This window comes from Lepisosteus platostomus, chromosome 7, assembly GCF_059453375.1.
Source record: "Lepisosteus platostomus isolate fLepPlt1 chromosome 7, fLepPlt1.hap1, whole genome shotgun sequence".
Taxonomy (NCBI): Eukaryota; Metazoa; Chordata; class Actinopteri; order Semionotiformes; family Lepisosteidae; genus Lepisosteus; species Lepisosteus platostomus.
This window is the reverse complement of record NC_142617.1, coordinates 6,711,796-6,834,492: the sequence shown is the minus strand read 5'-3', so window position 1 is coordinate 6,834,492 and position 122,697 is coordinate 6,711,796. Positions and strand designations below refer to the sequence as shown.

The following is a 122,697-nucleotide window of genomic DNA, read 5'->3' as shown; positions in this document are numbered from 1 at the left end:
ACGGGCTGCGTTTCACGGACGAATGCCGAAAAGCATCCTGTCCTCTTCTACACAAATGAAAAAATAGCCTTCTGTGTTCGTGTGCAGCAGTACCGCCAACACTTGGGTTATTTTTCTGACACAGCGAATACCAACTTAAAACATAGCACAATAAAATAATACTTCACTACACCCAAATATATTTCCTGATAAGTGGTTAACGTAGTCTGATGGTACACAGATTACAATCATTGAAATCACTGAGCAATTTTTGACTTTTTTGACATTAACAATGGCATTTAAAACATACAAGTGAAAAATGCAAATATTAAGTTAGGTCTTAAAGAATGCATGCCAGTTGACATCAGACTGATATCCGCCGGAGATCGACACTGTTTTCTGACGGGAACCATTGGGATGCGTGTTCAGTGTTGGTATTGCCCAACGCACCTCTCTTTCGCTGTTCTTTGAACAAATATTTTCACTTTCATGCGCTGGGATGACAGATTCTTGAAAAAGGGTCGTGCTGTACGTGTGTTCTTGTGAAAAACACGTTACAATAGGAACACAGCAACCTTGTCAGAAAGCTTAATATATATATATTTATATATTGTCACTAGTTGTGTACCCGAGGATTTCTAACTCATTTAAAGTATTTTAAGTGAATAAGCGAACTGGTTATATTGGTTTTACTTGACCCAGTGACTGAAAACATTGCGAGCGGAGTATTTTATCTGAGCTACGCAGACACTGTGATATCCCTGCTTCTCGGCGTTATTCAATTCAATTCAAGGTGCTTTATTAGTATGACCGATGGGTACAATCAGTGTTGCCAAAGCAAATAAAAATAATAAAATTAACATGGAACAAGACAAAAAATAGAAGTAAAATAAATTATTTCACCAGTTTTACTGTATTAACTAATAAAGTTACGCAAGATCGGGTCTCGGCTTTTGTGGCGAAGGGAATGCTTAATCCTACCCGTGAAGTGTCGAAATAACTCACACGTTTAACTTCTGATTGTCTTACAATTGCTTCCATCATTCTGCGTCAACTTTGCAAAGTTACACTATATTATGTCTAGAAAAGAGTCTGTCAAGTAAGTATGCGCTAGAATCAGATGTCAAATCTAACGCTGTTTCACATTTGCCCCTTTATTCGCAAAGTCTAGTGACGGTATTTTTCCAGCTACATTTTAAAACTTTCGTCTTAACTATATCAGAAATAATATAACTGAATCAAAACGAAGGTACTTTTTATTCTTAGTAATGAATTCTTACACATCACAATGGATATGTGGAGATAATGTACTTCTCGGCTTGTGTCCAAGAAACTACAAATGCAAACACAAATAATTAGAAAAGACAGAAGATCAGACATTTCTAAGAAACCTTCCAACTCAGAAGGTTGCAAGTTTAACTAGACTAAGACATTCCGTGCGCCTGTTGAGTTACTGACAAAGTTTCGAGACCCATTCGCCTTAAGGAGATGGTGTAAATGACGAAACCGATGCCATTGCGGCTCAAAAGAAGCGTTAGGTCTTTGATGAAAACCGCAAACATTGAGAGCCAAAATGTTGGACTAACTGCAAAAAAAATCGTTTCCATCTGCCCCTCCCATAAACTATAACGGATCTTGATTGACAGTTTCCATGACAACCCACAATATCTTTCTACGTCAGCTATGCATCCGGGAACTTCCTAGTTTGATTGACAGTTGCTATAGCAACCTATTCAGTCAGCCGCCATTTTGTTAGTGGATTTTTTTCAAATAATTTCCCTTCCCGCCGGAATAATAAATTTATTTTAAAAAACTAATGGCAACGGAATTTGAAATAATGCATCGTCGGCATCAGGTTAAGGAACTCGGGAGGCGTATGAATTTGTAAAAGGTAAATATTTTGAGGCTGCGCCGACCTGAGCGGTTGTCCGTGTCTCTATGGTCTGCCGGGCCGGTTCGCTGCGCAGGTTTGGAACGCGCGCCATTTTGTGAAATTTACAAAAAAAACATCCTTGCCCAAGAAAACAAGGTTTACAGCTGTTGGATCGACGATTTTTGGACAGATCATTTCGGAAAACTACGTCTTGGTGCAGACGGGAGTCACCGGCGGCGAGCATTTGCCGTGGTTACGGGAGAAGGTTCGTTTTTTTTCTCCAGCCCCTCTCAACGAGCAAGTTTGTGTTTAGTTGTTGGAGAGGCGCTGTTGATTTGGAAATTGAATTGACACCGAGTCCGGAGGAGTGAGGGCTGTTGGTTTGGAAATCTGAGGGGCTCGCTGGAGGAGAGGAGAGGCTGGAGGATTTTAATTCACCCCACGGCACTCGGGACCCCAAATGAAGACTAATTTTCACAGAAGGCGAGAGAGCGATACGAACAGATAAAGGTGAGTTCCGCCGCGGAGAGTTTGGGAGATGTAGCGAATGGCTCGTACCGCGCTCAGACCAGCGGGGTTTGTTGATATGAATGTTGCCGCTTCGCACAGAGGGCAAAATGTTGGATCCGACAATTCCGAGAAGCTGAATTGCCTTCTTTATCATATGCGATGTGATTAGGTTGTTACCCGCCGATAGCCAGTATCTGATGCGTGGTTATTAAAAGCAGGCCATAAAGGTCTTTGAATAAACGTAGCCGTCCTTACAAATGACAGGTCCTGTGCTCTGGTGTATACGGTACTTTCACTTCTGTGTGGGGCTCCTGGAGTGAGTTTCTCCTTAAAACACAGTAACGTTTTGTGAAATCGCATTTGACACATGCGTGTGTTTACAAATAAGCCGCAGCTTAATACCATTCTTCGTTGTCTTGGCAGTATGCAGCGGAGCTCAAGTACTGAAAAGTGGGGTCGTTCTTGGTTTTGGTTTAGATAAACGACCGAGGACACGGATTTAGAAAACGTAACTTTCCGTTTCGAAGGTGTATTTTTAGGGGCGATCGACGGTTTTTGCAGAGACGGCACTGGTGTGTGAAGCGGCTTAGCCAAGTGCCGTCGAGTCGAGAGTTGTTAAGCGCAGCAATTTGCGATGTGTGCTGCTTGATATTGTACATTTGTAACTGTGTGATTTGTATCAATTATGGGATTATTTGATGAAGAACCGCTACCCAGCCGTAGCACTGCAGCCGCGCTGTTCCCGAGCACGTAAAACTGCCCTGTAGCTCTAGCGGTGACAAGGATGATCAGGGCCTGTTCATGACTCTTTTATTTCAAGGATAAAAAGATCTCACGATTATTGGCTGGTGTCGTTTTTAAGCGAACCTCCACTTGTTTGTAATACCTGTTTGTAAATTGCTAGAAAGGAGACAGGGTATGCAAAATGTTTGCAACGCTGGAGGGGTCTCGGAGACCCAAGAGTTGAGCTCCCCATGAATCTGGGGGAGTAACCCAGTTAGCTAGGTCTTTAATTTCTTGGTGTTGGCCCACCATTTTCAACGACATCTGTGTTTTGTAATCGTTTGTTTTTTTTTTCCTTAGGTGAACAAAACTAATTGTTTCTATCTCGGAAAATAAGGAAAATCTATATCACGTATTTTTAATGCTGATTATTTTTACATTTCTAGCACGGTCGAATAGGTACAAACTTTAACGTCTATGTTTTGCCTTTGTTTTAACGTTAACCGAATTATTATTTAAAAACATTCTAAATAACGATTAAGAATGGCTAATTTCGGATTTTCTTAGTTTAAGCAGGTCTGTTTCGTGTAGCAAAATAGTGGGAATGGGTGGATCGGTGTAGTTACCATATGAGTCTGATTTTTCCCAGGTCTTTTTCCTTCAGTTTTCTGTCTGCTTCGTTTTAATTAGATATTGTCAAATATTGCCCATCAAAAGCCCTTTAAGAATTTTCACACATTTATTTAGAGAACACTTTGATCAGTAGCTCCTTGTTGTGGTTTTTAGAGTTGTCAGAATAGTTTCTGTTGTTGGAAATTGTTTGAAATTGAAGGCACTGTCATCTAAAATGTAGAACGTGGTGATGTAGGATCATCGTGTCTAAGATGTTCTCATGTTGGTGCTATGAGGACCAAGATAGGCTTTTATTTTATAATAATGGTTGAACAGTAGTTGATAATCCGTGTAGAGGTAATCTTTGCTCTGATGGTAAGTTTGATGCATTTAAAGTTGACAGTACATCCAATGTCAAAGAAGTCATGACCCATTTTTACACAGTGTTGGTTTTGGGACGCAGGAAGAAGAGGTAAAAAATGTGATTGTCCACCCAGGTATGATGATGATGTGCGGTACGGTATTTAATACTAAAGGGTTCACTCCAACTCAGCTAGAGGTCATGGAAATGGTGTTTCTTAAGGTCTTCTGCCTTGACTACAATTGCTTTATTTTTATGTAATACTGCATGTAAAAGCACTCATGATTGGGGATGACAGCTGATAATAGAAGTCACATAGATAGATGATCAGTTCTTGACCTGTCCTATATGCAGTCAGCTGTAGATGATTTTGGTTGTTCCCTAAAAGCACTTGTAATGATTTTAGGGAGAATTTTGGTGAGAAGTTCAATTTCAGAAGTTGGCTGAATGTGTGCTGACGAAACTGTATGTATTTGAGCAAATAAAATGTGACGCCGAACTTAGTCCGCTGTGGCTAGGAGTTATCCACGAATAAATCTTTATCATGAATGTATTTATAATTTAGGACCCCAAAACACTGAAGAAACCATTCTGGTTTTTAGGTTTGCCTTGTAGGTTGGACAGAATAGTATTCACCTTGTTAGTACTTTTTTAGTTCAGATCAGTTTGTCTTGGTAAGTGAATTACTGTTTACCACAAAATTGTAGGCAAGCTTTTCTCTTAGGCTGTTCTGTTGATGCCTGTAAATTCTGAACAGCTTATAATTACCTCTCCAATTATAGCTAAATCACTGTCAAACTGTACCAGATGAATGCAAAAGACTACCCTTCTATCTGATCCCTTATTTGAATACATATCTGTCTTTATGTAAACACCTGATAGACTGCTAAAATGCAGGATTTAGAATCTTATTTTAGATCAAGGATGCAACAGCTGTAAGTGACAAAGCTGGAAGAATCCTCTTGATTTTTGTCATTTGCTATTCCTGTATGTGCCATGCAGTTTGATGGCAGCTGTTTTCTATCACCAAGGGAGGGAAATGCCTTTTTAAAAATTCTTTATAAGCACAAAATTGTAGAAAGATTTAATTTTGGTTTGGGATCAAAGCAGTCATTTCCAAGAATAAGTGAGGTTTAATATTTTGATGTTCTCAACAAGAATACTGATAGTGCAGAATTGATAGCTTGTATTTCAGGATTTAAAGGATGAAACCTCTTGAGTTTTTCTTAAAAATAGTATAACTTCTATGCCGGAAAACATTTTTTTCAAAGCACTGAGTATTTTTCCGCTGTCTTAAGAAAAGTTCTAATAAGTAGGCATTACTGAAGTTTAATTTTTATTGTTGAATGTCCACAACCTAAATAAAGAATTCGTCCTGACATATATGATGGTTTTATATATCAGGACATAACAAAAAATCCTGTGGACCTTACTAGGTCCTACAATTAGGTAAATCTAACCTCAGGTGACAAACAACACATAACAGATTCCATTATGTAATTATTTACTTAAAACATAAGCCAACATGCAGAAGCCATGTGTGAAAAACTAAGTACACCCTATGATTCAATAGCTTGTAGAACCACCTTTAGCAGCAATAACTTGAAGTAATCATCTTCTGTATGAGTTTATCAGTCTCTCACATCGTTTTGGAGGAATTTTGGCCCACTCTTCTTTGCAACATTGCTTCAGTTCATTGATGTTTGAGGGCTTTCATTTATGCACAGCTGTCTGCACAGCATCTGAATGGGGTTGAGGTCTGGACTTTGACTTGGCCATTCCAACACCTTGATTCTTTTCTTTTTCAGCCATTCAGTTGTAGATTTGCTGGTGTGCTTGGGATCATTGTCCTGTTGCATGACCCAATTTCGGCCAAGCTTTAGCTGTCGGACAGATGGCCTCACATTTGTCTCTAGAATACTTTGGTGTAAAGAGGAGTTCATGGTCAACTCGTTGACTGCAAGGTGCCCAGGTCCTGTGGGTGCAAAATAAGCCCAAGTCATCACCCCTCCACCACCGTGCTTGACGGTTGGTATGAGGTGTTTGTGCTGATACGCCTTGTTTAGTTTTCGCGAAACATGGCGTTGTTCATAATGACCAAACATCTCCACTTTGGTCTCATCTGTCCAAAGGATATTGTTCCAGAAATCATGTGGTTTGTTCAGATGCAACTTTGCAAACCTAAGCTGTGCTGACATGTTCTTTTTGGAGAGAAGGGGCTTTTTTCCTGGCTACCCTTCCATGAAAGCCATACTTGTTCAGTCTTTTTCTGATCGTACTGTCATGAACTTTAACATTTAACATGTTAACTGAGGCCTGTAGGTCCCTAGATGTAGCTCTTGGGTTTTTTGCGATTTCTCTGAGAATTTTTCAGTCTGAGCTTGGGGTGAATTTGCTGGGACGCCCACTCCTGGGAAGACTGGCAACTGTCTTGAATATTCTCCATTTGTAAATAATCCTTCTCCCTGTAGAATGATGAATTTCAAATTGTTTGGAAATGGCCTTATAACCCTTCTCAGATTGATGAGCAGCAACAATTGCTTCTCTGAGTTCATTGCTGAGGTCTTTTCTCCTTGGCATGGTGTTAACACACACCTGAATGCTCCAGACCACCAAACTGCCAAACGTTCTGCTTTTATAGAGGTGGTCACACTTCCTGATGATCAACTAATCAAGGGCATTTGATTAGCAGCACCTGGCTGCTAACTACCTTCTTAATTCCCATGGAAGCCGTAAGGGTGTACTTAATTTTTCCCACATGGTTTCTGCATTTTGGCTTACTTTATGTTGAATAAATAAGGACATAGTGAAATCTGTTATTTGTTGCCTGTTATCTGAGGCTAGATTTGTCTAATTAGAGAAGTTGGTGAGGACCATGCGATTGTTATTTATGCCCTAATATGTAAAACCATTGAATTGAAAAAGGGTGTACTTTCTATTTCAAATGACTGTATATGTTTACATCATTTTTGAGCATTTATATGTTATCAAGTGCTACTTAAATTATGTAAAATGTGCTACTTAATGATGTAAAATGTTGGGGATTTAAGTGACTAAATTATATTTCTATGTTTTTGATGAATTGTTCATAGTCTTGACTACTAAAAGGGCAGCCTTTAAAACAGGAATAATATAGCTATGGCAAAATACAAAGCTTAAGAAAGACCACCATACTCATGTGGTAGGTTGGCCTTCTGTACTAGTCAGATGATATAGTGGACAGCAATGCAAATTGATGATGTTTAAAAGGACCTGAAGAATCTCGAAAAATTGGCAAAAAACCTTAGACAATGAGAAGATTCGAATGGAATCTATTACATGTAGGAAACCAGAATAATGTTCATCAAGTGAGATGTTAAGCATATGTTATGACATGAAGGACCACCTTTGGGAGATAAATCTTATATCTAATAGCACAAGTGTCTCTGCCATGACATTTCCAACAGTATTTTTCTGAGCTATTGGAATGGCATGCTGACTTGGATAAATTATTGTCATGCTTTGCAACAAAGATATTGTCAAAGTCACTGGTATTTTTAGTTGCAAGATTCATATTATTTAAAACTTTGTTGAATGGCAGGATAGCCTTTTATCTGAAATGGTCAAATGTTCTAATGTTTATTTTGGTACTGGCTAAGTTTATTCTTTATTGGTTAAGTAGAAATGCAGTGGTATACGATACTGGGAACAAAAATGATTGAAGCTATTCAATTTATTCAAGCTACAAAGATCCACAAGAATTGATGAGAAGACTATACAATGCTGTCTTTGACAATCTACCGAATTCCAGACAATTGCGTGTGTCACATCTGTGAAATTAATAAAAATCATAAGTCAGATGTAATTGTCTACATGTAGATAACACATTTCTTATTCCTGGTTATTGGGAGAGTTGTATGGCATAGACACAGGCCATCTCCCTGTGACTTTCAGAACAGGGACAGTTATCACTCCTCAGTAGCTAAATGAAATAGTCCTCTGGCATAATTCCTGCTTGTAACGCAGGATCACTAGCTCTCCTTTTAGCAGAGAGATTTTTGTAGGATTTGCTTTGAAATATATGGATCCTAAGTTTTTTATTGGAAAATGAAAACCCTACTGCATAAGTTTTGTATGTAATTCCCATTCCTCAGTCCTAAAGAGGGCACAATCCTTCAGGTTCACAATGAATGAGCCTGGTATACCGGATTCCATCCCAAATTTCAATGCATGTGGAACAACATTCCAAATGGTGCCACCACCAGCATACAACTCTTCATTTGCTGACTTCATATGGTATTATCTATTGGTGTTTATTTCACCTCTGCAGTCCCACAAACCATGTGATTCAATGCCAAAAGCTGTGTTCTCCATACATACCAAATATCCATATGGCCAATATAGGATCTAGTGACAAGACAAGCAGGACCAACACCTGAGTACTACTAGTGAGGCCAACTGTGTGTAAGTAACCCTGTCAGAAATGTCTGCTGACTGTTCAGTTAACAACCAGCAATTTCATTTTTTGGGGGGAACATGTACTGTATGTGGAGACTTATCAGTATTTTGTGTACTAGGGGGACATGTATGTAGCTAATTTAAACATACAGGGGCGATGACAGTATAAATTGAGTAAGTGAAAAATATGCTTTTTTAAAGTAACTAAAGGTTAGAACGACTTAATCCTAATTATTGTGTAAATATTGTTTTCATAACTAGGAAATGTTTTGCAAAACTTCAAAGTAAATGTGATTTCCTGTTTGTTTGTTCTACTTTGTATCTTTGTTACTTGTGTTTTTTAAAAAATGAAGATCTCTCTATTTGGATCTGTCCTTCCATTAGTCAGTTTTTGAAAAACAAAAACCAAATATTCTTGCTTTTGTTAAGCACCACCTTCTAAAACTAGTTAGCTTTTGGTGAATGAATTATACAGTTATTTAAGTTATGTTGTTTGAATCGGGGTTTCTCTGTTCATAAATCTTACTTAGTTTGGTATTAATCTGTCTAATTAGGTATTAACCTGTTCATTATTGTGCTACTGAAAAGCAGATTCATTTCAGAAACAGAAGTTATGGGGTCCTGAATGAAATAAATATCTACTTGTGATGGGATGGCATAACATGGCAGCACTGCAGCCTCACAGCTCCGGAGTTCTGTTTATGTCTCTGGAGTTTGCATGTTCTCTTTCATTCTGTGTGGCTTTTTGTAGGGTGCTCTGGTTTCCTAACCCCATCCAAAGACATGGTTGCGAGGTTCATTAGTGTCTCTAATTCATCCCCGTGGATAAATAAGCAGCTTTCTGAAGACGAAAGGACAAAGAGAAACGTTGCATTTAAAACACTTAATTTCAGTGTGACTGAATTCTATACATTATGTATTTCATCTTATTATTTCAATTCTATTTTAAGAAATGTAAAATAGTTCAGAAACATAAAATATACTTTTAAAACGAATTAAAAAAAACGAGTTTAAGTAAAGGGGGGAAGCATGGTGGTGCGGTGCAGCGCTGGGGACTGTGTACAGTTCCTGGTGTGCTATCTGCGTGGAGTTTGTGTGTTTATGTGTGTTTCCTCCCCCAGTCCAGAAACATACTGGTGGGTTAATTGGCCTCTGGGATAATTAGCCATGCTGTGAGTCTGTAAGGCATCCCATCCAGGGTGTGTCCTGCTCGTGCCCCTTCCTTGCCGGTATAGGCTCTGGCTCCGCTGGGACCCTGAATCTGAAAAAGCAGTTAGAACATGGAGGGATGGTTTTAGTAAAGTTGTAAAAAGCACCACACTGTGCATAACCGTTGTGTAAAGTTTTTTCTTTCAAATTAGTTTCAGAGAAAAAGTTCTGTTCCTTGCAAAAGTATTTACCCCTCCTAATAATATCACGTTTTAATCAATTGCCATTTAAAAAGAAAAAATCCACTCATGAAAGTGGGTGACTGTCTTCAAATCCTAGAAAGCATATATGCCATAAATACGTTTTATTTTGTGTAAGTATTCAGCGCCGCGAGTCAGTACTTGGTGGAAGAACTCTGGGAAGGAATGACTACTGTCGGTATTTTTGGAGTGGTCTATACCAGCTTTGGGTTCATGTCATTATGTCCTTACTTCCAGGTGAAATTGCTCCAGCTCTGACAAGTTCATTAGGGATCATTGGACTGCAGTTGTGAGCCTCAGCATACTTTTCTGTTAGATTCATGTCAGGACTTGACTGGGACACTCAAGGGCATTCACTCTTTTATTGTGAGACCTCTTCACTGTGGCATAGGCCTTGTGCTTCATTCTTCCTGGAATATGACTTTGACCTAGTTTTAAATTATTAGGTAACTATATTGCACTATCCAGTTTTCCTCAATCGGACAAGCTTCCTAGTCCTAAGTTATGGAGATGTTTTTCATCAGTATGATGTTGCCAGCGCCAGGCTTGATAGGTGGGATAATGGCTTGGTAATGTGCTAGGCTTGGCTCACGCCAGACATAATGCTTTGCATTTAGACTCTTGTTTGACCTTAATAACCTATAGACCATATGTCTAATGTATATCTTGTTTAAGAGGTAAGATGAGTCTTTTATTAGTTAAAGGCTTCTTTCTTTCCACGCACCTATATACGCCAGTTCTGTTTAAGGTCCTAGATATTGTTGATGTATGAATAGTGACTTCCATCTCAGACATGGAATTTTTCAGATCTTTCAAAGTCACTGTTGGCTTCATGGTGGTGTCTCTAAACAGTTCTCTTTTTGGCCAGATACTCTATTTAGAAGAACGGCTTGATCTAGGTAGTCTGGTCTTGTGATGCACATTCAACTTCTTAATGTTAGACTCCACTGTATGTCCTACTATATGTAACTTTGTGATTTGTGCCTCTCTAATACTTTATCCCTGATTTGCAGTATTGCTGTGTGGGTTGTGGCTTTAAATTTAATATCTGTAATAGGGATCATACACAAAATGCATTTACTCTGAAGTTAAACAACTTTAATTGCACAAAGATAGACATGCACAAATTGTACACCTGATCTTAGGGGAGCAGTAACAATTGTGTTGAGTTGTGAAGTTGAGAATCTTTTAATTTTCTTTTAACATTTAATTTTGTATACTGTCAGTATTTTTAACTTGAGTGGTTTGGTGTAGCTTATGCAGATTCTAAATATAAAGTTCTGTTTGAAATGATTCATGTCATGATTGCCAGCTCAAACAGCAACAAAATTTAGAAACTTGCATGGGCGGTGAATACTTTTGCAAAACGCTATGTACAAGTGATTAAATAAGATGAATACCTGGATTTGTGGATACTCACGCATAACTAGTTTAGTTTTCAAAGACAAAATGTCTCTTTATTTGAAGGACTGCATGTAATTGGTACTTTCTAAGCTTTGCACAGGACAAAAGCTTTTGCCTTTGGAGGACAAAAGCTAAATTATCAAATAGTTTGAATTATGCAGTGGAGATTGAATGTAGAATTTCATTTTTAGAGAAAAACTAGACTAAATATTTTTTCTAGCTAAAAAGCACAAAGTTATAGAACCCCTAAGTGGCTGTATGAACCTGGTTCACTTTTGCCAACAGGTATTCATTTCAACCATTATTGCTTTCTATAAGGGAATTTTTTTGTTGTTACCAAATCAGATTGACATTTCCTGAATATCTGTTACCATATCTCTGAAACTTCTCAAATCTGGCAGCTGAATTTGTTTTATGCCTGAAAAAGATGTAGAATGTTCCATACCACATTTATGAATACTTCGGTAAGGATTTTCAGTTTGCAGTGAAGTGTAAGCAATTTTAATGTATAGATATTACATTTATTTTAGAAAATGTTAAAGCTTAAAGATTTTAAAAAATAAATGGAAAGTTCTGTAAATTACAAAAAAATGTACAGCTAATCAAATGTCACCCATACACTAATCTCTAACCCGCTACTATTGAGCAAACATAAGAGGCAATCAAGAATTAGAAGTCATTTGTTGGTAATAAGCTGTATATATGATAGAAAACGTAATAAAGATAGTACATAAAGTTAATTTTGCAAGACCAATAATTATAGCTTTCATTTTATAAGCATATCATAAAGATTCAGTTATGTTTAAACAAGTGAAATTTAAATTGTGGTCTTGGCCAGCAGGATGCAGGTAATAATTAAAAAGGCTTGACTAGTTAGGTCTGTATATTCTTATGATTTGCTGAAATTACAAAACATGATTGTTTATGTAAGCTTAGAATTTTAAGTACAACATATTCTATCTAAAATTGCACACATTATATCCCCTTCTTGGTTTTAATTCAACCGCCCTTGCAATAGCTGTTGCAACTGCAAATATATTGATATTGTTACACATCCAGTTCTAATTCACATCTTTCCAATACAGGTTTCAGGTACTGAGCAAGACGTACCAGAAAAGCTGTTCACTGTTATCTATATGCTTTTAGCCGCAGAATGTATGCTTTGAAGACCTAAACATATTAGAGATGCAAGGGCATGTGGCACTAGTTTTGCCTTAACCAGATAAGTTGATAAATTTCAAGAACATAAAGATTACGAGAAAGCCATTTGGCCCATCTAGCCCAATTGGATGTTAGCATCCCAATTTCACCCAGCTGTTTTTTGATAGAAACCAGGGTATTGGTTTCAACGATAGAGCTGGGATGCTTTTTCCATACTCCCACAATCCCATAGATAAATACATCTCCTGTTCTCGGCTTTAAGTGCACTTCCACATGGCTTCCACCTGCGCTTCCCATTCTGAAGATGTCTCCTGGGTTGTCTTTGTCTGTGCCCTTAAGCATTTTGAAAATCTGCACCAGCCTCCTTTCTCGGTTCAAGACTAAAAAGGTTTTGTTCCTTCAGCCTGTCCGGGATAGATTCATGTTATGAGCCTTTTTAAGGCCAGCCTTTTCCATTTTGTATTTATATCTTGTTTCTACCATGTGCATGCAGAGCCTTGCACTTGTGTACGTTAAACGTCATCTGCCAGGTGTTTGATCAGTCTTGAATTTTAGTGATTCTGAGTTCAGCTGGATAGTAGGTGGTTTGTCATGTTTTTTTGTTTCACTCATGGTTTAGTCCTAAGCGTGATGAAGATGGGACTTGGGAAGATGGGAAGTGTATTGATATTACTAGTCTTTTGTCATTTCAGACTGCTTATTCCTTGCTTTTTGTTACTGTTTTTTTCATTAGCATAAATTGAAGCATTTAAAGATTCCCATCTTTTGTATGTTGGCATCTACAATTGTACCAATAAAATCTGTCTCCACGTGACACGCAAAACATAGCTTATTGTGTTTGTGCTGTCATCGGTCTGTTGCAAATGGACATGAGTGAAGTTTGTAACCAGTTTTAGTGGGGTATAACACTAATATTGTAATGGTTACTTCACTGCTGATGACATTTCTGGCTAGCTGTAGAGACTGCAGAACAGGATTATGTACTGGAAGCCCTCAACTGTCATTAATTCTGCAGTTGTTAAACAAGGTAATGACTTGTTTTAGTAAGAATTACTTCAGTACCATTTGTGTTTGTTTCTTGTTCTATAGAAATATTTTATGAAGTTGTAAATGTGAGATTTATTTGCAGTATTTTTTAATAATTCACTCCTGGAAACTCCTAATTACATTAAATCATCACTAATTACATAGCAGATGTATTTGCAACAGTATATACATGTAAATTCCACTGTTAAATTGGCATTCATACATGCGAGTTCCTGTCTGGGTCTTGCTCCTAGCCAAATGTGATGGGATTCCCCAAGTAGCACTGCACAATTGGCTCAGCACCTCTGGAGGTGTGGTTTGCTTCTAGGGTTTGGCTTTAGTTAAAACGTTGACTTCCAAGGCACACGCAGACTTGCAGTGACAGCAACAAAGGGTATAGTTTTCTTTCAGTTTGCATTTATACCAACTGTAAGATGCAATAGCATCTGTAAGATGAGTGGCTAGCTAGGTGTGGGTGTTGTAGGCGCTTGTTGGTCGTTCTGCATTCTCTTAGTTTGTGTCAGAGTAAGCCGAGACAAAGACAATTACCATTTCAAATTTTGAATTACCATTCAGTAATTTCTAAATTAATATTGGTATCTTAAGAAATAACCTTGTTAAACTGATTTTCAAATCCTGTGCTGTTTTGCTCTTCCATATGATGCAGGATATAGAATTGCATAACTGAGTGTTTCACAAATAATGGTTACGTATAAATCTGCTGGAATTAATGCCAGTCTCCAACCAAAGTCTACATTGGTCTCCACATAAGTGTCTTTGGCTATTTTCCCCTTGAAAGTGGCTTTGCTTTTATGTACGTCTTTTGTTGCAGAGTAGTCATTTGTATCAACAAAATTTTACTTTTTGAAGCCAGCATACTCTATAGTTGAAATTGCTCGCATGCAAGATGCTGTCTCTTCAGCAGCAGAATGTTATTTTTCACCTGTATTTTATTGCATTTCCTAGCAACACCTAGCATAGACTTGCTTGTCTCATATTCTGGCTTCAGGCTAGCTCCTGTCTCAGTAAAACTAATAAATGTCACCCTATGAGCAAGATGCTTCTATTAAGGTGATGTAACACCTGAATATGTTTATTTCTGCTGTAACCAAGCACTAATTTTACTAATAAATACCTGTATTTAGATATTGCCTTTTCTATAGAGAGATGTAATAAAAAGATTTAGAGTTCATATATTACATTTGACGGAAAGATGAGCCATTTATTATCACGGATTCCATAGATGGACCTGATGTACTACTCTGACTCAGTTTATAGGAGTTCATGTGAAAGAAAAGGTAGGTTGTGCGATGTGTGTTGGTGCAGTGACCGCCCCCACCCATAACTATGTGAGCCGGACCGCTTGGGAGAGAAGTGCTCTGGCTGATTTTATTACATTTTGCAAACTAAGGAATATATTAAACAATATATTCTTGAGCAACCATCCAAGTAGAAATGGGACTGTTGCAGCATTACATTTTACTTTTTTGTCTCCTAATGTATTAATAGTAAAGAAAATGCCTGAGCATTTCTGTCAGACCTTTTCTTTTAACAGAGTATTAAAGATAATCATTTATGCAAAAACGTGTGTGAGACTCAGAGGTGAATCTCATTATCTGCCAGTGGTGCCAGATGACAAAGTTAGGATGCAATGAAAAGAACAAAGGAACTGCATTTATCAACTCTCTTTTTCTTAATACAGTAATGCCTTGAACCACAGCTTTACCTACTGTGAAACCCATATATCCATGGTTTTTCTCCTGTGTATCTTTTTGTCAGTCACGGTCTGTCAGGGCTAAGCAGTTCTGCACTGTAATTCCAAATCATCCTTGTTGTTATTGCTTTTACACAACTTACACATTGCTGGTGATATGCTCAGGATGCATTTTCTTAATGGCTGTTGTTCGGTCACCCCTAAGTGCCAATTCTAAGGTTAAAAAAATTATGAAAAGGGCAAGAAATGTAATGTCCTTAGAAAATGGAAACTCCACACAGAGAGCACCCCAGAAATTGAACCCGTGGCCCCAGCGCTGTATCAGATAATATTGTCTGTGAAAAGTCTAATGGCACCTTGTATGTAATGTATTTATGAACCTCTGCCATTCTTGACCTAACCCTGACTTGGTGACCTTAACTTTACCCCTGACAAAGATTTGCGATTAAGAAAGTGGAAACATCCCTCTTCTGTGCTCTGCTTGAGTGGCTCTGTTTTGTATAGAGTGTTTTGAGAATGTATATAAGCAGTACTAGCAACTAGCCTTCTTCCTGGTTGAAAATTTGCTCTAAATCTGTTATCTTAATGGATTCAAACCTTTTTGCCAGGAGCACACTAGATGGTTGCATGGATCTTGCAACTTTTCTGAGATGCACAGGCATGTTATGAGCATTCAGATTTATCAGAGTTGATCTTTAAATCCTTCCTTAAAGTTTAGTAATGCTTGAAGTGACACTAAGGATTTATAAAAATGTGAGGTTGTCAGACAGTATTGTGTGAAAAAATTCATACTTGTACTTGAATGAAGTTGGCAACACATGGAAACCAAACTTTTAGTACTAGTAAGCAGACAGTACCAGGGGGTGTTTGTAGATTATGTTTTGAATCAAGATTTACTAATAAAGACTTTTTAATAATTTCATCAGTGTATTTTCAGTCATATACTTAGGTTTTCTCTTATTTATGATTATGTTTACATACTACTATGCTATAAAACAATTCCCTACAGGAAATTCACTATTCTTTTAAATATGGTTCACATTCTGTTTAGTTCACCGCTAGATAATTTTGGGAGGTTAAGTAAAAGTGCATGGATTAAGCTTGTTTTTCTTCTTCTCAGTCTTGTTTAAACTTGAGTAATTTTTGTCATTTCTGGGAAAATGTTTTTGGGAATTAACGGTTTTAAATTTTCCTTTTTTACTTTACTGAATATGGTACTTCATAATGTTTCAGACCTTTTAGTGATGTGTTGTTATATTGAGTCAAGTATAAGTGTACATCAGATGTTTGAGAGCATATTGGCATATTCTACTTTTAGTGTATGCAGTGTTTACACCTGCTTCTCTAAATTTCTGGTTTAAGAAAATATATGTGGAAGATATGACAGTGATCAAAAAGGTAAATATTAGGAAAACTGACTTTAACTGAGTTTAGCAAGTGAGCGCAGATGTGGCCATTTCACCCATTATCTTTGTCATAAAAGTAGCTAAGGCTCTGAGAAGGCGAAAGATATTTTGTCAAACATTTGTTTACAGTCTGTTAGGTATGCAAAGATTAGTTGTAATATTGACTAATATTGTAATATTGAGGCCTCTTTTCTCACGCTTATTAGTTGATGTTGTGTATCAGGACATAATTACTACAAGACAAGCATTACCAGATATTAAACGGGATTGTTAAATGGTTCATATATTTCAGATATGCTTTGTTGATAGTTGTAGTAAAAGTAGTTTAGCAATTAAAAGGTTATGACAAGTGGTTACCTTCTTTTCAGAATCTTTTAATTACTTTTTGTGTTTTCCTCATATCTTGCAATGTAATCTAAGTGTTATTCTTGTGAAATACTCAGTTGTAGTGTAATACCACTACCCTCATCCCACCCCTCATTTTTCTATAGGGAGCAACTTTTGCTTTTTCCTAGTAAGTATAGGTTGGTTGTTGATGGCAGAAGATGATGAAATGAATCTGCTTCCATTCCTTTCTGATGTGATTGCCTCTTAGGTTCATTTAGTAAGTTTTATGAGATGCCAGCGAATTCTATACAATTTCACATGTGTTTTTAATATTAAATATGAATTATTTACATAAGCATTTGTTCTGAATAACCAAACAGACCGTCAAGACTGGGAGTCACAATGAATTTGAATTCCACTGGGGTTACAACCTCATTCGGCTTTTGACCATGAAAATCCTCTTTATAAGTTGTCGCTTTCCAGGGATTTTTTTATCTTGTACTACATGCAAACTTGGTATTTGGCAAAACTGGTTGCTCATTAGGGTGGTGTGATTCCAAGACCTACGCATCCTGTTTTTCTTGACATCTTAAACATAATCGTGTAAAACCTGGTTGTAATTTTTTTGTATGTTGACTAGGAGTAATGTAGGTGAAAAAGGTTTGTAAACTTTTGATTTAGGAAACTGATAATCGGAATGTTGTCGTTTTTAATTACGAGCGAAAATGTTTCAATGGAAAGAAAAGATGAGCTAATGTGGTTACTTTGCGAACGGGCTGAGATTTCACCTGCAGCGTGCGGTTCGGAGGGAAAGTGACATGTGATGTGGTTAGTTGAGCATGGTGTGCTACCCTGCTGTACTGAGCGTCACGACAAGTCACCCTGCTCTGTTTACAGACTCCCTCTCCCACATTGACTCCAGCAGCCAGGCACTCGTGTGGCTAAGCCCATCCCCCCAGCAAACTACCAGCTGTGATCCCCAAGCTTTCTCCTGGTAACTGTTAGCTTGGAAATGGAGACGGCTTGTTAGGCTTGCTTGGTGACGAGAAATGATGTAGAAATCGGTGTGAAAGAAATACTACTGCATCTGCAGTGAATTTTTGTCCAGCTGTTTTTTTTTTCAGTGGATTACGTTGGAGGGTTATGTTAAAATTAATTAAATAAAAGCAGATTGAAAAATATTCTTTATTATTGCCTCTGAAGAGTTTCCTCGCAGAAAAAAAGTATTCCTTTTGGACTTTAGGTTTCAAAATTCTATGTGGGTATTTGTTTAGAAGAAAGCATTTTATATATTTTATTAGAGATAATATGACTGTTATATGTGGGTTCACATTTTCCCCACGTTTTTACTTCAGCTACTGAAAATAAACTATGTATGGGAGTATTTAACAGGCTATGTGCAATATTGGGCATCACAGTCGCACAATGATTTGCATTGCTGCCTTGCAGCACCACCACCCTGTGTGTAGTTCCAGACCTGGGGTGCTGTCTGCACGGAGTTTGTATGTTCTCCATGTGTTTGTGTGGAGTCTAATAACATACTAGTAGGTTTTTTGGCTTCTGGGAAAATTAGCCCTTGTTATGAGTGTGCCTGTCTCTGGGCACCCATCCAGGGTGTACCCTGCCTTGCACCCCATTGCTAGCTGGGATAGGCTACAGCTCCCCAGCCACCCTTAACTGAAAGAAGCAGTCAGAAACGGGTGGATGTGCAATATTTTTACCTTTAATTTGTTAGGTGTGGGAATATACAATGCATTCTTTAGTCAGGTTTAAAGTTTTATCATCAGGCTTGGACTGTTAATGAAAAAGGCTCCTGGCAGCAGTCATCTTAGTAAATTTTGTGAAGAAAATTAGAAACCTTTCTTTTGAGCAATCTGAATAATTTTATCTTAAAGATTATCTTTGAAAAATTCCAAGAAATTAAAAGTGTAGGAGACAAGTGGCTAAATTTTAAACATCGTACGTTGTCAAAGATCAGAGGCATTATCACCTTAATTAACTTATTTTATACATTTGCTAAAGTAAAACTTGAAAAATGTTTTTATGAACTCAGTGTAAATGGTTGGTGTACCACTGGTGTCTTGAAGTCAATATGTTTACAAAACTTTTGTTTTACAAAATAATTTTATAATAGAGTGGATCTTGAATCTTTGTGTTTGTTGTTGAAAGCTTTAAAGTAACTGCAGATGATTATAGAACAAAGGCTTGTTGTCGTTTGAAATTTGATAGTCAAGACAAATGAAAGCCATACAACTGTTGTGAGGTGTGTCATTCCAGTGTGAGCTGTAGAATCATTTAACCATAAACACAATTAAATGGTTTCTTTTCTAACTAAGGGAAATACCTGAATATGTTCAGTATACAGTATATTGACATTGAACCTTAGGAAGGCCTAAACATAATGCATAGCACAAACTTTTTCTGAGATGGAAATGGTTAAAAGCTCTTTAAGTGTCTTATAATCCGAAATGACACAATCTGGTCTTTGCTAATATATTGTTCCCTTGGCTTTTTGTTGAATGTTTTTCACAACTCCTTGTGTAATGCCAATAGAGGACATATCTACAGCACAAAGACACAAAGGGTTCATTTTGTGTAAGTTATTTAGAGATTTATATAATGGTTGTTTAGTGAACTGTAAATAAGAAGCTTATTTTTAGAATTGCTTGGCACTACCAGGAGAACGCTTGCATATAATTTGTTTCCCTTTAAATGTGGATCATTATAATGTATTATCAGAAAAAAATGCTTTGCTGTTCATTTTGTAGCTAGCTGCGGAACTAGCCACATAAAGTACAATATTAAGTAATCATATTTTAAATGAACAAATATCATGCCTTGTAGACAAAATAAATGTTTTAATAAAATTTCAAATTAATTGTGTTCTTTAGAGTGTCCGAAATGTATTGACATTAGATAAAAGAGAACAGCTAAGATCAGAATAGTCTGGGTGGTTGTGACTTCTGACAGATCTAACCCCGGATGTTTAGTATGACTGTTCCAAAGATCAAAGGTAACCACAGATTCTTTGATTTGTTTTTAAGGTCATATCTACAGGTAGAACACCTGTAGCTATGATTGACTGCAGAATATCAAACCCTGGCAGAGCTAGAAGTTTCAGGACAGGTTAAGAGTACCTAAATATTTCTTACTAAATTGACAGTTGTTTAGCACAGTCTGCTGTAGATATGTAGAGCAAGACAAATCGAGTGGCCCTGGTTTCCATTCCGTACCTTAGATGCTGTCTGTGTGGGGCTTGTGTGTTCTGCCTGTGTTCGTGTGGGTTTCCTCCCACAGTCCAGAAATACACTGGTAGGTTAATTGGCTTCTGGGAAAACTGGCCCTATGTGTGCATTTGTGCATGTGTGTGTCTGTGTGTCTGCCCTGTGATGGACTGGCATCCTGTCCAGGCTGTACCCTGGCTTGCACCTGTTGCTTGCTTTGATAGGCTCCAGCTCCCCCGCAACCCTCTATTGTAAGAAGAGGTTAGATAATGGATAGATGAACAAATCAGGTAAATGTTGTTGAATTCAGGTTTTGAGCAACATTTTTCTTTCCTCCTAACATTAAATTATTTTAATCATCAATATATGAATTGCAAAGATAAAAACAGGTTAATGATTTGCACCACTGAAGCTCTGAACTGGGTACTTGGAGTGAAACTATAACAGTTTTTGTTTCATTATAATTAAATCACATGTAATTTAAATACCGGCAAAATTGAATTATCCATCTTGTCTTTAATTTAGATATTTTCAAATATATACATTTCATTAATACTTTGAATGTAGTAGACACATGACTGTGTCTAACGTAAAAAATATATATCTTGGTTAGATAATTGAAAAAATATTTAAACTGAACCAGAGTACAGCAGTCTTAGAAAGTCTCTAATGTTTGACAGACAAGGTGATATTATACCTTTACATCAGATCACATTGGGCTTATATCACTTTTGCAACTTTTGTAATGGGGGTGTTTGTTTCATTGACAAACAAAGAAGGCTTAGGTCGAGAGGAGAGACACATTAAAAAATGGACTCCATCTTTTCTTTTTCATGTGAAAGTTAACATCAGAAGTCTGCTAGAGACAAATTGTATTTTGAAATAATTATAAAGGGTATCACGTTGTCAGATAGGTTGACATTTACTACAGTAAGAGCATTTTTCTGTCTGATATTTTAAGAAAATCCCACAAATGTAGTCTATGCTTACAGGATTGTCCCTTGAAACCTTTCACTTGTAAGTGATGCTTAGTTGCTAGACTTTGATAACATTGATTAAAATGTGATATGAAATCGGACAATAAAAATTTAAAGATCACATTTCTGTTCTGAAATATCATTTTACTTTACTTGTTCTCTTATATGGAGTATAATGTTCAAGTATGGTATTTGCTTTCCCATATTATTAAACTTATTTCCTACTTTTTAGTAAACAGAAGTTTTTATGTTATACTTTATAAATGTGCCTGTGTTTCAAAATTATCTATTTTCTTTTTTATCCTATATATCATGTAAGTGCAGACATTCTGTATGGTCACAATGGTTTAGAGAGTTGGAAACAAGGTATCAGGCTATGTTGTTGAAGCTGATGCCATAATTTATTTCAAGAAACAGCTAGATGAGTTCCACAAATCACCTAGTTGCAACCAAATGAGCTTCCCTCATTTGCAGACTTTGTTTTTATGTTTTACTATCATGTGCAATACATGAAGTTTGTCATGTATTGTTTTTCTGAAAAAACAGTTTAAAATGTCCATGCTATTTAAGTACCATAACCCAGTTTTTAGATGAAAATGCTGTAAGGTAATTGCATTGTGGCATTTTTAAAAAAGGTATAAGTAATTTCATTCTTGTAATTCAAGTATAATTACCACTTATTCTTGCATATTTCATAAACACTTGTACACTATTATAGCCTACTTACCAATTGCCTACAATTACCAATTATTACATAAAAGGATTATTAGAGGAAATTGGTTGCATTGTTAAGCAGATTCCTCACAGAATACTGGTTGAGACTGCACTGTGGAAAATGCCTAATAACTTGTCTGCAATTTAGCTTAGGAAATGCAAATTATACTTATTAGTATATTGGGATATGTTCCTTGTTTGGAAACAACTTTGTATTATTCTCAGAATGTAATGGTTTGTCTTGCTTCTGATATTAAAGTTCATCATCTTACATGATTTTGTTTTTGGTGTTGATTTGTCTGATCAACTGAAAGTTGCTTTTTTTAGTTCACCAAATAGGCATAGACTCTAAAGTGGCAAGTACAAGTCTCAAGTTAGATTTGAAGCAGAAATAAATCAGTTATTAGTCTAGTGTACAAGCAGCACTAAAAATATACATGATGTTAAATAACTGATCTCTCTATATTGTAACTTGCAACGGAAAATACTAAGTATATATAATATATCATTTTTGAGACCTTGTGTACACCTATAAAGCTGATACTTGTCGGCATAAAACATTTTAAAAGAGAAATTAAAATTAAAATGTTTTCTCAGTATTACCTTTTCTTAACTTCAGTGCTTTCAATGCAATGCTTTTGAGAAAACCACTGTTCACTTTGATGATTTAAACGATGAGTGACATGCAAGAAAAGTTTTTTTTCTAATATAAATTGCAATAAATCATCCATCTTCTAACTGCTTTATCCAATGCAGGGTTGAGGGGGAGCAGAAGCCTAACCCAGCAAGCATTCACACAAGGGCCAGTTTTCTTAGCAGCCAATTAACCTGCCAGCATATTTATAGCTGTCTGAAATGAGTATCAATACAAGCAATTTATAGGCAATAAACTGTATGTTTTATTTTTATCAGGTACACAGTTGTGGAGGAAAGTTTATGATAAACTCTGGAGTTTTATACACAAGTTCTTATCTGTTCTTAATAAAGTGAATGCAAAATGTTGAAATAATATAGCAGGTGTGCACATTGCTGATACAGTGGAAATACAGGTTTTTGCATTAGATCCATGTCTGTTGGATGTCATTTCTTTTTCTGTACAATTAATTTTAAAATGAGTTTTTCCTTGTTTTTACTTGTCATAAATGTCAAATCATTAACGTTTTTTTGTTTTAAATTTCAGATCTACACCAATGATTGTGCTGGCTATAGACAAACTAGAGCATCAAGCTTTGAGAGTTTCTTTTGGAAAGAAAGGGGTATTACCACCCAAAACCCACCTGCAAGTTGGCCTAGGTAAGATTGTTTTGAGTGTCTGAGACAGTTCTTTGGAATCAGACTAAAAGTTGCTATATAAATGTACTATATTAAATTTCTGAATTAAAGCAAAGTATTGTGTTAGGTTTTATAGAATGCTTCTACTGTTTTGTGCTGATGGCTGATGGACCTTTAAACAAGCAGGCGTTAAGTCAATAGGTTACATTTGATCCAGAATAGAATCACAGGACTAGTACCCTGAATAGGACTAGCACCCCCTTGATATTACAGATTCTTAATATCAGTGTATCTTGACAAATTATTTTTGTTATAAAATGGTATTTATCTTAAGAGCCGTCTAACTGTCAATGCTTTGGAAAACTGTAACCACTAGATTTTTATTTTATTTTAAAGTTAGAATAAATAAACTTCCTAAGGGGTGAATAAGAGACAGAATTAACATATGCTCTGAAGTGTTCTTATTATTTCAAGGATTTCAGGACAGAATTTGAAAATTATAGTAAATGTACAAATGACATTCCAACATGTATTTTACAGTTTCTGAAAGCAGAGGGATTGAGAATTATAGTTACATAAATACCTTGTGATCGAAGTATTTGACTTTTTTTGGTTTGAAGGGATTATGTGTTTATATGTAAGAAAGATTCATGTAACATCATTTTATAAAACCCTATACACTATTATTTGGATACTTTTATTTGAAACTAGAATAAAGACAATTTTTTCATTGGTCACATATTTCATTTCACCAAGCACAACATGACCTTATTTCAGCATATAAAGTGTCACTGCAACCTGTGAGAGTTCTGATTCGTGCAATTCTGACACAGGTCAGAGTGTGAAAAGACCTGCTGAGTTTCAAGTCAGTTGATGCAGTTATTCCTGTGACAGTGGTACAGGTTTTGTTTCATCTTGAGTGCTGGTCAAGTGGCCATTTTACATAGAATATATTAGAGGTTAATGGTGCACTCACTAGAATGATAATTACTTGTTTTGAGTTAAATGGCTAAATGTTTTTTTTTTAACAGCTGGGGTTGCTGTTATTAGCTTTATATTGACACGGAAGAAAGGATAGACAACAATCTTGGTTAACATAGGATCACCATTTTCATAGTTCATCCTGTTTGCACTAGAATTACTTACTAATTCATTCCCATCAGTGGAAGCCTGTCTGTCCCATATAACTTCAATGTATTTTGTAACTATTAAGTTTCATTACATCCAAGACTCATGTCTTCTTATTGTGGGGAAAAGTAAACTTTCAGATGGTTCTGAAGTAATATTTTCATTTAGAGTTTAAAGTTGTGGTCATGATCACCTTGGGAAGATGCTTTAGTTTTCTAAAAAGTGTGGAAGACCCAACAACGTGTGTGCTTAATATTTGGATCTTAAATTACGTAAAACAATTTTCATGCCATTTTCAAGACCAAAATTGCATCTCAAATGATTAATGTTGTTTAAATACAAACATCACCTACACTACTTGAGGCAAAACCTGACCTATAATCACATGCATATGTAAGTCACACACTTACTTTTTTAGAAACATTGCCAGTTATGTGCATTTCAGCTGACATCCCATTTCCAAATCTTACCTAACTTGTGTGGTCTATCACCTCTGAAGTTCAGAAACTAAATGTATTTTATGTTCTGTAAGCAGGCAAAATCTAATAGAATCATGTTCTAGGTAGAAAGCCGAAATACGCAGTTTGTCAGTTTAATTTTAGAATTATTTTATGAGTCACATATGTTTAAGTCTGACTTTGCCTGTGTCTTTGGCTTCTGAAAGCTTCTTTGAATGCAACCACACATGGTAGGGAAGGGTATGGGGTGGTCTGTTCCTTCAGAATGTAAGAGTAAGATTATAAATCAATTTCTTCTGTATCTCATTGAGGTGTGATTAACTAATTGATTGAAATAACTCATCCGATCTGAAGAAGTCCTTTGAGTGGACTTTTTCAGTACCTTTGAAGCTTTTACCAGGTTAATCAGTTCAGAATAAATAGCTACTTTCAGTGATGAGTTGGAGACCCATTTGTTCAGCATAGCACCTACTTGAGTGTATCTTGCTCAAGGGTGTACCTCAGCAGATTTCCACCCAATATTTGAACCTGCCACCCTCTGGACCAGGGATTAGAGAGCTAGCCAATGTAACATGCTGTTTTTACTTCAGTTCTTGAATCAGATCTCCTTATTCTCTATTTAAGGGTATTATTTTTTAAGTATTACTACCTTCTAGTCTGTCTTGCCGTATCTGAAGGCAAGTCAGTAGTGGAATGGGAGGACTCCAAGGAAAACCATGTTGTTGCTTTAAGTGATGTTACTAGACCAGTAGGTGACACTCTTCCGTTCAGATCAGAATTCAGAACTTTAGATCAGAAAATCAGAACAAAAATCATTCCCCGGTATGGAGACTGGTTATATTGTTGCTCTAGGTAGTGATAACTTTTGGATGGGTCATTAAACCAAAGTTCACAGAACTCGGTTAGTAGAAATTTTGTAGCACTGTTCATAACAGTACAGGAGTTTACACTGGTGATCTGGTCTAGCATAGACTGCACTACATAATGTTTTCCCTTAATTCCCTCTAATTGGTGAAAGAGTTACTCTTTTCTTAATAGTGGGTCTACTAGTGTTTAGTGACTTTCATGCAATACCCAGGTGGGTGCTGAACTTAAGTGTTGGTTGAAGTGATTCTGTTCTTTATATAATATGCGTTAGGATATTCTTGGATAAAAAGCATTATATACATTAAGTACATTGTTACCATTTAAGCACATGGAGCTCCTTTGAGCATGAGAATATTTTTGGCGAATGTTCTCCTTATTGATTCCAGTTTAACCCAGGAGGATGTTTGAAAGGGGAACACCACCATAGAGAGAGGTCAACAAACTATCTTTCTGCTGTACAAATATTGGCAGAGCCATATTTGTCAATTCCAATATAATACACAAATGTTCGCATTTATTATTTTTTATTCTTCGAAAAAATTAGAAAGGGAAGTTATTTTGATGATATACACACCCAGTTTGGAATCATCAGTTGTGTCTTGACATTTCAGCTCGCTGCAATAGCACCTGTTACTGGAGACAGTAAGCAGTAAGTGGAGATGGGCTTTTCCAGCCTGTCCACCCATCAAGCCAATTCATCTTTTCTCAGTCTGCAAGCTGCAGTAATGTACAGGAGGTTCAGTGCCAATTGGTGGAGAGGTGTATCGCCCAATGATATTACCATGTTGCTGCCAGCGCCCAGGAAGTCACACAATAATGATGAACTTGAATCATCAATGAACTTGTTGCCCTGCAAATATAGTGCAGCAGGCCACAGTGCACCATTACACACTGATACATATTCTGTACCTAACCAAAAGCAAATGAAGTGTCTTCTTATGCTGGTTATATGATTTTAAGGGTAATTAGTTCTTTACATTTGTTTGAGATAATCTGTATCTTTTTATAGTTAAAAATAAATTGTTCTAAGATTTCAGTGGGAATGGTAGCTACAGGATCAGTTTAAGCTGATTTAACACTTAGAAGTTGGTTTCGCAATAATGTTTATTCGGGTATGCTAATATTTTTGTGAATATGTCGAATTATCAGTCTGGCAATAGCATAGCAGTTTTGTGAATGCTGCTAAATTATATCCAGGTACAGAACATTCTCCTGTACCTGCATTAAATGTTAGATATGTTGCCTGACCAGCCAGACGTAAGGGTGCTTCAAAGCAGAAAGCATACTAATTACCCTCCTAATCAATCAGACAATAAGAGTTTCTTCCATTGTCAGTAAACTGAAATAGTGCTTTACTCGTAAATAACTATATTTCTATATTGCCAGTGTGTAATCTCTCAACATCAGCTGTACTAAATAGAGTAATATAAATGTTCTCCATATTCTGACTGTGTGGAATGTGTCATTATTCAATTTTTTTTACACAACCACCGAATCTTTCATTTAAGTGCTGTCTTGTAGTAACAAAAAAGAAAATAAGATCCTGTGGTGTTCAAAATATAAGTAATAAAGATATTTCCAGAAGCATTAAATGTCTTAGCATTAATGTGAGAGTAAACCTTGTCCTTAATTATATTCCTGTCATGGGGTAATTCAAAATGTGTTTTGTATGCACATACCATTTTGGTGACAAATCTGTTTTTTGATTTGTTTTCCATCTTAAAAATTGTGTAATTGGAGATGGGTGGGGTTTGTTATTAACTTAAATGGACTGTTCTTCAAATAGAAATACATTGATTAAATACATTTGAGTTTTGTTTGATGTTCATTTTTTTCCTTTGTAGTGAATTGTGGTTTGCTGCTGGACTCTCCTCCCAGGATGATATGAGATTTAACAGAAGACGATGCATACAGGTTAGCAGCTATACACTCTTCATATTTTAAGACAGACTAGGTGATGCTTCTGTGGATAAGGTTCTGTGACCTCATTAGTCTACTAACCCCTGTTAAGCCATAATTGATAAACTGGTGGAACTGCAAAATTAATTTAAACTACAAAACTAAAATCATGAAATCTTCATTATTGTTTTTAAGAATAGTCTTCAGTGTTACAGGATTTCTTTGATGCAGATACAATGAAACATTTCCTAATGCCAGAGTTTTTATAGTTTTTCAGTTAGAACTATTTAAGACTTCTCACCCAAAAAACAAACTTAAATATCACCTGATAAGTGAAGGTGCTTTGCCTAATCAGTATAGTAAAAACTTTATTTCATTTATTTGCAAGCATTGTTGGTTTAAATGCTTTTAGTTATAGCATTTTATGGCATATTCTTTATTTTTTGTTTTACTGTTTTCTGCTCCTAGCTTCATATTGCTAACTTATTGAAATTCTTGAACTTCAAAAGTATGACTAATCTTACACCCCCAAGGTGTTAATTTAGTCTTGTCATTGTAAAAACTTGTTAATGCTGAGTTTCTTTTTTTTATTCAAAGTTGTAATTGAAAATATTTGTTGATCTTGACTTGTTCAGCAGGGATATATTTCTGTTTTAATTTTTAATGCCCATCTTTATCATGTGACTGTCACATTCAAAGACAGATGTCTCACAGCAAATTACATTTTTCACATTTTCTTGTAAATGTTTTTTCATTCGTCTTTCTAATTTTACAGTTAAAGTATGACCTTTAAGATCTAAATTTAAATAAACTTCCAAGATGCCCTGGAGGCTTATGCAGTATGCAACTGTGTTTGCAATAGGACAGATAGAATAGATCTTATTGCGTAGTTTGTATTTCGGAAACAATTTTCCTTAGCCTAACACTTTCATGACACTTAATACTTCTGCCACCCTCTTTGCTCCGATTCTGTTCTTTTTCCATTCTTTAGTCCATTACAGTTAAGAAAGGAACATTGCTTCAAATCTAGCTTTTTACTGGCGGCAAAACAGTCAGTACCAAAATAAGAGTTGTCGGTAAGAACCAAATTTAACATTTTTCATTTTGAGAGATCCTTAGAAGCATGTAGTACCTAATTTCAGCTGTAGATATGCCCATAAAGACTTAAATCATTTCAATATGTATAAGTAAACTTTCTTTAGAATTCAGTTGTAGACGACCTTAGAAGTAAGGACTATCCTGAAAAGGCTACTTATTAAAATTACTTGGTTGTTTGTGTTAACAACTCATTTACGCCTTCATGACAACTAGGGGAAGCAATAAAAAACACAAACAATCTTATGACATATAGTTTAAACAGTAGAATTTAAATGTTGATGTTATGTTAAAGTTGAACGATGCCCAATAGAAAGACCTCATCTAGAATGAGAATTGTTTACAGTTTTAGTCCTTTTACAAAATAAGATTGTTGTTCTGGAGTCAGTCCAGAGAAGAGCAGCCATATAATTTCCTGGAATTTAAGGAATGTCCCACACTGACAGGTTAGAAGAAATCCTTTAAATCTTGAACAATGAAAGATTAGGAAGGGAAATGATCAGAACAGAACATGATCAGTTCAGAATCGTCTAAGGCATGGACCTTTTGGATTCAACAGTGAAGCGCAGGCCTGAGGACAGTAGTGGAAACACTGGAGGAGTGTGTTTAAAACTGGAACAAGCTCCCCAGCCATGCTTCTGAAACCAATAATCTGGCTTCTTTCTAGGAGTGGACCTTCATATCAGTTAGTTACTAGCAACCAAACAATCCAGGTGGGATGGAAGGCCTCATCTTGTATCCACTCTAATATTCATGATTGCATTCCCAATTTACAGTGTGCGCTTTTTAGATATTTTCCAGCATTGATACTTCTTGAAGTGAAGCGATTTGAACTCTAGAGAATGTTTCTTTTGCGACAGTGTAAAGTTGTTAAAGTGATTGTCTTTACAGTCTGAACAGGAAGACATAAATTTGAAGGGTTTTTGTTTTGTCCAGGAAAGTTTTAGATGTCTCAGATTGTGCCGACAAGAGCGGGTCTCTTGAATGATTGTATGTTACATTTAATAAAAATTAGGATATGTCATAAAACCTATGTTCTCTTACAAAAATACATTTAATTGACCTTTGGTGGGTTTTTCCACTTTACCTATTGTCCTTAATCACATAGGTGAAAGAAGTCTCCTAGATTGTTTTTGTTTCGTTGTGCAAAATTAGATACTAATTAAACAGGCCAGATGCTGAATGTATGAATTTTAGGAAGTATTTCATAAATAATAGTTTTGATTTACAGTCAGCAAATTAAAAAGCTTTGTCAGAAATATAACTTTTGGCTCCTTTAGTTGTAAACCATAAGAGTCTCTACTGAAGCTTTGAAATGATCCACAGTTCAGTTTTCCCATGCCCTTGTCACCTTTTTAATGATTAATGTCACTGGGGTCTAAAGTCATGCACAGCATATACTCTGTCCTTAATAGATGTTACAGTAGCACTGTGGTATGTATGATGTACATGGATATGGGAGATCATTCCCATTTTTTCTTTAAAGGCCGTGTAAAAATATCCAGCATTGCCTTTGCCACAAATTAGAAGTGGCTTTGCGACTTCCAAATCCCCTACTGGCACAATTCAGCTTACAGGCTGTTGAGCCAAATATGTATGCTAGGAAGTGCTGAAAAATAGGTTAAGCATTTAGAGAACAGTCTTTAAGCTGTTGTCAAATTACCTGAAGTTCGGAAGACAGAAACAGTTGGGATGGTTGACATTTCGGTTGATAAACTATTTTTCATGGCCTCTGTGACAGTTTCCTTGCTGTGTACAAGACGATGCATGATGGCGGTGTAGAATTTATTGAATTATTTTTTCTTTAACAATCTATTCACTGTAGTGTCAAACTTTTAGAAGAGGAATCTGTTCTAATTTTCTATGCAGAAAAACTGGATGTATTCGTAGGGATAAGAGGAGAGGGTTTTACTCCAACCACTTTTAAGAACATTTTTGCTAGATTACACCTCTCAGTCAGAAAGCAAATGGAATGCCAGTTTTACAGTAAAAGCAATTGTAAATGTGCTGTCTCAGCCCTGTTGGATTTCCCAGCAGCATACTCATACTGCTTAGTAGAATCAACCAAGCAGGTTTTAAATCGAGCATTTAATGTCTTTTGCCGAGATTGTATTTGGTTTAAGTGGCCAAGAAAACTACCCTTAAAAATTTCAGTGTAGGTCCTTTGCGCAGGAAAGGCATTTGGAAGTGTAGGGAAAGCATTGGGGAAAAAACATTTACCTCCTCTTCATGAACCAGTTTTCACCAAGTTTACCAGAACAAAATAAGAACAGAACATTTCCCTCCCCCCACCAGCAAGCCAATTGTCTTGAGAAATGATATATTTTAGGTTTCTCTTATGAGCTGAATTCTAATGTGTGTGCCAAAGATTAGTAGTGGAAGGTTCTAAGTGTCAGTGCTGCTTTACATGAAAATTAGTATGAGTTTGTCCTTTTGGTCATGAGATTTTTAAAAAATCCTTCAGACTGAGATATTCTTCTGAATTTTATGTTGTATGTTAGCATGTTCATTATTAAATGAACTACTATCTAAAAACTTAAATTATTCTGTAAAAAAGGTGTAACATCTGAATTTCGTAGTTAAGACATCAGCTTAGAGAATTTCCTTTTCATGATAAAAATACCCCGTGTGTTTTATTCATGTAAACGTCTGTAGCTTCAGTTTGACAATCTATTCTTTAATGCCTCTACAGTTCTGTCTACTTTTTTTCTGCTAACATTGTAATTGATTAAGAATATCTTGTGACATTTCTTATTAACTGCCCTGAAAGATAAAAAAATACATATGCCTCATTTCAATCCTTCAAATAGTAGTGAAATGTTAAATATTTTATTTTTCGGATCATTTTGCAAGCGAATTTGAAATATAGGGCAAAAAAAATGCTCCTGAACTATAAATGTACAAAAATATAGGTCACCCTTTTCCATTGCAGTTGCCTTTTTTTAGGATGGTGGGGGGTGGATTAGGGTTCTGTCCTTAGTCTGACTGTATCCAGGTTTTGAACTGTGATACTAATTTTCTGCCAGGGACTAAAGTGTTAAATGCAGCTTGGAAATGTGACAAAGTGCAATTTCATTTCTTGTTTATTACTTGTTTTCCTATTGGACAATAGATGGCAGCTTTGCCCTGGCAACAAAAGTAGGATATTTGCATACACGCCTCTGATTGGCCTCGGCTTTGACAGACTCACCCAATCATACAGTATCTTCCTGGTGGTAGGCTATGCTAATTAGGTGCTGTTGCTGGGGTTCAGAAGGGTGGTTACTCTGTGTGATTCTGCTGCATTGTGTTGCCTAGTGAGAGACGTTGATAAATGAGTACTTAATGATCTGCAGAATTCCCACTCACTGCAGACAGCCTGAGACTTCAAAATAGAACTGAGAAGATTTGATTGCTGAGTTAAATGCTCGTTTTAACTGTTCAGAGGCCACCATCACGTTTATGTGAAACACTGAATTTCAGTCATTTGAAAACTTGTCTTGGCAAATAAGTATTAAAATCGAGCAGTATGTTTAATTGAGAATCAACCCTCATTCTCTCCTTTTAGAGGAATTACAAGAGGAAACCCGCAAGTATCAATCTTTACAGAAATATACAATATAAATCAATTTAGTTTTATTGGTATGATCATAGTGTATGATACATTTAATAGAATTGCTGCTTTTTAAAGTTACATTTTTAATTAGATATTTAAGTAAAAATAAGCTTTAAGTGAACCCTCATTACTGGGTTGGAAGATGGTGTGCTCTAAGCCCAGGTGAGAAGCTGCTATTGTACGCTGGAGCAAGGTGCTTCACAAAACATGTTCTGACAATTTCTGCTGTAGGCTTCCAATGTATTTGAGAATGAAAAATCAAAAGTAGATGTTTCATACTTCTATAAGGCTCTTTTTCTCTATACCTACACAGATCTCAACCAACGAGAGTTTCCTAGTACCAGAACTTACTGGGATAAGGGTGTTGTCCTGGCTGTATTGGTTTTGAAAGAATTATAATTTGTTGCTGTGCAGCACTAATAGAATGAATCTAAGATTTACACTCTGCCAAGACCAGAAATGTTGGGTGGTTTTAGACTGAAAACCTTATTGCTGCTGTAAGTAGTTTTGATGGACGAGTAGGTGGCCCTCTTCCTCCTGGACCAGAATTTCCAGGCCAGTGCTCCTGGGGTGACTGGGGTCACTGGGCTGTAGGAGGAGCTGGGATACTGAACTGAGGCTGTGACAGTGGGTCACTTAAGAGCCTATGACACGGTCTTAACTAACATCTATTCTTGTCTAGCATAGTCTTGGCTCCTTCAAAATCTCCCATGTGTCAGCTGGTGAGGCAGTTTCTCACTTTATCTGATTCTGCTGTGTAGTGGGGCTGCTGTATATTACCAATCTGGTCAAAGAAGGTGGCATAGTATATGTAAAGAACTTTGGGATCTTTAAGGAAGAAATGTGCTGTATAAATTAAACTAGTATTAAATACCTTCCGTTTGATTTGTTTCTTTCTTTAATTAAATTAATGTAATCTTTAAAGTACCAGTATTTTATATTCTGATTTTATAATTGCTTATAAAACTTCTAGAGGGGTTCTAACATTTAGGAAATTTATATGTAGGCTCTTATTGATCAGTAACTGTTGTGACTCTATGTGGATTTGTATATGGTCCAAATTAACTAGCCAGTTAAATTTAACCAATTCTGCTAAAATTTAATATGAATCAATTAGATTTTTTGTACTTTGATTTAATCTGGGAACTATACATGACCTGGCAGTGATTAATACTGGATGACTTTTAAATAGGAAGAGTTTGATTGGATTTAAAAATACCACATAGCATTTTAATATTTTTGTTATTCATTTGTGGCTTCTTTCTTTAATTGTGAATGTTTCACTAATGCAGCTCATTGAAAGTGATTTTAGTTGTATCACCTTAATGATTTAACTTGTTGTTGCTGCTGCTGTTCTATGTTTTTGGTGATGACTTTAATGTCTTTATATTTTTTGCATACATGCAAATAAACATGTCATTGCACTTATGCATATGACAAAGTGAACTGAACTAATGAGTTAATAAGCTAATAAGCTAATAGCAATAAGTTAACCACACAGGCAAGGATAAGAAAGTGGTGTCCACTGAGGGAACAAAACAAGTTGTTAAGGAGGGATATCCAAGCACTGTTTACTTGAAACAGTTTTATTATTGTTTTTAGGTGCTACTGTATTTTTTGAATGAGTAGCAGGATAATCACTGCCTATCAGTATGTCATGCTTGTATGCTGCGGTGTGGTTGCTTCGGAGATGAACTCTGGAGTGATGTAGCAGTTTCCCAGTCCTGACAGTGCAGAGTGAGCGCTCTGCTTGGTGCGATGGGAGTGTTACAGACGGGGGGAGGGGGCGAGGGCTGTGCTTGGCACCACTTTTATGACGCTCAGGAGCTGAGTCACATGCAGGTCTAAACAGCTGGGGGTCCACATATAACAGCTCTGCTTTTTTCAATTTACAAAACTATTTTTAAACGCCACCTTTTAGTTTATTTTTAAGCGCTCAGATATTTTAAAGCCTTTCATTTCCTTCATCTTTTTTGAGCGTATATGTTTTATATTTTTCAGTATGTTCAGCGTATGCAGAAACAGAACTAAAAGAATAGGAGTAGTTCTGCAGTATACAATGCCGGAAGAAATCTGCAGGAGCTGTTTAATTCTAATACAGTAGACGTTGCTCTCATGTTATGTTATCTCAGAGCACACAGTAGAAAATGTATTTTTTGTTTTAGTAATTTAGCCCACACAGTTTGTAAGAAATCCAGTTTCTGTGGTGATCTCCCAAAACCACAAAGATTCCTTGTTTTGTGTGTGAATCTGCTATGTATAAAGCTCTTTCCCCTCATCAGGTGGTTATTCATCTGGTTGAAATCTGACCTTCAGGTCTCTAGATGGACTTCAGTGACTTGTGCGTTTAGGCACATGTGATCAGTGACATCGTAAATGGTAGCTATTTGTGATCTCTGATGTCACCCTTTTTGACTTTACTGCCAAATGCTTGTGAACTTTTTCATACTTATTGTTGGAATACTCTTGATTCTTGCATTGCATGATTTTGTCTGGTGGATTTAGCTGGTTGTGGTCAAGGGCATTTGTGACTGTTTCCTAAATCAGTTCTGTGCAGTCATTGCTGCAGGATTGTCAGACATCTGTTACTTCTATTTTTGTATTTCACTGTTTTTAATTGAAAGTTATAACTCGCACTGAATAAATGGAATTCATATTGTTTCTAAATGAGGAATTTGTTTGATTTACCTCTCCACTTTGTCATACTATGATAACTTGACAGGCTGCCCTGATTTATAGACTTAAGACACATGTACAAAGCATTGAATACCATCAGTGTGATCAGAATTAAATGTTTTAATGCTGAGTTGCTGTAATACAGTATATTTTGATTGAGTTGGGAAGTGTAGACGGCTTTTGAATGGTAGCCAAATCTGTTGAGGTTAGTCAGGATTAATTTTGCCATATTTTGTTGGAGCTATAGAAATATTTTATACTAGTTTTTGGTTGTAACTCTATTAATCCCATTTCAAAGCATTTAAGTTCTCAGTACATACGAGTCTGGTGTTTGTAACTGAGTTAATGTCACTGTCAGAAGACAATTGACCAAATAGCAGCTAATTGACTCCCAAGTTAAAATGGAACCAAATGATTAAGTGTGGAAAAATGTTTTTGGACAGTCTCACCAGCAGTATAATTAGTATAGAAAAGTCAAACTTGCAGAAAAATAACACTTGTTTTCCTTTAAGTGAAGAGCAGAAATTTATCTGGTCAGTTTTTCATCCTCCATTTCTGGTGCTCTTGTTAGAATTAATGTACAGATGGATTACAAAAAATACCGAGATCATTTATCCAAAAATTGGTTTCCTCTGCTAAAAAGCTCAAGCTTGGTCACAAATGGTCTTTCCAGCGGGATAACGACCAAAAGCACATAGCCTTTTCTTTGTTATCAAATCCAAATAAGGATTTAATTTGAACTTTGTATATTTTGAAAAATGCCCTTTTTTGTGCATATTTATTTTGGGGTCTCCATTGCTGGTAGTCTTATAGTTTTAATGTTTTTATTTTATGCAACAATACTGGATGGGCACAAACCTTTTTTCAGTTTCAAGTTTCAACTTCTTGCCGATGTACTTGGTTAAACAATTCATATTTACTACTAAGGAGACTTAGTAAAAAAACAACAACTGAGCTATTCACAAATAGCTCATAACATATTTGATTGAAATCTTAAGAGGTTAGGATTACTGTGTAATATGAACAAACAGAAAAGCTAGTTTGGCCCATGTAAACCTTATTTAAAACCAGGCTATAAAAAAAATAGGTTTCTTAACATTGGATTTGGTAAAGGATGCTAATTCCTGGAGTAAAAGAGCTCTGAGAACAGTGACGCAATAGGGGGATCTCTGATCCTATAAGATTAAACAATTTTGTGATATTAAAAAGCTGCCTAAATAGGCCTTTAAAATAATGTTTGAGAGTGCAGCTTTTCTCAAATGATGCAATCCACAGATTTCTTGTGGCTACAGGAGATCTTACTTTTAATGTTTAATAAATGCTGTTTATAAATTTGCACATTCCTTTTCTCCTTTTATCATGATGCATAGTAGTGTGTATTATTATGGTAGGCATTTGTGAACTACACAGACTAGTTAGGAAATTGGTCAGCATCAACCTCAATAACTACAATCGTAACTAGTTTGTGTTTTCATGCTGGGTAGCACACATGCAAAGTGGATGATGAAGTAATTGATGGAAATGCGATAGATACCCCTTTACTAAAATTTTAAATTGAATAAATAAAAATGGTGCCAGAAAATGTACTAGAATCTGCAACAAATAGATTGTGGTACCTACAGAGTATACTTTTGCTAAGAACAGCAGAATACAGATTGAAGAAAAATCAGTTTTTTTTTTAAATGAAGCAGTTATGATCAATGTAATGTTGTTTTAAAAAAATATGACTAAAGGAAATGTACGCAATGTAATAGTTGTAGCAGCAATAAATTAGCAGCCCTAAATAATGAACATTGAGTATTTCAAATTTAATCAAAGTGGAAGGAAAGCAGTAGAAAACAAACTATTTAAAACTTAACTAAATTTATATTTTGTTTTAAGACAGCACCATAGTAGTTACTATGCCTATATATAAGAAATTAAAATGTGTATTTCACTAACATCAGCTGAATTGCATATTGAAATTGAAATAAATGACGTGCTTTATCTGTTTTATTTGTTTCATTATGATCTTGCTAGTAAACAAAACTGTTGTCCTAACACAGTTCTAATGTTGATTGTCTGTATAAGACAAGCCCATAGTTCTATCCTAGTCAGAATGCAGGATAATCAGTTATTCATTGATTATTTGACCTTGACCAAGATTCTTGTGTATTTCTGAAGAGAGGTCAGTTATTAAGAGATATACTGAGAAAACAAGGACACCTGTGATGCCAACATGTATGAGATCTATGATCTCAGTTTGCTAGGAAGGATTATAAATGCCAAGCACCAGTGTGTTACCAGTGTCTTTATTATTGAATACAATCTTTAAAAACACTTTGAAATATACCCTTGAAGTTTAAGAATATTTAGTGTTTTTTGTGTTAATTTTAGTGTGGTTTCTTCCTGGAATTCAATGTCTATTGTTGGATAGACCACCAGTAGTTTCTGAGCTTTAATGAACAATATGCCCAATAGTGTCATTGATTTTAAGATAATGAAGTTACTTCTACTAAATACCTTTTGTCTGTATTGTTTGAACGTAATTTTGTCTTGAATAAACCTTTTAAATTGGAACTAACTTTGATATAGAAAAGATTTTAGGATTATCTTGTTGCACATTGTCACATAGGAATCTTTTGCGGGCCTCCCAAGAGTAGGTTGAGCCCTATCTATCATCATGGGTTTGTTCCTGGGTCATATCACGTGATGAAACTGACACTGTCCCAGGGATTCCCTTAGTGGCAGTGCCCAATTAGCTGAGTGCTGTCAGGATGAGCCTCTTCTCCAGTTACTGCTGTTAGTCCTCTGGTACAGAGCTTGAAGGTGGGCCAGACACCTCAGTGTAAGCAGACGCCACCAGCTGTGCAGTTGCAGGATTCGTAGCCATAATATGAATGTGTAAAAACACATAATTGATTATTCCAGATCAGGTGGATATGACCGTAAATTGTTGATTCTAAAGTTTAAAAAAAGAACACTTTTAACATGTGGCCCTTAATTGATATTGTCTTAAGTAGCAGGAGCTCACTTGCCTGAGCACATCAATTTCCCACTTCTTCTTGGTTGTTCATGGCAGGTTTCATTTGACTCCTTTGTTGATCAGAATGAGTACTGGCTTTGAAGCCACCTGAATCTTTGGCAAAATGTCATTCAACCGAATGTTATTAGGTGCTGTGTGTAAACATCCTCTGTCTACTATGCAAGACCCGCAATAATTCAAATGCATCTCTTCTAATATTATTACAGGAGGAGAGACTTCAGCATGCAAACCTTCATCTGTTCGGCTTGCGCCTTCGTTTTCTTTTCATGCTGCTGGCCTTCAGATGGCTGCACCGATGCCTCATTCGCACCAGCAGTACAGTGACCGTCACCAGCAAAGTAATGACCCGTCTGTCCCAGCATTACCATACAGCGACCAGGCTCAGCAGCCAATTGCCAACCAGGTAAGTACTGTCCAGAGTCACCTGAACAGGCAGCTTCAGATTAATTAATATTTAACACATCATGAAATATCATGAAATATTAGTTATGTGATTGATGTGACCAATGGAAAAGTAGTAACCATTTAAGTTCATGTTCCTCTCTTATTTGTCCCTGATATCTTGTCGATTTCTGGAAAGAATGCTGCCAAAAGTTATCTTTGACATTATCTGTGCATGAGCGTCTCTTCCCAAAAGCGGCATGTTGAATCCTTGAAATAATAAGCACAGTAAGCACAATCAAGACAGTGACTCAAAATAGATGTGATGTTCTTATCTTGACTTCATTACAGCAGACAGCAATAATCATTACAGAGGAATTTGTTTTTTCTCTTGGATGAGTTTTTGGGTTTAGTTTTAAATGATCAGGGCAATACTTAAGAATTATAGGTAAAATAAGCAAATATACTGATACTGACTGGTAGTTATTTTGCTGATTGTAGGATATGTATAAGAAAATACATGTATTTGTGAGAAAAGTGTTGCAATAACAAAACGTTATCATTTTGACTGATAATGTGATATGACCGTTCATAAACTGTATATATACTATGAGTACAAGAACTCCTGGAATTCACAAGAAATGCAAATGACCTCTTAATGACGTATTTTGTATAAAATTAAAATCAAAGTATTTTATTCTTTTCAGGTGTACAGTATTAACGTGATATTCATAATAAATCAGTTACACAAGTAAAAGAATTCTTGAAACAAAATACACTTTTGTAAACAAGTGTTTATGTTGCAATTCTTATTAAATGCAAGTCATTCTTGCTCTGTAACTTTGTTTTTAACTGTACAGATCAATGCAAAGAGAAAATGTAGTTTGGAATTAGAGAAAGTTCAACTACTGTCCTTGAAATTATTAGCTTGTCAGTTCACGCTTTGCATTGTAAGTCTTAAGTTTCAAGCTTCTGTTGTTTCAGTCTGTGGTTTTAAGTAAAAATAAGACAAAATTAGCTTAAATAATCTAGTTAATTACTAGTTTCAGTTCAAAAGACCGTTTAGTTAACAGAAGCTAAGGTTAAATGTTAGGCTTTCTCTGTGTCTGTTTAAGGTGATTCCTGATGTTGTCATGTTACAGAGGCGGATGCCCCAAACTTTCCGTGATCCAGCCAGTGCTCCTTTGAGGAAGCTGTCTGTTGACCTGATCAAAACTTACAAACACATCAATGAGGTAAGAAGACAGTGGGGGAGAAGTCTGCCTGCTTGAATTTCAGTATCATATTTGATGTAAACATTATTCTTATGAATATTAATCCTTTTTTTGTTATGATTTATTGGAAATTATTTGTATATCACACACATCTTTGATACAAATCAAAGCACGAAGCATTCTGTACTGGAAACAAAATGGAAACATTTAGCCTACAGATCTGTGGTTACCTGTATTTCATTATAATCTTACAAATTTTATTTTAGCAAATGCCAACCTTTTTTGGATTAAGATTGATATCAGTCACGATAGAAGTCCTATTCCACTTCAGCAAGACCAGTACATGATGTGCCCTTGGCAATAACTTAATGTAGTCCATAGTGCGTTTGGTGATAGATCTGCATTGCATGTTGATTTGTGGTAAATTTAGAATATTAAAGAAATCCGAAGTTTTAATCTTTGGGGAGCATATTTTACTTATTATAGAACTGGACAGCACATTAGAGCTGGAGTGTCGCTATGTTTATGCAGAGATGGTATGCGGTTGCTATGTGAACTAGCGCACCTCAGTGGTCAGGTTGTGAATGCAGAATTTCTTTCCAAAAGCTCACTTAGCTGAGACCAGTAATTCTACTGATTGTCAGCATATTCCTTCTGTAGCTGTGCGACTTAGACATATGGCCATATTTGTACTACATTGAAGTGATCTGTAGTTACTATAACACTGCTGTAGCTAGCAATGTGTAATTAAATATTAAGATTTAGTGATGCAGGGATTGCCTGCAGACTGCAAGCTGCACATAGCATGTCTCCATCCTGTACCTGTAACAGTGGTAATAAGGACTTTGTGACTAGCAGTGAGTAGGCTATAATATTTAAGCACTTTGGCTTGCTCTTATATTTTAGTAGCATTTACTCTTCTGTCATCATATTACTAGATCTTTATGAAAGTAATATGACTGTATTATTAACTTTTTCGATTACTGCAGATGTGTTTATAAGGGTCATCTTAGTTTGTCAGAGGCCAGAAGAGAGAGCTACAGAGAATGTAATGCTTCGCAATCTATATGAGCAGCAGTGCTGCATAAGTACAAATACTGGAGCAATACCCAGAGTTTGAAGAGAGGTGAACCAGATAATGTTTTTTTTTCTCCTGGTGTTAAGGTATACTATGCAAAAAAGAAGAGACGACATCAGCAAGGCCAGGGAGACGACTCTAGTCACAAGAAAGAACGCAAGGTGTACAATGATGGCTACGATGATGACAACTATGATTACATAGTGAAGAATGGGGAGAAGTGGATGGACCGCTATGAAATTGATTCCTTAATAGGAAAAGGGTCATTTGGACAGGTGAGTCTGGAACAAAGATTTGTTATTTTCCTGAAAAAAGCAACAAAAATTCACACACATATATATATACTATCATTTTTCCTGAAAATCTTGTGTTGATCGAGTACTTTTGGTTTCCAAGATGAAATTTACATATGCCTCCTAAAAGTGCCGTTTCTGCATTGGCCCCTGGGCTCTTTAAAATGTAGCCTATTTGAATTCTTGGGATTCGTGATGAATTGGTGATATGCAAATAACTCTTCAGACGAGAATTTACAAACCCAGTTCGTTATCAGCTTCATCTTGAGCATTTGAGGGATTGTAAAAACATCAAATTGATGTGTGTGTTTAGGATAGTACATTTGCTGTGATGAACAGTTTTTTTTACCACAAAGTGTATGTTGATGTAGAAAAATATAAAATGTTCTTTTAACAGAGCACTTAGACACACAAACTACAGTTTACTTGGATTGAGATTGGAATTGGTATATGTTTAAAGAAATAAATAATAAAATAATTTGAATAGATTATTTTTATGCAGTTTTATGCATGGGGTAACACATGGAGAATGTCTCAACCCAGTGGTACTTGAGGGCTAGATATTGTATTTTTCCCATTCATTTGTCACAAATATGGTTATTACCCTAAGGAGGCAGCTTAATCAATTTAAGGCTGGGGCAATTTAGCTAGTTCATGCCTGTTCCAGCTTCGTGTCAACTAGCAGATGCCAGTTCCGGTTTCCAGATGGACTCAATTGGTATAAAATGCTGAGGTGTTTGTTTTTCTCTTAAAGTGTTGTTCTTGTTTGTAACAGGTGGTGAAGGCATATGACCGTGTCGAGCAGGAGTGGGTCGCAATTAAGATCATCAAGAACAAGAAGGCTTTCCTAAACCAAGCGCAGATTGAAGTGCGGCTCCTTGAGCTCATGAACAAACATGACACTGAGATGAAATACTACATAGGTAACTGTGAGCTCAGCTGTTTCATATCATTCAAATTATTCGATTTTTGTATTGTTTTTTTATAAGGGAATTTTATTTTTTGTGTACTAATCTGATTATTGAGAACTGTCTTCTGAAACCGTTTCAGTTGTAAATGCAGGCTGGCAGTATTTTTTCATAAATACCTAAATATACAAACTCCTTACTACAAACTGCATTTTTCTCTTTCTTAACTGACCTGGCTTTAAAGTTTGCAAATTTAACTTTAAAAAAAAAACATTTTAGTGTTTAGTGACATGTTTTTGATACGGTAACGTGCTCATTGTACAGCTCTGTATCCTATTTGCAGTCACTGGTAACACGAACTATTCTGAAGTGCGAGTTTGCTCATACAGGTTTTTGTTTCTGTTTAGTTCACCTTAAGCGTCACTTTATGTTCCGGAACCACCTCTGCCTAGTCTTTGAGATGCTGTCATACAATCTCTATGACTTGCTGCGCAACACAAATTTCCGTGGAGTCTCGCTGAACCTGACACGCAAGTTCGCTCAACAGATGTGTACAGCACTGCTATTCCTTGCCACACCTGAACTCAGCATCATCCACTGTGACTTAAAACCCGAGAACATCCTACTTTGTAATCCTAAGCGAAGCGCCATCAAAATAGTTGATTTCGGTAGTTCTTGCCAACTGGGGCAAAGGGTGAGTAACTGCATGCCATTTGTTTTTGTCTCCACATCTGAAATTTGGAAGATTTTTTTCTGTTTATTGTTATAAGAGAAAACAATGATATAGCTCAATGTTATTTACTGTAATTGAAAAATCTAACTGTCTTTCCTTTCTCAGATATACCAGTATATCCAAAGTCGTTTCTACCGATCCCCTGAAGTGCTGCTAGGCATGCCTTATGACCTCGCTATAGACATGTGGTCTCTTGGCTGTATTCTAGTTGAAATGCATACTGGAGAACCTCTCTTCAGTGGAGCAAATGAAGTAAGTCTAGGACATTTTTGTAGAAACCAAAAGAATCACTCACAGACCCACAAAAGAACAAGAAAAAAGATACAGTAAAAGAAAAAGAACAGTTCTTTTTCTGGGCTAAAAGGCGTAGAAAAAGTACATGTTCTTCTAAATGGATTCCAATAATATGTGGAAAATAACATTTTAAAAATGACTAACATGCTGATGCAAGAACTGATTAAAATATTTGTATTTTCAACATGTAATCTTTATGTACACCCAAGGAAAAGATCAATTTCATTTCAAGTGTTCAGAAGAGTTAAGGAGCTAAGTTAAGTGCCAAAATTAGGTTGTAAAAATATACTGATACAGTATATAATAATATACTGACTGATACAGTAGAGGGTGCTAAAGGCTGGAAAAATGCAATGCAGGAGGACTCTGTTTAGCATTGACTTTTATTTTTCCTTTGTGTATTTGTAATGATTTTTTGTTCCCCTGAATAAACATCTGTATTGGTGGTGATTCATGTTTTCAGGTGGATCAAATGAACAAAATTGTTGAAGTTCTTGGTATCCCTCCCAGTCACATTTTGGACCAGGCGCCAAAGGCACGGAAGTTTTTTGAGAAGCTGTCTGATAGCACATGGGGTGTGAAGAAGACCAAAGATGGAAAAAGGGTGTGTATTCTATGTCATAGGAACTTCCTTTTGTGCCTTCACATTTGTACGCCCCCTTTCTTCCCCTTGCATGCATATTAACTTGTCTCGTAGATTTTGAATGCCCCTCTCAGTGGTATGAAGCAAGCAGTAAAATCTTAACATCTTTCTGTATAGATCTTACAGATCTAAATCTTTATTCTTTATTCTAGCACCTAATTTTGAACACTAAACCTCAGTTTGGTTGCATGGTGCTGTTTGAATGGGTTTTTAGTGGTTCCTCTCTCTCTTCCCGCAAGGAGTATAAACCCCCAGGTTCCCGTAAACTTCATAATATCCTTGGAGTTGAAGCAGGGGGTCCAGGAGGCCGACGAGCTGGGGAATCTGGTCATGCTGTAGCTGACTACTTGAAGTTCAAGGACCTCATTTTAAGAATGCTGGACTACGACCCCAAGACACGCATTCAGCCCTATTATGCCCTGCAGCACAGCTTTTTCAAAAAGACAGCTGATGAAGGGACAAATACAAGCAACAGTGTGTCAACAAGTCCTGCCCTTGAGCAATCACAGTCTTCAGGAACCACTTCCAGCACCTCTTCAAGTTCAGGTACTACACAGAATTTTTTTTAATTGAGTTTTTCTGTTCTTGATTAGTGCCTTGTGTTTGTGGAAGGATCCAGGTTTACATTGTGCACAGTGTAAAAGAAAATCGTAATACACATTAAGGTTTGTCTTGTCTTTCCAAGGAGGTTCCTCTGGAACAAGTAACAGTGGAAGAGCAAGGTCCGATCCCACCCATCAGCATCGGCACAGTGGAGGGCACTTCAGTGCAGCTGTACAGGCTATGGAGTGTGAAACCCATTGTCCACAGGTAAGCCCCTTACCTTTCTTCACAAGTACTCTTAACGTCAATCTGTTATTTTTCATAATAGACTGAAGGGAGTTAAAGTCATGGTAAACTGCCTGCCAATAGCTGTATCAGTTCATGACACAGGACCAAAGCATGTATCTGGTGAAGGCTGAAGTTAGCGTTCCTTATTCAGCCATTAGTAGCAGTTTTATATACAGTGCCTTACAAACTCAAATTCAGTTTTTTATTTTTCTGAAGAGTATTTTCTAACATAAAACAGTCACATTACAATAATTAATTTTGAGTTTCAGAGCTTAGAAATAAAAATATCACAGAGTACTAAATTTCAATGTAGGATTTGTAATACAGTAAAATGAGAAAATTGGTCAAAGGTCTGAATACTTTTGCAAGACACTGTAGAAATGTCTTGCCCTCTTAACCCTCTTAAAGGGGAATGAATTCCCCTTCCGCTTTGTAATAGCTAAGGAAATTGGAGTAAAGCAATTCGCACCCATTTATTACAAGCTGTCAACAATGGTAATGAAAGTCACTTTATGTATTTCTAACTAGGCTGACTTTTTCTGAAACCACAGGTGAGACAACCATACCCCCCGCCTGTGGGATGGGCTGGCGGTGACGGTCCACAGCAAGTCACCGTGGAAACTCACCCGGTCCAGGAGACTACTTTCCACGTGCCTCCACAGCAGCCCAATGCATTACATCACCACACGAGCAGCAACAGCTCCCACCACCACCACCATCATCACCACCACCATCACCACGGTCAGGGCCTGGCCACACGTAATCGCCCACGGCTCTACAATTCCCCCACTAACAGCGCCTCCACACAGGATTCCATGGAGGTGGTGCACAGCCACCTGTCCATGACCTCCCTGTCTTCCTCTGCCTCCTCTTCCTCCACATCTTCCTCCTCGACTGGGAACCAGGGCAACCAGGCCTATCAGAACCGCCCGGTCGCTGCCAATGCCTTGGACTTTGGCCAAAATGGCAGCATGGACATGGGATTGGGTGTCTTCTCGAATCCCCGCCAAGAGACTGGCATAACGGGACATCCGACTTACCAGATTGCGACAAACACAGGGCCTGCTCACTACATGACTGAGGGACATCTGGGCATGAGACAAGGAATAGACAGGGAGGAGTCTCCGATGGCAGGCGTCTGCGTCCAGCAGAGTTCTGTGGCTAGTTCGTGACTAAACTGAGAATGGGTTTGTTTTTTTCTGTGTGTATTTTTTAAGGTGGTGTTTTTCAACAAAGTGCATAGAGATCAAAAGCTGCTTAAATCAGAAGGGAGATTATCACTGAACCGCTACCACAGTGCAGAGCCCATCTTTTGTTTTGTTCTCGTTTTTTTTCCAGTTTTTCCTCGATTCTTATTTTTTTATAGATGATAACCAAGTAAGCAGAAGGACTGCAAAATAAGTATAGCAAAAACCATGTTTAAAAAACCTCCATCAATCATTTCACATCTTGCTTGTTCAAAACCAGGTATTACATGGCATTGGGCTCCATCTTAAGATCTTACTGAGCAAAAGATTTCTGTGGTTAGAAAACTTACTGGAAATAGTTTTTCTGGTGGTTTTTAGTAAAGAACTATAAATACACAGAAACAGTCATAAGAGTTAAACCCCTAATATACATTGACATTTTTCCGTGGGCAGGTTATTTTTCTTTTCTTAATTTTTACTTGTCATTTATGTTGTGCAATTCCTCAAAAGAGCTGTGCATAGAACCTGTAGTGTTGCAAGGAGCACTTGCAGTGAAATTACATCTCGCATCAGTTTTATATTGCGCTTTTGTGAGGGGGCACATTCCGATGGAGTCCTGTCGGCAGATGCTAGGTGGTCACTGAAGTTTTACACTTGTGTACTCGTTCGGAGGCAGCAGTTAGCACAGCGGTTTGCAGCATGCTTGGGTCCCAAGAGCCTGGGACGTAGGTCAGTTGGGAACTCACGGGTCCATACCGAAGAGATGCACTGAGAAGCAATCACAAGGTCTGTTTTGGCCTACCCTAGGGATGTCTGTGCGGCGGCAGTCTTTAGAGATAACCCTTTGGCCTTATGAATATTGGACTCTGAATGGATATAAAGAAGCTGGACATTATCATTTAAATGAAAAATAGCTTTCCTGTATTTTTGAACTCTAGACAGCCCTTAATTCTTTACAAAAAAGAAAAAATAGAAAAAGATATTTGAGAATGGTAATTTAAGAGGCCTTTCTTTAAAGTTTATGACTTCAATAATCCTATGATTGCAGGGTTTTGGAAGTTCACATTTGTGTCCTAAAGTTGACTTCGTAAAATAACTGAAGGTCACAGAAGTAGTAGTGCGAGATGGATGGAAAAAGCTACGACTGTGTCCCTTCCTGCTTTTTACTTGCTTTTTCTTTGCTTTTTATTTTCTTCAGCATGTTTTTCCTTCAACAAGAACTTCTGCACAAATGTGTTCTGTTCATCTTGAACATAAAAAAATGAAAACATGCAGAATTTTATGTGACTGCTTTTTTGCCTCACAATTATGCTGTGAATTTTACAAGAATTTATTTTCCCTTTTGATAATTTATTGTACCAAAGCTGTTTTTTTTATAGCACATAGATGTCTGTAACCAATAATGTAGCAGTTCTGCACTTTGACACAAGGTGTATCTAGACCTTTTTTAAATGTCAGTAAAAAATGGCTGTATCTATTGCTTTAGCAAAACTGGAACTGTTGTTGAACTCTCAGTACATTTACTGTTAGCTGTATCCTGGACAAAATTGGTTGTAACCTTTTTATTTCTAAATTTCATTTAAAAAAATCCTGTTCATTGGTAGAATTTTGTTTTGGTTTTTAAGGACTCAAGGGACAGTAGGTGCAGGTATTTTAAGTTACTCTGCGGGTTCCGGAGTACCAGGATTACGGCTGATGTTTCAAGGCAAGACCTTGTATTCATATGTCAGAGAACTATGTGAGCAACAGTAGAAACTCATGTTCGGGATCTGGGTTTTATCAGGCTATTTCAAATGTGCCTAATTTAATGGGTAATGCTGCCTTAATTACTTAACACAGTCAGCATGGCAGTGGCTAGAGTGGTACCCTCTTTATTAACTAAGAAGCAGTTTAAGTCCAGTGATGAAGGCACTGTATACAACTTGGCATTTAGATGAGAAAAATGTGCTACAGCATTTGAAAAAGCATTGAAAACAAAATTACAATCCACATCTGACTGGAGCCCTGCTGATAGACATTTATCCAAAGGAAACAATAGTGACCATAAAAAGAGTATGTCCTGCCAACTGGAGATAAATAATTTAGCATCTTTGTCAATTTGGGGAAATTGGCCTCAGTATGTTAGAGTGGACCACTTTTAAACTAGACTAAATGGCGCCATCTGGAAATCTATCTTTGAGCCAGAATGCAGGTTTTAGGTGTTTACGTTTTGCCCCTTGATAGTTAAAATTTATGTATATATTTATATTTTTTTAATAAAGGAAGTTTAGAATTCACCACTTTTTTTCCTGATGGTATTTTAATTACTGTTAAAATGTATGTGGAAAACATGCAGTGGAAGTTATCTGTGATTGCAGTAAAGGGTTGACAGTGCTTCCAGTCTTTAGCGGTTAACTATCCCAGTAAGGGCAAAAGTACAGGCTTTAAATCTAAAAGTCACAGAGGAAATGGTAGACCCTCTGACATATTTAAGTATTTCCCGACTGGATAGTTTGTTTGTTTTTCCTCTACAAAGCTGGATACAAGTGAGTCTTTATACATAATATGTATACAGGATACCATTTATTGTTAAATTTAATTGGCAAAGGCTTCAATAGTGGGTCCATTTTATATCTAGCTACTATAATTGTGTTGGGCGCACACAACTATCAACACATTAATATAATCTGTACATCATTAAACTCTTCAAAAGTCCAGTACTTCTACAGGCTTTTCTCCCTCTTTCTTATTTTGAATTTTATTCTTTTATTTGATTTTTTTTCTTTTTCCCCAGTCCAGTTTTGAGTGATTGACTACACGGTTTGGTTACAGGACGTCTGACGTGCACTGTAAACATGAACAGCATGGGAAAAAAAAGGATAAGTACCTGTGTCCACAGATTGTAAGATCTAGTCAAGACTTGCTGTGTATATTCTAATGTTACAAAAAAGACAAATGGACAAGCCCTTTGTATTATATTCAAGCGGTCTTATGTATGATAAAAAGTTGATTAATTTGTCCTGAGACTTTTTTACTGTGGTTTTTCTTAACTTTTTCAGTTTTATTATTTTTTATATTTTACTATTATTTATTTTTTTATTTTAATTTCACAGAGTACTTACTTATAAACAGTAACCTAGGATTGTGTTGTGTTTTTTTTATTTTAATTCACAGTGGCCAAAGTAATTGCGATTAAAAAAAAAAGTAAGAAACTGGGGTTTAGCCCACAGATGTGCCAGTAATAGTTTGACTAAAAATATATAACATAATCACTTAACCAAGAGAACAATCTGGTTAATGGTGCTTATTGAATGGAGTGGTACGGTATGTGACAGGTGAAGCTTTCTTTTTTATTATCCCTATTCCTTATTGTTTGAACTCTCATACTGTACCTGAAGCATTTCATTCATTTCTTAAATAGCCATTAAGGCATATTCGCCATTCTGCATTGTTAGGTCGCTGAAGTCCCTGAAAATCAAGAAAAACCCAGGAGTTTCTCCATATGGCCCAATGTTAAACAATAGTTGAACAGTTCACCAGCAGCATGTTTCCACATTAGCCATCTTGGGGTTTCCGAAACCATTTCCAATGAATGGTGTTGGCATTATTCAAACAAAAAAGAGCAGGCAGTCGGATTGTAAAAAAGTCTTGATGAGCAGGCACTGAAAACTGTAGTCATCCCCCAAGAAAATGTTATTATTTTCTGATTATATGGACATTTTGAGGTGATAAACACCCTTATGGTTTTGTTCACTTTGTATTCTTAGCATTTATTATTACACTTTTATGTATTGTTAATTTTTCCTAGCCTCCATAAACATAGCCTATTTGTACTTGTGAGCTGAGTTGCAGATATTACATTTGATGCAAAAAATTGACGGTGATAAAATTGTAGACCGAAGAGACTATAAAAAGTTGCAGTTTTTTCTACAATTTAAAAAAAAATAGTTACTGCTTACAGTGCCATATATTAACGGTACCTCAAGTATACTAAAGAATTTTGATAATTTTTATTCTGACTAAAAAAAGTCCTTACCTTTATAGCAGCAGTTTGTTTTAAAACTTAAGCTTCTGTCACAGTGAATAAGTATGTTGTCTGAATCACATTCACATAATCAATGTAAACACACATTAATTTCAGAGATTAAAAACTCTTCCTAAAAGTACTCACCCACATCATAGAATGAGACCATCCATTAAACAGTTGAACAAATGTTAAAGCAATTATAAATGCCCTTAATAAGTCAATCTGCATATACAAGTATGAAGAGATTGCTATTCTTAACACTTGTTTTCTTACCACCTATATTTTTGAAAGCTGTTGTAGTTAGATTAATTGTATCTGTGCTAGAGATTGTAAGGTCACATTCTGTGACATGTTTTGGTCATTTTAGGAATGTTTTGATGTTTTGATAGGCACACCTTTACATTTATAGATTACTTAAAACTGCCTTCCAGAATTTATATTTATGATCAAATTATATAAAAATTTTGATCATTCGTTACAAGTGAGAAAATGTATTCAATAGTACATTTGATAGGTTTCTTTGAACCATTTAGGATATTTAATTTATTATATTTGTGGAAGCCAAAATACCATATTGGTCTTCAGATGTATTCCTGGATATTGTTTTTTAAAACAATTACTGTTTAAAGTAGTGCTTTTCCAGAAAATATATTTGTCCCTGATTGATTCAGTTGAAGTCTTAGTAATGCATCGTTATAATCATGCGCTTAAATATGCACAGACATCTCACATTCTTTTTAGAAATGATTTCCTTTCTGCTGCTGTGGAATGCCTACATTATCAGTACTGAAGCAGAAGAAAAGAAAGCAATTCTTTCATATAAAGTGAAATTGCTAGTGGGTTACTTATCTGAGCATCTAGTCCTGCCGTTTCTTAAATGATCCGAAGGCAAACAGCGCAGTTAGGAAGTGTGTTCCAGTATAACTGCTTCTTTGTAAAAGCCTTTTAAAAGGTTTAATAAACGCGAGGAGCCCAAACAGCAGCCACGATGCACATATGAAGCCACGGATCATTAGTCTTTGTTTACTCTTTCTGTAGTCTTCCCCAGGATTACGACTGTGTGTGATGTTAAAATTTAAAATGTGGTGCGATGCATCAACTGTTATGCTTGACACTTTGTTGCAAGACGGACGGGTTCAAACGGAAATCCACAGGAGAGAGGCGACTGGTGCCAGCTCCACAAACACGAAAGTTGAAAGGTAAGCAACAGGAAAAAGTTATCGAGTGAAATCATTAGTAATTCTGCAACAAAGCACTACAAAGTTCAGATTATTAAACCGATGCTCCAGGCAAAAGCATGCATTCTCAGCTCCTTGTTTGATAATTAGCTCTGTGAGGTAATGTCACACTTTTTTTGACCTAAGGCAAGAGTTGGCAGCTATTAAGATGTCATTTCTTTTTGCTTTGAATTTAGGCAAATGACTCGGCTCACAAGTGCTAAACGATTTTAAGAGGTGCAGAGCTAAGGATTTCCTGCCTGTAATGCCAGTGCCTTATGAACATATTTAGAAGACTTAAGAAGGCTTACGTGAGAGAGAAGCCCATGTGGTTCATGTAGCTCATTACGTGGCTGCTTGCCAAGTGATTGGAATATGTCTTACCTTGTAAACAGCCAGGGTATCTGGTTCACGGCTTGGTAGCTTGTTCCAGACTCCCACAAAATTTTATGTTATAGTGCCTTTTGTTCACGGTTTTAAAAAGCACTTCCCCACTGTCTCCACTTGTGCCTTTCACTATTGATTCTGAAGAAATCCAGTGGTTTACTTTCTACCTTAAGTAGCTTCTTCAAGCTCAGTCTCCCATCTCCCAAGTCTGTTTAGTTTGCTTCTGCTGTCTGCATGTAACACTGCACTTGTCAACATTACATTAAATGTAATCTGCCAGATGTTTACCTAGTCTGTTTCCAGTTTCCTTTGCTGCTTCTGCAGTGTTTGCTAAAACACTATTTTTGGTATCCTCTGAATTTCGACTCATGCTCTTTCTAGCTATACCAGAAATGAGCTAATTGATAGAAATTATAAGCATTGATACAAATACATATCCTTGTGGCACTCCACTGTGTTTATTCCCTTGAACTGAACATACTGTACACCCCTTACCTGTACCTTTTCTGTCCATTATCCAGTTCTCCATCCAAAGTCATTAATTAACCTCAATGACGCAGGATTTGATCAAAAGCCGTCTGAAAATGTAAAACTTATAACTGTTCACATAAAGGAAGGAAGTGTACTGGCATACTTGGAACATGGAAGTAGTGCAAATGTTAGTAAGCCTATCTAAAGGGACAAAAAATGAATGTGGTTTGTCAGTGGCCTATGAATAACATTGTTTCCCTACTCATCTATTGCATCAGAAAGGTAGTAACATTCCAATCCTTTTCTGCTTAAATACAGTTAGTAGAATACCATCAAGCCCTGGAGATTGACTTTTCGTAAGTGCTGCTGCTGTGCCTCTTCTGTGCTAATGAAAAGTTACATATTAATTTACTCAGGCAGCCTGAGGCACACTGTTGGCAACTTCGTGAACGTGTACAACTTTGTGAAAGATTCATTTACTGTATGTGTTAGACATTTCTCTTCTCATTGCCTAAACTTTCCCCAGTATTATTTACGCTTTACTGCTCTCTTATTCAATTTTATTTTATTAAAAGCCTTTTATTATTAATATTAATTTTACCTCCATTGCAATACCCCCTGTATTTTTGTCTGCCTGGGGGGTATTTCAGTTTGTTACTGGGACTGGTATCTGATTTCTAGATACTATAGGATTCCTTTCAGTCAGCTTGTATCCTGGCAATTATCTGTGGTCAAACAGTGTAAGAGCCCACAGGCCAGTTTACCTGCTGTCCTTTTTTGGCTAACAAGCCTTTCTGAACCATAAGCAAAAGATCATTTTCCTCCTGTTATTTCCAGAAATCTGGCATCATTTCCCACTTCGGGAAGGGAGTGCTCCCTTTCGCTGCAGATTCTCCCAGACGGTTTCTGAATCGTCGCCCTGGTGTTGATTCGCAACTGTGCCAGCCTGAAGCCCGAGCAGGGTCGGGGTGCAGACCTGCTGGAGAGGAGAACTGTGCCAAGGAAGTTAGCCTTGCCAGATGCACATGCCCCCGTCTAAGACACTCACTCACGAGGAAGCCCAGCGGGATTCCTTAAGAATGCTCTCGGACGTTTGTACTGGATAGGTTCAAAGGTAGGTCCAAGTGATAGAATTGTTCAGGCTGGTGCTGAAGTACTAAACAACCCCTTCAGCCAGATGTGTCATTATGATCAAAAGATAGGGTTCAGGATAGCCCTCAGCTCTTGGCATTGATGCTCTATTGTATTGTTTTTGTTCCAGTAGAGAGGGATTCTTGCACTTAAACACCACATCAGGTACTTATCAGGCAAGGGGGGACAAATCTTCTCCATGCCATACATTTGTAAGGCATTGTATGTTGGCAAAAGGACTCTTTTCAGATAATTTTCTCGCTTCAATGTCTTTGTATTAGCTCCTAGCTTGTTAGGTGAATGTATTCAAGCATTATTGTTTAATTACTGTCTTTGGGGAAACGGTTAAACTGAGATTACTATGTTCTATTTTTCTGGAGGTTACCTGGTCTTTTTTTATAAATAAAAACATTTGCGTAGCATTAAACTTCTAAAATCAGATGAAAGTACACGACATCAATATGTGTTACTGCAGCTGAAGACCCGAACTGTTTTTTTATATGTGCATATAGAATTCATACATAAAATGAAGGAAGACAGGTCTGCCTTGCTGTCGTTTAAGTGTTATTAATCCTCCAGGCTGAGGAAAGCATTTGGGTAACCAATGGCAACAGTTTCCTGGTATTTAATGCTTGCAATACCCAAGCAAGCATTACAGTGAAATTAACAACCTCCATATCAGGGCAGAAAAGAAACTCGTGCAGCATCGTGTGCTATAATAACACCTGTTAGGAAGGCATATACTTCTTATTGCAGTAAGAAGAAAGATTCAGGTGGGTGTTAAAAGAGCTGGCTCGTCAGTCAACATCTGAAGTAATTAGCTCTCTGTGCAGAGAAAGATGGAGGGGTGGAACTCAGAATACATCATCTGAGATCTCCTGCAGGCTGCACAGCATTCAGCTTGGGACCAAGGAGAGACAGACCAGTTCAGTTGTGCTGGAGACACAAAAAAGCTTCCTTTGAATTTGCATAATCCGATTCAAAGTGCATAGTGTTCAGAATACCTTTGTTGTTTAAGGTTTCGAACAAACTGCAGCCAGAAAAACAAAAATGCAGGTGCAGTTTTAAAAAACACTTTGCTTTTGCACAGGTTTAAGCAAGTGAGCATTGATGCATGTCAGCGCTGGCCAGAACTGACAAGTATTGTACAGACAGAAACTACAGAAGAGCATTTATTTTTAGCCACTGACTTGTTGAACATTATTCCACTCCTAAGGCGGACAATGCCTTGGACCAAGTACTTGCAAAATAGTAATAGAATTTTTGTGTATGTGAGATAAGATCACTTTATTGACCATATACAATTTCTTGCATTAGGAATTTGTCTTTTCGCATACCCCAGCTTGCTCTCCACGAGACACACAGACAGGGAGAGAAGCTTGGGGTCAGAGCACAGGGTCAGCCATTGTACAGCGCCCCTGGAGCAGTTGGGGTTAAGGGCCTTGCTCAGGGGCCCAACAGAGTAGGATTGCTCTCCCGGCTGCGGGATTTGAACCGGCAGCCTTCCAGCCACAGGCACAGATCCGTCCCATAAGACAGGCCACTTTGTGATGTAAACTTTCACCAAAAAAAACTAAAACCAATCTATTTCAAAGGAGTAATGAATCAAGCTGAAGAAAAAAAAATTTCTTGGGCAAAATGCATGACTTGGGCTCTTCTACCAAAGCTTGACCCATAGCAGCGCAACGAGGGGAAATTACCAACTTTCCTCTTGAAGACGTATTAGCACTGCATGATCCTTTTCTCATTGTTCCGTTCATCTAAGTGAAGCGATGTCACAGGCTGCAACACAGACCTCAAGTGCCGCATTGGATGTAATGGGTTATTTCATTTATTTCTACGCATGACAATAGCAGGCGACAGAAGAAAACGGATCACGCTTCTGAAATTACAGGGATAATGAGAATATTTATTGTCTGTCGGTGGCGGCCCAGTGCATTTCTGGAGAGGGAGCTGTGTGTTGTGATGATTAAGGTTTGCAGCCTCTCGCTCGGTGCCCATCAATCACCCAGAGAGCCAGGGCCTCCCTGCAGTGCCTGCGTTAGTGTGTCTTCGGAAAGAATCTGCAACGCCGTCTGCCCTGCCTTCATGTCGTATCAGCTCCCCGGGACTGCAGGTCTGTGTTGATTATTGTTTATCTTTAGTCTTTGTCATCCATGGGTTGAGGGAGCCCTTCACCTACTAGTGTTACATACAGTAAGGTGCAAACTTGAGCACACATAAAATGGATTCTTGCCTTGTGTTACGTCGTGAAGCAAGTGTTTGGAGGAGAGGATTAAATGGATGCTGGCTTTAAAAGGATGGTGATAAGCCTCCCACATAGTGCTGACAGGATGTGCATGGGGAGAATTCTGTTGCTGTCTTAGTTCCCTCCTGTTGCCTGTGAAGTATGTGGGCCTGGGCAGAGGCTGCGCTCCTACGTGCGGCCAGCAGGTGGCAGCAGTGGCGAGCTACTGCAGCTTTCCGCTTTCCATTTGGATACATGCCACTTGTCGTTCTTCCTTTGGAGCGTCGCAGGTAAGACGGCGTCGAAGCTCGAGTGACTCGCATGAAGAGTTTAAAAAGCTTCAGGGGGGGGGGGAAATTAACTTTTGTTCAAGGATGCACTTCAGCGAAATCGAGCCGGAGAGCAGGAGATGCATCCGTTTTGCATTTCGCAGAAGCCCAGGTCTTCGATAGTATGTGTAAGTATGAAGGGGGGGGCTGAGGTGTAGTCAGGTTGGCTTTTGTGGTCTCCCTCACCGTGAGAAACAACAGCGTTGTATTTTCTCGCTGTGTTTCTTTACAAGACATTCGAGCACACACACAAAAAAAAACTGTGGTAAACTGACTGGTGGGTTGTGTGGGCGGCGTGTTTAAGGTTTTAATTAATCTGCTTCATAGTGTGGTATCCTTTGCCAGCCCACCATATACTATCACAAAAATCCCGTCAGTTAACCCAGCTAATTTTTTTTTTCTCTCCCTCCTATGAACTGGGCAACTGCTTGTGAACTAAAATCGGCCTCCTGGCGTTTTTTCAGAAGGAAATGTAGCAAAGCTCTCACACTCGTTGCTTTCGGTAACTTATCGTCCTCCCGAGATACTTTAGAAATAGCTGACGTGTTGCCACTACATCAGGCTTCATACATCTTGCCCGTGAAGTACCCATATTGCCACTGTGTCGTTACAAAGCCTGTGAATTATGTGAAAAATAGTTTTCCCGCACGGTGAAAACATTACAAAAATGTTAAGAAGCGAAAGGCCATGCTTGCAGCACGCCCGAGACGAGCGAAAAGTCTCCAGACCTGCGCTGTTCAGCATCTGTAAATCACTATGTACTTGACTGCGTGATAACATCCGATTAGTTTTTTTTTAAAAAAAAAAGATCTGTAACCACTTGAATGATTACAATAGCGTCTTTTGTGAAATTCAATCAAAGCGGTAATTTGGTGCAGTTAATATCAAAATATAATGCCCACGCTTCAATCGTTAAGACATGGCGGTTTTTTATGCTTTAATCGTATTTAAACAAAGGAACGAAGGAATACGTCTGTTTAAACATATCAATTTATTTAAAAATTTGGCACTGGAATCGTTTGAGTTTTTCTATACAGTTATTGTGCTTTCGTACAAAACATGCTTTCATTCCATTGCTCGTGCACAGAAACATTGACAAAATAACTTGAACGGGTCGTAAACGGAAACAAAAGACAAACCCTGTACTTCCTGGTGTCCCACAGGCTAAACCGAGAGAGGGGAAAAAACAAACTTTCTTCACATGCGAGAGAAGTGGGGTTGTGAACGGACTCGTAATGCGTTTAAAAATGCGCGTCTTCAAACTGTATTACTGAAAAATTCAGTTTTTTTCCCCGTCATACTCATCCCTCATCTTTAAGATGAATAGCTGTTAAATGTACTCATCGGTCGTTTGCTGCTTGTGCATTCCGAAAGCAATTTTTTTTAAGTCAGCGACATTTGTGGTTCAACCCACCCGATTTGAAGTTTGCATTTGCATTTTTTCACGTCTCGGCTCGTAACACCTGTGGCTGCCGAGGGTTACGAGAGCCGTTGCCGACTTGGACGGCGCTGCCCGAGAAACCTCCCGTCCCAGTCGGCCGCAGACCCAGACTCGACCACGTGACCCTCCCTAAAGCCCACTGCTGTCGGACCTCAGCCTGGGTCTGAACCAGGACACAGGCAGCACGTACAGCAGGCAGTGTGGTGGAAGGAGGTTAGAGATTTGCCCATATTCTTGATAACTGTGTCGTGGACTGCTACTGAAACTCTTTGGAGAGTATGACTAAATAAAGTGGCCATCTGGAGTTCTTGTTGAAATCTGAAGTGCTTTCCTCATCATTTTTCATCCCTCTTTCTTACAGTTAGGTATTTCACCCAATTAGAAGCACAAGAGAGTATAATAAAGTTTGGAAAATCCCAGGATTGAATTACTTCGTTGTTGGGTTATGCTGCTGCCTTTGTGAGAGGTTTCTCATTGAAATATTGAAGAGATGATATGGGCAGTTTTCTGGTGAGCAGCAGTGCAACACGGAGCAGCAGATTAAACTACAGGGGATCATCGGTATCTTTCCCAGCTGAGTTTAAACGGCGAAATGCTGCACATCTTAAAACCTCAGTAGCGATCGCTGTACATCAGCTCTACTGAAGAACCCACAGCTGTCAGATTTCAGTGCAAAATCACACATAATCCAACCTGGAAAAGAAGAGTCGCACAGTCCATAATAAATCATAGATATAGCTCAACAGATTATTTCCCAATTGCTGTGTAGCCTCTTTTGAGGGAATCTCATTTCCTTTGTAAATTGTATAAGAAAAGTGAAGTTAACACTGTGGGACAAGAGGGAGGGAACAGGTTTTTTTTTTTCAAACATTTCATCCCAATTCCTCTCTCTCAGTTCATCGGTACAAAATATATATATATATTTATTTTATAACAAAAAAGGCAACCCCAGCTTTGTGTTTTAAAGTGTCTTATAGTTTATCCATGCATCTGGAAAAGGGCCGGAGAGAGCATTTTCAATTCAAGCCATTTACTATAAGGACTTTCCCTGCAGCATGAAAAACGAATACATACTTCACCAGGCCCGGTTTCTCATAGCAGGATGACAGTTTATCAGCTTTTTGTCTCTTTTTAGAGGGTCTTTACACGCTCATTTTCCCTTATGCTGTAGCCTTTATAAAGTCACAATTTTACTCAGATTATTTCATGTGGAAATAGAACTCAAGATGACTAGCATTCCTGGAATACACTTCCACACCTCCAACATCCAGCCTGTCGTTTCCTCGCCATGACAAAAGAACTTGAATATTTAATGTTACGTTTAACAGTATGACAATGTGGTTAACTAAAGTTTTCATTGCTGCTTGTTTCACAACATCCAGACAGATACAGGCTTTCCAGTGGACAACACACAAAAAAAACAACAAAAAAAAACAAACCACGATATATTTGCTCTGAAAGACAGAAACTGTTACCTGAAAATGAATTTTTCCAGCATAAATTTCAGTATAACACAGTATATATTTTGAACGGTTTTTGGTCAAACTGTTTCTTATCCAGGATTCTTTTGCAAACTAGTATCAAATCAGATTTTTTTCTCATGAGGAATGTACAGCAGATTTGATTGCATTGGATATGTTGAATTTTGTGGCGGGAGTGAAATGAAGTATCTGGAATCTATGATGTGCCTTATAATAATCTCCACATATAATGTTAGACTTAAGTAATAGGCATATTGTTCAATTTATTAACCTGTCACAGGTGTCAGGAAGATATTAATGCAGAAGAGACCAAATGCCTGCCTTTCATCAAAGGAAATAAAATAAAACATTCAAGTTCAGCATACAAATAAAAAGGCAGATGTGTGTTTTGAAGGAAATCTGGTACTGTTATTCTGCCAGTACTTAAGGAAAAATGTTCTGTCCCACAGGCAAACTGTAATACATTTCTTAGAACCTTCAAAGACAGACATTTTGATAAGGAAATAAAACCAAGAAAATGTCTGGTTTTGTGTTCACCATTTTAATAGTGTGACATACAAAATAAAGCTCTGTCCTTCTAGAATTGCTATCCAGATTTTAAATGCAGTCAACATAGCACTTTCTCATGTCATTGTTTGACTTGTCAAAGTGGGTACTGCTGGACTGCCAAATCTGTCATAGAAATGAAGTCTGATTTCTTTTACATTATATGCACTCTGGTAGCAAGGCGCAGTCTCATGCAGCACTGAAGATACCACAACAGCTGCATTTGTACTGCACGAAATACACAGGATTTGTTTTTGGTTAATAAGCAGTCCCTGGCATGTTTGGTGATTATAATAATAATAATTGCTTACACTTATATAGTGCTTTTCTGGACACTCCACTCAAAGTGCTTTACAGGTAATGGGGACTCCCCTCCACCACCACCAATGTGCAGCCCCACCTGGATGGTGATCATGCCACCCATCTTGCTTTTGGTTCAATCAGTCAAGATGATCTCTTTAAAGTATGAACTCTGTAGCAGAACTGATCTCCAAAATAACCCCCCCCCACCCTTCATCAAGTAAATTTATTCCCACAGCTCATTGAGCAGAAAAACTCACATGTCTTGCTTGTCTAGCTGACTGGGACTTAAGTGGTTAGAGGAGGGAGCTGTTCTAGTATGAAATCTGCAAAGAAAATGGTAGAGGTTAATTCCACTCTTAAAAAATCACAAGTTTCAGCTGTGGAGAACTCCTCTGGGTGTTGAAAAGCTCTGAAGAAGAGGCTACACAGCCACAATGGTATGTTTTTTTTTCTTTTTGCTTTTCAGCATGGAACAAATCTCTGCTCTTTAAATGAGCCTAATCCTGTGTTAGGGAAGAATACAGTACGGGTTCTGACAGGGGTTTATTTGCCATGCTGGTTAGAGGAGATTCCCTCTTGGATAATCTGAATATAAATCAAGCAAGCTGAGAGCAGTGGTTATTATGAGCAACTGTGGGCTGCAGTTACTGTGCTTTTTTCTGTTCCTAATAATAAGGGTATTAAAAAAAAGCCAGAAACGCAATTTGGTGAAAGTGCTCTGATATTAAGCAATTATCCAACTTGCTTTTAGTTTATGATTAACTGTAATTAAAATCTGTTCTTAGTAATACAAGCAACACAGGACTGATTAGGAATCTCATTAGATTGATAGTAGCTGACATTCCCCCATTCGTTCTGGTTGTCCAATGGTTCACCACCCAACAAAGGGCATTATTGCTTAAACAAAATACAAAAATATTCCAATACATCTGATTAGGAAGTAGGAAAATGGCATCTGACTAAACTCCAAGACCCTCAACTACTTGAGGAATGCCGATTAAAAAATTAGTGGGGCTCGAGAATGTATATGAATGGAATACAAGTGCAAGCAATGCCACTCCGGCTAAATTAAACTGGCGAAAAAAATCTCACTGTAATTTATGCAAGGCAAACGGCAAGGTTTGTTCAGCAGGGTTTGAGAGAGGATCTAAACTTGTTTTGTAGTGCTATGTCGGCTTACAGATTAAAACCAAATCTTGAGCAAAATTTACTTTGGCCTCAATGCAGTGAAAATATCCCTCTCCCAAGACCGATGGTAACTCGCACTGAACCTGCCTGAACATCTGTCTGCTGCTCAACCGCAACTCTCGAGCCTCTAGCGTAGACTTCCAATTCACCTTCATTTCGCACAGCAGTTTTGCAAAATCATTTTTTAACAGAAGGTATGAAGCGCATAATTTTAAGTCAGGGTTACAACAACGAGAACCCCTCACCCACATATGTACACTCTCTTCCAGAAATATTTGCATTCAACAGTTTGAGACTCGATTCCTAGTTCGCGATATAAGACAAACCGAAAATAGAATATAACCCTGAGAATTTGGTGCAGTCCTTCGATGACCCACAGGAATACAGTGAAGATGAAACAGAGTTTCATAGCCCACCAGTTTTACAGTTTCCCCCTTGATTTTGCTTCAGGTTGGAAAGGCCCATTAATGTGTTTTAACAAGCTGGGGGGGAGGGTTGATGCTTCTCTTACTCCATTAAAGCAGCATCTTCATTCTCCCAGTGCACCTCATTGTTCGGGTCCTCCTGGATTCTGGAGGTTGTGTTTGAGCTCTGCCAACCTGCATCTGACCGGGAGAAGCAACTGTCAAGTCGTAGCTATTCTACTTCAAGAATCTCAGTAACAGTGATTAAAACATAGCAGGACTCTAACCCACAACCCACCCAGCAGATCACGTGACTTCACATCAATACTCAAGACTGTGCGCTTCCTGGCTCTGTGTATAAATACATATTTTGATCCTATCAAATAAAAAAATGGTAAAACAACAAAAGCATTGACTGTTGCATAAAGCACTCTCTCTTGCTTTTAGTACTACTGTTTTATGGGTTTACATAAGCTACAGTACAGCAACACAAGAGTTAACGCCTACTGATGACAATTCTAATATCAAGAATAAGGAGTAGCTGAACAATATTAATAAAACATTTTGACGATCGCTGCAATTTTGTGGCTATACCAGGAATAAAAATGAGTACTTCATTTCTCATTACAAAAAAGTCCACAATTTTCCTTTATTTCCAGTTGCTGACTAAGACTATGTTCAAAATCACATTAAAAGAAACATTGTGGTTCACTGTTAATGCCCCATTGTGTCCAAATTCAAAACATGAAAATCCTAAAATTCATCTGTTGGTGACAGGGTGCTTTCTGTTGGGGTTAAATAAATGTGTGAACAAACTTGAGAACTGAAAGCCAACAATGGGTAGCTACAAAATATCAAATATTCTGTAATAATTGTACAGATAAATATACATTCTCAAAGTCCAAAATAAATTTAAATAGATGACAAAGACGTGTATTACCTCACGATTTAAAATTACACGTAAAAAGATCATGACAGATTCACAGAACAAGCAAAAAAAATCCCTTAAATATACTTCTTCAGAAAGATACAGTACTGTACCATCTTCCAATCGTAAAGGAAACCACAGACGGAGCTACCAAGAAACTGGAAGTTCTCCTGAATTGAAAACTCGATTTTCAACTGGGAATTGAAAATCGTCATACAAAAAAAAACAAGCCAAATAATGAGCAATTTCCTTTTGAGTAGCAGGACGGAGAATTAAACTCTAAAGGAAGAGGAATGGTCTCACTGGATCAAGAAGATGGCCTGCTGATAGCAGCCCCAAAGTGCTGTATTGTTTCGTTAGTTTTCAACTCCTAAACTGACAAGAAGAAGAAAACAAAATGACAGAACACAAAGCTTAAAGGAACAAATTTGATTTGAACTCTTATCATACCTTTCTAGTTTACTCGCCTTATTTTTTTCCGTTTAATCACTCAATCGTGTCACCCTGTTGTAATTGAGGGCAGCCTTCAGCATTGAGACTCTAAACGACGCTTAAAAAACCGTCTGCTACAGTATGTTACTGAATGCATCAAGAAAGCATGAGGGTGAATGGGGAAAAAAAAATACCTTTGACCTGTTAAGAGCTGTGATGGAGACTAGGAAAATATTCAACTTTGAGGTTTGAGCAGAATTGTGTCCCCCCGAGTCCTGTATTCTCCAGGAAGAGGGATTGCTGGTTCAGTTTCTCAGGACCAGTAAGATTGCCATTTAAACAAACAAAAAAACACTTTACAATACATGAGTATGCATTACAACAATTTTAATGCATACATGAAAAGGGTTTCAATCCAGAAAGATTCCTCAGCAATGCACACTGTATTTAATGAAAATAATCAACGGGCCCGTGGGGTACATGGTAATAAAAAGCAGAGCTCTAAACCTAAAGAAAGAGGTGGGACTATAGCTTTTACTTGAAAAGCACAAACAGAAAAATGGGTCACAAAATGACAGTTTTAATTTAATTTAAGGAATTATGTATCGGTGCCGTGATTCTTTGAGAAAGACAACATTCAAACCCCCCCAAAAAATGAATGGTCTGTATGAAAGTAAATATTTCAATGAGCCCTGTGATGAACATTTCTCAATGTTCTAATAACGTACAGGACAGTGGAGTAAAATACATATTTTGAGAAAATGAATATCTTCTAAAAATGTCTGTGGTAAGACAGCTTCTCTTGGTAAAATGAGTTTTTTTTTGTGCAGAAAAAGTGGACTTTTCAGTTGTGTCATGTGGGTGGTCTGGAACTGACACAGGAATCTTCATTTACTCCAAGCAAACCAAACAGGAATTCCCCCTGATGAAAATGAACCATGGACCGGATGACTACTTTCAGTGTCTCTGTGCAGGACAATGGGCACTGAGACGCTGAGCTTGATCCATCCAGCAGTGGAAAATGGTTCTTTTCACTCAGGAAATGCATTCACAGGCAATGCAATCTTGTAGGGACAAGTGATAATCAACTCCCATGATCCATGCTAGTTAATAACGGCCTTAGAGACATAGGAATCACCATGACGGAGTAGCTGCTCAGATACCAAATGAGCCTGTATAAGATATATAGTATTGGTTGACCTTCATGTTGTGGTTTTGCACATTGTAGGATGGGCAGAAAACAAGAAATTTGATATTGTGATCACTATACTACAGTGATCACTGGATGTTGTTCTTTGTGCTATAGTGACCACTGGGTATTGTTCAATGATATTTTCATTTGAAAATAAAGATAAATAAGCTTAATGGCAAATTTATTATCTATATACATTCCTTCCATAACTGCCTCTATCCCATGTCAATATATTTATAAAAGAATGAGCTGGTGACTTTCTCCCGCTGAAGGTTTGCTAATAATAGATGACAATATAGCCAGTTCCGCTATAATTTTGAGTTCCACATGTCTGAGTGTTTGACAGCACTATTTGAGGAGTGTCACATTACAAGCTTTGATAAGTGAAAGACATTAGTTGCACCTGCTGGTAAATTACATCCATCACTAAGCCTTTTGGTAAACAGTACGTGGCAGTCTCCACCTTCTGTAATCTAAAGACAACAATATTCTGTGCCACTATTAACAGAACTCCTCCTGCAAAACTCTGCACAGTCCATTAACTGTTTTCATGTAAATTATTGTCATTCTGTACAGTACATGAAAGGAAATGACAAACATTCCCAACATGTTGCCAACATGCAGTTTCTCCAAAATTCTGCATGGGTTTTCATGACGCGTCATTCCTTTGCCTATTAATATTGAATGTTGAAATACTGTGATCATGTGTGCATCCAAAGTCTTGCAGTCAAAGTGCTCTCCAAAGAAAACTTCCTACACCAGCAGGTGGAGCAAGTTAAAGGCATAAACTTGAATTTAAAGGGCTCATACTTGGGTGCATGACCAGCATTCTTTCACCAATCAGTAGCTACGACGTGGATGGCAGGGAGAGACTTCGGAATTTTAAGCTCCAAAAGGGGTGCAGGATTTTGGCGAAAGTAAGGCATAGCTTAAAAACATAAACCACATTACAGTGTGTGTATGGAGGGGGTCAGCTCAGTAACATTTCTCCTGACGCCTTGCTTCAGGTAATAAAATAAAATGGGGGTGGCTAATTTCACAATTTAGTTGCATTTTTTTCTAACTGAAAACACTTTGCACTGATTGTATGACAAGAAAGCAACTAATCATAATTACTAACCTAAAAGATACAATGAGAAACATACACAGTGTCTGGACTGGATATGAGAATACAAAGAGGACATGCACAGCCAGGGTCAGACACACTACTAAAGACTCCTGCTTCAGCTAGAGCAGAGATCCCAGAAGAATTGTCTAATCTATAGTTTTTGCATCCAATACTTTAGAGAATTCTTTTCTAGCATATACTACTTACATTATATGTACATTTTATAGAATTGTTTAACTACAGTAGTTTTGTACATGCTTGTCTTTTAAAAAACTCTAATGTAAAGAAAGCTTAAATATTACATAAGGCATATTTACAGGAAGCTTTCCTCTCCAACTTGGAATCAAACAGCTAGGTACCACACACTCAAGTATCAGTAACACATCCTCCCAGTCATTGGCTAAGAACAAGTATTGAAATATATATATACAAAAAAATACAAATGCAAATGCCCCAATATATATTTATATACGTATATATATATAGGTTAGACCTTTGAATTTAAAAAATTATATATATATATTTTAAGTTCTAGAAACAACCTTGCTATCAATGCATGCGATTGCTGGGCCTTCAAGTCTGACGGATTGTCGTCTTTTAGTTGTTCACGGGGGTGACGTTTGCCGTGTAAAGAAGGAAATGGCTCTTGCCTCTCTAGGATGCAGGTTTTTCCATTCCTTTGTATTGAGCTTGCTAGCGACTACTGAAACCCTCTGCCCTTGAGTCGGAGCAGCCCTGCTCTCAGATGGCGTCAGGAGACCGCGAACAGACGTTCCCGCCTCTTCCAGTGCTCCTACACTTTCGACTCGGTCTCCATGTTGGCTACGTCACCGTTCCGCTCGGTCTGGTCTCCACCGTCCCGGGCGCGGGTCTCCTGCCTCTCCCTCTCGGTCTCCAGCGCCGCCTGCTGGTTCAGCTTGCTGGCCACGGACCAGGTGAGAGGCAGCTGGGCCCGGGCCGTCATCTCGGCCAGCTCCCGCGCGCTGCAGGCGGGGGTGTTGGTCTCGTAGATTTCGTGGAAGCTGTTGTAGTCCACCTCGTAGAACCCGTCCTCGAGGGTCAGCACGGGCGTGAAGCGGTAGCCCCACTTAATCTCACCGGTCACGTAGGAGCTCCTGGCTTGGCACGTCATCCCTGCGAAGCAAGCGAGAGAGGAAACGCAGTGAATTTTCTGGAAGCCGTTTTCACTCCGCAGGTTTGTGCCTCATGCAACAGACGAGCTGCACCCAACGGTAAGCTCACACAAGCCGACTGCCAATGGAAATCAATTTTTTTTCTCCTGTTTTGGTCATTACTGTAGCTCGGGAAAGTCTCAGACCTAATTTACAGAAAGTGAATCACAAGTACAGAGCAAAGAAAAGCTCACAAAGCTCCTGTTTGAACACCTGTTCACCCCTGCATCCAGCTGGCGCTAACTCTCCAGTTTACAACAAGCCCTCTTAAGCACTGGACTTTAAGAAATCCCAGACTAAGCGAATATTTACAGCAGCATCCAGAAACCCCATATGAAGTGTTTGTGTTTCTTAGTACCACTGTTTCCTAAACAAGACCTCCGTAAGACACTAGTCTTTGCAGTCATACAGTAGATTATCCATGCTGGATAATTGTCCTTCTTTGCCCACCTTAGAAGACAGTAATTGCAAGTCTACAAACCTGTGTCTTTTTCCCCAGTCTGAGGAGTCTCCAATATTTTCTGTTGGTCCTTAATGAACCTGTTTTACGTTGCTCCATAAAATCAAAACAAGCCCTTCTCTAAGGGTGACCTTGGGTGTTCAATTTAATTTAAATACATTTGCTCTGCTGTATAAACCACACACAGCAAACACACATAAATCTGTTGTAAGAGACAGGTTGTAACTCAGTGGGCTTTTTCACCAAAGACAGCTGAAACAAGGCACAGAACGCAATAGTAGATAATGAAGCTGCTGAATGTTGGACTCGACAGCAATTATTAAAAGATGGACTCCAAATGTTGAAAAACAAAGAACGTAAGAACAGGGTTAAAATATAAAGCTAATAGTTATGTCAGTAAAATAACAAAGCATCTGTCCCAGAGACCAAAGCAGATACAACATTTTCAGACATGCCTTAAGATGAGGAATAGGGTTAAAAAGATGTAATGGATGGAGTGAATTATGCAGAGTCGCCAAGAATTTTGCACTTTATGCATGAGTAACTGTTTCTCATGAGATCATGAGGCATACTTTCAAGAGCTTTCTAAAAACTACTTAATAAATGTCATGTTGAACCCTTACACACACCAAAAAGATTTAGATGCACTAGAGTGTAGTTAAGTATTAATTTTCAAACACCATCATTTCTTCAGGACAGAAATCTCAGTGCTTGGACAGGGTCACTGGAAGGAAAATCACTCTCCCCAGAATTGTATTTTCAAAAAGCAATTTCCCCTGTACTGGAGATTTAGTTATTATGGTTATTAAAGGAAAAGGAAAAAAAATCGTTTGATAGGCCTAATAGGATGGCAAGTGAAAAATTAAAGAGACATCATAATATACAGGATAGTCCAATCTGTCAGTCTGTCAATCAGTCTTTAATTTGTATTATCTTTCACAACACACTCCACTTTAAAAACAATTCAATCGCAATAGAAGACATATGAAATGTGCATTCTCATAACAAAATAAAACAAAATAACAGCAAATAAATTGTTGTGAAACGTTATACTCCGTGATTCTCAAGCACAAGGGTACAGGAAGTTATAAACACCTGTACAAGCCCAGAAAATAACCCCTTCTTTATCCATCCCAATTCAATGCAAATTAATTTTTCTTTATGTGGAGTTATCTACAGTATAAAAAGGAAAAAAAATACATCACTGTCCTACTAAGTTGAGACAGGCGTCAAACTTTCAATTTTGGGCCAATTCCTTATTTCTGCAACTATTTTCATCTTTTGGCAGATTTGCTTTAGATGTTGCTTCTTTTCCAACATGACCAGATATGGCACACTCAGAGACATCATTCCTAGGATTCAGTATTTAATATGGGTCCATTATGTGAAACATATCACTTACAGTGTCCTGTGTTAGTCAATTCTGACCTTTCCTATGATGTCCCATTTCCAAAATTACAATATGATGCACTTTTTTAAAATGACGTATTCAGAACCTGAATATTCCCTTTTTCAAACAGTAAATTCCTAAGGTTTAGCTGCAGTAGCATAAGCATAAGCAGCATAAGCTGCAGTAAATGTCAGCAAAACCTATAGAGATAAAAACAGAAGTTGACTGCATAAGGATTGCTTTGAATATGTGAAGTAGGTTGTATATAGAAAAATATTAATTGCAACTTCAAAGTGTCGTGACTGTGAGCTTCAAAGCAACAAAATGTGAAAACTGCAAGGGTCTGAATACAATATAAAAGAGTGAAACAACATTTAATTTGAAAGAATAGTAAATCATTTATGAAACAGAACCACTTTAAATTGTCAGTTCTTGTCATCTTAAAGTGACCCATTTATAGTCCAGAATTTTTTTCAACAGTGATATATGAAGGGGTTCAAACAACAGGCCATTAAGCAGAAACAAGCTATAAAAATATCACCAAAATAACCTTGAACTAAAATCTTAAACTAGTGTACATTATTTACAGTACAATCAGGTGAAGTGTAACTTGCCCTGGTTTAATGCTGTATAATGTTTACTTTATCTTTTTCAGTGAGGAAACACTAGAAAAAGCTTTCAGGGCAATTAACTATTTGGTTGGAATGCTGAAACCATATAAACTATTTAAGAGTGTCATGTTTAAAAGGAGCATCAAGGCAATTATTCTCATGATCTCAGATAATGTCCGGAGAGCATTTCGAGTCTTATTATATAGAAATACCTGGCATTTGTTTAAATACACCTGTCATAGGAGCAGAATAGAATAGAATACAATAGAATTTATAGGAGCCTCAGAGGCATTTCATGTATTCATAAGCTTTTTACTTTAAACAAACTCTGGCCACTTCATTATTAATAGAGGATGGAAACACCACTAACCATAAATTACAGTAGACGGGGAAGGAAAAGCAAAAGCTTTAAATGTTTGCTCTTTGCCAAGGCAAAGACAGCCTTCTTGAATGAGTAAATACGATTTTTTTTTCAAAGGCCACGGCTCGTTAGAGTTTGGCCTCACCCAGGGCATCGGGCTTTCCTACGGAATTCCAGCAAGCAGATTCAGAATGTGACTCGGTGTTAATTTGCGGAGACACTGCACAGATGCAAGCTGAGATGGAACTTTGATTGTCAGAGCAGCCAGAGCGCGGTTTGTGTTTGTGCGAGGTTGTGTTATGGATTCGATCACTGGCTGCAGGCCACTGAGTGCTGCGTGAAAAGCTTGGCACCACTGCCCTTTGTGTGCCACCTGGAGCATGCCCAGCGCTAACAGCTCCTTTCCTGGTGCCCCCTACACACCTGCGGGTCTTCATTCGCTCCTGCCTTCCTCAGATCAGTGAAGCCTGACTTCATCTGACAAGGTGCTTCAGTTGAATATTTTGCATTTTGATTCTAGTCACAAGTTTGGGATTTTATTTCACTTACAAAATGCGATAGTTTAAGAGCTTCAATGTGTTCAAGAGCTGGGAACAAATGGTTCAAATTGACCTTATTATTAAGTCAATGAAGGGTTTGATTGTGTAACTAAGGTTTCAGGCTGGAACAAAAACCAGTGTGGGTCATGAGATAAGATAAGATCACTTTATTGGCCATATACAATTTCTTGCATTAGGAATTTGTCTTCTCGCATACCCCAGCTTGCTCTCCATGAGACAGCTGGGGTCAGAGCGCAGGGTCAGCCATTTATACGGCGCCCCTGGAGCAGCTGGGGTGAAGGGCCTTGCTCAGGGGCCAACGGAAAAGGATTCCTCTGCCAGCCGCGGGATACGAACCGGCAACCTTCCGGTTTTAAGGTCCAGGACTGGGAACCGCTGCATTATATATATCCACTCATTGTCCGAAAGTCAGTAATTACCAGGGCACAAGTAAACGTAGTTTCAGTTCTAGGTGAATTCAACAAAAAAGAACAGCTTTATGAAACTTTGTGTCATGTTGTATAACCCTGATCCTTCAGGGCTGGTGTGTCTGAGTTTTTCTGAGTACCAGCACATGAACAATGTGAGCAAAGTCGTTAAATTGGTCCAATTAAGCCAGTAATGAGTAGATTTAGGTCTTTGAAAGGTGGAATAAAAGCCTTCTGACACACCGCCTCTCAGGATCAGGCATGAAAACCCACGCCGTGGTGTGATGCAGTGCAGATTCCCCAACAAAATCTCCCTGTTTGTCAAACACTTAAGAGGAGGTATCTCAAAGAGGAAAAAAAAAACATTTTAAAAAGCAAGAATCTAAAATAACACTGAGAGGCGAGGGAAGAGAAAAACACCCACACAGTAAACCCCAAGCACATTTATATAACCTACAGTAAGCCTCCAAGAAAAGGCCAGGTTGGATAAACCAATCCTTAGTCATGGTTTGAAGGTTCCAGCCGACTGCAAGATTTGGACACAATGAAGACCCTCTAGCCTGAAGGCCAGGTCGCTTGGTTGGCTGGTGTTTGTGCTCAGGCTTGTATTTGTATCAGGACCACTCAGGAGACCTGACAGGGTGTGCTTTGGAGGAAAAAAAAACCCTGCAAGTGTGAAGTCACATGTTGCCTGTCATGTTACACATTACATAACATCTTGCCCACCGTCGGAGCCATTCCATTAACTCATTAACCCCACAGAAAAGTCTGGAAATCCAAAACGTTTCCGCGAGGAGGACAAAACTGTCAAAGTGCACGCTGTGCAGGAAAAGGGTATAAATGTAAATAAATGCTTCAAGACGGTACACAAACTCATGTCACCAGGGAAATATTACAACGCAACGCCTGACTGAAATAAAACTGTGTGATTTTCTGTTGAGATCCAGTTACTTTTAGCGGTGCATAAATCGGAGCATCTCACGAACTGTGGAGCGCAGACACCTCGCGTTTCGGAAAAGGCAGCTTGAGAGATTAAGACAGGACTAACCGAAACAGCTGAGACTGGGCTACAGATCAGCGCCAAAGTTGTCGTTTTTTTTTTTTATTGCTCAAGAGACTATCTCAAGCCCCGGCGAGGCTGGCAGATGAAAAGACTCTAATTAGCGAGCCTCTAATACTGAGGTACTGTAAGGCTGAACAAAATGAAATCGTGCCCCTATTTCCCTCCTCCCCATTCGTACCCCGGAGGGTCCCCTGCAGGAATGAAGCAGCACAGGAGCGTTTCGCCGCCAGGGAAACGAGACTGGGGGCTGCCTGCAGTTCAAGGGAGCTAAAGTGATAACGCCCACAGGTGTTTCTCCTCTTTCTGGAGCCGTTTCTGTTGTTTTCACACTATTCACCGCAGTGTGCCGCCCTACAAAGACAATTAAGGAAGGGGTCTGGAAGACATTCACTCAATATCCCTTTATCGTTACCGTGCAGTGGTCGTTAAACAGAAAAAAGATTACGGGTAAAGAGAGTGACCACGGGCTTTTTTAGTAAGAAAAGTGGGGGAAAAAAATCTAAAGAATCGGGTGATGAGAGGTTATATCTTCAGGGGGTTGTCCTGGTGTATGTTTTTTTTTCTCTTTTGAAGTAAAAAAAAGCTCCAGAAATCGTCTGCACATTTTTATGACACCTCGGTTTGTTGAGTGTCATTCCTTGGCAGAGAGCTACGGCAACAGTCTGTACAGTGATGGTATTAATAGAAAGGGCAGAGACAGCCGGAGGAAATATGTATATTTCTAATGGAAGATCCCACAGGCTTTTGGCCTTATTACATAAAAAATTAACTTGTTTTAAATCGAATTCAAAATGGTTTACTCGGATTCTCCTCAGTGTTCCTGACATTAAACAGCAGTTAATCTCCTTCAATATTTTGGGAGTTTACAGCTTGCCCAAAGGACTTCTCCAGACATTAGAGACCACTTTAGAGACACAGAGAAAATGTTGTTGTTTTTTTTTTCAAAACGGTGTGATTTCAGAACCTATCAATAATAACAACAACAAATATTCAAAAATATCTTGGAAAATAACTGGAGTTACGAAATGGTCCTGTGTTCCCGGTTTGTTTTAAGTCACTAACACAATGTAATCAGAAGATGTCATGCTGTAGTAAAATGTATACTTTGACTGTATGGATTATGCAACCCTGACTGAATTTAAATTATGACATCCTACCATATAAGTCTATAAATATAGTAACAACTGCAGTTTTATTGGTGTCAATGAGTCTTTAATAGCATGTGCAGTTAATCAGTCAGTATTCTGTTTACCAAACAATATTTTCTGTGCTTCTACTAGGCCCTTTTTCAGACACACTGCAAACACAATTGCTAATTATTTGCTCCACGTAGGTGCTCAAAAAACCAGAGACCGCAAAAGCGTGAGACCAGTGGGATTTTTTTCCATAGCAACGAAACTTACAGCACGTTTACAGACTCAGTTACTCTCCCTGCTTACTGCGCAGAAACCACATACCGTAAAATGACAATGCTTGAAACAGCATACGAAGTACAACATCAAGATGGATCATTTAGAAAAACTCCAGACCCAGAGGGAGACTTTGTAATGTGCTGCTTGTTTCCTACATTATTGAATTGCTAAGATTCTGAATACACCCCCCCCACCCCATCCTCCATGCTGACGAGCAGTCCTGAACTCCCATGAGTCTAGATACTCTGAAGGTGCAGTGCCCCCCCGTCGTGCCACTGAGAGGTGTCACCCATCTCTCTGGCCCAGAGGACACAATCATGGCTCTGCTCAGAAATCTTCCTTCTGACAGGAAAACTGCTGCAACACCAGGCACACAGATCGTACCTCTTTTAACTAGGCAGTTCTATTCCAGAGTGGTTCACTTAGCAGCCTCCATCTATCTAAGGTCCTCTATAACTCCAATGTGGTGTCACACCAGGTAGAGAGTGCAGTCCAGTTCTTGAAAACAATGAGCAGAAGACTAACAGTCTAAAGACTAACAGTTCACTCCTGTTAATGGCTACATGCTGTTGTTCCTTGCTGTTCGGGAAACCTAGTGATAAAAGCTTTCAGGCCTCATTAATATTTTAACCTGGGATGTCTTTACAAAACAAAACACCAACTAGTCTGAGGCCTGCTTTCTCACTGCAAGTGCCTGTCTGCTCCTGGGTTCAGACACATACTGAGGCACGAGAGCTTTTCAGACATTCACACTAAAGCACTGACCCTAAACCTGAGCACCTGATGTTCAGATACCATCAGCACCGCCTATTCCCACATATGTAATCTCACCGTGCCAACACGTGGATATCCAATTGAGAAGGGAAACTTTATCGTGACAGTAACCTGGTCAGGCACTTCAAAATGTTAAGCCTGTGTTATACAGTTTACTGTATCACAATGACTGTTAACACAAATGTGTCTGCATGCATAAAACAGGCATAACATTGTGTATATATAAGCAAAAAGTAATTGTGGTTCTGCCAAAACCATGCACATCATTATTTCATTATTTTGCTTGAATCCTGAATTGTTACTCTATTTCATTTGAGTGAACAATTCAGTAGTTCAGTCAGATGCCAATAAAAGCAATACAGAGATGAAGCGTGTTCGAGCTTCTGTAGCATCGATGGCAGCCTAGCAGTAAAGATGAACCCCCATCACTGTCGGGGAAGAGGAATGAGCCAGGGAGCCGCTGCAAGGGTGCAGATGTGGTGGCGGCAGGGGTGAGAAAGACATAAGCAAGAGGAAGCTCATGAGGTGAGACAGCGACAGTATATTATACACACGTATGTAGGACAGGGGACGAGGGCACGATTAGGCTCTGGCCTTCAGAATTTCCGTTATGAATTCCATTTTACGTATGGCTTCGCTTGCAGAAAATGTAAGATGAAATCTACTGTTCCTCCGTGCCTCCAGCCCACACCCCTCCTTTGGGGCAGTGCAGCTCGTCTCCCCTCGCTGGCAGCTGCATCTCACGCCTTGTTCACCCGGCTAGTTTGCGTCACACACACAGCTCGAATTAACTCAACACAATGGTGCTAATCAGGACCAGCAATGTGACAATTATGCAGCTTTCGCACACGGAGACATCCAAACAATAATTAACAAATAAAGTAGATCAGCAAAAACACGCTTCCCCCAGGCTGAAAGGGAATGCGGATGCCTGACTTCTCTCCATTTAAATGACGAGCTGGGTCAGGTCGAGACTAGGGGAGAGAGGGTTCTTTGAAGAGCTGCTGTACTCCTAGACTGAAAGACATACCACAACCGTATAGTTTTGATTGACGTCTTTGTTTTCCAAGATCCAATCAAAGTCCTCTGTGATATCCAACCCACTTTGTTTAGCTTGAGAATTTAAGAAAAGATCCTGTTAATGTACAGCGATACAGAACAACAAGAGTTAACTTAATCTGAACTTAATTTCCGGCCCGTAATTAACAGTCATATTAATTAGGTCAAAATCAGTAGTAGCTGACCCAAATCAGTAGTAACAGCAGTAATAACACTGGGGAATCAACCTCTTATTCCATCTTGCCCTATTTTGTAAACAGAAATAGCAATGAAGGAAGAAATAAAAAGTGCTCACAGTGCATTGGGGTTGCACTGCATTCAGACGTTTCCAGATAGTTAAAGTCCTTTCTTGACTAACATACTGCGCTTCAAATCCAAGAGGGTTTGAGGGCAAAATGCACCTTAGCATCACCGGGCAAGGTTAAGAATGTATCTTCTAATTAAAACTAATTTTCCAAATGTCTTAATAGTACATGAAAAGCAAAAAACTTTATTAGTTGCTTAGAGCAGAAATTGTCTGTTTTCTTCAGGCGTGCCTTTCACTGTACAGTAGGTCAAATTCAGGCTATGACAGTGTTGTCAGCATTGTGTTACTTTAGCACTCATGACTCTTTGAAGTAGCAGTTAATATCTCCTTTCAGTCTCTTTTTAACCGAGCATGGCGTTATTGTAGTATGATCTAGACAGGCAAAGCTGTAAGTCCTTCTATACTGTATGTACACACCTCATTTTTGCTCCAGAAGACACACGGTCATACTACCATCTAACGTTTTGACATGTCATGATGAGGAAGTAAGCAGGAGAGCAAGGAGAATATGTGGCCTCTACCTTTTACTACCTCTAATATCAATCAGCTTGGGCTAATTGGCTGTTGTTTAGTAATTAATAGAGTAGAGGCACATGGTGATGTTTAAAAAGTATTTCAGTATATATATAAGGAAATATTCAGTGCTATTTGGGCACAAACTGGAACACTGCAGCTCTGATTCAGAGTCTCAAGATAAAGAGCCTTGTACTTTTGTTTGGTTAAAAAACAGTTTGTTTAAGCACAACACTGCCTTTGTTTAAAACCCGGTGTAGAAGAAGCTAATAATAATGTGATTCCCATTGGCTGGTGTATCCCAGCCTTTAGATAATACAGTTACATAAGTGTGGAGTGTTCTGAAGCTTGTTCACCTTGTTGCTATCAAAACTGAATCCTCATTTTTTTTTTCTCCAGAGGTAGACATTATTATTGCTATGGCAACATCACAAACTGCTGCTGATGACAGAAACGGGTATAGAGAGAATGCCTTGGTTTTTTTTTTTCTAAATATAACACCCCAAAGCGAAATTAATCTTCTACAATTTGCGTGGCCGGTGAAATGCATTTGCTTGTTTGCCGAAATACATTTCATAGTGTGGACACTGGCGACTACCTATCGGTGTGACAATAAGAAAATGCTGTTAAATGTGTTCCTGTGTTGTAGTCCCTCTCCAAATTCATCCCGGCTCGTGTACGCACAGCAAGCGACTGGCGCCTCTAATTTATTCTGAAGCGGTTAAAGAAAGATTAATTGATCCTGATGAACAGCAGACATGTCACAAATGGCAGCACGCCATCTGGATGGTCGTTCTCATCTGCTTGCTATAGCCGAATACAGTGTCTCTCTGGGAAAAACCTCACGCCCTTTCTCGAAAAACATCCAAAAGGTTAAGTAACTTAAATTGGTTTCAATTTACTGGTGCTTTTTTTTCCCCCGCACATGCCTTGATCACAAGGCGTTCGAAAGATTGCATGCGGGGCTCTCCTCCGCCCGCCCTTTCTCGGGAGGATTCTCGAGGAGCCTCAGCTGCTGCCGGAGGATGACGGTGGCGAGGGCTGGCGCCCGGGACGGGAGAGGGGCGCCTGGCGGCGGTCCCCCGGGGACGGAGCCAGCAGCATGGTCTGACCGCCCCTCCGTCACACGTCGCAGCGGAAGAGGCTGATGGTCTGTAATTGCTGCCAGCGTCTGTGTGAGCCATTACTTAGGCACCGCTTGAAAAATGAAAGCTGGGGGGATTATTTTCCTGCACTAGGCTCCACTGACCCCTTCTTGCCAATCAATTTCAATCCCTTGAGCAACCATACCTTATGTTCAGATGAGAACTTGAGCAACATAATCCTGATTCTAGAAGGAGACAGAGAGACGCCGTGGAAGGTCCAATTGATTTAGCTTTACAGGGCAGTAGAACTAAAGCACACAGTCTGTGAAAAATGAAGGGAGTTTTGGCCTTGTCTTACAGAGTCATTGCTTGGGCCATGCGGTGAGGCCTTCGCACGCATTTTGAAAAACTGACAATGGCCTTGCATAAAGAAAGCTGAATTATTTCCTCTGTTTTGGTTTTTTTTGTCGGTGTTGTAGCTGTTGTCGTTGGCTGACTGCTTCAACATCAGAAAATGTGCATCATCTGATGGTTTTGTGTTGACGTTTGGGGGGGGAGGGGGGGAACAGTTTAACTCATAAAAGAAAAAAAGGGTTTTTCATCAGTTAGTAGGTGTTTCAATCCACTTACTCTGTGGATTGTTAGAGATATAATGTAGGAGTGCTTGCATTAATGCGGACGTAATGAAAAGCTCTTAATTAATTTAAATTTCATACAACTCAGTGCCACCCACTGTAGTTCTTAGAACAGACCATGGCTGGGAGAGTGAGACACAATAGCACATTAAAAAGTACACTTTCATTACATCTTTATGCTACCACCACAAAACCAGTTCTTACACAAAAGAGCAAAAGAATTGGCAATAAACTAGGGAAGATCTTAAAGGGGTTGGCCTTTTAATCCGGAAACTACAAAAACACCCTGCTGTGATGTTAGATAGGATGTAGAGAGGTCAGTCAGTCAGACTGAATCTCAGAGTGGTGGTCAATTACATTGAGACCACCTTCAAGGTGATGGAGGTAACAACAGATAAAAATTTAAGACACACAGCAGTCAAATCAAAAGTATGCATTGCACACTCCTGTCATTTTGTCTCATGTCCAAACACCCTTCACAAGTTGTCGGGTAGCAAAATATGATAAATGCTGGATTTGAAACCAATCAATCAGATAATGCTCTGGACTGTTCTTGAAAGCAGCCCGTGGAACATTTCAAAATGTGAAAAGACCTGCAGGTTAGAAAATGCTTGAAACTCACTGCTGGTCCTGTTTTGTTGTCTAAATGGCATCAGGTCCTAAACCATAAACTCCTACTTGTTAATTCTGGGAGACTGTAAAGAGACTGAACTAATTTCACGTTTAACCATATAACCATTTCTAACTAATAACAACATCAGAAGGTAAACAGCTGATAAATTTCAGTTTGCTGCCAATACTTAGAATATAATTTGTTAAGAAAAGAAACTTTACAAAATCATGATATCTTATTGCAAAAGTGTCTCAACCAATTCAACAGAGTTAATGAAACTAAATTGGGTCTCTTATCAGTAAAACAGCTTCTGCATCTAATAGCAGTAAACTACACATTTTGACACTTACCTTTGTTTTTGACTAAAAAGCATGCTCTAAAAGTTAAAGAAGTAAATTTGAGAGGCTCAACAGATAAGGACATAATGCTATAGACAAAATCTATAGTTCCTAGCACAAAAACTCTACTAAGAGAGTTTTCCTTTTCCAACTATCAAGCCATCTATGCCAAAGAAAACAAAACAAAAACAAAACAATCTGATTAATCTGATAAAATCAGAATTGTTTCTAAAGTACTATGACTGATTTTAGTTTAACCTTTTTGTAAATGAAAAAGAAAATGACTCGTCTAAACATATTTATTAATGATATCGTTAACTCCCGGGAAAGACATATGAACATATAAAAAGCTATAACCATTTCTGAACAGTAGTATGAGCTCAGGCCCAGATTTCACCACATACATGACAGGTCCACCATGACAACAGGTTGTGAAGTCTAAAAATAGCTGGTGCTGTGTTTTATGTAGTGTTGCACATAGAGACTTGCTGAGCTGCCTTTCGCTCAGTGTTTTTATGGCTGAGCCAGTTATTGCTTTATCAATCTTCGAATGATTTTACCATTTCAAGATAGATCAGAAAGAGCATCACAAGCAGTCTTAAGTCTCACGTCTGATGAGACTCCAAGGCCTGGGAGAGACAGAAATAGATTGTCCCGATGTCAATTTTATTGTAGGTAGCAACAGCTCAAAGGTGAAGAGCAAAAAAGAATCTACATCTGTTCCAATTCAGAGGCAGGGGCTCTAGGCTGCTAGAAAACAGTTATTTAACACTTGCTTTTGAAAGAAGAAAACCATAAGGAAATGCCCACAAGATCATTTTTATTACTGCCTCATTGCATTACTTGGTATCATAGTTTAGTGAAACACCTTTTGTTGTGAAAGCCCACAGGCACCCTAAGGATACTTCCGTGTTGAGCGCAGACATGATAAAACATTTTACACCGAATGCAATGGCATTCATTTTTTTTATTGCCATTTTATCATCAAAGTGCTGACCACCCTCAGAGGAATCAACTTGAAAATTTCAGGAGGAAAAAGAAGGCAATACGACAGGCATGGAAGCTGACTCTTTGCAGTTCATTGAACTAATTCATCCAAATCAGCTGATACTGGACACAAAGGCGGCAGATGAACTCGTCAGTCATCAGTCTGGAAGCTGGCTGGGGAAAAAAATGGCAACAGGAATAACATTCGACACACCAGCGTCCGTATTTGCAGAAAGGGAATTTGCATCTTTTTTTTTTTTTTGCACGTTAGGTATGGAAAGAAAGATGGGCTCTTGTCTGGCTTCAGGATTTGGCTGAAACCTCCTCATTGACATTTAGGATTTGAGGCACCTCAGTTTCCAGGGAAGCATCTATATTTACCTCCAATTTTAATTTCAGATCTCTGTGTTTCGTGTGTAAAACCACCACAGGAAATCTGCTGTGCCACTGTCTCTCACATTATACCCTCAAGACCAGACAAATCCTTTGTAATACTATACAGTACATTGAAATACACAAGGCTGCAAGCAATAATGAAAAGCAGGACTTGAGAGGAGAATGGATTTTGCAATTCAAATGTTTTTTTTCTCCAATACACATGTACACATTATTTAGAAGTATCTGAATGCTTGCATTTTGCATAAACACTGTATATATTTTCTGCAGAGCCTCTGTAAACTAAACCCATCAGTAATTCAACAATCAACAACTAAATCAACAATTTGAGTAACAGTCACAGAGCTGCATATAGAACTACATGCTACATGATGATTGGCTAAATTCACTACAGAAAATGTTTTATTTATTTATATTAAGTAAGCCTGTTTCCAGCTCTCAATCTGTTCATATTGTTCAGGTATTCGTCTGTAAATCATCAACACATATAAGACCCGTCTGGCAAACATTTACTACGAACACCAGCCTACCTCAAGCCTCAGAGTTCCAAGCACTTCGAACAAATGTCATCCTGCCTATTATAACTTTTAACTTGGCGTCTGTACAAAGCTTATCTTTGTGCTGACATGGCCCACCGTGCTAGAAAAGCAGCTCTGCGTTTCCTTTTGAACTAATGCAAAGTGACTAACCTGCAGATGGCATACAGTCAGCTGCTCTCTTCCACTCCTATCATTCTTTCTCTGCACTTACATGAGGAATTACAACCCTCATCCCAACTTTCCTAAAGAATTACAGTGGTAATAGAGACATGGGGACCACACGTTCCTTCCCATACTACTATACAAAATAACGACTGGGGAGTAATGATAATTTATAATGTACTGAAGTAATTAGACCATGAAACTGAAGTGGATTAAATTACTTGGACTTGATTGCAATTTCATATTGACACAGACACAGAAGACTCACAGAATTCTGCTAACAATAAACACAGAGTGAAATCCAAGCACTAAAGAACAACTAAAGGCAGACAGCATCAATCTGAGGCAGCTTCTATAAAAAGGAGATATCAGCACGTTGCTCTGTGTGTGCTGAAAATATATAAAGTAGACCTACAGTAGACGATGCACTGAATGATCCCATAATACTGGACCTTAAACACTGCATCCCAGCTTCCTGGTTTGGAGTTTTCATTCCCCAGTTGTAATAATCTTGGATTTTATTATCTGTTTAATCAGGCACAAGTCTGTTCAGAGGTACTGTTTATAATAGCACACGGTACAATCAGGAGTACACCTGCCTTTCCATACTGAGAATGAAATTCAATTCTGTTTGCATTGCCTAACATGAGCAATTACGAACCTCATAACCTCACAAAAGCCCCATTCATCAGTGCATACCTGACTCTCTGTTTGAAAGGTCATAGTACTGCACATCAGATCTTTTCCTCAGAAATGGCTAATACAGTGCTATGCCAGTATAGATCTTTCATTTAAAAAATTTCATTAGTACTATTTATTGTTCTGAACAAACGATACATATCAACAAATATTCGAGAATCCTTTCGTCATATTGTCCATTTGTTATTTAACAGGGTCACACCGCAAATTAATCTTGCATTTGTGACATTAATACATATTAGGTTGAAAACAAAAAAGCAACTAAGCTAAAAGAAACACCCGATTGCTGGTCCTTTTGGATTTTATTGATTGCATAATTATCTGCCTGTGATGTCAAATTTTACTATGCAGAATACATCCTGGGAAAAACACAAAGTCCCAGTTAGTAAAATCTGCAATTTTTCCAAGTGGAAATGGGCGATTAATTGTTCGCTTTGTGAAAATTAAATGCACCTGTTTTTCAATTGAAATGGTTTAAAGACTATTATAATGTCAAAACTGTGGTAATTGAAACTGGCTGCATTATCACTTGTCCTGAAAGGACTGGCTAGCCTGAAAAAAACCAGCTCTGCATGAGTATGAACCCACGTGCGGGAGCCGACTGTGAATACAGGCTTGCATGAGGGGGTTTTCAGATTACCTGTTGCTTCCACCATCCCCTCCAGAATGACCACGATCTCCAGCTCCTCCTTCAGCAGGGTGGCTTTGGAGATCTCCCAGAAGGGGCTATGCTGGTTGATCTCATGGCAGATGATGAGGGGGGACACCAGGAACAGCCGGTCGTCCCCGGTGTCGTAGCCCACATTGATGTCCGTCTGGTTCAGGGGAATGAACTCCCCTTCCTTGGTCTGCTTGGATTTGATCAGTTTGGCCCTGATGGAGGCCTCCACAATGTGTGAGTTCCTGAGGTCCCCCACCCTGAACATGAGGCACAGCCTGCCATCCCGCATGGAGATGACGGCATTGGTGGAGAACACCAGTGTCTCCGCCCGCTTCTTGGGCTGGGAGATCTTTACAAACATGCATCCCACCATGAAGGCATTCACGATAGACCCCAGCACTGACTGAACCAGGAGCAGCACGATGCCCTCTGGACACTTGTCTGTGATGACTCTGTAGCCATACCCGATGGTGGTCTCTGTCTCTATTGAGAACAGAAAGGCAGAGACAAAGCCATTCAGGTTATTGACACACGGTGTCCACTGGTTGTCCCCTATGTGGTCCAGATCTCCTCGGATGTAGGCTATGAGCCACCAGATCATGCCAAAGAAAAGCCACGTCACTGTGTAGACCAGGACAAAGATGAAGAGGTTGAACCTCCACTTGAGATCCACCAGTGTGGTGAAGATGTCTGTCAGGTAACGATACGTCTCCCTCACATTCCCATGATGCACGTTGCACTTCCCATCTTTGCGCACGTATCGCTGGATCTTCCTTCTTGTTCTCTCTTTCTCGACCAGCTGTTTGGGTAGGTCCTCTCGGGCTTGCTTGGGCAGCTTGGGCTGTCTGATGGTGATTGGGCTTTCCACATCCTGCTCCATCGGGGCTTCTTGAAGGATATGAGCCTGAGAGAGGAGACAAAACAGCAAGTTGGAGGACGTGAAAAAGAAAACGGATGCTAAGCAAAAACCCAAAACTTTGCCGTTCCTCCCCCCAGGACTGACATTCTGGCTGGGCATGTGAAGTGGACAAACCAAGCAGGAAAACATCAGCCTTTACCAAGACAACCCTACACATTAACACATAAAACCTGGCAATTGTTAATAATGCAGGGACCACCATAAATGTTTATTGGATTATTCTTGGATTTGAGGTATGTTCATCACAGATGAAGAACAACGAGTGCTGCACACAAAAGGACTTTCAAATAACACACAATAGTCAATTCTTATTTTGTGATGTCTAAACAGCCTATATACAGTGCTCCAAAGGTTCCAATATGTATTAATGGGAACGAGATACTAACAATAAACAGGTTCAAGCTATACAAAATAGCTGAATAATCCAAATATATGTTCCAGGAGCCTGTGTATGTATTTTAGAAAGCCTGTGTTTGGTTTTAGCAAAATATAATAACTTGAATATCCTTAAAAATAAGAACTTGGACTGTCAATGTTATTATCTGATTATGAGCAGAGCGTTTGAAGCTAATGTTACAAATCGAAAGGAATCAGTACCTATTCACAGACATGCCTTCCTTTCACTAGGCTGATTTCTAATTGACCTTGTGGTACTATTCTCCATATGCGGCTTTCTGTCTCACTGGATCTCCCTTCCTTGCACATTCCTCGTTCTCTTCATTCAGCGATGGCTGTGGTGACAGAGAGCTCTGCAACACGTGACCGATTTCCAGACAGGCTGAAGATGCCGAAATTGTCGGCCCTTCAGGGTTTCCCCAAGTTCAAGCTTGAGGCTGCGGGGTCAGAAATATCTTAAGCGGGCATGGAATGAATAGGTGAAGATCATTTCAAAAACACTACAATCATCCCTTATATAAAGCGAATCCACTAAAGTACAGCATTGGAGTGAATATACAAAACAACGAGTGAACAGTACCTTGGATAACCTAGATAATGACACTACTTGAGAGAGTACAAGAGAAAGAGAAGCAATAGTCTGCAATCAATTTTTATACCATTATTGAAACTGGTTTAATTTCCTTTATGACATTTAATAATGGTATTTTAAGTATGCTGAGCTTTGCTGTCAGTAAAAAAAGCCCTTTCCTAGCCGTTTCAGCTGAGTCACCTAGCAACTGACAAGACCTATCAACGAGTAAGAGCCCACTAGGGAAACAATTGGGGCTAAGCCTCATACAAGAAAGAGAGATTCTGTCTAAGTGAGCTTTTAATTTAATAGCATTCCATCAAAACAGACAAATTCTCTTGTCCTGAGTTGCAGTTTCAACAGTGTCATGCTATAGCAAATCAGTCTTTAAGTGAAGTTAAAGGGTGATTTTTCAAAATCAAGGTTTATTTGTCAGGATTTAGTACACATTGTTTTGTACCACAACTTCAGAACGGTCTATAAATATCGATGAATGTTTGACAACTTAATGGATCATCCTCCTGGTTGTGAACTGGTTGTGAACTGCTTGTGAGTTTTAAATTAGTGTTTATATAAAGCTCCTGATGCACTCTTTAGGTAATTAGTTCTTGTATTAATTCATATAAACTTCCTGATTTTTGGTTCAAAATTCTTGAAGTATATTTTATACAATTAACTTGAAGTTCATGCCTGTTTCGTGTCTTGTTTGCTTGACTTTGCCCTGTGAATCATCCGTGAGCTGTTCATGGAAAAACATGAACAATTCTGGATTTGTTTCAAAAGACCTGCGCTATATTGTTCTAGGCGTGGAAAATGATTCAAGTCTTCTGCCTGTTCTTCACGTCACCTTTGAGATCTATGGTGGTATAATTACAGTCCCACCTACAGCTTTTGCATATTGTTTGCCACGAGAGTCTAAAAAAACATCCAGCCCACCAAAAGAAACGTTGTAACAGGCTTTCATCAAGATTATATACCCTGAAGAAACACAACTTTCAAAACCCGTGTTCAACATGCTTTTTTTAGCGTTCTATGAATCTATAAATCCACAACTCACAGATGCTCTAAGGTTTAAAAGAGGAGCAGCAGATGCAAATAATAATATATTTACTGAGAACTGAAAGTCTGGATAACCTCTGGCAAACAGCTCTAAATAGTTACATACTGTAGTTATCATCGGGTAACTGAATCTGTAAAACCTCAGACCTCTTCCACATAAATTGAAGAAAGGCTTCTCCTATGACTAATCCCTGTGTCACAAGAACCCTGGAGCAACACAGATAAGAAGTATGTAATTAAATTTCTATTGTTTTATTTCTATCTTCTACCACCCCCTCGCCCTTCTTTTGTCATCGCCATCCAGTTCTATTTGCTCAACATCTAAGTGAGTTTTGTTCCCTGTTTAGTTCATATTTTAATACAGGTCGGTGAGGCTGGTGATCAAAAAAGCCAACAAACAGGATATTACAGTAGGTCCCAGGTTCAATCATCTCTGTTTCATTTTCTCTAGTATGATGCAAGACACTACTGCAAATCTTTTTTTTTAAATTACATCTTTAAAAGATATTGTCATGTTACTCATAAATTGAAACCTTTAAAAGTAGTTTTTTTTAATAGCGAAACAGAGATGATTGAACCTGGGACCTGAGAATTACACCTCTTTCTTCCCTTCAGTCTGTATAAATCTGAGTAGTTAAGTACTTAACATGGTTAAAATAATTAGCATCTGGTAATCTAATTCTGACATTAAATGGTGAAGAGAAGGTATTTAAAGAGTAATCAAATGTAAACACAAACTTTTAGCAGTACTTATCCCTTTTTTGCCACAGAGCACAATTGACAACCATATTTACAACCACTTAGGAGTCTGTAAAACAAAGCTGTCAGATTTTATGATGTGGCCCTGAGACACACTTGGTCTCTCCTGATATCAGATCCGATGTGACAGGCCTTTACTGAAGCTGAGGCCTACTTTTCTCAAACACACAAAAACGTCATCAGCAAAGAAGGAAATACATCCGAAGCCCCTGACAAGGGTTCACACACTGTACACATTCGAGGCAAAACCAATTCAACTGCAGTACATTTAGTTCAAATAGATATAGAAATATACACATATATAATGCATGGCTATTAAAGTATATAGACAGAAAAATCATTTCACCTCTCTATGTCTGTTCTTCTCAAGATTATTTTGAATATGATGTCTTGTAATGACACCCATTAAGACTATTTTTAGGTATACTATCTTGAGAGATGACTACATTACATGTCTAATTGATAGAAAAGCTTAGAATGAATACCATTTGATGATAACTTACCTACTGTACATCCATTATGGCATAAAACCCAATTTCAGAAATCGAAGATCTTTAAAATAATTGAAGGGACACACCTTTACTGAGCACCTTGGCTGAAATGGGAAGGCCTTGAAAGAACACAGTGGACAAAGTCTGAAACAGGCCCGCCATGTAAGAGCCATGGTACAGTATATTAGCTTTGACTCCTGTTTTTATGAATACGACAAGCTCACCTGTAGGCAGAAAGCTATCCCATCTCCCCGTGCTATGCTGCCTAGTAATCTGCAGGAATGAGTGTGACACTGACAAACAGGGAGAAACACTTCATCTGTACTATTATTCTTTCATTGTATTGCTGTGAACAAGACGTGCAAAACATATTTGAGGTTGTACGATAAGAAAACTTATCGCAACTATTTTTTTTTGCAAAAGGGGTGATGCTGGCCAGATCTGGCTATGGAACTGGAATTCAACATTACCAGAGCTACGTCAGCACATGGTTACTTTTGGAAGCTCCAAATGGAATCTGCTTATCTTGACAGCACACAACCTAATTAACGCATGAATGCTCACAATATAACCAGCACACACTGATGCATTCAGGCTCCCAGGAGGCACAGAGGGGTAAGTACAACCCTCAGCTGACCAAGACAGCTGCCCTGAAGTTCCCTCGTTGATCGATACAACACTCAGTCTGTGTTGAGAGACCGACCGAATACAAGTTGCAGTACATGATCGGAAGATGTAAGTTAAAACAAAGCAAGGACTCGCAGAGAGCTTCTATCAAATTGCAATCCTCACAGCTGTAAAAGTTTGTAAAACAAAATCTAATACGAATTCTTAAATGGAAGGAAGAAAAAAAAACATATTTAACAAAAAATCTAGAGTTTGAATTAAATCAAAAGACGGAGCCCCCTGAGAATCTCAAATCTCTTATCTTAATGGTGACTTTGTCATCATCCCTCTAACTTACAGGAGCCTGTTCTCAAACACTGGGTATTAAATTTGTAGGTGTTGGGTTTGCAATACACTTCTGCATATCGTTTCATTTATAAAAAAACACACAGAAATGTTGGAGTTTTTCACACTGAATTTGTTACTTTTGCAATACGTGCCATGTATTCGTCACCTGTTTCTACTCTCACACGCAGGAGCGCAGACAGTCCTAGAAAGCTGTTGATCTGTCTCTTTCAGGCCCAATATTCGCTGGTAGGGAAGTAATAAATGCAAAGCCGAATCAGATCAATGAAAACTGAACTGCACATCCACAAGCAGGCTGATTTTGTGGTGTTTGGTCTGAGGTATACTATGGTTTAGAACACGCTGTCTCAGGCCTGTCAGACCAGCTACAGGCTAACACTTTTCAGAAACACCAAAGAATACAATTTTCTGAACACTTCAGAAGTTCTTTGTTCTAAGTAGCAAAAGGCAATGTTTGCCTTTGTATCTAAGGTCCTGCAAAATATCTCCTTTAACAATAGAAGGGATCTGCTTTTTAAAAAAAGTATATATATACTGTAGATTATTAAGTAAGTGTTCTCAAAAAGAAATCTTAGTTTGACTAAATTGAATGGCTTATACTGATTGTAGCAGCTTAGTAGCTCGGTATTTAAAACAAACAATATTTTTCCTCATTACGTTTGTTGTTTTAGATACATTGTGCACTTGCTAAACCCCCACGTCTTCTTCCTGTCACGCTGCTGTTTATATCGAAAATACTTAGATTGATTCTAGCTCTGAGCTCTTCAGCACCTGATTGTTTTATCATGAATACGGAGGAACATTCTGACCTTCATAAGATTAGCTTCACATAACCTGTTTTGTGCTGGATGTACAGTATTTTCTTTGGTTAGGGACATTAATGTTCATTAGCTGATTCACAATAAATGCAGACACGTAACAGGAAACACTTGCAACATCATTCTAAAATGTTTCCGACTTTTTAAAAGAATTTTAATAAATACCTCTAAGGAGAGAGACCCTAAAACGTAACATCTGAAAGACAGTGTCCTTTGATTATTTCTTTTGGCTTCACAGGTTCCTTTAGTCTTGAAACAAATGCACATCATATTCTTTATGAACAAAAATAGCAGATGCTATGTACAATAAATACTTCAGCCTTTCATGTCAATTACAATGTCTTAAAGTGTCATGTCCAGTTCAGACTTGGTTCAGTGCTGTCACTACAAAGTGTCCATCTGTAAAATCCGTAAGGCTGCAGGGCTTGATGGGATACCACCCCATGTCCTCAGGATATGTGCAGCCCAGCTGAACACAGTGTTTTTTACGGACATCTTTAACTCCTCCTTGTCACAATCCATTGTCCCCACCTGCTTACAAAAAAACACTATTGTTCCACTCCCCAAAAAGGCAAAAGTGACGTGCCTGAACAATTACCGCCCAGTTGCATTAACATTTGTGGTGATGAAGTGCCTGGAGAAGCTGGTGTTGTCACACATCAACTCCTCCATCAAGGAGTCCCCGGACCCCTTGCAGTTCGCCTACCAGAACAACAGATCAGTGGATGATGCTGTCCCCTCTACATACAGTACAGCCTTGGACCACCTGGACACTAAGAACTCATGTGAGAATGCTGTTTGTGGACTACAGTTCAGCATTCAATTTCAGGGGATTAGGACTGTGCAACTCTGTCTGCAACTGGCTGCTGGACTTCCTAATTGAGAGACCACAGGTGGTGCGGATAGGTAATAAAACATCAACACCACTCACCCTGAGCACTGGAACCCCACAAGGCTGCTGTCTGAGTCCAAGGCTGTATTCCCTATTCACTCACGACTGCACAGCAAGACACAGCAACAACCATATCATTAAATTTGTGGCTGATACCACTATAATGGGCCTGATCAGCGATGATGACGAGTCCACTTAAAAGGGATAAAGTCGTACAGCTGCTGAGGTGGTGTCTTAGCAATAACCTGGACTTGAACAGAAATAAAACGAAAGAGCTAATAGTGGACTTTCGGAGACACAGGCCGCACACTCACAGCCCACTCAGTATTGATGGAACGGAAGTGGAAACAGTCACCAATTTTTGGGAATTCCCGTTTCTAATGACCTAACCTGGACTGTGAACACGGACATCATCTTGAAGAAGGCTCAGCAGTGCCTCTATTTCCCGAGGTGCCTGAAGCGATGGGGGATGCCAGGACCTGTGTTGGTGAACTTCTACCGCTGCACCATCGAGAGCGTCCTCACCAATGGGATCACGGTGTGATACGGCAACACCTCTTCTCGAGAGAGAGAAAGGCACTGCAGAGAATGGTGAATGTAGCCCAGAAGAACATCGGCTGTGGTCTCAGAGAGATTAAACAGCTCTACGAGGACCGCTGCCGTGGTAGAATTCTGACCATCACAGAGGACAGTCACCACCCCGGGCATGAGCTCTTCACCCCACTGCCCTCAGGCAAGAGATACAAGAGCATACGGACACTTACCACCAGATTCCTCAATAGCTTCTACCCACAAGCAGTGTGATTGGCGAACACATTTAACCACGCCCCTCGGACCACACCTTCACCATCTACCTCATTATATTTTCGTATTTATTGCACATCTGCAGTCATGGTTTACATGTCTGCATTGTTTACATTCGAACTGTTTACTTGTTTACTTGTACATTGTCTACTGTTTGTTTGTCTATTGTCTTGATGCACTGTTTGCACTTTGTGTTTTTACACTTGTTTTACAATCGAGAGACTTTCTGTAAGTACGAATTCCATTGTATCAGTACATGTACCGGTTACATATGGCAATAAAGCTCAATCTCAAGTTCGGTGAGACTCCATGACCACTGATTGAACCACACAGGTGTGTGTGTTACGAGGGGAACTCTGCAGGCACTGCCCACACTATATAAATGTCACCAGAAAACACCTTTTGCTCTTTTTACTGAAGCAAAGGACTCTTTCCTATCTCATGATGTGCTCACCAAGAATATGGTCATATCTAATTAGCTAAATCCACCTATCTCTATTTCACTACCCTGTCCTAGGAAATCTTCCATCTACTGTACTTACCTGCCTCCACCCCCTCCCCAGGCCCAGGCCCCCTCAATCTACCTACCTATCTCCTTCTCAGTCCCCTGTCCTAGGATGCCCCTAGGCCTCCCTCCTTGTAAAAAATAAATCTAAGCAGCTAAACCTTTACTTTACTTTACAGTTTTAACCTTGGTGCCTTGTGTGACTGAAGAAGGACGAACAATACAGAAACACTGTCCAATCAGCACAGAAATCCCAAACTTATGTTGCCAGCTCCTGGGCCACGTTGAAGGCAAGACTGCAGTTGCAGTTTTGGTGGGTGTTGGAAAAAGGAAAACAAATTAGCTGTTGTTCCAAGTCAAAAACCTCATTAAAGGTCATGCCATTTAATTATATAATCAAGGCATATTAATAATGAACAGTGAATTTCCTGCAATGGGACATCATGATGGTGCCTTTGTGCTGTATCGCTCAAGTTGAAAATTAATTTGCCAGCCAGAGCTTGTGTGTTAGCACATCTACTCTGCTGCTTGGACCCATCATTATTTCTCCACTGAAAGATCAGCCCACAGACGTCTCTCATTTAATTGTGATTTAATTTGCTTTTATTGTAAAAAATCAGGTGTCAGTGTTTCTATACTGTACACGGAGAGTGTCCCAGGAGTTCACTGAGACCAAGGCAGATGGAATTTCTAAATTCCCTGTGATTACTGCACCTCGACTGCTTTAATACATTTGCTTGCATGTTTTAAACGCCTCCTTTTCAAGCTCTGATAACAACATCTGTCAAGCAATTAATAACAGCTGACTGTGATAATGCCCATCAACTGCATCTGACTTTAACATTTCATGCTTGACCTAACCAAGTAACTCAGCCTTTATTACAATTTACATGCAATTTAGATACAGAATCTAATTTTAGCAAGATTCTGGACTATTCGAAGTGTCATCTTAACCTGCCCACAGAATTCATGTCACACAGAACTGCGGGGACAGAATATTAGGACTTCTAATTGATGAGGCAGTGCCCAAGTGGCATACAGATTCTTCTATTTTTTAGTTTTAAATAGAATTCAATCCTGCACAGTAACCAGATACTGACTCTTTGCAATCAGCAACCGTCATTTGGCAATAAACACGCCAGGCGCTAATTGAATTTGCTGTACCCTCCGTGAGAAAATTTCAGAAAAGAACTTGTGGCCGACAGCGAAAACAAAGTAGCATTTATTTTTCCTAGGCGCTTCAGTTTGATGTCTTCAGTCTGCTGTAAAAAAGCACAGTAAAAACCTTGAATTCCCTGTGGGGTATGACTTATGTTTCCCCATCCTCCATCCATCCCCTCCACCTCCCCAGATTCTTTGGCTGTTACCAGGGTTAATACTTGGGTATGCAGTATCTCCAGGGAACCCCATGAGCTCTTCCATAATTAACCAGAGAAACCCACTCGTCTGATTGGCAGGTGAAGACGTACAGGCTTCTGCTCTGTAAAAGCATATGACTACAATACTAGTCACAGTCTTGCATGCTATAAACCAAATTTACAACATGCAGCAATTTGCTGGGGGGGATGCAAAATGCCTGGGATTACTAGTGTGATTATTAAATTGGTTTGCTTATGGCTTTCCAAATTCAGGACATGCTAGTTTGCAGTGCATGCAGGAGATATACTGTAATGCTGTTTAAGTACTGCGATGGCATGGTGTGTTCTGCATGCTACCTAATGCACTATAATAAAATGGTCCTGAATTCTCTAAAACTCTTTTTATAAAATTTTAATGAGTAAACATCTTAGGGCATTATCTTTTTCTCTGCATACATTTTTAAACACACAGTACACTGCAAAAAGAATGATTCAGAGATAAACGTTGTTTATTTGTGCAGTGGCTTGTGATGTGGTCTGATTATTAGTTCACTAGTGGAAAATGCTTCTTTCACATTGATGAAAATGGAAAACAGTTAAAGAGCTTTTAAAACTCCACCCTGTTTTTTAAGGTAAACGATCATCCTCATCCCAATTTCTGAACATATATTCACACAAAGCAGGAATACTCAATTAGATTTTTACTTACAATTGTTGTCTTTTTGACTCATTAAATAAACTCCATTTCTTTGAATACCATAGTGTGTAGTATTTCATTTTAGCCAGGAGAAGAATGTGGAAGGACACTGTGGATCGAAAACTCATAGTGGTGACTATGCTGGTTGAACAAAAGCAAAGTTCTACTTCAGTTTAACATCTTTCCATTTGAATTGATATGCATTACCTTTTAACTACCTACTCTAAGTTATTTGCCTTTGAGTAGTTCTGTAGTTTCTGCAAATCAAGTTTTCCTGTATACTGTACATAAAGTTGAAAAGGATCTTGAAATGCTAAGCTTTTGAAATGTCATATGCCACTGCCGTGCCACAAGGTCATTCATCTTAAAAGCTTTTGAATTTTAGACCATGCTCTTGAGCCCAGCAGTTAAATTTCTGAACTTGATTGGAAATGTGTTGCTGCTCCCAAACTGCCTGAGGTGTTACATGTTCAATTGTTTGTCTGCAGCTGAAACCTGAACTGCTATCAGATCCAACCTCATCTGTTTTTAACCTTGATGTCAGCTTATTTAGGATTTAATGAGATGAGTGGCAAGTATTCAGAATTCGACACACACATTCAGAAGCAATGGTCACTTTGTCTGATGGGCCACCTGTGTCAGAGATTGAAGTGACAATTCGCAAGTGAAAAAGCCACTCATGTGGAACTCACTTCACAGCAGCGACAACTTTAACAGCAATGCTAAAACAAAAAACTAATTTGTCTCTGTAATTCCTTTTCTACTTTACAAACAAACAAGGATCTTCCCCCACTATTCTTAATGGTCTTTACCAAACGGATCAACATTGTTTAGCCACCTTCAAACAGTGGTTGGCTCTCTAAAGGCGGTGATATTTTATCACCGCTACAGAAGCAGTTAATTCTAAAAAAATAAATGTAAATGTTTCAAAAATGAATATTAAAATCCTACCAAAGAACACTGGGAGAAATGGTCTGGAAGAAGGAATTTCTCAGCATGTTTCCTGTGCGGATGTCAGTTTGTCTCAGGAATGACATCAGGGGGCTCTTGAGAGCCCATTAAAAACAGGCTTTTTTTTCAGGACAGCTGTGAGCTGATAAGAAACCCAGCAAGTCATGCATACACCCACAACAACAGAGGCAGGCTTTGCTCATTCTCTACACTGTGCCTTTCACTGGATGATGTGAGGGAAACCAGAAATACTGATATTGTTCACACAGTTTACACTACATTACCACGTGTGTCAAAAATGTGTTAAGACCATTTTTCTACTTTCATCCTGTGGTTTATACACTGAGTCAAGTTAAGCTACTGAGGATCCGCTGCAACAAGGGGGGCCTTCGGGTGTGCCAGACTTTTAAATACCAGAAAGTACTTTAGCTAGGACATCAAGATTACTACTGAAATTATTTTCAAAACGTGACACGGGATCTCAAATGACCAAGTAGTTAGACCCTCAGTTTATTATCCTGTGCTAATTGACAGCACCTCCTATGCTGTGTTCCTGGTCACAATACTGGAGCATTGGTTTGAAAGTCTAGAGGGAAGAGCACCTTACTGGTCCACTAACACCACTTGCAACAGCAACAAAGTTGGGTCTTCCATCCGAGTACTGACCAGGCCTAGCCTTGCCTAGGTGATGAGATCAGAACAGTTCAGGCAACAGGGTGGTAATGCCACTGTCATACGAGTCATTGCAGCCATCACATATTGCTTGCTGGGCAGGCTCTGACTTCCCACAACACCGTGTGGTATAAAGCGGTTTGGCAAATGACATGACATGCCATGACCTGCTGTTGTACCTGACACCACAGAAATACCTGAAAGGCGGGACAACATCATCCAGAAGAGCCACTGGACCATAAGTACAATGTGGATTCTTAAATCCCCATTCATGGTAATAACATGGCTGGACTCAGACTATAAAACCCTCTGTAACACTGTTGCACTTCGGGGCACCATGGGAAATTCACCTTGTGTGTGTTTCCTTCAGTGTTCTCCAGAAGTGTCCGTTTTCATAACCTTTACACTCATCTTAAACCTTCACTGGACTGTGCTGTGACTCCCTGCATCCCTACAGTTCCTCCTGTAGTTCCTCTTACAGTTTTCCTAAACCAGTTCCTCCACCAGAGATTAGCATGTATTTGTAAATTATATGCATTTTTACAATGGGTTTCTCATTACTTTTAAGTGAAATCGCAGACTTTGTTTTTATTGCATTGTAGTAAGCCTTTGTAAGTATTTTTTTTATTGAAATATTAATCTTTTTTCACAGTACTAACCAATAATGTCATTATTCCAATTATCGATCAATTAAACCTTCACAATCAGATATTGTTAATGGCTGTAATTGAAATGTATGCTCAATTTGGAGAACTTCTGCAGGAGAACTGCACGAGACCTCAAAAGCAATCTGTTGATTTACTTGTTGCTCTGAGTCAGCCTATTTGTTCAAAATGTTTCATTTGAAATCAACATAATCCCATAAATTAAAAGTGCTTCGATCTCTCTAGTGTAACTATCATAAGCAATTATTATTGATAAAGGTAATCTGCTAACTGTTAAAATCACAGATTTTATTTAAAAAATATTTTAATATTTTAAAAATATTTTGACACTTACTGTAAATCCCCCATTCAAGTGCCTCATGTTTTGAAGACAGGGCCCAGAATAATAAAGAGAGAAATTTGTTTATCTCGTGAAGCCAGACATCAGCAATACAAAACCGACATATCAAATGTAAAATTCCCTCTTACTTACAACCTCCATGTTCTATAATAGCAATCATGAAAAAAACACGGAGTGGTGACCATTTAACGATGAGCCGCTCATTGCAGATTGCGTGGCAAGTTCTACTGCGTGGGTGGACATTGTGTTGCTCTTTTATAAAAGGAGTTTGCGGCCTAGGTGTTTAATTTAATTATTGCAGGCAGCGTGAACATAATCGCAGAATAGCAAGGGCCTCCAATGTCATCTTTCTCTCTATCCATCTGTCCCTCTGTGTCCCTTCATCATTATCGCATCAGGATTTCCGAGAAAAATCACACCGAAAAGCTTCAGTACACTTTTCCTTGTTGAATCTCCCCAGAGTTTTACACATTAGCTTCAAATGGGCATCAGGCATTGTGTTTTTGTGGTCATGTGTAGTTTTGATATCAGATCTAGCAACAGCAATGTGGTTGGTCTCTGGACTTATAACTAGAAGGTTGTGTTCAAATACAGTACAAATGATCTGCTGTGAAAACAGGCATTCTCCACATCAACACTATAAATGAGATCTTATTCTCACTTGTCTTAATGAGAATTGCTTAATCTAACGGAATAAAGGTAAACTGAGTTTAGATTCCAGACTATGGTTTTTGCCTTGCCATAGTAGGCTTAGATAATAAAAGTGAAAGAGAATAAGAGAGTTCCCAAAGTTATGTCAATGAACCTCAGTGCTGAATGGGAGCCCATTTGTATATACTTGAACTGTCAGATGTGAACCTCATTGCAAATCCATTCCTGTCGAATCAAAGTCAGGGCAGGTTTGTGCAATGTACAGTACTGTATGGAAAGCGGGAGTTTGTTCATGAGGCCTCTTGATTAGGCTGCTGGAAATAGGGGCAGACAAAGGCTATGTGAGGCAGAAGAATCTAATCTGAAGAGATGAGACCAGAAATGAAACTAATCGCAGAGCTTCAACACAAGGCATGTTACACTCGGTGGAATGTGTTCGGACAGCGGGCTCTCTCTGCTGCCACCCCTGCCTCTGATGTGTCAGGGCAGATGAGGAGGCTGAGCAGAGCAGGATCACAACCGGTACTGGCGAACAGCAACAAGACACGTGAATATGGAGATACTCACTTTCTGAGGGGTCTTGTTGAACAGCTTCAACAAGAAAAACACCAATAAGGAGACAACTGCTCTAGTGCACAACTGACTCCATGTTTCTGTCCCGATAGGGCTGGAGTCAAAATCCTGAAACGACATTTCAATGTTTTGCAAGCCTAAACTGATGTCCATCCGTGGCCTGACTGATGTATTAAATGTCATCAATGAATCGAGTCTAATAACTTGCAACTGATGAGGAGCAAATTCTGCTGTGGAGCAAAAAAAAAAAGGTTTGAATTTCCCCTGTTCAGTGTATGCCAGGAACACAAAGTGCTCAAGCTCGGGGCTTGTGACACAAACACGGACTGACATGAGTGCGAGAGCCGTGCTCTCATCCCCTTGCTAAACTCCAAGCACACTAGTCCTGGAAGAGGTGTCAGATATTCCGAAGCTCAGGAAGTCAGGGAAGTTGAGTGACATGGCTAAGAATCAGCTCGGGACAGAGAAATCGAACTCCAATCACTGCAGTTTTGTTTGCTTCAGCCAAACTGTTAAATTGGGACATCGGTGCCGAGATTAAGCCTATTTATTAGCTGCAACAGGGGTGACTGTTGATTTTTATACTGATGCTATAAGGGTTTCCACAACAAACAGTGCAGGGCAGATAGAGGAAGTGTTATCCCCTTGGAGCATGTACTTTAGATTTGATCTCTTTATCAACACTGCTTAGCTGAGAGAGCACCATTTGTGTTTAAAAGCCAGCTGGAAAGAAAACTTTATTAACATGCCTGTCCTTCTATGGGAAGCAGCCTGCATGTTGGGCTGTGCATTACATGCAGGCACCTCTGCTGTCCTGTTTTATACACTGCCAATGACATAAGGCAAATGGCCTTTAAATGCTCAGTAACCAAGAGATACCAACTGTGAACTGCAGCATGTAAGGCTACACGAGCATCCCTTATCCAGCATTAACACAGAATTCCCATTCATCTGCATGAAATCCTAATTAATAAGCACTTACCTCAAATCCAATATGCAAGACAATTAAGACTGCAACTCAGTTAGAAATCAATTAAATCAGGAAGCATTCAGCTCATATTGCATTTTTCACTGGAACACTAAGCAGCACACTGTGAGATTGTGACTGTATTTTTACAGAAGGCAGTCGGGAAGCTCGGAGAGGAAGCTCACTGACTGTTAATGGCTGTTAAGAGAGATCTAATTCCCAGTATATAGGATTTTCTGGGAAATAAAAATGTGAAATGGTCCATTACAAAATAAACATTTCTGAATTGATCCTTGGTCACTATTTTAAGTATCACTGACTCAAGACAACAAAGTACTTTTTTGTGCATAGAATATACTGTATGGAGTAGCTTCAACTTATACATTGATATGTTAAATAATTACACAGACCTTCAAACAAAGACATCAAAATCAACATGGAGATGTTAGAAAAACTGCCTTATTAAAACAGCTTCCCATTTTAGTCAATTTAACCACCATCTTTTCACAAAAAAATCTGATTCTTAAAACTACAGATATTAATGTTTTTCAAAACATGGTACACCAACATACAACACAATGAAATCTTCAGGACTATCTCAATTCCACAAATGACATGGGAAGGTCAATACAGGTTTTCATTCCTTCATGAAAAGTAAATGGGCAGTGGTGATGTCAGTCCTATAAAGGACATGTACTTAGCCTTATTTTCTGTTACCAATAATAAACAACTACTAGATCAATTAACCTGCTGTCAGACTTCCTTTTTCTGATCGGTTTTAAACACAACCCCATTAGCACAGATTTGAGCAACACTTAATTGTGGTCACCTGGTGAGGGTATTAGATTTCATTCTACAGCTCATGAGGTATAAATGGCTCTACATGTCGATATGTCTGTTGAGTTTAATACCAAGTATGTTTTTACACCTATAGGGCCCCAGTTTATAGGCTGCACTTCCCCACAGTTTTACATGAAACGGAAGAAGGCTAATCCGTCACTATTTTGTACGATAGACTTTGTTGCAGTCAGCTGAGGATGGAAAATTTTAACATTACAACTGGTAACACATAAATCCAACATATGAAAGCATTGCATTTTTTTTTAAAAAGGGCAATAAATGGAAATCCTTTCTTTGTAGAAACACTACTATACTATGGGCGGAGCGGTGGCTCTGTGGCTAAGGATATGTGCCTGTGACTGGAAGGTTGCCGGTTCAAATCCCGTGGCCGGCAGAGGAATCCTACTCCGTTGGGCCCCTGAGCAAGGCCCTTAACCCTAACTGCTCCAGGGGCGCCGTACAATGGCTGACCCTGCACTCTGACCCCAAGCTTCTCCCTGTCTGTGTGTCTGTGTCTCCATGGAGAAAAGCTGGGGTATGCAAAAAGACGAATTCCTAATGCAAGAAATTGTATAGGGCTAATAAAGAAACATTACATTACATTAAAGTACATACCCAATGGGGTATCACTAACCTGATTTTGCATGATCAGCTGCTCAATACACACAGTTGTACAGTAGGAGCAATATTTAGAGCTCTGCTTAGAAAAGCCATTACCTTTACCTCTGTAAATCCCCTCACAGTGTCTTGATTTATACACACCGGTGAACAGTTTGGCTGCTCAGCTTTGGGCCGAAGACACTAATAGGTCAGCTGGAACTCAAAAAGAAAGCAACAGGATTTTGGCTCGTTTGTCAAGGTTACTCGAGTACATGTGAATGAGATGGAGGAGAACTCCGGTTACTTACTGTTCACACGGGTAGGCATGTATTGTGGCTTGAATATCCAACCTTTGCAAGACCCCCCCGGCATGCGATAATCCCTCCGGTGTGTCACACCAATAACAAAGAACATATGTCAGGCGATTTGCTGAAACACGACAGAATACTCGGGGATTGTGTGCCTGTATACACAGCTTGTTGCTCTGTTTGTATATATTCACTTTCATGTATAAGTGGACGTGTATTAGCATGCAAAACTAGAACTACATCCTGGGAATGTGATGACACTGATAAAGCAGGGCCCTGCCATCACAACTAAGAGACTGAATTAAAGCTTTCTCGCACACAGCTGGGTGTCCATTAATCCTGACGTTTATTATTATTGCGGTTATCCAGCAGGTACAGACCATTTGTCACCATCCTCAGCCAATGATATCAGCTAATAGCTGTGAAAGGGGGGCATCTATTTAATTCGGCAATCTCTTTTGCTTTGCAGAAGGATGAGCAATACTCCTCACGCAGCTTTAATAAGGGCAGAGAATTTCTTTTCACCTAATTTCGTGTGGCATCTCCACAAACCCAGAAGGAAATGGATTTCTTACCCACGGAGAAAGAGATGCCTTGATGGGAAAATAAAAGAGGGAGTGTCCACTCTTCCGCACCATGTGTCCTTCCCAGGGATTTACATTCCGATCATATTATAGTAAGCAACCACTTAAAGCAAGGGAAGGAACTGCATCAGGCCGCATTACAATCAAAGGAAAGCTTGAGCCCAGTTCAGCCTCAGTGTTTATTGGAATCTTTATTTATACTTACAGAATTTCAGTTTACCCCAATTGCATGTAAAAGGACCTACTTTTTAACTGGATTTCGAATGCACTGCATAAGATTAACCCGTCTAATTTTTAGTTGTGCTTTCGAAAGAGGACGTAGGAACAAATAAAGACAAACAAGTCTAAGAGTAACAGCTAGCAGGCACACAACTGTAGGTAAAGGTGACTAGGAGATTCGTGCATGTGATTGCACACTGATGCCACATCAAGTAGGTAAAAAAACAACTTGCTTTGAAAACATCTTATCCTTATTTTTTCAATTCAAGGTGCTTTATTAGCATGACCGATGGGTATAATCAGTGTTGCCAAAGCAAATAAAAATAATAAAATTAATATGGAACAAGACAAAAAATAGAAGTAAAATAAAATCTACAGACATGTTACAGACATTTACAACAAAATATGTTGTTGTAAATATTCTAACCAGCAAGCCGAGCCTGATCTCCTATAGGTTTTCTGGAAGGCATGTGCAGCTCAGCCATATTTTGTAAAAGTATTTACTGTGTAGATACAGGGAGTGAGAGAAGCGAAAGAATGAGTTTACAGTTGGGTAAGCCTGCAGGAGTCTGACAGTTTTTTGCTCACGCAGGGAGGATTGATTTTTACACCAGTTCTCATCCGGTGCTATGGGGGCAGTTTCTTGACTTTGATGCCTTTTCCCTGGACTTAAACAGGGCCGTGTGTAGCGCTGCTGCATCAGACGTCTATGTACTAAAAGCCCTTCGGATTCTCTGCTGCCCAGCATCAGTTGTGCATCTTGAACAAGCAGTATGAAACCTCTTAGAACTCGTCCGATTTTCGGCACAGAGCGCAATCCCACAGCCGCAGTCTTTCCCTCAGCACACTTCTTAATACCCAGCTTCTACTTCATCGTGGTCACTGGGCGTGTGAAGCACTGCTACTCCATATATCTATTAAACCTCCCGTTTCAGCTGTCAGAGCTGCATAAAAGAGGATGTTTAAGAAAAAGAGATCTATGAATGCCTTCAAGTCTAAACACATCAAGTCTTGACACACCTCCAAGATCTGTCAATGTCTTTAATTAATGCACTGGCATTAATTACTTCTCTTTGGTACATAGTTTAATCTAGATGGGTTTATGGAGATAAAGAATCAGTTGGCAATGCTGTATTCTCAATAAGCTTTTTAATAATGGATGTTCAAATAGGACTATATGATCAGATAAATGTTATTAACAGTGCCTCCATATTGTTTTCATATCACAGTTTTCTTCTTTGATTTCTTATACTTTTATGTGCATTTTATTCTTCCTACTGGCCAAACTGAACAAATGAATTTTTATTAAGAGTCTGCAGTGACGTTCCTAATTTTGTGTGCCGAGAGTTATAACTGACACATTTCTAGCTCTCTCTTAAGCCCAGTGTGTTGTTTCCACCTATAGTTACAGATGAATGGCCTTGGTTTAAGCAACGTTTTAAAAAAAGAAAACATTGGCTTTCATCTAAAGTAGGAGGCTCTAGTCACCTTAAAAAGTCAATTTTAAAAATAAAAAGTCATTAAAGCAATTCTTCCTACGTACTGACCAGCTTTAGATGTAAACACGTGGTGCAGTATGATAGCTACTGTAACATACAGGGAAGAGTGGAGTGCCCAAGTATTTGAAAAAATAACTTTACAGGGCCATGTTAGGCAGCAGAAAATGGGAAGAGCACATATCCAAAGATGGTAGAAGGCAACTACTGAAGAGTGAGCTGATGCATTTGATAAGAGAAATGTTTTAGTACCCTACTTCAGATTTTAAAAGGACACAAAAGCTGTCCTTGTGTTACTGAATATAGGGTTTATATATCTATAAAATGGTACTTAAACTATCTGCCCTTTCTCTGGCACACTTTATTGAATTGATGCATCATGAACACACTGAATTATTTTCTAATGGGATATTATGTTTTGTTAAAAATAAGCATTTAAGCACAGCTAAATGAACTAGATGTTAATATCTATCTTGGTGTACTATTACAATGTATCCGTATATGCAGTACTGCTCTATGCTTGCTTATTTGTTCTTCACTTTTAAAGGATTGCTTGATTAAGACTTGCGCATTTCTGCTAGTATGTTAAGTATTATTAATATACTCATATACTGAGAGCTATGATCCACTGAAATCCTACAGCACTCCTGGTAATTGTGTTAATTCAAATTTGACTTGTCAGCTGACTTTTGAGCATGTTGGTGGAGATGATTGCAGTCTGTAAAGATGACACACACATCATAAAGGATTACGTTTCATAAATCTGTACAGAAGCCTGCTTGGGGAAACATTACTTCTGAAAACCTGAGACAGAGCACAAGTGTCAGTCAGCTTAGAAGCGTGCCTGTATGGAAGTGTGGAACAGGGTTACATAAACAGTTCCATTAGTACCTATTTGATCAATTGTTGTGGATTAGGGTACTGGAAGATGACAAACGAAGAAAGGTATGACAGCTACCACCAAGACGAATCTCAATGTTACTTTATTTTTAGCTTTAAAGACAAGTATCAAAACACTTACTGATGTGATTAAATACTTTCCCACCACGGTCAAGCAGTCCTTCATCTGAACATTGTGTCACGATGTGTTTTCTATCCTTTATGAGGCTCAAAATCAATGCTGAGTCATGAGGAAAAACATGACTACATATTTAAGGAGTTTTTATTCCACACTTATAGTAAATTCATGTGGTATTGGACATGGCATGAAGCCAAATATTTAATAATAATATAGCCTACCTTTGCCCTCAGCATAAGAAAGGTCACAAACAAGGGCATTCATACCATTTAGCTCATTTGTTTACTGGCAGCTATTGAAGCCGTCCGACCCAGACATGTCTTGAAAGAAACCAGAGTACTTTATCGGCTTCAAAAACATGGCTGAGGAAACAGTTACATACCGACTCAGCCCTCTGTGCAAGACAGTGACCCCTCGTCTTGGTTGACAAAGCACTTCCACAGAATTTCCACTTGTGTCTTCTGGTTCGTGTTTCGTCATTTATTTTGAAGAAGTTCTCCGGGTTTGGTTTGTCAGTGCCTCTGAGGATTTTCAAACCTCGGATGGTCCCCTTCCAGTCTCTTCTTTCAGAACTAGAAATTCTTAAGTTCTGCAAGTGTCAGACGTTCTTTTAAGCCCAGGAATGTATTGTATCTGATTGCTCCTTTCTGAACGATTCCAGATCAGCAAGACTATGATTGGGTACTTCTTCCGAGTATTGTCAATTTTAATTTGTTAACAAAGCTAATATGCATGTTAACAAAACAGCCTTATAGAAAGCACTTGCATATTTTTCATGCTTTATGATAGTTACTAGGCAGTGACATACTGTACAGTCTTATAAGTTTCTACAGAACCAAAGCTGTGCAAACTAAAGAGAGCAGACAGGAATATGGGTTGCAGAGAAAAACTCCCGATGCCAAAAACCTTCTGATTAAAGGCCACTTTTTTCTCTTTCTGTGTATTTTTTAACCGTTCCAACTATGCATTTAACTTAAACCATACATTGGTTAGCTGACTCTGAACAGGAGAAAAAAATTCCTTATTGCCGTGCTTTTTTCCCCTGGTGCTCTTAGTTAAACATGCTTGTGGCTCCATGAAAACAGACTTTATGATTCATCGTACAACATGTGCACCCAACATCCAAGTCAATAAGCCAATAATCACTTTTTTCAGGAAAAAAAATCTCGAGACAAAAAGTCATTCGTGACTTTGATAATTTTGAAAAAAAAACACATTAAATTGAAATAAGCTTTATACTTATAGATTTATCACTGCATCACTTCTGACCAGTAAGCTGTCTGTAAATACAGTACTGTAGAGAAGCTGGAGGCGAGACCAATCAGTATTCTCTTAGGGTACCACAGGAGAATCAAACATGTTGGTAGCAGGACTATAGCGGAGAAAAGAAAAACAAAGGCACAAACATCTCTGTGGACAGGCTCGTCTTCCAATTTTTGCCTTCAAATACACTGCACAGAGCTGAAGAAAATACTACAGTATACTGCAGTTCAAGCCCAAGTTAATCATACTGTCAGAAACTACTCAATCAAAACCAAAAACACAACAGAATGCACCGAGCCATATGGCTGTAAAAGCACAGTCCTGATGGAATTCATACATTTATATTTTTTCATGTCTGACAGATCATCCTGAAATGTTGCCAAGATGTAACAATCGGTATGGAGTAAAAAAGAACGATCAATACAATTAAAAAGACTAAGACAACAGATAGCCTTTCAAACAGTGACAAGAAAGAACATTTTCTTTAAGAAGACTTCATAGTGCTTTTGACTGATATGTTTCTGACAAGATCTCAGGGGTTGGTCTATCTTGCAGATATTTGGTTTTAATAATTTATACAATTTAGCACATTTATTTCTCCCAGAACATCAGAACTATTTAGTCACGACATTATAACATTATGGCTTAATGGTCTTCTCATTCCTGCTCTTGATATAAAGTTTTCACATTTTTGCCCTTTGTGAAGCAGTGAAATGTTGTGCAAGCACAGGATTGTTAAAAACAGTGCAATTCACAATGCATGAGTCATTTACATTGCCCTTAACAAAATCTGGTCTGATAAAATAATTACCGTTCTACAAAAGAGATCAATATAACAATGCTAAACACAGCAATTTAATTGAAACTAGGCTTTGAGTAGGAATGAATGTGAGGTGATTGAACTCTTTGACCATTTGTTCTATATGTGTCATGAAAGCAGCAAAGCTTATCAACAGAAAATTTTGTTTTTGGAGAAACGTATCATTTTTCGTGCTTAAATGCACATGGGGCCAGTTGAGGTTTATTTCGAAACAAGCAGAATTTTCAGATGCCCAGAAAGTCAAATATGTAACAAGAGGAAATTGTCTTTCTTATATCGAATGGTTGGTCTACTACTGTACACCAAACCATGACTGATACAATTAGAACATGAATCTCATCATACTATAGACAAAAATTCCCAACGACTAGGCTTTGAAAAGCTTAACATTGTGATGGGACCACATAAAAATGAGAAAAGGTAAAGTTCTGTTACATTTCATCTTCACACACCATATACTGAGCACGGAAGTGGGCAACAACTCACCAGTATGTTTGTATGTGTGTTCTGTAACCTCAGGGAGGGTCGTAGAAGAAGCCGTAATCGTTCTTATGTTCTTAAAAAAGCTCTGAGGCAATCTCTTAATTCGGTACACAAATCAATTAGCGGGTTAAACATAGCGCCACAGTTGTTTTTGTACACTGGGAAGCTATGAGACTCTTTGCAAAAACAAAATAGTGAAAGACTTTCTGTATGAAAGCACAGGTTCAAGCCAAGATGACGCCCAATTCTCTTGCTTTGAGTCTTGCTGTTTTGCCGAAACCCTCAGTGAAACTCTGTGGATGAAAGTACAGGTTCACGCTTGGTTTTCCTACTCTGCTGGATTAGACTCTTGCGCTGAAAATTAGTCACGTCAGTTTTAAGCTTCAATCGGGAAGAGTTTGTACGATGTGGGTATTAGCGAAGGGAGAAAATACGTGTGCCTGTCTGTAAGTGGGGGGGGTAGGTTGAAAGGGGAATGAGAGACCCTTGATGAGAACAGTTATGGGAGAAGAAAATGTATTAGTATACTTGTTCATAGATGAATTATTGGTGTAAGGGAAATGGCAGGGAAAACTAGTAAATGGTTTCTGCTGCTGCCCATCTCTACAGCTCAGCACATATTCCTCTTGACTGCCTTCTTCTGAGAGTCTCCAACAACAGCTTTTCAGTGTATAAATAAAAAGACGTGTATACTAAAACTGTAACTCAGGCTCAGCCAACAGCCATAAGAATGGAAGGGTCCGGTTTTATTATGAGCAGAAAGATTAATAACATAGGAAAGACAAATTACACTGCTGTCTGGAATGCATCAAAAACTGCGAGAGAGCTGGCAGGTTTTTGGCGGCGCTGAGAAATCTAAACAGATGTCTGTCTGACTGCAGTATACGTTGATTTTATACTCCGCCGCAGACACAGAATCGCTTAAAAGTTAAGGCTTTGGAGTTTGAAGCCATTTTGTCTTTCTACTTTTCCACATGCCAACCAAAAAACATCACACAGAAAATGTGGTCATTGCAGACACGACAGAAGTTTGTCTCGGGTCAAAAGGTGAACATCTACGGAACTCACCCAGAACTTGCACATACAGGGAAACTTACAAATGAAAAACTGAAATTTATTTTGGCCAATCTGGTATGCCCAGTGAAAATATAAACATATCGTCTAACATTGTTTAACTTTCCTGCTTAATAATGTTTTTTTGGTAAATGTGATCATTGTAAAATACTTTTTTTTGAAAATGCATAACCTTTTGGATCCATACCAGAATTGACACTGCCAAGGTTAACAGAGTAAAGTTCTACATTTGGTTTAACACTTATGTTTGAGACAACTGAGTCAATGTCATCATGTTAATGAAGATGCAGATATATTCTTCAGAGGTGTAATTACCAAACATTTGAGAAGAGACTTGCTCCGAAAAAGAAGAAAAAAATTGACAAGTATTTTATGGAAAAATCAGAAAAGCAAGTCACATCTGTCCGGATAAGAGCCTTCATCTCTAATGGAGCCTTTACTGCTTTCTTCTTTTATGCTAATTTAATTTCTATGGACCTCAGTTAAATCAATGTAAATGGTGTCATAATATAATTTATAGGAACAGCCTTCCAGCCCAGAGCTGTGGCACCAATCAACCCACCAGAGGTCTGCTGCCCTCATAAATAAGGACCCTGACAGCCCATGCATACTAAAGTGGACCTCAGGTCCATAGAAATGTCTTGTAGAAATAAAGCCAAACCAAGCAAACCGAGTCCAGAAATATAATCTCAACTCGTCACCAAGAACCCTGCATTCTCACAGCGGAGCTCCGGTATGAGTCATCAATAGAGCGATTGCATCATATTAAACTACTTCGTTCCACCTTGGGAGACGCGCTGAGGGGGGTGGGAGAGGGGAGGGTATCGTCTAGCTGCCTGAGTGTGGTAGTTTGGTTTCTCCAAAGTTTGATCATACTGTGCACAGCGTAATGTACGGGCACTGTTCCTCTAATGTATTCATTAGATCGGGAAATAGACAACAGTTCTGTTTAATTTTTTGCCAACTAAATGACATCTGCACTGTTAATGCACCCTCCATATGATGGATAAATGCCCAGTGAAAACACGAGGGTATCAGAGTGCAGTGCCCCAGCATTGTGGGTCTGTGGTGTTGCCAGTCTGCGGTCACATTAACATCCTGCGCACTCTCATCAGGAGCACACCAGTGAGCTCCGGAAAGGGAATATCAGATCACCTTTGGCACTGCTTTACATGTGCACTTTAACCACCACATGACTTGATTTTTAAAAGCGCAAAAGAAATAGATTCTGGTTCCTGATGGGGTTTTTTTTTCTGTCAAGAGTTGTTGGATGTCGTGTCCAGTAAGAAACAATTTCAGTGTTTTTTTTTTCTTGACTTTCAAAGAACAGCAAATAAACTAAGGGCAAGGCTCATTACACTATTCTTGAAGGTATTAATCCATAAGGATCTGGAAAATATGTGTTTTCTATACTTAGAACACCAGCAAAGCTATTTCATGGAATTATGGGCTGAGTCTTTCAAAGTCATGGGTCATTTTCGAAGAAAAACAAAATGGCAGAATGCATTTCTGACCAAAGCAAACAAATGAATGGAATAATTAGAATTTAAAGAAAAAACTCCATAAGTATCACTTGATATATTCTGTTTTATTCCGAGATTAAATGAACACGTACAGTACGTTAATATGATTGCCACTTAACAAATAAACAAGGGAGAAGATAATGGACTTCTCCTGAGGGAATGAGATGTTTCTTTGATCTGGGGTCTTAATGCAATGTCTGAAATGAATTGAGATCAAAAGAATTTAAATGGAATAAATTGATTTGGCTTTTATTCAGGAAGGCGTACCAAGTTAGACATGAGGTTCGACAATTATACTTAACATCTGTTGCTGCATTAGATGATTATTAAGTTATTACATGTCTCATAGTTCTTGATGTCTTACTGCTCAGAAACAAACTCAAACTGACATTCAGCATTCCAGTTAACATTTCTGAAACAGGCAGCCAACATAAACCTACTAACAAACAAAAATCTGTGTTTGACTTTGTGAAGGCTTGCGCAGCTATACAACCCTGAATTAGAAAGAAATTTGTTTAAAAGTTTGTATAATATTTCTCAAGGCTAAAACCAATGATTAATATGCAGCTATGCAACAATTTCGGGAGTCAGAAAGTGAGACTTGTGTATACAGTATATATAATATATACACACATTTTTCTTGGGGACATACAAACATATAACACTGTACATAGCTGCTTTGCTCAGACTAAAATTAATGAGCATCTGAATTAAAAATATTTATACAGTATATTGTCTTAGGAAATATTAAGTAATGAGCTGTTTAAAAAAATCTGCCTTTTTGACTTCACGTTGTTTACTCAAGAAGATTTCCATCCATCACATGTATTGTCTCTTACTATAGTATATTACTCCCAAATACCCTTGTCTAAATAAGTGCTTCATCACTGGGATTTACATGTGGAAACTGCTTAAATGAGCTGTGATACACAGCCAGTTTGTACAGTAACTGCCTGAACTAGAACTTTATTCCCCACTGTGAGTAGACAGAAAATCCTCTGTGGCCACTACTGTGTGCTTTTTTTCTGCTGTGTTCAGGAAATATAAAGCTTGGGAATGTTTACTGCAATGGGATCATTCCCAGATCAGTCCCACTCTCATGACAAGTTTTTATAACAGCAGGGACGGGCTTGAATCAAGTACTGTAGCAGGGCCTAGGACTACTTGAGACCATGTCGGACATTAAACTTACAGCGACACATGGAATAACTAACAATAATTGCTATCGGCTTGCACGTAGAGTGTTATAAAGTAGTTACACATACAGTATTAACAAGGATCATTTTTTTTTTTATTTAAATCACTTCGTTTCAGGCTTTCTAAATGTTCTTCCGATGAGATAAATGTCACAGGAAAATAACATGTAAAAAACATGCCAGAACATTTTCAGGAAGCATTGTTATATGGTAAATTATCTACTGTGAATAGTATCTTACAAAACCACACCAGAAGTAGAATATAGGGTAATCTAAAGCTCATTAAAATCAGTTTCCTGAACAGGTTTCTAATATCTGATCATTTCAAGAAATAATACATCCAATTCTTTATTTTCTCAGGGCGGCATTCATATTGCATATTCAATTGCCACAGCAGCAGTTCTGCAAAGAATTGCATTTTAATATTAAGCCTCATCAACCGATACCTACCCTTTTAACAAATATGCATACAGTATTGTACAATATATGTTGAATTGTATCTTGTCTTATTCATATTAACATGAATTCTTTGATGTTACTACTTTAAAAAAAGCCAGTTTATCCACTGGTGCTACAATTAGAATCTATGAAGGAATACATAAAACATAACCTAATGATTATAATAAAATAGAGAACGTAAATATTAAATCCTGACACGGTTCATCCTGAAGGAGAATGTCAGATGTACAGCCACTGATTATACTGTACAGTGCAGTATAGTAAATGCAGACTTGTCTGTAACACTTTAATTCAGTGGCTTCACACATTTATAAATCCTCTATAACTTGTAACACATTACCAAAATGAGAATAAAACAGTAGGAAACTATCCCTACTAACGATGAAATGCTTATTGATGAAAAGAACATCAGATTGTTCTTATTTAAAAAAAGCTCCAATGATGTATAAAAATCAAAGTTATAAAACACTGCAAATGTATCTATAAAGTGCCCTTTGTACTGTAGCTCCTAAGGTATGAGGAACGTATCTGCTCCACAGAAAGCCCAGAATTCCCCATCTTTGGCTTTTTCCCCTGAAAGACTGTGGAAAGCACTGCAGCACACGGTCAGTGGATCTGGGATTTAATGTTTTTACAGTGTATTCCATGGTGTTGACACAAGTATTTTCTTATGATTGCAGCTATTGATCACAAATACACAGGCTCAGACAGTGTGTAGCAGAGCAGAATGGACACAGGGTAAGGCCCGGCAGCATGTGTTGGGAAAGATAAGCGCTCTACGATTATACTGCTCTCATGACCAGGGGCTGCATTCCCCAGCTTCAACGATGCTGATGGAGTTTAATTTCAAATAAAGACTGAGGGATGCTAAGGGTTAAGATATAGCATATTACACAGACCAACAAAGACTGGTAATTGTTGAGGTGTTTAGAATTTTCATGTACACGTACTCATTAATCAACTGTCTCAATACTTTTTTTCTTATGTGAACCCATACTCATTCTTGCAATTGTGAAAAAGGCACTGTAATAATGATAAACAACACATCTGACTATGGTGTGAGTTATTGTGTTATTTCTTTACTGTACAACGTTTAAAAAAACGGTTCTCGGCTACAAACCCCATCATTTAATTTGTGAAGAGTTATTCTAAATGCACTAATCATTTTGAGTTCTGAATACAAGAGTACAGCGTTAAGGAAAAATGCGACTGGTATTACATGGTCATTTGTAACAGACTAAAGTGAAGTGTACATTTGCTTATTCACAGTTTCACTTTGATTAATGTGATACATCAAGGCACTTTAACCATTTCACTCTTAACCTTCTAGACTCTTTACTATTCACATTTTTTTCCTGTGTAATTAGCTTTTATAATTAAAAGTCTGCAAAACTGATCATTACATATTGAGGACATTTGTTATGGATGAGCCCATAGAATTTCAGTCATTATATACTGTGTGTCCTACCTACAGTATGGTACTGTCACAATAGAAACAATCGCACTACACAGATTCTGTCAAAGGTTGCCAGACAGCTTTAACTTGTAGCAGTCTGTGTGGCATGAATATTGCTAGTTAATTTGACACCATGGGAACGCTGTATGGCAGTCTCCATTTTCTCCTACAGACATTTGCTTCATAGGGCTGTCAAAATTATACACCTGAACAATCTCTTGGTTTTAATATCATTTAAGGTGACTGCTTTACCACAGTGTATATGTAAAGTGGCTATCAATATATGAAGGTACAGTATTTGCCCTTTACATGATTTATTTTCACCGTAGAATTACAGTACACTGACATCCATACCTCATTCTGGCTAATATTTGAATTTTTGTACTGACAGATTTCTTTTGGTCTATACAACCAAACCATTTCATATTGATGGAAAACCTCGTCCTAACAGCATCTTTAATTGACCTAATTTGGGCTTGCCCTGAATTTTTGGAAGCCACTCACATTCAATTTTGAGTAAGACCAGGGAGATTTTATAATTAAAGAAAAGGATCAGCTAAATGATTGACATTACATGCACAACATGTAAAAGTCAAATGCAAGGCACATCGTGCAACTCCGCAGTTACAATTTTCACAGTTGCTGTGAAAGGTCTAGATCTGAAAACCTGCAAAATGAGAAATGTGTGCTTTTTGCCGGCAAGAAAATATTGCAAAACCTCTGCCTCTGTGCTGAGCATGCATATTAATGAAAGCAAACAGGAAAAAAGCCCCAACGATTTTTAAAGTAAATCCTAATGCATTTACAAACACTTCCATCGGAACCACGCACCGCCAAAGTTTATAGCTCCACTTCCTTGGAAATATCACACTGCTGCTTAGTACTGTATGTAGATTATGAAGCACCTTTTGGGACTTCAGCAGGTTCAATTTCCTAACATCTCAGGCTATGTTAAGGCAGCTTGTCAGAGGAAAAATCCCTTGGTTTCACTGGGGAGTATCAGCAAGGCAGTGATGATCACCATGGTAACGTGCTCTTCAATCCATCAGGCTTTCACCATGAAAGATGCACAGTGTGTGGAATAAAGTGGTAACATTCTGGGGTCTCCACTTTTTTCATCACTTCTTACTTGCTTGCCACCCCCCTCTATCACTGAAACATCCAGATAACACCTTATGTAACTCTTCTCCCTGTCTTCCCCTTGACCACCGGGAGATGTGATTACAGATGTTCACAAATTGCGCCAAACAGCAACGTGATTATACTTAACATATAAAAAATGTTGGGAAATGTGTTTTTCAAAAGAAAGGAAAATACATTTTAACCGCAGTTTTTAAGGCACCCAAAACATGTTATTAAACATAAAATAAACCATGCACTATGCTAAAAAGAAAGACATTTTATAAAATGTTACTGACCTCACACTTGCACTAAAGATTCTTTATGCAAATTCCATGTATATACAGTATATAACTCCCACAACAAATAAAGCAAACCCATTTTTCTAGTGGTGAATAATCAAATCCTCCCTTGTTTGTAAAATGTGAAATGTCTAGTATCTATGCCTTTAATCTCAGGCTTTTTTGTAAAGCAACCCATGTTTTTCTGGGAATGTCAAACAAATTTAATTAACTAAAGTACAGCATTATGCAGTTAATCAATAGATACTACAGTTTATAAATAGATACACAGCTTGCTGTATACAGTAGTTCATAGCCTTTTTAAACTGTAAAATCCGAACAGGTACAATGACACTGGACTTGGGTGTATCCAAGCAAGCATAAAGAATCCTAAAGAAGGTGCTTTGGATTAGAAATGCAGAGCATATAATCTATTAAATGTAAATAAGCCCTGTAGTTACGTTTACACTGCCTAGGCAAACACAGAGCTGGCAAATACCAGCTCTGAAGTGCTTAGAGCAGATCAGCTGTGAAGAAGAGCAATGGAAACTGTGTCACGTTTCCATTCTAAATAATAAAGGCGACAGCAAGACCAAAAATAATAACAGCGTTTCCTGTGCAAGGCATGGGGTCAGTAATTAAACTCATGTTAAACCATATGGATGCAGAAAGGATTCTGTTTGGATTAATGGCGCTGGCTCACGTGGTTTGCCAGATGGCAGCAGGTAAACTTTCCGTTTCTGAAAGAGGAAGTAGCACATTCGGAAACGCATGATCAACCTGCGTCCAAAAGTACTGCTGGGGTGAACATACCCGGTTGTGTTGGAGGGCAGAGTTAATACTTATTAAACTGGATTGCGCATTGTTTTTTTGTTTTTTTACAATTTTGACACTCTAGCAGCTAATAAACCAGATATTAATTTAGCAGGACATCAGTCCCAAAAATCATTTCGGCATCTTCAAAGCAGGGCCATCAAACACACGGGCAGTGTGAGGCTTCGTGCTCTGCGCTGTCGCTCTACTCCCACGTCCACTCTGGAGAATACTGCTCCTTAGGGCCTGAGGGAGTTCGTCTGTAATTGAGCAGCAAGACGAGCCTGGAGTGGACAAGCTGCTATTTAACTCCAGGATTCGCTCCCCCTCTGGAGATTAACCCTCAAATCAGGCTGGAAGAACCGTCGCTCTCCGTGGGAGACGAGTCTCCAAATCCATTCATTCTTGTGCCCAAACTTTCTTCGGCAGACTCCCTCCTTCACAGTCACACACTTGCAGTATTTCAGTCAAAGAATTTTATTAGAGACACCACAGGTGGCTCCCCCTTTATGACTCACTGTGTAACATATTAAATAATTTCGTTATCAAAATACCTACAACTGTTTTCCTAAATCAGTAAATATTCAGAGATTCAGATGTTGTACAATCAGATGTTAAACTGCAAGATAATCTGATTGCAGCTTAGCCTTACTATGCAAAAAGGGGGTATTAATACTATATACAATATGTGCTATATACAGTGAAGGATATACATAGGTAAAATATAACATTGCATGTACATAAAATACAAATCCTGTCATATTTCTATCAATGCAGCTTTTTTTGTGCAAAATATGTCATGATATGAGCAGTCACCCTGCAAAAACACCTCTGGCTTAAAATGGCAAAATGTAACGTTCTGTTATTATAACAACATGAACAGTGTTAAAGTCATTTGCTGTGGTATTCCAAGATCAAGAAGTAGTAAGACAAAAATGCAACTACAGCCTATGAACAGACTCTGATACTGTATACTACTCATATACCGATTAAAGTATTATAAACCAGGAAATCTTACTATGCCCTACAACCTCTCCATATCTTGTCCAAGCATTTACTATACTGGAAATCAGTTGAGTCCGCGCAAACGTAGTGCAACGCGGTACCTCCAATGAATACATATTCAAACTATAAAAAGCTGGAAGAGCGATCATTGTTATTTTTGTTTGTTGTCACAGCTACCCGGTATTATGAGGGAATTAGTTCTATAGTCCGCTATCCTGGCGCGCTGTCCTTGGTTTTGAAATCACGAAGTTCAAAGCAGTAAACTGAATTACACACAAAAATGGAAGTTTTTTTTATGTACTGAAGGTTTATCCATGAGCTCCTATTACCGCTTAGATGAACTTATTTATGTTCTTAAACCTAACGCGATGAAAAATGGATTAGACGCTTAATCATTTAAGGCAATTATCCAATCCACTAATCACATAAGAACTTGTCCTTTATATGAAAAATACTTCAAGAATAAACATCAAATCGCTGAAGAAAACTTGTGGGATATATTGAATAAAAATTGGGCGACATCCTTAGAGCAACGATACAGTCATAAATCGCCATGGCACTCTGGACTATTTTGCTCGAGTTATATTATTGCCGTTTTGAACGTCCTGACCAGTACAGAGTGAAAAATTGAGAGATGTGTATTTAAATAACGCGTTATTTCTCAGAGGTCAGTACCGTCGTATCAATACAGTTTGTGTTTTAAAACCATCTAAAGCAAACACGCGTCCTCTCTGACAAGTGCCGCGTACGGATGGCTTATTCTGGATCTAATACAGCCATGGTGATTTCCCCCATGAAATGGCCCAAAAAAAGTAATTAAAATAGACAGGTAATAATTTTACAAAGGGACGACAAAGTACCAGTAATTATATCTGCCTTTGCCTTGGAGTCTATTCGTCTATACGAAAATACGTATTATCAGATTGGCTTAAAACGGGTGAGCGCTGCACAGAGCTCTGTGAAAAACACTATAAATAATGTTAATGGAAAAAGAGTTAAAAAAAAACTTCCTCGGGACTTTTACAAGGACTAGTAATGTTAAGAATAGTTCTATGCTAAGACGGATTCATCTATTCGTCTCAAAAACAAATCTTCAACTCGTTAATCAAAGTCTTATATGGGGTTTGAGTTTTTGGCAGAGATAAACTTTGCAGCATGCGGCAGCCTGTTAATGATTTCAGCGACTGTATTTAATCAGTTAGTTTCAAAGGTCTTCCCTCACTTTTGAAGTCTGTCTAATGCAAAAATGCCAAGCTTTCAGTTTTGGGGGGAATATTTACTAATGGAAATAATTCATATTACAGCAGTTTAACAAGGTTTTCATTTATCACCGACTCCTCGCTGCAAGCGAAAAATATAGATTCATTTCTATAGATCGCATGAAATGCTCAGAGTCAAACGGGGTTTATGCGTATGAATCAATCACAAAAGCGCGCAGTCGTACCGTATGAAGTCAGGTTTTTAGAGCCAACTGCGAAAAATAGTAACACGCACGTACTGAAACTGCAGAGAAGTATACAATCAATGTGCCAAATCACAATGATCAATGAAATGCGGCTAGCAGTGTTTCCGGAGTAAAAGATTAAATTTCGCAGTTATGTTTCGAAAAAAAGTGGATCAATGAATCTTTGGCATTTAAGATTAAACACATACTTGCTGAAGCCAAATCTAACTTATTATAATCACCAATAGGTTGCAATGGCAAAGGGGAAAAACAAACTTATAAACCACCTGTCACGTTATCACGCCGTGCTGCGGCATATGGTAACAGTTGCAGTCGTTCGCCAAAAAAAAAGTACTGTATATATCCTAAAAGTGGGCTCTATGGAATAGACAGCCAATACAAGCCTACAATTTCTTTCACTTGGCAGATTAGTTCATGGGAGTACTCTTTGGCCTTTTAAATCAGAATGATCGCCACTCAGCTCTTCTGACTCGTTTTAAAAATCACATCCTGGACTGTCGCTACACTCTCCGTGCCCAGTGCCTTGCCCCTGTTGTACACGCCTAGAGGCTAAGCCCAAATTCATTATTATTTCCTTATGAGGAATTGACAGACGCAGCAGTTCAGTTCTCCCGTGTAATTGTTCTTCCAAAAGTGAGCCGGCAGCCCAGGGGTTCTCATTATGCAACAGCCGTTTGCTTGCTTGACAGTCTCACTTTCCTTTGCTCAGTGTAATCAAACTTCATCCGAAGATCAGCTAGGCGACTTGAAATGCTTAACTCGGTAATTAATCGCTGCAACAAAGAAAGTACAAAACTTAAGCCTCCACCCGTCTTTTCATGTGCTTGATCTCCCTATTGCTAACATAGTGATGTCATTAATACTGTACCAAAGTTAATGAGAGCTTCTTCTTTTTTTAACCATGGTCCTGATAGGGCACATACTGTACTGTAACTTCTCGAATCAATCAAAACCACTAAAATCCAGCTGAGAGAGTTTCTGTGTTGCCCCCCCAAAAAGAAAAGTCAGGATCGTGTCGCAGTCCGTTAAATTTGCGGGTCTGGTTCGTTATTTTATCAGGCGGGTAAAATCGGTTCACGATACTGCGAGGCTAGCAGCCGTTTGCTCCGACTAAATGCACTCATACTTCAGAACAATTCATCTTCAGACAAGGCACTTCAAGTGTCTGCTCCCAAAGCCCTGAACCCGTACGCTCAGTAAGCTGAGCCGGGAGTCGAAACGCTCGGTGCACTCACCCCGCTGTGTCTGGCAGAAGAGCAGTCTCGGTGTCAAACCTTGCCCCTGCTCGTCTCCAGGGCTGACAACAGTTTTTAAGCTTCACCGTGCACGTTACTCTCTCCCGCTTTGTCCTCGGCGCTGGACCGACTCCCTTCCTCGAGCTACTAGCTGCGCGCACTCTCCATGGTTCTGAATGAGAGATTTCCAGGTCGCCATGGAGATGGAGGGAGTTCTTTTGTAGCCAGACAAAATTAGGTATCACCTCATTAGCACTGATCTAACCATATCTGCATCCATATCGCCTCTGTTTGGATGTGAATCTTTATACGCCGTACCTAAGAAAATTAAAGCTGAAATGTTTTTTTTTTTAAATAGCCTTGGACTCGTATACTGTACCGCAGGGTCCCCAACCCCCTCCAGTCCCCGCATCTATTTGCCTTAATGATACTGCGCTTTCTCAGGCTGCGGTTTTTTTTTTTTAAAAAAACAAACAATTCTTTAGAATAATAATTAAGCGAGTACGAACAATGTCAATGCCGCAGAGAATTGTCACGGTGTATGTTTCACTGTGTGCATAGGAGTAGGGTCTTAACTTCTTTAACGCCATGGTGGAGTACTGTATGTATCTTCCTCGCCTATTTTACAGATTAAGCCACAGAAATAACGTAAGAGAAAGACTAAGCCGTTCAATTGAACCACATGAGTAGTTTAAAACGAAGCAATGTCTAATTGGTCTGTCCTATGTAACACCAGGGTATTTATCTCATGTCTGGACAACTTGTACGAATGGGCAGAAACTTAAATCCAGTATTTTGGTAGACACATTTACAGTAGGCAGTACTAACAGCACATTCAGAGTAAGATACAGCTATACAAGCTGTATACAAACAAGACACCGACTTTTAATCACGTTTACATAATGAATATATCGCCGTTTTTAAATGGGCTATATATTTTGCTTCTCATTTCTACATTTTTTAAATCGTACTGTGTGCCATGTTTGCGTTTGGAGGATCTGAGGTAATCTGATCGTCTGTGGCGTTCCAAGCCACTACTACCTTGAACATTGTTTAAATATGTTATTAAGTGTAGTACCCTTTATTCACACGAAAGAAGCTTGTGTATTCTTAAATTGCTAATGTTACCGTATATGCAACTGTTATGTAACTGGCTGCTCCACTCTCACTATACTAATGTGATATCCTCTTCAATTTGTTGATGAAACCCCTTCTTGGAAAAAAAACACCAAAAACACAGAACGTTGCCCAAAGAATCGAAGAAAATTATTAAATATAAAGGGTTTACTCACCTATTTAACACCGCACTGACTTCACTCATCCATTATCCACCCTCTCGAAATTAAGACGGGTTTTTACAACGCCAAGCGTATCATGCACAGAAATGGGGAGGGAAGGCAATTGTTATCAATTATGATTTTTTTTTACATCTCGGGAAAAAAAGCCTTTTGTCATACTACCATGCTCCCGGGTGAAAAGCTTGATCAGTTCCCAGAGTTAGTTTTTTTTTTTAAATCCAAACCAAAAAAAAAAGAAAAAGAAAAAAGAAAAAAAAGAGTACGACCCTTTAAGTTCCTTCTAATCCAGGTTGTAAAGCGGAGTTAACGGTATCCAGAGTATATAAAGACGACACGGACTAGGAATGGAGAGAAAGAGAGAGAATACAACAGCAACGCACGGGAGAAGAGAAGGAGCACGTAAGGTAACGTCACGAAATCCGCAGATTCAATGAATTCTAGTTAATTTCAGCCTAGGAAAAGCTTCGAGTCTGATCTTAGTGCAGCTCGAAAGAGGGACATAAAACAGAAAACAGTGCCGCTTGCTGGAAAGGAAAAACGTCTCTGTGAAGGCTGAGCTGTTCCGTGATCGCACCCTCCTCTCTCACTCTCTCCCACCCAGTCGGACTCCGTCAGAACGGCCCAAGTGTACTCTTATCAGAAAATACTGACCGCCTGTATTATTTAAAAATAAAAGTAGAAAAACAGAGGACATACATAGCGTATCCATCTGCAGTTACCACTGCTTGATTAAATAACTAGAGAACATAAATAAGATTTTAAACTTCCAGAAATCCCCTAATTGGTAGAATACGGATATTTAATCCCTAAAACTGGGATAGATTAGCTACAGTACATCGTCATCCAAAAGGTTATAAAAATAGCTTGTTTCGTTTATACAAATGTTCCAATGAAAACGAAAATTAATATTGACAAGTTTAAGATAGTTAAACATTAATTTACGGAGTTAGGCCTACTTTGAAACTCGAAGCTTTTTGGATTAGCCTTTGGTGGCTTTGTGGTTTTCGAGAAGCAAACAAGTCATACACGTATTTTGTCGTTGCCTGAACAAACGAAAACATTAAGATGAATCCAAACGATCAGTTAAGACACATTACTCTTGTAACACCAAAGGCACACGTGTTGGCCACAATTCAATATTTTATGAGGTCTAACACTGGTCTGTGGCGTTTGGTATTCTGATAGTCTTTGTTGAAGTGACAACAGACTGGGGAATGTGCTGATGACAGAAAACACTAAAATATAACAGAGGTGACTGTCCTGTAAGTGCCCGTCATGACACTTTGCTTACTGGTGTCAATCTTTGTGTGAGATTTAATTTAGCACTGGTGAGTGTGCATTCAGACAAGAACCCGAGCAGAACGTTATTGTTTGGACGCCATAGAAACACAATCGATTTAATTTTTACACGCACATTGTATATACAGACGTTAATTAAAAAAAGACACTGAAAGATTATCATCCCATCGCTGTCAACAAATGAAGAAAATGCTTGAGGCATCCATTGTGCTGTTCACTCATCCAGAGCTGAATATCTGGACTGCGCTTGTAGAATGTTTTTTACCCTCTACGAGAGCTTACTGAATATTTAACCGAGAATTATCCCCAAAAACGTTTTGAATGTTGTGTTAGAATCAGTGTATTCTAAATGTTTATTTTGCCAAGCTACTTGTAATGGCAGCACTGAAATATAATTTTCACAGCTTTGAAATTCTGTATAAACTAAGCGAGCTCATCCACTATAAAGCTGTGCATAAAGTAACGTCAAATTACATTATGAAACGAAATGAGCCATATTATGACCCCGGAGAAAAACCTCATAAAAAAGGTATTCAGACCTGAAAATGCTATTAAAATGTTAGTTTTCCCAACTCAAATATCCATCAACAGTGCTCGTTAAAATCTTTTAGACTTCATTCATTGCATATTAATTTGCTGTTAAAATAAATGTAATAGCATTAGTTAACAAAATAGAAACTTCATATTAATCTGTCACCCTTCAGCACCAGTTTCAAAGACAGTGACATTTTTTCTTTGCTGTTCTCCATTCGCAAGGTTAATGAAGATACCTTTATGGGAATGCTACCCTTTCACATTTATTAACAATGCATATATATATTGTACACACACAAGACTTTCAGGCTCATTGGCAAATCTTTCATGACTTGATATTTTGTACCGTTTGTTGACTGAGAGGCAGAAAAATATGCTTTACAAATAAAAAAACAACAACACAACAATGACAATAAGCACAGATGGCATGACTAGCTTCATTTCCTTTTTGCGAAGTGATGTTGATCAATTTTAATTTGTTCAAAAACAGAACAAATCCAGTTCAGCAGTCCCTCTGGCTAACCTCCCCACCACCTCCTCCGAGTTCACTGCTAACGGATTCCTAAAATAAGGTCATACAGCTTCAAAAAGGAGGACCAAGCCACTGCGGCAGTATATCAACTCCATACAAATAATGCCGAGACCAGCTGAGAACCAGTCATGCCAGGGAAGGAATCCAGATGCTGCCAGAACAGTGCCAACATCTGTAATGAGACCAGCTATCCGGTATCATTTTCTGCTGCTGCTAGTCCAAGACTGCCGTTCTCATTTAACAAAACAACTAGATCAACGGACAAAGAGGGAGAAAGCGGTTTCCAAACCTTAATTACGTCTGGACTCTCCCAAAACAAATGAAATGCCCCTCAGGCACAGAGTGTACATAAGGGAAACCGAGACAGGGTTCATACAAGAGTGTGTCTACAAGGGGTCAATTACACTCTGAAAAATACTTGATTGGACAAAGCCTTTTTGGAAGCTGAAATCATATTGTCCCAAATGGTGCTGCAGGAAATTCCTTTACCTGTCAAATGTCAATGACACCAGCTAATGATTTTTGGAAAGCCTCTATCATAAATGTACAAATAGAGAAAAACAATCCCTTTGCTTTGGGCCATGAGGACCAATAGATTGTGCACTGGGTGTGTAGACAAACGTGCCCCCCAAAGGGCATCAGGTGAGCACTGCAGAAAGGAGGCCGCAAGTAAAAAAAGAAAGAAAAGCCAGGAAGCTTGTATTGCAATTGAAGGCCTTGGAATGGTATCATCCTCAAGAAAAAGGTTTGCTAAAATACGAATCCTTTTATTTGGCCAAAGTGGAGCTACTGTACCTGTAAAGAACTTCTAATTATGGATAAAACAAAATCTGGCATGGCATGTCTTCTGACAATGTGTGCATCTTTTTAATAAATACCAGTTGCAATTAAGTGCATAATTCTACGTCCAAAACACAATCTACAGCATCTGAAGGGATTACTTGTATAAATTAGATCTTGAAGTCCATATGGAGACAACAGACTTTTTTTCAAGTAAACACCAAAATACAGGAACACATGGATTAAGCCAACCAGACAGTGCTCACAAACAAAAGTTGTTAAAATTTAAATTAAATTGACCTTCTTTGCATCTCTATCAACTGAAATGGATCATAAACATACAATAAGAATTGATGAGGGGGATAACAAGCCAAAAGGGGGGTTTTAACTCTAGATTGCAATCTCTGTGTATGAGTCACATGACTTTACATTCTGCAAACCTTCCATTTTTAATTTGATGTTAGTTGTATCTGTTTGTGTAAAGGATTCACCAGACACCGTACTTTAAACGGTTTGGTTTTTACACACTTTACAATGATAACGTTTGCACTATGTCTCTAATTTAAACAGCGTTAGGTGGTTACTGTTCAGCTGAGAGGCTAAAATAAAAACCCACAGAATGTGGTCGCCTCAGTTTGAAAGTTGACAAACCGTAGAAGGTGTGACGTGTTGTAAAAGGCTCTGTGTGTCTCGCTTGCACCCCAAGGTGAAACCGCTGTTGTGAGGCTCACATTTCCCACGCAGTCCTGGAATCTGCCAAGAAAATGTCATTCACTGACCTACACTCTCCCTAGGGCCATGTAAAACACTAAGGACAGCCTCAGTGCTTTTCCTCGCTCTGTTAACTTAACACTTAGCTGGGGTGGCTCTTGTGCAGTGTTTGATACTGCTTAGCTGAAAGGCATACCAACAGGATTCAGACAGGCATTTCCACTCAGCAATCTGCGGGTCACACTTCTTAACACTGGAGACTGCACCCTGATTTGCAGTTACTGTATGTAGGATGTTGCGGTACTGATTTGTCATCAGTTTTGGAAGCACATACTATAAAAAGCACTGAACCCTCTCTCGAACAGTAAGGACATTCCAAAGAAACCTGAAACTATTTCATTTCCTGTTTTATAGAAATTAAGTAAATTAACAGATGGTAATTCGATACAACTCATTAACTTAATAGGTCATTATAAAATATAATTTCGTTACTTCTGTTTTGTTCAGGTTTTGTATGGAATCTGCTTTCCTCTGACAAACTAAAATCAAATGAGCATGGTTTATGTCACTAAACATTTTTCCTTCATGTGACTTACAAATTGTCTGACTTTCCTTTTGTTTTTTTCCAGGGGGGGTCACTTTAAAGTCTTAAGAATTTCTGCCGTCTCTTATCTGCAAGAAAATTGTTCCGCTGTAGTAGAACATTCTCTAAATGAAAATACTGTATTAGTCACGCCTGGATTAGTTTGAGCTGTTCCATGAATTACACTTCTTTTTCATCAAGGGGAGCAAATAAGCAGCATGCTGGAAGGTTGTAAATTGGTACCAGTATTGTTAAAAACAAAATCATGGAGTAAACCACACACAATGACTTAAAGAATGTGAACATTGAAGACGAGAATACTAGAAATGTACTGATCTCAATTGATATGATTAAAATGCACCAAAATGAGAATTGCAAAGGATTTTTAAAATCCTTTTTATTCCTTTATTTTATAGGTAAATCAATTGAGAATAAATTCTCATTAACAATGAAAACCCAGAGACCCATTTATGTAACAGAGAATTGACTGGAACCATTGAGTGACTGCCTATAGTTTGAATTTGAAACTACAGTACCTCGATCAAGGGTGTAACTCTGGACTCCTCTGTTTGGAGTCCAGAGTCTTCACCATTTCATACAGTTTGAGAGATCTAGTTTGTGGAAAGACGAAGTGTCAGTGTCTCTTCCATTGTGATAATTTAACAAGAGTTGTTGTCTTTTCAGGCAGGCTTTTCCAATCACGACAGTGACAGAAAAGCGTTGCATGACCAAGGTTCTAATCATTTTTCAGTGTGGGGATTTAAGACACTACAGCATACTACCACAAGACAAAATTAAATGGAACACCACAGAAAGTTAAAAACTCTCCCTCTTATCAGAAAACGGTCAGTCCATATGCATTTTCTTGTGCAAAAAGTACATTTTCATCCAAAATCTGTAACATGTTTTACATATATACTGTATCAATACAGTTGATGGCCTTGACTTTATTCTGAACTATTGCTACTGCTTTTTAAACGTTCCTAAACTAAACACTAGCCAACTGTCAAGGTACATTGTACTTGCTTCTTCTCACCCCTAGTAACAACAGGGTCCATTTATTTCACTTTCATCTACAACTACCTTAAACTTCAAGTGGGACTCATCAAGGTTTTAAATGAGCAAAGTTATTCTTTTTTCCTGGTCTCAGATTGCTGTTGCTAGAAAGACACCTCTGAAATCTGGTTCTGACTGCTGACCTCAAGCAGTGGAATTAAGGACCACTGTGCTCTCATTTTGGAAGTTTAAGTTTCCTGGTGCTTCTTGTGAGTCTTTGAAGTCATGACAGTGACAGAATGTTGCCGTGTGATAGACGATTTCAGTTTAGGGTTTTAATGTATGGATATCCCACAAGGCAGAATGAGCAAGATGGCCAAGAAAGTTTTCTCTCAATTGCAATAATGGTCTTAATTTCATTAACTGGACTGGCCAGACTGATGTTTCCTGTTATTCCAGAAGGAGAATAACATCAGTACCTGCATCAACTTAAATATTGGCAACTGAATAAATACTGCGATCAATATAGTTACTGGTAACGTTGTCAACTGGGACAAAATCGAAACAGACAGTGGACTGAGCCTTAAGCCTGCAGTTTAACTTGTTCTGTACCTCACAAAAAATCATACATTGTTGTTGGGCCCAGCTATGAAAGATTTTATGATCAATTAACACTGAACAAATATAAGATGTAATTAACGTGCAATGGCACTCTCACTGTCCTTCAAACCCAGACCTCACTGTGCCTTTATAAATGAATGTTCAGATCTGGAACAGCACAAAGTTTTAACAGATTACTGCAGTCTGACTGCATCTATCTCCATACCTGTACCAGTTACCAAAACATGAAACAAAAATAGTGACTGTAGGTGCACAATTATCACAGACTTTGGTCTCAGGGAAAATACTATAAAAGCTGACTTCTGTTTAGTGTGAGATCTTACACCACATTGAGCATATGACTACCCTTCCTTTCATTTAGCATTATCCCAGTGATCTGTATGAGAGTCCTCTCTTGGGAAATGCAGCAATGCAGTTGTGGATCACTGTCACTTTCAATAGAGTCCTAATTTGAAACTACAGTAGCTCTGCATGTTTGCCTGTAGGGGTACTGTCAGTGCACACTCCTTTTTGACAGGTGTATCAGGGAGGAATGAACAGTTCTTAGGAAGGGGTAGGAAAGGGTAATAGCTAAGAGGTTTACTTTAGGCATGTAAA

At 38.5% G+C, this 122,697-nt stretch overlaps 2 protein-coding genes and 1 long non-coding RNA gene across 8 annotated transcripts; 1 reads left to right on the top strand and 2 right to left on the bottom strand.

Annotated features, from left to right (window-relative positions):
• The first annotated feature begins 1,700 nt into the window (after positions 1 to 1,700).
• Positions 1,701 to 48,437, top strand: dyrk1aa (dual-specificity tyrosine-(Y)-phosphorylation regulated kinase 1A, a). 5 transcript variants are annotated; one of them, XM_088638918.1, is made up of 13 exons: positions 1,701 to 2,362; positions 23,038 to 23,150; positions 27,427 to 27,496; positions 38,079 to 38,275; positions 39,369 to 39,488; positions 40,632 to 40,820; positions 41,614 to 41,761; positions 42,154 to 42,440; positions 42,585 to 42,731; positions 43,237 to 43,377; positions 43,656 to 43,962; positions 44,105 to 44,226; positions 44,799 to 48,437. In XM_088638918.1, exons 3-13 carry the CDS (start codon positions 27,487 to 27,489, stop codon positions 45,417 to 45,419), a joined length of 2,289 nt encoding a protein of 762 aa, XP_088495044.1. In that variant the 5' UTR covers positions 1,701 to 2,362; positions 23,038 to 23,150; positions 27,427 to 27,486; the 3' UTR covers positions 45,420 to 48,437. The 5 variants fall into 5 exon arrangements, with proteins under 5 accessions (XP_088495044.1, XP_088495047.1, XP_088495045.1 ...); XM_088638921.1 differs by having other exon boundaries at positions 1,702 to 2,362; positions 39,396 to 39,488; positions 43,659 to 43,962; positions 44,102 to 44,226; XM_088638919.1 differs by having other exon boundaries at positions 1,702 to 2,362; positions 39,396 to 39,488; positions 44,102 to 44,226.
• A 7,739-nt stretch (positions 48,438 to 56,176) lies between these two features.
• On the bottom strand, positions 56,177 to 117,099 carry kcnj6 (potassium inwardly rectifying channel subfamily J member 6). 2 transcript variants are annotated; one of them, XM_088638922.1, is made up of 3 exons: positions 116,039 to 117,099; positions 80,409 to 81,333; positions 56,177 to 65,359 (listed from the first exon to the last, which is right to left on the bottom strand). In XM_088638922.1, exons 2-3 carry the CDS (start codon positions 81,307 to 81,309, stop codon positions 65,019 to 65,021), a joined length of 1,242 nt encoding a protein of 413 aa, XP_088495048.1. In that variant the 5' UTR covers positions 81,310 to 81,333; positions 116,039 to 117,099; the 3' UTR covers positions 56,177 to 65,018. The 2 variants fall into 2 exon arrangements, with proteins under 2 accessions (XP_088495048.1, XP_088495049.1); XM_088638923.1 differs by lacking the exon at positions 116,039 to 117,099 and adding an exon at positions 114,747 to 115,149.
• LOC148658035 (uncharacterized) lies at positions 77,789 to 79,903 on the bottom strand. Its single transcript, XR_015940019.1, has 2 exons — positions 78,899 to 79,903; positions 77,789 to 78,146 (listed from the first exon to the last, which is right to left on the bottom strand). It is a non-coding gene; the product is annotated as an uncharacterized LOC148658035 (long non-coding RNA).
• Positions 117,100 to 122,697: the final 5,598 nt, after the last annotated feature.

Coding starts and splice junctions, on each gene's coding strand:
- dyrk1aa (XM_088638916.1), top strand. Junction 42,441..42,584: donor CTTGCCAACTGGGGCAAAGG/GTGAGTAACTGC, acceptor TTCCTTTCTCAG/ATATACCAGTATATCCAAAG. Junction 44,227..44,798: donor GTGAAACCCATTGTCCACAG/GTAAGCCCCTTA, acceptor CTGAAACCACAG/GTGAGACAACCATACCCCCC.
- kcnj6 (XM_088638922.1), bottom strand. CDS start 81,309: ATGGAGCAGGATGTGGAAAGCCCAATCACCATCAGACAGCCCAAGCTG. Junction 65,360..80,408: donor GGGGATGGTGGAAGCAACAG/GTAATCTGAAAA, acceptor CTTGCTTCGCAG/GGATGACGTGCCAAGCCAGG.